The sequence below is a fragment of the Onychomys torridus genome, chromosome X, assembly GCF_903995425.1.
Source record: "Onychomys torridus chromosome X, mOncTor1.1, whole genome shotgun sequence".
Lineage (NCBI taxonomy): Eukaryota > Metazoa > Chordata > Mammalia > Rodentia > Cricetidae > Onychomys > Onychomys torridus.
The window spans coordinates 40,865,354-41,009,532 of NC_050466.1; the positions used below are offsets into that span (position 1 = coordinate 40,865,354).

The 144,179-nt window shown below is 36.6% G+C and overlaps 1 pseudogene; it reads right to left on the minus strand.

The window, feature by feature from the left end:
- Window positions 1-46,982: 46,982 nt before the first annotated feature.
- Window positions 46,983-47,492, minus strand: LOC118573658 (annotated as a pseudogene).
- Between the last annotated feature and the right edge of the window lie 96,687 nt (window positions 47,493-144,179).

Sequence of the window (144,179 nt, forward strand, 5' to 3'; positions counted from 1 at the left end):
ATTACCAGAATTATCCCATAAGACTGGGAAGACTTGGTTACAAGATTATTGGAATCAGGTTATCAACTACAGTGGAAGACATGATGGGAAGATGAGGCTAGGACTATTGAACAATGAAGTAGGACTACAGATATTGAAAATTTCCATGACCAACTTCTTGGAAAGTGTGATTATGCTAATGTACAAAGACAGTCTATATATGATGAATACAACTTGGCTTTATGCTGTGTAGCAGCTTTGAATGGTTGGGACAGAGTTGAAGAAGTCAGGAAGAGAACTGAGTCATTTACTAAAGTTTTACAGTGTCCAAAAGAAACCTTCACTGATTTTTTTTAAAGATTGATTTCAGCTGTAAATAGAATGCTACCAAATCCAGAAAAATACTAATTGAATCTTTGGCTTTTGAAAATGCTAATTAACAACACAAAAGGGTAATTAGGCCTTTAATGGAAAGATCAGCACCTGTAGAGGAATGGAGCCAAGATACAGTCAGTATGGAATCATATAACTATGATGATACTTGGATAGGGGAGGTGATTTTCTAAGGCTTGAAGAAAAATCAAAGTGTCAGAATATTTAGTTGTGGTAAACAAGTTCATCTAAAACGGGATTGTAAGCAGGGCATTCTTAGAAACAATGCTTTTTTTTTTTCCCTAGGAGTAATCTACACAGAAGGCCTCCACATTCTGGAGTATGCAGAAAGTACAGCAAAGGCCAACACTAGTCCAATGAATTCAGCTAAACAAAGGACAGACAAGGTAACCCTTTACCACTGGGAAGTCCCTGGGGGGCTCTCACAGGCCCCCACGTCAAATTTAGTTCAATCAGCCCCAGTCACTATGGTAAAAACACCTCCACATAGTAATTAAAGGACCTAATATATATAGTGAAAAACCTTACTGATCTGTACGATAGACCAGCTTTAGAAGATAAAACAAAAATTTCAGGAGAAACCATAAAGCAAATATGTTTACAAACTTCTATAAATAATCAAATACCAAAGTTAAAATGCAAATAAATGACATTGTAGTTAAGTGTTTGATAGACACAGAGGCAGATGTAACTATAATTGTACCAGAATCTTGGCATCCAAATTGGCCTTTTCAGGAGGTAAATGTTCAGCTTTTAGGCATTGGAACTTTATCTCAGGTAAAACAAAGTGCAAGGTGAGTCAAAGATATAGGATCAGAAGGACAGAGAGGAAAATTAAATCCATATGTGGCTAGCATAGCAATGAATTTATGAGGATTTGATTTGTTACAGCAGTGGAATACCCAGATTAACATTCTTCCAATCTCAGATACAAATCATAAACTAATGTATGTTTCTAGCAAAACTATTAGAAGGTATAAAGAATAGTCACTGAATATTCAGGCTGTACAAAACCAAAACACAATAGCTGTTGATCTTTCAGTGGTACCAATAACCCTACCTTTAAGATAGTTAACTGATAAACCTGTCTTGGTGAAACAGTGGCCTTCAACATTAGAAAAATTAAAGGCCTTAGAACACCTGGTACAGGAGCACCTAAATGCTTAACATATTGAAGAATTGACCAGTCCTTGGATTTCTCCTATATATTTAATTAAAAAAGAAATCTGTAAAATTGGGAATGATAACAAATTTGAGAGCCATAAATAAAGTAATTCAGCCAATTGTATCTCTACAGCTTGAAATTTCCTTGCCTTCTCTAACACCTAAAGGATGGTCTATCATAGTGATTGATTTAAAAGACTGTTTCTTCACTATACCTTTACAAGAACAGGATAGAGAAAAATTTACCTTCACAGTGACTAATTATAATAATTCTCTGCCTATTAAAAGATATCATTGGACACTTTGCTCAGTCTGGAAGGAGGTGACAGGACCTGCCTGTATTGAATCCACCCGGTTTAAATGAATCCCCAGGGGTGCCTTGATCCTGGAGGACATGGGAATGGAGGGGAGGGACTGGGGGGAAGGTGGGGGTGGGGGCGGGAGGGGAGAGGACAGGGGAACCCATGGCTGATGTATAAAATTTAAAACACATAATAATAAAGAAAAATAAATAAATAAATAAAAAGAATGAAAGATTAAAAAAAAAGATATCATTGGAAAGTTCTTCCACAAATGTTGTTAAAATGCCCCACTAACAAGTGGGAGCCACACACCAAAGGATAATGTGTAGAACAAACAAGAATATATCACACTGCTGATTCAGGTATTTTGTTTGCAATGAAAAAATGACTTTCTAACAGTATTAGTTGCTTAAATTACAGAGTCAATTTTTAGACAAAGACAATTTATAATATTCTATTGCTTAAATGACACAAAAGCAAATTTTTTCCAAAGTTATTTTGGAATTATAAATCTGTTAATTTGTTTCTCACCCTAGGAAAAGTAACTAAATTAAATATGTTCTTTTAGTTCTATAGATACTTTAGAACATGAAAACTGCTATGAGTCTATTCTTTCACTTTTCTTCACCCTTTTCTCTTTCAGTACTTTCACAAAGCAACAAACTTGATGGCAAGTTTAGAATTCAAATAGATTTTCACAAAAGCTTCACACACACACCAGCTGTGATGTCTCCACAACCAACTTCATCTTTATTTTCTGTCTTTAAACAGAAAACATAGACTCAAAGACGGTTCTCACCAGCCACAGCTTGGTAGTTAGTCTGTAAGTTTGGTAATTTCCATCTGTGAGAAGACAGAACCAAAAAACAGAATGTGTGGCCAAAAAGCATCTATATTCCCAAGACATTTGAGTCATACTACTTTTTGAAAGGAAATGATATTGCTCTAAAATCAACCTCATTATATAATAATGCAATCTAACCTTCAGTGAGAAAAAAATATACAATGAAATAAAGATTATGAAAATATAATCTATTTTTAGAATTTGTAATCTCATTGCCATAATAAAGCCATGAGAGAAGACTACAGTAATGGCAGAAATTGAGGTGTTGACATATAACCCATTTATAAATGAGGTTTCCTAAAGTAAAAGATGGGAATAAACAAGAAAAAAAGATTGAGGAAATGAAAGAAATATAATATAGTATGGTAAGACAGGAGTTTTAGGATATTAAACCTGTGCAGTATATTTTTAAATAAACATATCGTCATAGCTGATTAAGAAATTTAATTAGAAACACACACACACACACACACACACACACACACACACACACATTCACACAAGCCAGGTGGTGGTGGCACACGCCTTTAATTCCAGCACTCAGGAGGCAGAGGCAGGTGGATCTCTGTGAGTTTGAGGCCAGCCTGTTCCCCAAACAAGTTCTAGGAAAGGCGCAAAGCTACACAAAGAAACCCTGACTCAAAAAACAAACGAACAAACAACAACAACAACAACAAAACTTGAAGCAAACAGGCAGAATGTAAAATAATAGAGACTTTTCTAACAAAGAACATGAGAAACCAAATAGACAAAAATGTGTGGAATATTCACAAGTCTAGAAATGTCCTTAATATTATAAAATGAATTAGAATTTCAGTGGTTATGTGTATGTAGCCTTTTGGCTCTATTTGTTTCTGAAGGTCAGTACTTCTTAATTAGTTTATAGCTATCTTTTCTTCATCTTAGTCCTGAAGGAACCTCTGTCTGGTAAAATTTTATTTTCTTTTTGATGTGATGTTAATAGAAATTTTCTTTCTCCAATGGTTACTCATCTCAATTCTATGAACAAATAACTGACAAGAATAAACTTAAAGCAGCAAGGATTTGTTTTGCATTCTAGTTTTAGGGGGAAACAATCCATCATGGCAGGAATACATGATCTTATGGACAGCAGGCACCTAGTCATATTCATACACTGTAAAGAAAGAGAGATAATTGAATGCACATTCTCAGCTTGCATCCTGCATTGTCTTCAGTCCAGGATCACAGCCCATGCAAGGGTATTAGCCACATAGAGAGTAGATAATTCCACCTCAACCTAATCTAGATCATTTTCATAGCCATGGTGAGTCTCAATACTTTCAAATTTATAATCAAAATACTTTCCAAACTAAATATTTTCCAAAATATCAAATCACCTTTAATCCATTGCTCTCCACACTTTTTGCAAAAACATATTAAATGAAATTTTAGTTTCCATAGCCTTTAACAAGTCAAGCACTGCTTAAAAGTCCAAAGTCTACATTTCATCTAAGACTCAAGATAATGTCTTAAGTATGCGCTCTTATAAAATCAAACTAAACTATATTGTTCAAATATATATTGGCAATAAATAAGTATTCCTACTCCAAAATGGATTAACTAGCTATATGGCAATAATATCTAGACCAAAGAATGAGTAAAACCCAGTAAAGCAAACACTATTCATGTCCCTTAATGTTTATTTTTACTTCAATTACTTTTTGAGTTTATGATAAAATTATGTCATTTCCCCCATGCCTTTACTTCCCCCCAAATTTTCATGTATCTCTTCTTTCTCTCTTTCAAATTAATCATCCAAGTTGGTCATAAAATACCAGATGATTAGCCCATCGAATATATGTACAAGTAATATTATACAGGCTGAAAAGTCTATATTTCTGAATATATATGTATATACATAAATGCATGTAACAATTAATTATAAAAGGCATCATGGATGTTTTAATGCAAATTTATTTTCCAGTATGGTATCCATTAGTACCAAGTGATTACTGAACAAAAGAAATGTGAATATTCCAAGTTGAAATGACACAACATGAGTCAAATATTCTTTGGAATTTTTAAAGATTATATAGAAATACAAATTAAAACAGCAGGCTGAGTAGGTTTACAAGGTATTTTCACCAAAGGTAGAGTACTTGAGGTCTGATCATCAGAACCCACAAGCTTGACATAGAAGTGGGTATCTGTAACTCCAGCAGTCCTAAATAATAACAGGGTCAGAGACAGAGTTTCCAGAAGCTCACAGGCCAGGTGGACTGACATAGTAACTAATAACAAATAAAGAACACCACACACATACACACACACACTCACACACACACACACACACACAGAGAGAGAGAGAGAGAGAGAGAGAGAGAGAGAGAGAGAGAGAGAAAGAGATAGAGATAGATATTCCTAAATATAAAACATGATCAGTCTGTGTACTGTTACTTGTATATATGTTTTCAAGACTGAACTTCTGGCACTAGATAACCAATTGGTATGCTCATCCCTGCAGATGTAACCATCTTGTTAAATAAGAAACACAGAGCCAATTGCAGAGTTAAAAGCCAAGAGGTCAGAACAATAGCTGAGAGCTGAAAACCTTACCCTTCACTGCTTCTGCTGTCTTTTTCTCTCTACCAGAGACCTACTTCCTGTGTCCTGTCTTTTATATAGACTTTCTGTTCTGCCTTCTCATTGGTTGTAAACCCAGTGATATAACCTCCTCGTCACTGCCTGTCTGTACAGACCTCCAGGTCTTTTATGGTTGATATTGAAATTAAAGGTGTGTGTCGCCATGCTGGCTGTATCCTTGAACCAACAGAGATCTGCCTAGCTCTGCCTCCCAAGTGCTGGGATTAAAGGAGCGCACCACCACCACCACCACTACCACCACCACCACCACCACCACCACCACCCAGCTTCTGCTATGGATTGCTCTGACCCCAAGACAACTTTATTAATATACAAATAAAATGAAATTTCAGTACAAATAAAATATCACTGTATTTCTCCTTTTCTATTTTAATAAAAAGAAAAAAGGAAAAAAGTTATAACTAATATAAGAAAAAACATTCAATAAGAATATACAATATATACAGTCAAGAGTTACATTAACAATGTCTAGTCCATTAACATTTGACAGATTCAGATGAAAAACTCCATTAATATATAACAATGTCCAGTCTAGTAACATTTGATAAACTCAGACAAAAATTTTTCATTAATTATCCTATTTAAAACAAGTAGTTCATTTTCAAAAGTATTTTCTTTCATAATAGATTCAGTAATCTACCTTTTATCATTTTTATATCTTCTCCTTTTTCTTTTTACAGTAGATTCAATCATCTACCCATTTATCCTATTATTTCTTTATCTTTTTTCTCAGGGTAGATTCAGTGATCTACCTCATATCTATATTCTATTTTTCCTTTTTCTTTTTCTTTTTTAAACAAAACCTCTGAATCTAATCTTCATGTTCAGCTTTTTTCCTGACCATTCACAATTAACAACTTGTAACCAACCTTCATAAACAATGACAATATCCAAAATTCATTAAATGACCACAAACCTCCCATCCCACCTTTTGGGGTTATTGGCATCCGTCGTCGTCTTTGTCGTCGTCGTTGTCTTCTTAAAATTACTTCCATCTTTAGGAGATCCTGAAAAGAAATTTTTTGTGTTAATTGTCCAGCCGCTGCATAATGAGAAAGTGCAGGGCTTGTTTCAAGTCCTTGTTCAGGTAGTCTGTCAGGCTGGATCATCTCAGCTAGTCATCTCAAAATTGTCCTAAGTAGTTTGTAGTCCAAAGCCCATCTTCCCATGGTGTTAATCAGCTTAATGGCTTTATCATAGTCCATGTGGAATCATCGTTGTGGGATACTGCCATCCTTTTGAAGATTCCAAAGTCGCTGTTAGGCATGGTCATGGTTCTCTTTAGATTTTTTTTTGGGGGGGTCAGGGACCAAGATGTCAGGAAACAAACATGAACCATGGAAAAGTACTAGCCAGGCCAGAGAACAATTCATAAGCCCACTGCCTTTCCCAGAGCAATAACACCTGTTTATTAATCAGAGGCTCCCAAAGATAAGAGAACATTTCATAGTCAGGTGCCATGACAACCAAATGTAAAGAGCATTCCATGGTTAGGTAGCCTAGCAACAGAACAAATGGGCCCTGACCAGTGACCTTAGCCAACATCCTGCAGTTGCAAGATCTGCAGGTCTCCCAGGTCCTGCAACCCTTCCATGTCTCTTTCCCCCTTCCCTCCTTCCTCACCCTTCCCCCTGTGATATATAAACCTTGCTGAGGAAAATAAAATTTGCAGCTTGATCAGAATCCTGTCTTGCTGTCGTCTTTCATGTCCCCTGTTCCTTTCATTCTCTCCTACAGTTGGGTCGCTCCCCTTGAAACTCAGCTGGCTGGGACATTTTTTTGTGTGTGCGCCTCCTCTGTGGTTTGGAGCAATCACAGTCTGATAAATGTCTGTCTCTTGTAACCATGAGTATTCTTCCCTAGAAGAGAATATCTTCACAGCAATTTTTCCCCACCATTTGTCTTGACAAACTTTTCCAAACTGACCCTTGTTGATGCTTTCTTGTAACATGACGGTCCTGGCAATTCTCTGAACAAACAATAGTAAACCCTTTGTCCCAGGTAGCAGCAGCATCACAGTCACCAACACAATGAGAAGCAGCCTGTAACTTGGAGCAGCAGTCACTGCCACCATAGTTCCACCACTGTTTGTGGCTCAGTCCCAGCTGAAGCTTCTCTTAGGTTGGCCTCAAACGTGGGATCCTCCTGCCTCTACCTTCTTCAGTAAATCCAACCAGGGTGCCACCAACACCGGCCTAGTGTAGCTCAGGCCTGAGCTGGGGCTCACAAGGCCACAGGCAAGAGACTTTTTTGTGAATTCATACCATGAATGTTGGGTGCCAGATGTAGCAGGAATCTTAAAAGTTCTTATTAATAAAATCAAATCTGAGGCCAGTTTTGCAGTGAATGCTGGAAGATCAGAGAAGCAGAACAAGCCACAGCTTCTTCACCATGCTGTTTCCTCTGCTGATCCTGTTTCCTCAGGCTGGAAGCTTCTGAGTCTTCCTCCACATGAATCTCAGCTGAACGGTGCTGCTCCAAAGCCTGAATGCTTAACCAGCCAAATGCTTCTAGTTTTCTGGTCTTCACACTTTATATATCTTCTACTTTCTGTCGTCACTCCCTGGGATTAAAGGCTTGATTTCTGGTATTAAAGGCATGAGTCACCTTTGCCTGGCTGTTTCTAATGTGGCCTTGAACTCAGAGATCCAGAGGTATTTCTGTCTCTGGAATGCTAGGATTAAAGGCATGTGCCTCCACTGCCTATCCTCATGTTTAATATTGTGGATGTCCTGTTCTCTGACCCCAGATAAATTTATTAGCCTGCACAATATTTTTGGGAACACAATACCACACTTCCCAATGTATTGATATTAGTGAAATGTTCATGTTTTGATATGCATCAGCCATAATTAGAGTTACTACCACTTGTTCCATTTCCCTTTTCAAATGTCATTTCTGGCAAATATAAAATTGTTTTGTGGATCACTCTTGGGGCATACATGTGTTCTAATGGGCAATGATTGAATAGACTACACATTGAATATATTCCAGTTCAGGTGTGATACTGGCAGTGAAAATCATGTCATATTTTGTATTGAAATGAGTGTAGCAAGAATAATACAAATGGAATAATGACTATTTTGGGAAATCAAGTTTAAGTAACTTTTATAGAAATAATTTTTGTATGTTTCACTGCTTAAATTTATATTTCAAGTTGGTCATAGAAGAAGGTATGAAAATAAACTCTATTTTATTTTCTCCAGGACCAAATGATTTTGACATAGTCATTGTGAATTGGCCTTTTGGTTACTCATTTTTTGTTGTTTATTTTTTTCTTGTTTCTAACCAGCAGTCTCTGATCAACACGGAATACCAATAATAGGCAACTGAGATTGTTGGAAATGTTACATGTCAAAGCCATCTTGATATGCCCTAATTAATATTACCAAACAGGGTTTTGAAAATCTGTTCACAAGTTGGTATGCGTGAACTTTCTTACTTTTGCTATGTGCATCATTGATATGATTCCCAAGTGTTGCTAGGATAGAATTGGAACAATAACATTATCTTTATAGTGACTCCCCAGTGTATGAGGTAGTCTTTATGTTTTGACAAACCAAAAACCATGCTGTCAATGATAGGAAAAATCTAAAGCTTTGTCAATATATGCATGAAAGAAAATTATATCCTTATAAAGTAGACGCTAATTGTTAAAATGTATTTGAAACCAAAGTATGAATTTCCTAAGCAGAAATGTGGTTTTAACTATTTATACATTTTCATTATGTTTAGTTCCAGGAACAAAAGTAGATATAGACACAAACAAGTTGATTTCTTTTAACTAATACATAATTTACCTTTAGTGATGGGAAGGTATATTGTGGGGTGCTAACAATGGAAGAATTATCCAATTTAAGGAATGTATTTCATGCTCATGCAAAGCAAAATAAGATTAGTATGTCCATAAATACTAATGATGAAAGTGTACATATCATGTAGGAAAATTTTCTTCATATTATTAATATTTTATTTTTTAACATTATGGCAGTACATGATAGTAAACATGATCTTAGTAGCTGGATATAGTGATACATACTTGTAATGTCGAAAATTGACAGGTAGAAGCAGTAGGGTTGGGAATATAAGTCAGACTTGGCTAACAGTGATTTTAAGGAGAGGCTTGACTATCTGATACCCTGTTGTAAAACAAACAGAAAAAAAAGGTGAAAAACTTTTGAATCTATAAATCTCAAACTGGGAACTGAGAAAGTTTAACTTTTATGAACATCAGAATACAGAGTTTGGTGATATATTCATATAGTATTATGACAGTGAATGTTTCTCAGATTTTTTTTTCAATTTAAATAAAATTTTAATTCTAATCAAAATCAAATACATCATTTTTCCTCCCTTTCTTCCCTCCAACCATTTCCATGTGTCCATCACTTGCTCACTCTCAAACTAATGGACTCTTTTTCTTTCTCATTATTTCATATGTGTACAAATCCATAAATATTTGAGTTTAGTCGGTTTAGTGTTGTTTGCATGTAAATATTCGTTTGCTTCTTGATTTGTCACAATACTAAAAGAACATTGTGTGTATAACATATTTAGTTATTATCCTAGACAGTACAAAGACAGTCTCTGTCAGAAGAGAATAAAATTCTTAGTATTTAATATTAATACATTTTGTGTGCTAGAAGACATAACTGCTCAGATACCAATTTGGGTCCTCTGAAAGCTGAATTCTCTATCCAGACCTATTCACTATGTTGTATCATGTCTGTGTTAAAAAGATTCATTCAATTATATAGCTAAATCCTTCTTTGTTCACACTCACCTTGAGCCTGGAATAGGTTAGAAAATTGGGTGAGTAGAAGAAGGTAGAAGAATTAAAAAGGTAAGCGAAACATGTTATGAAGATTGTTCCCAGTGTTCTGTAGCCATCTTCTTATAGAATTTGACCCCCAAATAAATAAGTGGAGTAATTTTGGTATTAGACATTTTTTTGGGGGATATTATAGCACTGGAGATTAAACTCAGAGCATTGTGAATGTTAGGCAGGCAATTTACAAATGAGTCAATATGACAGTTTATTACTGGATTCTTCTGTATGCAGATCTGAATCATCCTTAATTTATAATACTACACATAGTAGGGCTAGTAACAATAATGATAGTAAAAGAGATGTACATTTAGGAGGTTTTCTCCTCCTGTTATGCTTCTATTTCATGGTTTCCATCTTAGTGTGAAAGTGCCAACTATATCAACCTGCACTGTAAAGGTCTCTTATTTATTCTGAAGTAAATTGTAAATCATTATATAATTATGTCCAGAAAATTTTACTTTTAAAAACTCATTGTAGGCCAATTGATGATGGTGCACACCTTTAATCCTAGCACTTGAGAAACAGAGGCAGGTAGATCTCTGAGTTAAAGGCCAGCCTGGTATACAGAATGAGTTCCAGGATAGCCAGAGCTGCACAGAGAAACCCTGTCTCAAAACAAAAACAAAAACAACAAAAAACCCCCACCTCATTTTAGGATATCTCATACTTATACATGATTTTTCCCATATTATAACTTTTATCTGTTTATGTTTATATGAGTATCAGAAATTGAGACTCAAAATTCCTTCTCTTGTTCAAATTGAACAGTGAATTTGATGCAAATTTAGGTTACCAGTACCCATTACATGTGAATTTCATAAGAGAAGTCATATAATCTCCACAGAAAACATATAAGGAGAATTCTTATTTATATTGAACAGTGGCAAAATTAAAATTTGAAAAAAACTAAGCCTCTTACTGTGGTGGTATTGTGTTCCCCCAAATATTGTGCACCCTTAAAAACTTATCTGGGGTCAAAGAACAGAACAGTCACTAGATACAGAGGCTAGAAAATGGTGGCACTCACACCTTTAATCCTAGCATTCCAGAGGCAGAAATCCCTTTGGATCTCTGTGAGTTCAAGGCCACATTGGAAACATCCAATAAGTGAGTCTTTAATCCCAGGGAGTGATGGCAGAAAGCAGAAACATATATAAGGCATGAAGACCAGAAACTAGAAGCTTTTAGCTGGTTAAGCTTTCAGGCTTTTGAGTTCAGCTGAGACCCATTCTGGAAGAGGGCTCAGTCTGACGAAACAGGATCAGCTGAGGAACTTGCAAGGTGAGGTGGCTGTGGCTTGTTCTGCTTCTCTGATCTTCCAGCATTCACCCCAATACCTGGCTCCAGGTTTGATTTTATTAATAAGACACTTTAAGATTCATGCTACATCTTACTCAGTTTTAAATTACTATTGATGGCTGAGCTTAAATTAAATAAAAAAATGTTATATCTGAATGTAGGCTACATTAAGAAGGTGACATTTTGAGCCTGTTTTTGAAAAATAATGAGCTGTGTGGTGAATGAAGACACATACAATTGAAAGAATAGAACAAGCATTCCAGAATAAGAACACTATATGATTTGATATTTTATTTGTACTGAAATATGATTTTATTTGTATATTAATAAAGTTGCCTTGGGGTCAGAGCAAGCCATAGCAGAAGCTGGGCAGTGGTGGTGCACACCTTTAATTCCAGCACTTGGGAGACAGAGCTAGGTGGATCTCTGTGTGTTCAAGGATACAGCCAGTATGGAGACACTCGCCTTTACCACAGAAAGCAGCCTTTAATCCCAGGGAGTGACAGCAGAAAGAGAAAGATACATAAGGTATGAAGACCAGAAACTGGAAGCAATTGGGCTGGGTAAGCAATTTGGCTGGTTAATCATTTGGCTGGTTAAGCTTTTAGACTTTGAGCAGCACAGATCAGCTGGGATTCATTTGGATGAGAACGCAGAAGCTTGCAGTCTGAGAAAAGAAAACCAGCTGAGGAATTGGTGAGGTTAGGAAGCTATGGCTTGTTCTGTCTCTCTGATCTTCCAGCATTCACCCCAATAACTGGCCTCAGGTTTGATTTTATTAATAAGAACTTTTAAGATTCCTGCTACAACACCACAGAACGAAAGACATCATTATAAGATGATGTACTTTTCATATATGTGGTGAAAATACATCCAATTAGAAAACAATAACATGTTTTCAAACATTGTCTTAACAAGAAAAGTAACTTTTACTTTTTTTCCTGTCCATTTCAGGCTTACATGTATGACCCGTCCTGCAGAACAGGTTATTAGGTCAGACCCCAAGAGGCACCTCCTGAAAGACCAATGGGGGCAAGAGAGGAAGGAGAGCAGGCGCATAAAGAAAGACAGTCAGTCTGAGTCAAGTCAAGGTCTCATTTATTGCAAAATGAAGCAAGCTTATATACTGGTGGATATGATGGGAAGGGAGGGACATGAAAAAATTGTTAGAAAAGGGTTCTGGATGAGGTCTCTTTGGTCCAGTGCTTGAACTACTGATCAATCAAATATACTCCAGGAAGTTAATCTAGAAGTACACTTTGTGGTTCTTCCAGGAATGATTGTTTTGCAAGTCAATGGGTGCAGTTATGCCAGATCATCCAAGCAAGAAAAGTCAAGGCGCAGCCATCCAATTTTTGGTTCCCAACACATGTAACACTATAGCTTCAGAACTTGTGACATCAAATAAAATAACAGAAACAGATTAGACTTTCTTGCCATTTTTCCTAAATAACAATAGTTCCTGCAATGAAGAAAAAAATAGGTAAAATCAGAAAAACATAAAACTCTAAAGTTGCCAGGAAAATTTTAGTTTTATTTTATAGTATCTTTCAAATAATGGGCATGAAAATGCTAAAGTTTGTTAAATAGCCTTATAGCATACAAGTAAATGTACATTATTTAAGAATACTGTCATATCATCAATGACAAGTTTTAACCAGATGTCCTTACTATTGGAACTTCATCTTTTTATTAGTGATATCTTAGTTTTTATAAACATCAATATCTTCTATTGGCTATTATACAATAATTTGTTGTACCTACACCATAAGTAGCCTATGAAAATATTTTTGAGTTCTTTTATGTCACATATTTATGGTTTTTCCTCTATTACTTACTCCAGTCATATTGTCAAAAATTTTACAAGGAAAATAAGAAACATTTCCTTTTTACTTTGGATCTGTCATAGCTTATTATAATTCTTTCTAAACATAAACTAACTGTGAGTAAGAATTTTGAATGCTATCTCCTCAAGAAACATAATGACATTTATTAAGCTACAAAAAGTGTGTTTTGGTTTACATAGTACTTTTATCTAAGTTTTGGATATACAAGAACATGGGGACTTAATAACAGGAAATCTTTTTAAGAACTTTTAAGAAAAGTTGTAGCAGAGACTCTACTAAAGCAAGGCACAGGAAATGAAGGAAATGGATATTTTATGTGAGCATCATATTAAATTAACTCTAATGCATTATAAAGTAATGATTTCAAATTGTAAATTTTTAAAAGTTTAAGTCATGAAATTAAAATAGCAAATATATTGGATAAAAATAAGAAAATATTTCAATATATTCTAGCAGTAATTTTGTATGATAATAGAATCACTGAGCTTCCTACTTGCTGTGTGACACATAGATTTAATTTCATATATTCTATGTCTTAGTTTCCAAATCTGAAGAGTATAAATATTTTAGTAGTGTATATTCCTATGTATGTATGTGCCATAATATAAAGTATATGTATACACACACACACACACACACACACACACACATACACACACACACACACACATATATATATATATATATATATATATATATATATAAAGTCAATACAGTGTTTCGCTATATAGCTCTAGCTTGCTGGAACACACTATGTTGACCAGGTTGGCCTCAAACTTACAAAGATCCAATTGCCTTTGTCCCCCAAGTGCTATGATTAAAGGTATGTGCCACTACACTTAGCAATGATATATTTTGTATTTTATCTTTTCTTCCCAATAAATAGCCAACACCTATGAAATGAACACTAGAAACATTTAAAATATTATGTGTTGTTTGTGATCAGGGATTTTGCCTTTTATGTTTATTGCTTTAGTTTAATTTACTAGTGTATTGCTGAGTAGAGCAATAAGTGCTCAATAAAAGGATGCTAAAGAAATGAATGAATGGCTTGTATTTGAAGACTTTAATTTAGATGCCTACACGGCAGAACCACTGAGAATTTTTGATAAATGTCTTGTTCTTTAGATGAGTATTCCTTGAAATTTAACTTAAATCACTGATCTGTTAATGCCAAGAATATAAAGTGCTACAGCCCCTTTTCTTGGTCTAGGATGATGGAGTCTAACTAGCATTTAATAAAGGATATGAAGCCACCCACAAGCTGAGAAGAATGGGTAGCTGAATTCCAAAAACACCAGCAATTTCCAGACTTTAAAATCTTGAATCATGCCAGGACACTGGCACAATTCAAGTTTGTCTGGTACATGGAACACTCATACTGAATGTGAGGTCAAGCTAAAGGACTTGTGTACACCCTACTTCACAAATGAGTCTGTCAGATATGCTAAGCCTAGAGGCTGAAGATGATGCCCCAATGTGCAGAGAAACCTTGGGTCCCTGTCCAGGCAGTTTGCTGTTTCTGTCAACTCACATTATTTTGGAAATTGTTCATTTGTGCTTCCTGTTTTATTAGGTAATATCTTAGGTCTCTGAGGGAGGTGAATATTAGATAATTGTAGTTAAAATTTTCCTTGTTGAGAAATTAAGAAAAGAAACTCACTAAGAGCTGTTAAGTGTATAAGTTTGAAAGACATAAGACAGTTTTCTGTTGGTAATACAAGTTAGGACAGGAAGTGAATTAGGTACATTTTGGAATCACCAAAATAGAAGAGATAATAGAATATTTTCTCTGAATTTGTCAAATGCAAATGGACTAGACACTGTTGATGTATTTATTGCTTGTATATATTGTAAATAGTTATTGTACTTAATGTGTTTTGTTTTTCTTATATTAGTTATAACTATTTATTTATTTTTATCATACATAAAGGAGAAATGTGGTGATACTTTACTTGTGCTTTGATACATAAAACTTGCCTGGAGATCAGGGGGAAAGGCCAGCCATTTTAAGTAAACAAAGTCAGGCAGCACACATCCTTAATCTGATCACTTAGCAGGCAGGATTTCTGTGTGTTCAAGGCCATACTAGGGAACAGAGCCAAGTGTGGTGACATACTCCTTTAATCTTAGTACCAACCATAGAGACCTGGAGGTCTGTACACACAGGCAGTGACAACGAAGTGAGGTAGCTGAGATAAGAGCCAATGAGAGAGTAGAAAAGCAAGGCATATAAAGGTGTGGGTAGACAGGAAGTAACTCACATTTGGAAGCTGCAGAGCTGGTGAGTTAAGGTTGGCTGGTGGCTATTCCTATTTCCATGATCTCTAAGGCTTTCACCCCTGTATTTGGCTATGTTTTTCATTGAATAAGACCATTTAGGAATTTGTTTATACTTTCATCTTGAAAATATTCTAGAAAATATTCTAGAAATATATATATATATATATATATATATATATATATATATATATATGTGTGTGTGTGTGTGTGTGTGTGTGTGTGTGTGTGTGTGTCCCCATACATACACACACACACACACACACACACACACACACACACACACACACACACACACACACACATTTTTTTCACCTTTCCTTGGGTATGATGTATTTGGGCCAAATCTGCTAAGGCACATTGTATAAGGCAGGACACATATCACTTAAAGCTTTACCAAAAGCTCACTGTTCAGGTTTTACTTTTAGTAGGGTCAACACTGCTACATCACCAGTCAATTAGTCCAAAAGGATCTGTTTTATCTTGAAATATACAAAATGTTTTTGTGTTGATGATGTAATGCCCCTGATGGTGAGACTAGAAATCAGCAAGTAAGTGGATATTCCCTAGTGATTTAGAACTTAGAATTTTAAGCCTGAGCACCAAGATTTGCAAGCCTTAGTCACAAAAATAGTATCTATGACATGAGAGTCAATGTTAATGACTGCTGAATTAATGCACTACAATATTCTTTCATAAAGCAAGAATCTCCCCATCCCTCCAATTATTAATTATCTAACATGTCAGTTACTTCTTAATATCAAAATCATTATGATAGTGGTTTATATATTGGTATCACAAAAGAATTATTTATGTTAGTATTGTGTAGTGTGTGAACTCTTCCAAGACCAATACTTTCAGGAACTCTATTTCTAGCTTCTTGCCTTCACAGTTATAATCTAACTTGAAAATCTAGTTATCCATAAGATAAACCTTTAAAAGAATGATTAAACAGTTTTCCTATTTAAGAATGACTAAAGTCTTCCTTATGGTACAATAACATTCTTCCGACCAAGTCTCATGCTATAACTCTTTCATCCCTTTTTTTCTTGCAATGTTGGCTTCACTTGTCTCTGCCTTCATAAGATGGCTAACCTATCTTTTATTACTCAGTTCAGTAGTGAATTGATGGTTTTCACCAAGTAAAAATAGCATAATGTTCCTTGTTTTCTTATTCCTTAGCTGCTCTGCTTACAATATTTACTTATAAAATATCAACCCTCTATTAAAAGCTACTTTGTGATCATTGTCCTGAAGTGATATTAAACTATTCCTGCCTTTGTAACTATGAGATAGGTGCTTCTCACATGTTCAGTGAATGGACTACTAAATATCCTAAGTGTATATAGATTAAATAATGTATTTTGCTTAGAATAATAATAATAATATGTTTAGAAGCTAAAAGTATATATATATACATACATATGCCTGGATATGTGATGGAAAACATATGGGGCTCATAATAGATTGGCATTAGACAAAGTATATACTTTTTAATTTTTTGAAAATTTAGTATGAAAAGAAAATTTTCTATTCTAGATAAAAGTTCTTATGTTGATAAAAAGTGACAGAGAAAATGGAAAGATTATTGGCTTAGGACAATAACAAACAAGAAGTTACATTTGAAAATTAGAGCTCAATTTGAAACTTGATTTTCACATAGTGAAAATATTTTTGATAATGTCATGGCATCACATCCAAAAATAACGTTCTCACCATTGTAGCCATGTATTTGAATTATGTAAAATCAAATCACACCCTTAAACACTTCATTGGTATTGTTTATACATCCTTACCTTACTGCTTCTGCAACTGTACTATGCTTTGGATGGCTGCAGATGCAGGTGTTTAAGCATGCTGAGAGGAAGCATGATGTGAAATGTTAAGATTGTGATGTTCAATCTTTATGAGGTTTTAAATTACAGTGGAAAGAAAACCACTGGCCATGTCTTTAACAGAGTATATAAATTGGATTAATTGATTCAGCAACACCTAATAGGCAAAGGGCTCAGACTGAAAGAGTAGAAAGAAAGGAGGTTAGGATAGCTCCAGTTTTTTAAATCTTTTTCTCCTGACTTCATATGCAATGTGAGCAACTGTTTCATTCTATTGCTGTGAAGGATCCTGTAAGATGATGGACAATACAGGTGAACTATGATCCAAAATAAACCTTTCTTCCTTAAGTGGCTTTTGTCAGGTATTTATGCCTCATAAATGAGTAAAGTAGCAATATAGCCAAACATGGAAGTAGTTATTATATAGAGAATGGAAAGGGAAAATGATACAGATTTCACATTAAGATTCTGAATAAGAAAGAGACTCCTTTGATTTAGATATTCAATTTAGCATTAAATATTGATAATAAGCCTATTTTGTGTTGTTCACTCTATTTTCCAGAGGTAAGAATGGATGCATACTGTACATTACAAAATTTTTATGTAGGGTAAATTTTACAGAAGTTGTATATTGCTTAAGTGTCATGAAATGACCCATGTACTGAAACAAGTATATTTCTTTGGACATTCTGTGATATTATAACAGAATACCAGAAAATAAGTGATTCAAAAATTAAGGGATTTTTTTTACATTATTGGAGGCAGAAAAGTTCAAATTTTGAGGTTCTATATCAGGAAAGGATACATGCTTTGTCATCTTATGGCACCAGAGCAAAAAGACTACAATAAAAAAAGATTGCCAAATTCAAATAATTTTAGCCTTTTTTTCAATATATTTTGGCATTTTTTATTTTACAATTAATATAATTTTACATATTAGCCACGGATTCCCATGTCCTCCTTCCTCCCACCCCCAGCCTTCTTCCCCAATCCTCCCCCCATTCTCACTTCCTCCAAGGCAAGGTCACCCCTGGGGATTCAGCTTGGCCTGGTAAATTCATGAGGCACGTCCAATCCCCTCCTCTTTGCACCAAGGCTGAGCAAAACGTCTCAGCATAGGCCCTAGGTTCCAGAAGGCCAGCTCATGCACTAAGGACAGGTCCCGGTCCCACTGCCTGGGGGCCTTCTAAATAGTTGAAGCTAATCAACTGTCTCACTTATCCAGAGGGTCTGATCCTGTTCCATGGGGGCTCCTCAGCTATTGGTTCCTAGTTCATGTGTTTCTACTAGTTTGGCTATTTGTCCTTGTCCTTTTTTCCAATCATGGTCTCAATAACTCTTGCTCATATAATCCCTTCTCCTCTCTCTCACCAATTGGACTCCTGGAGCTCCAGCTGGGGCTTGGCTGTGGATCTCTGCATCTGATTCTATTAGTCACTGGATGAGAGTTCTATCATGATAGTTAGGGTGTTCAGCCATCAGATCACCAGAGTAGGTCAGCTTGGGCTTTCTCTCAACCACTGTCAGAATTCTATTGTGTAGGTATCTTTGTGGATTTCTGGAATACCTTTCTAGCACTTTGCTTCTTCCTGTCCCCATGGTGTATTCATTTATCATGGTATCTCTTTCCTTGTTCTTCCTCTCTGTTCCTGATCCAGCTGGGATATCCTGCTCCCCTAAGCTCTCTTTCCCACAACCCTTGCCCTTCATGACTTCCCCCACCCCCCCATGACCAGTTTGCTCATGTAGATATCATCCATTTCTCCATTGTTGGGTGATCCTTGTTTCTTTCTTAGGGTCCTCTTTATTAGGTAGCCTCCCTGGAATTGCTTGGTATTGGCATAGAAACTGACATGTGGACCAAAGAAACTGAACTTAAGACCCTGACATTAATCTGCACACCTATGAACATATAATTTTTGACAAAGAAGCCAAAACTGTACAATGGAAAAAAATAAATCATCTTCAATAAATGGTGCTGGCATAACTGGATGTCAACATGGAGAAGACTGCAAATAGATCCATATCTGTCACCGTGAACAAAACTTAAGCCCAAGTAGATCAAATACCTCAACATAAATCCAGTTACTCTGAACCTGATAGAAGAGAAAGCAGGAAGTAGTCTTGAATGCATTGGCACCAAAGATCACTTCCTAAATATAACACCAGTAACACAGACACTGAGAGAAACAATCAATGGGACCTCTTGAAACTGAGAAGCTTTTGTAGAGCAAAGGACATGGTCAATAAGACAAAATGACAGCCTACAGAATGGGAAAAGATCTTCAACAACCCCACTTCTGACAGAGGGCTGATATCCAGAATATAAAGAACTCAAGAAAGTAAACATCAAAATACCCAACAGTGCAATGAAAAAAGGGGCAATAGAGCTAAACAGAGAATTCTCAACAGAAGAAGCTCAAATGGCTGAAAGACATTTAAGGAATTACTCAACCTTAATCATCAGGGAAATGCAAATCAAAACTACACTAAGATACCATCTTACACCTGTCAGAATGGCCAAAATCAAAAACACTGAACACTGCATATGATGGAAAGGATGTGGAGAAAGGGGAACACTCCTACATTGTTGGTGGAACTGCAAACTTGTACAACCACTTTGGAAATCAATATAGCGCTTTCTTAGAAAATTGCGAATCAATCTCCCTCAAGTCCCAGCTATACAACTCTTGGCATATACCCAAGGAATGCTCAAACATACCACAAGGACACATGCTCAACTATGTTCATAGCAGCATTATTTGTAATAGCCAGAATCTGGAAACAACCTATATGCCCTTCAACTGAAGAATGGATAAAGAAAATGTGGTACATATATACAATGGAGTACTACTCAGCAGAGAAAAACAATGACATCATGGGGTTTGTAGGCAAATGGATGGATCTAGAAAAAAAATCATCCTGAGTGAGGTAAGCTATACTCAGAAAGACAAACATGGTATGTACTCACTCATAAGTGGATACTAGATGTAAAGCAAAGGATAACCAGACTGCAACTCATTTTAGCCTTTTTATGATGGACATCAATCAATTCATGAAGTTATGATGGTTAGTGTTGCTAACTTGACACTAGACTAGTTACACCTCAAGAGGGAATCACAAATTGAGAAGTTGCCTCCATCAGATTGATCTGAGAGTTTGTAGTAAGGTCTGTTGTTGATTGATAACTGATGTAGGAAGATCCAGTCTATGGTGGGCAGCATTATCAATGAGTTTGTATAAGAAAGATAGCTGAGCAATCAAAGAGAACAAGACTGAAAGCAACATCCCTTCACAGTTTCTCATTCTTTTTCCGCCTTGAGTTTCTTCTCTGACTACCCTGGAGATAGCCTGTGACTTGGAGATGTAAGAGGATATAAACCCATTTTTTTTCTGCAAGTTGTTTATGGCCATGATACTTATTATAGCAACAAAAAACAAACTAAAGAAAGGTAGACTCCTCATGACTTAAAGTACCTGACATTAGACATCATCTCTCATTACTGTTGCCTAATTGATTTAGAAACTAATTACAATTTTTTGGTGGGAATTCATGAATTCTTTCAAATCTCCAGAGCCATATCTAAGTTAGAATCATAAGGAAGTCTGTGTTATCAATATTACAATGTAGAAAATACCATTATTTGTTATGGTAATCTTGTGGTAAACATTAATATTGAAAGTAAATGAAGGGTTGTTATGTGGTGATATTGTGTCTCCCAATATATTGTGCACCCTAATAAACTTATCTGACATCAGAGAACAGGGCAGCTGCTAGATATACATAGAGGCCAGAAAATGGTGGCACACACACCTTTTATCCTATCACTTGGGAGGCAGAGATACATCCATATCTCTGTGAGTTCAAGGCCACTCTGGAAACAGCCATACTTGGAGACACACACCTTTAATCCCAGGAAGTGATGGCATGAAGCAGAAAGGTATATAAGGTATGAGGACCAGGAACTAGAGGCTTTTTAAGCTTTAAGACTTTTAGCAGCAGTTCAGCTGAGATCCATTTGGATCACTTTGCCAACTCCTCAGCTGATCCTGTTTCCATGAATCATCAGACTGAAAGCCTGTGAGTCCTCACCCCTGAGGGTCTCAGTTGAACTGCTGCTTAGTTCCTGTCTCCTCATGTCTTATATACTGTTCTCTACTCAGCCATGTCACTTCCTGGGATTAAAGGTGTGTGTGTGCTTTCCAAGCAAACGCATGAGATCTCAAGTGCTGGGATTAAAGGCGTATGCCACCACTGCATGGCTGTTTCCAGTGTGGCCTTTAATTCATAGAGATTCAGATGTATCTCTGCCTCCCAAGTGACAGGATTAAGAGTGTGTTCCACCACTGTCTGCCCTCTATGTCTAATCTAATGGCTGTTCTGTCCTCTGATCCCCAGATAAATTTATTAGGGTACACAACATATTGGGGCACACAATACTTTACCACAGAGTACAAGTGATCTGATCAGGGAAATAAGATGAAAGATATGGGCTTTAATTAGAGGGGAAAGGGGCATATAAATTTAGAAGGAGAGGTGTAAAATAATAGTAGATTTATCTAAAAATGTCACCAGGAGTCATTATATTATCCATGTCCCTGAAAATATCTGTACATTATGCAAGCTGGTATATAAATATAGACAATTTAAATGAAAATTTACCACCTGGCTGACAGTGTTTCCCTCAAGTACCATAAACCATCAAACAAAAATCCCAACACCAGGCATGCATAAAAAGACCCTCTTTTGATTTGTCAGGGTTTTTCAAGAAACTCCCCAAACATTATAATCTGTTGTCATTGCTCTTGGTTCCTTTCATGAGATTTCAATAAGTTACTATTACTGACATCATGCACTTCAGATACAGTGCCCAGAGACCCCTGAAATGGAACTAACATGAAAACCTCCTCTTTGATGACTAGCTTTCATGGAACCAGAAGATGTTATGCAAGCTTCTAAAGGAGTAAAGCAACTAGCAGTTCTACCCAGTTATAACATGTATGAACCAAAACAATAACCAGCATGTCACAATAATCCTAAGGGTGCAGTAGTACCAAACATACTTTGGAAGTAACCAACAGCTCTCTATTTGGACTTAAGCCCTGCTCAAGAAGAACATTATGCTTGGTGCTGGAAACTTAGCCAACTACCAGGGGTTAAAGAAGCCAAGGTTGGAGGAAAACCTACAGCCACTGCTTTGCTAAGCCAACACAACTCCTAGCTATGTTCTAAATACTTGTTTTTATACTAACTGGTAAATGTATTTCTCACTTCATATCAAGAAAACCCTGTGTATCAGAAAAGAGACCACTATAGAACACTACAAACAGTTATGGATACCAGTCCCAACAGATAAATACACAACACAATTCCTCCACCTAAAACTCAGGGAACATTGGGGAAGAGTAGTCAGAAAGAATGTGGAAATGAGAGGAAGAGGGAGTTTGCTATGAGAGTATGTCTCCTAAGAATGTCATAAACTCCACACATAAAATCTCACCAACATGGCTGCTAAAAATCATGAGCTGAACTGGAATAGCACCAAAAGACATGCTGATTTAGAAGGTGGAAAGCTCATGAAGCCTCAACCTTATACAAAGAACTGTAGGCAACTAAGAAGTGCTGAGAGTGGGAAAAATTGTCTTTCTGAGGGAAAAGTACATCAATCGGTTATCTAACACTAAATGGTCAGTCTTGGAAAAATACATATGAGTAACATTATATAGACTGAGCACATTACACTTAAGTATTTGAAATATGACTATGTATACATACATAAACATACATATGAGTAACATATAGAACGAGCATATTGCACTTATGTATTTGAAATGTGTGTGTACATATATATCAACTATTAATGAGAAAAGCAGTCTTGAATTTGAAAAATACAGGGAATAGTATATGGGAGGATTTGGAGAGAGGAAATTTAAAAAGGGGGAGAATGAAGTAATTATAATTGCCAAAACAAAAACAAAAAACAAAAACAAAAAAGAAGTAGAGTCATTGTTATAACACTGGTTACCTGAAGCATCAGTTTTTCAAATTTGGCGTCAGATTCTAGGAAAGGTAAGGAGAGAGTGAAGGACTACAGACATGTAAGAGATGATGTCATTCCATATGATGCCCAGAATAAAGGTACTGAAATTTGCAAATTTTTTTATGTCATATTAGCTGAGGGTTTTTCCATTTCCATTGGTGATAATTTATCTTAAGGACTTACATGGGGTAAGAACATTTAACATAGGAATTTTTTTCCATTAACAGATATATTTTAAAATCATGCTGTAAAATAAATGTTTACAATTAAAAGATATGAACATAGCAATATTTAATATGGATAAATACATACAGCATATAATTCATAATTTTAACAAGCTAGTAACATTTAGGACATTTCTATTTTTGAGCTCTAATACCATTGTCTAGATTCAGAACACATCATCATTAACTTAAAATCAAACTTCATATGCACTAGCACTATTCCCATTTTCTCATTCCATGGCCATTCATGAACCGAGACCAGATTAATCACAAGTCTTTGTGTTTTAATGGGCTTATCTATTCTACTCATTTCATATAAACAGAATCATGAAATATTCAGATTTTATGTTTAAAGATAATCTATATTTTAATCAAATACTATTAATTATATTCTGTGGATGAATAATATTTTGTTTAATGTATCTACCACAATTTGTTTGTATATGTTTTATTCAGTGGAAAATTTCATGATTTGGGTACCAAAATTGATAGATCAAATGATCTACATTATCTTTAAATTTTGAAAAAAATACCATTTTCATAGATGATAAATAATTGCTATATTTTTACCATAATACAGAACTATTACAGTGTCTCTACATTAAGATAAAAATTGTGAATCAAAGGTTCATAATCATTATTTTCCATGTGGATTTCCAATTGAACCAACACTATTTCTTTCCAGAATTCTGAGAAAATTAAATGGGAATTTTTTCACAATCACTTTATTGTTGCTTTCATGAGGAGCACAGTTTAATTTTTTTTTACTTTTGCTAATATCATTTCTTTTAACAAATTATGCCTACATATTGGAAAACAACATATACATCTATGATCTGAAGTCACATAAAATTCTAAATTTGTATTTTTTTTGTCATAGGTTGCACTCAGTCTATAATCAAAGGTAGAGAAACTCACTAGTGAGTTTAACCAGGTTGTTCAAAGATAATTACATGTCATCACTCAATCTTCATAGCAATACTCACAAGTAGCTACTTTATGTACTTTCCTCTTACAATAAAAATAAAGTATTGTAATTAGTAATTCTTCTACCTAGGTCAGAGTGTAAATAAACCTGTGATAACAGAAGGTCCATTCCATTGTTGTGGCCCCAGAGCTTGCATTCTTGAGTACTCCTTTTTTTTTCTACTATCATTATAGAATTACAGTTACCAATTTAGGAAAAATAGAACTAAAAATTTAAAACCAAATTTCTTCACTTGTTGGGATGTTTAGTTTTCTTTGACATATATTTATCCTAGATAGCCTTAACATTATTGTAAAAAAAAAAACTGTTCTGGAAGTGTCTTTCTTGTCAGACTTCATATACCATTTAGAATGGATTAATTGTGTTTGTTTTGTTTTTCCCATCAACACTTTACAAATGAACATAAGGCTACTACTGATTTTTATCTACTTAAACTTGTTCTGATAAGTTACCATCTGGTGGCCAATAATTAGTTTTTTTTTTTTTATGGCCTTTTGGAATCACAGTTTTTTCTAAACTGTCAAATAATTCTAAATTGTGAGATTTCTGTGTATTTATTTAAATTCATTCTCCTGTTACTTCTGGGAGAACTATTACAAAATTAAACAATAATTCCCCAAATTGAAGCAAATTTGGTGGACTTCTACTCTCATATGTATGAGTAGATTTTAAGTCTCTCTAACAGCAGCTGTAGTGGACCCTTCAACTCAGCTGTATTAATTTCAGTTGTCTGGAGAAGAACATTAAAACAGCAAAGTAGAAGATAAAAATGCCACAAGAATGAAAGAGGATTTGTGGATTTAGATAGTTTGATACTCTAACTACACTGTGAGAAAATTATAACATGGTACTTGAATTGTGGATTTCTAAAAACAACCAACTCTTAATTACCCCTTGAAAAGAACTAAAGTTGGGAGATAATCTCATAGAAGAAATAAGATTCATGAAATATGTGTGTTTCATCCTGAATTATACAATTGCTGTGTTTGCTCCGGAGAAGCAATTTGCAATGAATAGTCTGAACAAGCCTCAAAAATATTTTGGTGTGTAATACTTAATTGGATAAACTTGATACATTTTTTCTATATTGCAGTTAACAAGAAAACAGCTCATAATTCCAGTGGGGGAAGATGTAATGTAATTGCTTAATTACTTAATTGATGAAATTTATGTGACAAATATTCTAACAAACAGCATCACATTGAGAAAATATAATCATGAGAAAAATCTAAACCCTATTCTTTCAGAACCTGTGTTCCTGGATCTAAAATATAACAGGACCTTAATATGTGTATGGATGACAGTATTTATTTCCATTGTTGGCTTTGTCATTGCTCATATCCATATTTCTCTGGAAAGCTTTGTCCTAAGACTCAGATATGTGATTGTGAAGCACAAAGTGGTACAACACACACATACATTGACATCAACTTCTGCCTCAAATAAGCTTGTTTATGAAATCAATTCACTCAGTAAAATATTGGAAAACCTTTGGGCATTAACTAAAGGAAAATTACTTCAATTATATAACCAGAATTCAATTGCATTTTACTTAGATGTTTTAAATATGCATCATATGACTAGTCAAAGTAAGTCTATTTGAAGGGAATTTCACAATATAAACAGTTTGACTATTGCAATACAAATAGAATAGAAATAGTTTGTTTAAAGATCCTCATTGATTTTTAGTTTAGAAGCAGGCATCACTTCAAACTATTAAATTGAGTGTCCTAATGCTCTCTGCAGAGGAGGTTGATTTTATATACAGAAAAGTGCTTCCTATTTAACTCAAAGCAAAAGACCTTGCTTTTTCATCTGTCATAATAATATTCAGTATTGATCCTTTTCACCAAATGACATACTCTCAATATGCATTTCACACTAGATTCCTAATAACAAAGAAGACTGAGTAACCATGAGGCAACATGATTAAACAATTAATGAGGCTTAACAACTGTTCATTTTGTTAAGGCCAAGTTATTCATTGAAATCATTTGGATGTCATATGTTAAGCTTAACACCAGGAATCCAAGCTGACAAAACCAACCTTTACATCCTTTGACCTTTCAAAAATTGTTTCACATTTTTATTAGTATACCATAAGCTAATTTTCTTTCTACTCTTACAGTAGCTCTGTCAAAATTACCTGCACTGATTTGGAGCCCCAGTAAGAATCTTTAAGATTACTCATGCTAATGTGGATGATGATCCTTTCTGTAAAACTCATGTGCTTAAAGCAAAGCAATTCTATGAACTGTGGACAATCAGGATACCTCTTTCTTGATGAGGTCATAATATTAGATTAGACATTTAGCTGTATCTCTGTGTGTATATTTTCCTGTTTGCTACAAGATCTGACCTGGCTAGACCTATAGCTCCCTGTGGCGTCTATGACTACATGTTCTAATATTATTCTCTTTACACCATGAGGATTCCTGTAAAGAATTTTCATTTGTATTGGCTGATTTACTAATTATACCTTCAATGATATGGAGAGTTTAGAATGTTTCAAGTTCAAAGCCAAATTATCTTGGGGCATTTTTAACCCATAAGTAGCCACTGATTCAACTCTTCTGTATATGACCTAACATATTTTGTGACCATTAAATAAATCATTTGGAATGAACTGGACCCCTAGTTACTTCTATCCAAAGACAAAGCATGCTGTCATGTAGGACCTAAGATCCACAGTGTAGTTTTTCCTTATTGTTTCAACCTGCCTATCTAATGTAACCATCACTGTATTGGGAAAAATTGTTATTTTATGACATTTTTTTTGTTACTATAAGAAGTTTGTGATGGAGAACCACAGTTCAATTCCTAATACCCACATTGTAGAACTCATAAGCACCTATAACTCTAACTAAACTAAAACCTATACCTCTGGCTTCTGTGGGTATCAGCACTCACGTGCACATACCTACCCAGATATTCTCCCTCACCTTAACACTTACACAGTTAAAAACAGTAAATTCCTCAAAATAAGTCTATGAAATTGCTACTTTCTTGGAATACAACATTTGGGAAAAACTAAATTTGTGCTTCTGGACCAAGGTCATGCACATATAGCTCAAGAATAAAGTATTTATTTTATTACTTTGAAGTGAGAGTTGTTTCATTCATAAACAATTGCAAATGCTATGTTCTGTTGTCTTGGGACCTTATTTAACAATAACCTCTTCATAGAACGCTCCTTTTCCAAACAGCTTCTTGATTATTTCTTCATATCTTTTATAACTTTGCTCAAATGTCTAATGCTTAAAATGGTCCTGAGCATCCTAATTAAAACTGCAATTCATATATCTTCCTGATCATCCCTCCACACTTTTTAATCCCATTACTTTTGCTGTGTTTGATATTGTACATCCTTTATACTTCGTTCGTTATTTTTAGTATTTGTCATTTTATATTACAGCTGGAATAAGATTTTGAAAATCATGTTTATTGCTACACCCATACTATATAGAACCATGTATACTCACAAACAGTAGGTAATCAATTATGTATAAAAATAAGATAAATAAAAATTATATTTCCCAAGAAATAATAGAAGGCACACAAAATAATTAAAGACATTTATATGGTACAAAATATTCTTATATATACAAATAGGTCTTAAACATGATTTAAAAAAACATTAAATTCATAGCATGCTTTGGTCCTCTTTAAGGTCAAGAATAATTGAACATGGTTACACTAAGAGACTAGTCAGAGTTTTTATTTTGAAGATAAAAACATCTCCTTATGTATTATACATTATCTTCTATTACAAGTTGCTATGAATATTGTCCTACTACTTAGCATCTTTCTTAATGATAGAAAAAGTCAAAGCAAAAGTTAAAATATGTACCAATATCTTTGTCAAAAAATAATTGAAAGTTGTTCTCTTTGTTTGACCACTAGCCACACAGATTTAACCAAAAGTCTTTTATAGTCACTTTTTTTATTTACTTTATTTGGTTTTTAAAAATATTTACATATCAGCCATGGGTTCCCCTGTCCTCCTCCCTTCCACCCCCCTACCTTCCCCCCAGAACCTCCCCTCATTCCCATCTCCTCCAGGGCCAAGACTCCCCTGGAGATTCAATTCAACCTGGTGGATTCAGTACAGGCAGGTCCAGTCCCCTCCTTCCAGGCTGAGCAAAGTGTCCCCTCATATGCCTCAGGTTCCAAACAGTCAGCTCATGCAATAAGGACAGGTCCAGGTCCCACTGCCTGGGTGCCTCCCAAACAGTTCAAGCTATTCAATTGTCTCACTTATCCAGAGGGCCTGCTCCAGCTGGGGGCTCCACAGCTTTTGGTTCATAATTCATGTGTTTCCATTAGTTTGGCTATTTGTCCCTGTGCTTTTCCAATCTTGGTCTCATCAATTCACACTCTTACAGTCCCTATACACAATGGAGTACTACTTAGCAGAGAAAAACAATGACATCATGAGGTTTGCAGGCAAATGGATGGATTTAGAAAAAATCATCCTGAGTGAGGTAACCCAGACTCAGAAAGACAAACATGGTATGTACTCACTCATAGTAGGATACTAGATGTAAAACAAAGACGACTAGACTGCTACACAACTCCAGGGAGGCTACCTAGAAAACGCGACCATAGGAAAGACACAGGGATCACCCAATGACAGAGAAATGGATGAGATCTACATGAACAACCTGGACGGCAGTGGGAGTAATGAAGGGCAAGTTTTGAGGGAAAGAGAGCTTAGGGGAGCAGGAGATTGCAGCTGGATCAAGAACAGAAAGGGAGAACAAGGAATAACAGACCATGATACATAAAGAACACATGAGAACAGGAAGAAGCAAAGTGCTAGAGAGGTCCCCAGAAATCCACAGTGATACCTCCACTGTAGACTATTGGCAATAGTCGAGAGAAAGCCTGATCTGACCTAGTCTGGTTATCAGATGGCCAAACACCCTACCAGTCGTGCTGGAACTCTCATCCAATAACTGATGGAAGTGGATGCGGAGATCCTGGCCAGGCCCCAGGTGGAGCTCCAGGAGTCCAATTATAGTCACTTTTTTTGTTCCACAAATACAACTCTTTTGTCTTTTTGGAGCCAGCTATTTCTTATAGCACGTTGCTGTCATTTAATATGGCTGACTTCAGTAAGGAAACATGCTGTGAAGGAGAAGAGCCTTGCAACTGTGGAGTTAATGGCATGCAAACTTCTACTTTGTTTTCTCTATGTTGTAGAGAAGACTGATTATATTTGAAGAAAGGTGCTAAATGACTGCTTGAAGGAAAAGGGGGAAATTAATTCTGACTCTCTCCAAAGAGGAAAGTAAATCTGAAAAACAAATGTTCACTCTGGGTTCCCAACCCCAAGAGAACACACAAGGGGAGTCCTAAAGTCAGTTCATTCCAGAGATACCAATGCTACAGAGTGGGAAATTGAAGCACACCAGATTGTAAAGGATCGATTGAAGTAAACTTTCACAGCGAAGGGTACAAAGGAATGTTTGCTGTGAACTGTTCATTTGAAATGTGACTTGCAGGTGCAAATGCTACGAATCCCAGAATGTTCAAACGAAAAGTTAAAGACAAGAAAGACAAGAACTTAGTTGCAACTCCACAGACTAGTAGAGGCTATAATGTGTTTGGAAGGAGTCTGGTGGAAGATCCACCTCTGTTCCCCTCCTCATCTCTTCCCCTGGACCTGCCCCTTTAGAGGCTACCAAGCAAGGCTCCTCCCCCAGAGAGGCTCAGGTTGACTCCCAAGGGGGATATATAAGTGGTGGTATCCCAGAGAACAGACTCTTGTTTCTTCTGGTCTCTCTTCCTGGTCTCTTCTCTGAGTGTCCAGGGAATCACCCAGGAATGTTTTTCCCTTTAAACCTGGGCTTTTCCTAATTAGATCTGATCTGGTTTGATGCCTTGGCATAGAGGCCTTCAGGAGGCCAAAAACTTCTCAGTAATGTATCCCCACTTATTTGCAAAAGCCTTAACTTGAAAATCATCTGCTGATATTAAGATGAGGACAGAATCACCCAAAATCAGATGCAAGGAATGAGACTTGGCTGGGAAGGCCTCAGGCTATATGTAAAAGTATTTGCATATCCATAAAAGTAGATATTAACAGTTTAAATGATTATGAAAAGAAAGTGGAGAACTATTTTTTTTGTAGTAGTAGTAGTAGTTGTTGTTGTTTTCCTCTATTTTTTAAGGAGAAAAAGACTTAAGAGTGGAGTAGAGAAGTTAAGAAGATGGGCAGCTTGTCTTTGAGAAGGCAGTTTGACCTCAAATGCTCTGATTCAGTGATTGTGTGGGCTATCTCTCTTCCTGAAAACCAACTGGAGCCCTTGAGTGTGAACTTGTAAAGAAAATGAATGTTCAAACACTCATCATTTAACAGAGGCACTTTTGTTCCACACCAGTGGTCTGGCTCTTTTATTACAGTCAGCAAGAGCCAGTACTGTCCTGCAAAATCTTACTCTCTCTTTCACTCCATTATTCAGAAACACAGTTATGATGAAGTACTGACGTGCTTAGAGAGTGAGAAGATAGAGATGAGTATACACTAGGGAAGTTCTATTAGGGAAAGGAAGAAAAAGAATAAAATGAACTAGTGAACATATCAACTAACAACATGAAAAATTGTGTGTGTGTGTGTGTGTGTGTGTGTGTGTATACCCTTTTTGTGTATCTGTATGTGTGTGGGAAATAGTGGTTTTCAAGTATGGAATTCAAAAAGGCTTTGAGGAATTCTCAGTGCAGGTGGGGGTTTGGACTTAAAGAGTTAAACAGGAAGCAGCCCTCTAAAGAGAAATTGGATGAGGAGAAACAGCATGTTCAAGGACCAGGGGTTGACTTATGCATAGTCTGCAATCTTAAGCTTTTTTCCACCAACAGGGTATGCTTATTTAGTCTAAAAATAAAATACTGATAACAAGAATATAAAGCATGAAATTTCCTCTAAATGAATAACTGGCTGTTAGGAATTTATTGTTTATCCAGTCAGATATTTACAGGAAGTTGTTAATCATATCAAATCATGTTTTTCAGGCAGAAAACATTGGGTAGAGGTGTGATGATGCATTTTTTTTTCTGATTTACCAGGGGATGATAATTGAATGTAATATTAGACATTTCAATTAGAAGTTAAAAGTCAGCACACTGGGATCTGACTGACTACATTTGAATCATATCTGTGACTCTGGAAAACTTACTTAAAACTCTCTGAGTATTAATGTTTTCATTTGTAATCCATGAATTATAGCAGTTTCACTGCATAGAGCTCTTGAAATGATTAATTTTGTTTATAAAGTGAACAGAATAGCACCTAATAGATAGCACATGTTAAATGAATTTGTTAAATAAAAGTAAAATAAAACTAATGATTATTATAGATAACCCTGCTAAATGTAGATATAACTTAAAATATACTCATAGTGCTTGCTTCAGAAGATTTATTAAGCACATCATGGATTATATCTCCATTATTGCAAATCTATAACATCTCTTTATAGAATGAACAACATTCTTTTGTATTTCCCAGGAAGGATATGCTATGTAATTATTAGCATAAAAATTGGTTGTGTATGATAAAACTTCCTAAATGATTATAGTTTTTTCCAAGAGGTTATAACAGTTTGTAAATGCCTTGTGATATATTAACTAGCAATGAGATTTATTAGTGCATATAACCTATTAACATCATTCCATCAAATTTTACTTTGTTGTAATTCATACTTGAAGATATTATGCAAGTACATTTTTCCTTCTATGTAATCTATTCTCATCACATATCATCTTTTATATAAAATATATAAAACAGACAGACATCCCAGATTGTATAATTTCCAATTCTATGTATTTTCAAAATAATATCCAGAATTTTTCAACCTGTCTTTGTCCTTCTTTCTCAGTCCCACACAAAAAAAAAAGGAAATCATTTTTAAGGTATTAAGAAAGGATATATTTGTTATCAATGTATGAAACTAATTTCACATCACCATATCTCACATTCACTTCCTGGTGTCAATGTTAGTTATCAGGGAACATATGAGCATTTTGTACTGCAATGTATCCTACATGAAGAATAGAAAATAAGAAATAGGAGGCCATTTAACAAAAACAGTGAGCTAAATTACCTTGAGGATCTCTCTGTTTTTATGATATTTATCATCTCATCCAGCAACTGTCATCATTGTTGACCTTTCTTTCAGTAGTACTTTACATTCTTGAAACGATACTGAAAAGATTAAGAAGATGACATATTACTTTTTCTTCCTATTATAGAGAAGGGATGGTATGATAGCTTTAGTAATTTAGCCATGCTTGTTTCTGTTATGTCAGACATTCAAAGGGAGAGGGAAAAATGTAATTAGTAACTCCAAGCTAATATTTGTAATTTAGTGTAAAGGATATTGTTTGAAAACCAAAGGAAAACCATATCAGATATTTTATGGGAGGAACAGAAAAGGGCAAAGTGGAAGTCATGAATCTCCACAATTGTTTAAAGCTAACAGACTTAACAGCCTCCTACACTATTACAAAGCACTCTTACTAAGCTTGTTTCTAAAATACAGTCCATGATACTTTAAATAAACCACTAGACTTTTATTTCCTTCATCCATCTTCACATTTGCAGTCCACTCCCCTAATTTCTGATGATTCCTTTCATGTGTTGACTGCATTGTAACCTTTACTGATAAGCTTTTCTTGTTCTTCAGCTAGAAGACAGGTACTTCTTTATTAAGCTTTTCTTACACTCGTATAAGTTTTTTTTCATGACAAATTGCTGCTATCAATTTAATTCATTTATGTGGTTATTTATTTTATACTTTATATACCTTTTTTTTCAATTAGATTATAAACCCAGTGAATCCAGAAGCCATTATATACTCATGACTTACCAAAAAAGGTTGTATTTTGGATATTCATTTAATCTTCTGCTGTGGGATGTTCTGTATGTTAAATGTGTTGCTCTCATTGGTTAATAAATAAAATTCTGATTGGCCAGTAGCCAGGCAGAAAGTATAGGCAGGAAAAACAGAGAAGAAAATTCTGGGAAGTGGAAGGCTGAGGCAGAGAGACACTGCCAGCTGCTGCCATGAGAAGATGTTAAGATACTGGTAAGCCACGAGCCACATGGCAATTTATAGATGAATAGAAATGGGTTAATTTAAGATAGAAGAACTAGATAGCAAAAAGCCTGCCATGGCCATACAATTTGTAAGCAATAGAAGTCTCTGTGTATTTACTTGGTTGGGTCTAAGCAGCTGTAGGACTGGCTGGTGAGAGAGATTTGTCCTGACTCTGGGCCAGGCAGGACTGGAGAAAACTCCAGCTATAATCTTCATCATATTAATAATTTATAGAAATTAATTTGAATTGATAGGTTAAAATTTTATAAGCACTCATAAAAATGCTTGATAAACAGTTGGCAGTTTGATTTTGGAATCTATGGTATGATTAAACATATTTGATAGGGTCATACATTTTACCAAATACTCTTAGAATTATTATATTTTCAATTGGAGTATATTATTTATTTTATTTGACTTAAGATAATTAAAGTACTTTTAAAGGCAGATTCACTGGTTTTTAATTTGGCTTAAAATACATCTCATATTTTGATGTATTCATAATCAGAAGTGATATTCAGATTGCCTAAATTCAGCTATCATCAATACCTGGCATTTCTTGTCTGCTTTAGTGAAAAAGAAATCAGTCTTTCTAATTGCCTAAATTCAGCTATCATCAATACCTGGCATTTCTTGTCTGCTTTAGTGAAAAAGAAATCAGTCTTTCTAAATCATGGTATTTATACTTAGTTTATTTGAAATTACTTTGTTCAACATGACATGCTATGGATCATTGAACTATCCTGTTATAATGTCTTGCCTGGAAAGATATACCCATTGGAGTGATAGTGGTATAAACATTATGGGAGTAATGGAACACTTTCTGATTGGGATTTTGTCCAGCCTCACAACATAAAACCCATGTTTGACACCATTATGAGAATAAGAACCTGTGAATAGATAGGTCATCATCCCTAGGGGGCAACTTGTTGCTATTATTCTGCTATATGTACAAAGTATTAAACCAACACTTAATAATGTACTGTTATGCAAATATATTAATGCATCTCCCAGCAGTCATCAAAGAAGGCTTACTTTTTATAAGTCATGGAGAGACCATCACCTGGTCAAGGTGCAGAGACTTAGAGACTAGGAAGTATTCATTCTTAAGTGGCATATCTATATCATAGTCCTCCTAAGAAATAATCATTTTGTGAGGGGGAAAGTAATGATGTAAGAGCAGGAGGTAGTAGATATTTATTACAATAAACAGACTTTTTTCCAGGCATAAAAAGGCAGTTACACATACAACACAACAAAGATTGTGACACCATGCATAAGACCTGTTGAATGTGTAATGAAAACAAGTCTCCATATCGATAAGGGAGGTGAGTATGGAGTTTTACCTCTGGATGAGGAGCTATTGACATCTGATAGTCGTTAGGAGAGAGTGAATCAGGTATCTTTGAGTATGATAACTCATAAATTGATCATGCTTCAGTGGATGGCCATACAACCAAGAGTACATGGGAAGCACAAAATTGGACTAAATAGATTTTTTCAAGAGTAAAAAAAAGCTGTGTGTCTAAGAAAGGTAGATGGATCTGGCAGAAATTTGAGAGTAGATGAAAAATATCAAAATGATCTATGAAATGCTTAAAGAACTAATAAAAATTTCTAGAATATTTTAAAATATAGACAATGCTATTCTCCTTGCAAAACTTCTTATAATATATGTTATTGACAAATACATTTCTGTTTGATCCAAATGACTCTAAAAGATGAAATAATAATAAGTCAAGTAGAGGAAAAGCAAAAAAGACATGAGAATAATTTCACTAAGTTAATCAATAGCTTAAAATGTCATTGTGTGTAATTTGTTAGTATTCAGATGAATAAAAATTGTAAAAATTGTGAAGTAGTTCTGTGACAATGGAACTATAAAGACATAATTTAATTTATTATAAAGTGTTCAATGGTTGTCCAAAGGAAGAAAGGCTTTATCATATACTAACAGTGAGCCATTGTTCCACTTCTTTAATCAGGATAATTTGGATATTGTATATCAATAATTACTAGATTAAAATCAAACCCTTTACACTGCTGAAGATAAAACAAATATACATTATTTTGGAAACATTCTGGTAGTTCCTAAAAAGGTTAAATATGGTCTTACCATATTCATCAATGCTACCTAGAGGGGTAAAACCAAGATAAAGTAAAAAGAGTAAGCAAACAAACTCTTGCATGAAACTATTCACTGAAGCATTGTGTATGGTAGTTGTAAATATTCAAATGTTCATCAAATGAATGAATTCATGAATAAAACGTAGTATGCTATATAACAATATATTGGCAATGGCAATGGCAATGGCAATATATTGGCAATGGAACACATAAAATAGGAACATGTGTGGTCCTTAAAAACATTAAGAACTCATAATGTATCATCTTAATTTTCATAAATGCCAAACATATCTATTATATTGTCGACTGGGTAGGGAACTGCACGGAAAAATCTAGTGAGATCTCTGCAGAAACTAATGAAGTTAGGATGGTGATGGTGGTGTATTATTGTGATAGCTTCCTAGGTGGAAAAAGGACAAACCATTATCTAGATCTTCAAGGAGTTGGTTCAAGGACCTTCAGAAGTTTTCAGATATAGTTGGAGTTTTCTCCAGTCCTGCTCAGACCCAAGTAAACTAATAGAGACTTATATTTTTTATAAACTGTATGGCTGTGGCAGGCTTCTTGCTAGCTAGATCTTACATCTTAAATTAACCCATTTCTATTAATCTATAAGTTGTCACATTTGGCTTGTGGCTTACCAGTACTTTACATATTATTTCTCATGGTGGCTGTGTGTAGCAGCATCTCCTGACTCAGCCTTCCTGTTCCCAGAATTCTCCTCTCTCTTTGTCCCACCTATAATTCCTGCCTGGCTACTGGCCAATCAACACTTTATTTATTAACCAATCAGAGCAACACAAACACAGCATACAGATATCCACAGCAGACTCTGGAGATCCTTAAATTCTTTGGGCAAAATGGTATCATTTTATTTGCATTTAACCTATACATATTTTGCCATATACTTTAAATTATTTTGATTACTTTCAATATCTAATACAGTGTAAATGTTATATAGATAGTAATTATATCTTTTTTATAAATAATAACAAAAGAAAATATGTATGTTTAGTATAAAGCCATGTTCGCATTATTTTCCATTTCAAACCAGAAATACTGGTGGACAATGACAGGGTAAAAACAGTCAACAGTCTTTGCTAGGCCTTAGTAGATATGAGGCAAAATGAATTCAAGTTTGAGATTTCAACAAACAATATAAAGAACCTGGCATCTAAAAGTACCAATAAATATAGAAGCAACGATATTTGCTGAAAAGATAAAGTTTTGTTCAGACATACTCATTTTTAATTTCATTTTAAAAATTTATTCTTCTCTCATATATTGTATCCTGACCATGTTTTCCCCTCAGTTCTCTTTCCAAGTCTCCCTCCATACCACCAGATCCACTCCTCCCACTTCTCCTTTGGAAAACGGAAGCCCTCCTAGGGACAGCAACCAAACATGGCCTGCCAAGTTTTAATAAAACTAGGGACATACCGTCATTTTAAGGCTGAAAGGCTTAATCTAGCAACTGATAGGAGCAGATACAGAGCCCCACAGCCAAGTATTATGTAGGTCTCAGGGAATCCTGCAGAATAGGGCAAGGAAGGATTGTAGGAGCCAGAGTAATCAAGATCCCACAAGAAAATGGCTCAAAGAATCAACTAATTTTTCCTTTTTTTTTCACTAAATTTCTAAGGGCAATATCTGGAGTTTGTAAGATATATAATTCATGGGGATAGTAGAGGTCCAAACTGAACATCTGGACATCTCAGTGTGTATATAAACTTAGAAAACTTAGAAATATGAAATGTTGAAGGCTTTGTTTAATAAATTAGTAAAAATGAAAGGAGGGATACTAAGCTAAATGAGGAAAAGTTCAGAGGTGCTTTCAATTACTTTCAATGTTAGCCCAAGAATTTTGAAAATCTCTTATTTAGTACAATTCATATTAGAACCTCCTTAAAGTATTTAAGTCCTTGCAAATGAGGGATACCATAAAACAATGAAATCATAGTAATGTAGCTAACTAATAGAGCACATTCCTAGCATACTTATACCCCTAGGTAAAACTTCCAAGACCAGAAAGAAAATTATGGATTTCCTCATTTGTGAGATGAGGAAGGATTCAGATGACAGCAATACAGCAGTGTTTGACATCTCTATTTTTTTATACGTTGACATTTTCCTGCAAAGAAAATGAAAACTATGCATTATTTACATGCCACATAAGTTGTTTTAAATACAAGATTGTGCAATGGTACACATATTCACAAATCTCTTCTGATATAAAAAAATATTTCAGAGTGCCACACACATAATTTAAACTATGATTTAAAGGGATACATCAGGTCACATTCCTACTTATTCACATCAGAGAAGATGTATTATCTGACAAACATAAAATAGGTTATGAAATGAAAACTTACAAATGCCATTGCTGATATTACAGCCCAAATCTCACCCTTTCTTCCCCCAGAAGAGTATCATAGACTCAATCTAGAGATAAACACATAGCATTTTACTTTTGTTTGTTCCAGATCCATGAGCTGGACATCAAATGCCTCTAGGCATTTTTTGATATCTTTTTTTTCCTTTAAGCGCTTTCACTGGGAATGACAAGAAACTTCTTTTGAAGTACGTTTTGCAGGAAGCAAATGATAATAACTTGTTTGATACCTTGGCAAAGACCCCATTCATTGTGAAGGCAGGCAAACATATATAGAAGTGTATAACTAGTTGAACAGTTACTCATTTGAAACAAAAAGAAACTAACTGTATGTGGAAATAAGACAGAAATATGGTTTTTGCCCAATTTATGCATCTCTAATGAAGTTATTTTTTTCAAATGAGACTTTCAGATTCTCCTTTATGTCTGCAACCTGAAATCCATAATCTTGGTCATTTTGAGCACAATATGAAGCAATTGTAGCCTAAATAAGCTAATTAAATCTGCACAATAACATTGACCTCAAAAGACTTTGGGTTGAGGCTGATTATTTAATGCAAAGATGCTGCAGGAATATGTCATTTACTTGACTTCACTTGTAGCCTGTAATACAATATATTAAATGAGAACAACTGGTCTTAATGAAATTAGCTAGCAAAGTTCAAGTATTGCTCAAATAAATGGGGAAGAAAACTATTCATTTATCCCATGCTATATCTGAATGAGGAAAGTTAAAAAGGAAGTAGGATGATTTGTATAAGAAAACATTGATAACTGTCACTCTAGGCTACTTAAGGAATTGGCATATATCCCAGGACAACCACAAGTCATTATGCATTGGAGGCCACAGAAGCCTAGAGCATTAATAATAGCGGACTTGGAGCTAGAAAATCTAAAGGAAGAAAATTAATCCAAAGTAGTAGCAAACTAATCAGTTTCGTGCTCTTGGTTGATAAAAATGTAGTCCAGGTTGACTTCAATTTTGTTTGAGGTTATTTTTGACAAAATGTTTTCATAATTAAAAATTGTTTTAAGATAATTTGAATTTAATTTGAGGCTATTAATGGACATGGTATCCATTTGAGAATTATACAGTATAGTGATCCATGCAATATACTCTAGACAGAATTAAACATACTTACAGTCCCTAATTGTAGTGGATTTGATATTATGGAATACAGAATGGAAGCCGTTTAAATCCCCAGTACTCCTGCAAGCACCAATCTACTTTTATAACAAGGAAAGCTCTTTAGAAAATCATGCTTCACAGATGAGTCTGTCATATATGCTAAGCCTGTAGGCCAAAGATGATGAATGATGCCCAAATATTGCAGAGAAACCTTGGGTGACTGTCCAGGCAGCTGACTTTTTCCATCATTTCTCCCTGGAACTGAAGTTAGAGGTGGTATGAGCCAGAGGGTATGTTAGAATCTGAACTCAGTTCCAGTGCAATACAAGTCAGAATGAGTGAGTGACCTCCTTGCCAGTGGAACTGTACCCCTCTCTGGATTCTGTCCCCTGTGAACATTACCCAAGTCAATGACATCCCAGTTCTGCCCTAGCCATGGTGCTGCTGGGTCCTGCCACCAATCCCAGCAGACAGCTCCACTGAGGTGCATACCATACCAGCTACAACTGATTAGAGACCCTTTGGCCACCCACACCTCAGCCCCTGAACCACTGGAGGGTCTGCATCCAACTCCAGAGGAATCCCACTGTTCTTCTACAGCCCTCGCCAGTAGACAAGCTGGTTAATGACCTGCCTGCTAACTGAACTTTGGCCACCCCCTGTATTCTGCTCTCTCAAGACAGACACACAGCTGCCTACACCCCCACCCACCAAGCTTATCATCCTTTTTGTGGCCAGAACTTTCCCAGAACTCCAGAATATTCTATAGTCCCAGGCAGAGTCCACACCAGTTAGAAGAACAGACACCATAGGACCACATACAGTCAATGTCATAGGCACAGGTACAGTCCACACCATTTGGAAAAATAGTCCCAGGACCTCTATTGGCAACCATCCTGATCCTAAGTATCACAGAAGAAGATTCAATATTTATTGGAGACCAGGTTCAAACTAGAGATCTGAGAAGATGTTGGCTTTACCAGAGGCCAGACTGGATCAAGGAACCTAAGGCTCCAAAAACCCCAGAGGAAGCACTCTATTAGACCTGAAGATGCAACAGTCACCAGAACCCTTGGCCACTTAGGCTAGAATACCAGAGGGGAAAAAGAAACCAAGGAATAAAACATCCATGCAACAAAGACAAACAAAGGAATCAACACCTAGAACATATTCATCTCAAATCTAGATAACTAACTACCAGTGAAGAACACAATCAATAACAGAAAGGGCAATATGTAACAACTAGAACCCAGCTATCTTATGACAGAAAGACCTGAACATACATGGTTGAAGCACAAGGAAACAACTTTAAAATTAACTTTAGAAAGATGATAGAAGTCCTTAAAAATGAAATGAAAAAAATCCCTTAAAGAAATGGAAGAAACGACAATCAATAATTTGAAGGAAATCAATAAATCCCTTAAAGTATGTCAAGGAAAAAAAACAGTTGGCAGAAACAAAACTCTTCAAACCTGAAAATAGAAACAGAAGCAATAAAGAAAACAGAAACTGAGGGAATTCTGCAGAAAATCTGGGTAAGCAAACAGGAACTGCAGATGCAAGCATCACCAACAGAATACAGGAGGGCACTATGAAAGCTGTACTAAGCAGAAAGTTCATAGCACTAAGTGCCTTCATAAAGAATTCAGAGAAATTTCATACTAGTGACTTAATAGCATACCTGAAAGCTCTAGAAAAAAGAAACAAACTCACCCAGGAGTAGTAGATGGCAGGAAATAATCAAATTGAGTACTGAAATCAATAAAATAGAAACAAAGAGAATCAATGAAACAAAGAGTTGGTTATTGGAGAAAATCAATAAGATATCCAAACCCTTATCCAAGTTAACTAAAAGACACAGAGAGACTATTCAAATTAACAAATAAAGAAACAAAAAGGGGGACATAACAGTGGATATGGAGGAAATTTGGATAAATATTAGGTCATACTTCAAAAACTTGTAGTCCACAAAATTAGAAAATCTAAAAGAAATGCACAAATTTCTTGATAGATACCACAAACCAAATTTAAACCAAAATCAGATAAACAATTTAAACAGACTTATAACCCCCAAGGGAATAGCAGTAGTCATTAAAAGTCTGTCCACCAAGAAAAGCTCAGGTCCAGTTGATTTCAGCACACATTTATATCAGGCTTTCTAAAGAGCTAATTAATACAAATACTCCTCAAATTTTTCCACAAAAGAGAAACAGAAGGAAAATTGCCAAATTCTTTTTATGAGGTCACATTTACCCTGTTACCCAAACCACACAAAGACTCGAAAAAGAAAGAGAATTACAGACAAATTTCCCTCCTGAACATTGATGCAAAAATACTCAATAAAATACTGACAAACTAAATCCAAGAACACATAAAAGAGATCATCCACTATGATTAAATGGGCTTCATCTCAGTGATGCAGGGATGGTTCAACATATGAAAATCTGTCAATGTAATCAACCATATACACAAACAGAAAGGAAAATAACCACATGATCATCCCTTTAGATGCTGAAAATGTCCTTGACAAAACCCAACATTCGTGGAGAGATCTGGGATACAAGGAACATACCTAAGCATAATAAAAGCTGTATACTGCAAGCCAACAACCCACATCAAATTAAATTGAGAGAAACTCAAAGCAATCCCATTAAAATCAGGAACAAGACAAGGCTGCCCCCTCTCTCCTTATCTATTAAATATAGTACTTGAAGTTCTACCTAGAGCAATAAGACAACAAATGGATCTCAAGAGGATACAAGTTGGAAGTGAAGAAGTCAAAGTATCAGTATTTGCAGATGGCATAATAGTGTACATAAGAAAGCCCAAAAATTAAACCAGTGAACTCGTATGCCTGAAAAACACCTTTCCAAAGAGGCTGAATAAAAGATTAGCCCCCCACCCCCCAAAAAAATCAGAAGACTTCTTATATAGAAGCAATTGAAGGGCTGAGAAAGAAGTCAGGGAAACAGCATCCTTCCCAAAAGACACAATCAACATAAAATATATTGGGGTAACTCTAACCAAGCTAGTGGTCTACCTGTTTGTCAAGAACTTCAAGTCTTTGAAGAAAGAAATTGGAGGAGAAGATATCAGAAGTTGGAAAGATCTCCCATGCTCATGGATCAGTAGGATAAACATAGTAAAAATGGCCATCTTACCAAAAGCAGTCTACAGATTCAATGCAATCCTCCTCAAAGTGTCAACATAATTTTTAAAGGACCTTTAAATAACAATACTCAACTTTATATGGTAAAAGAAAACAACCAGGATAGCTAAAACAATACTGTACAACAAAAGAACTTCAAAAGGTATAACCATCCCCAATTATAAGCTGTAGTACAGCTATCATAATAAAAAACAACAACATGTTATTGGCATTAAAAACAGACAGGTAGAACAATGAAATTGAAGTGATGACCCAAGCTTAAATCCACACACCTATGGACTCCTGAATTTTGACAAAGAATTCAGAAATACACAATGAAATAAATAAATAAAGCTTCTCCAACAAATGGTCCTGGTATAACTGGATATCCACATTTAGAAGAATGCAAATGAATCCATGTCTATTACCATACACAAAACTCAAGTCTAAATGGATCAAAAACCTCAATATAAATCCAGTTACACTGAATCTTATATCAGAGAAAGTAAGGAATGGCCTTGAACACATTGGCACTAGAAACAACCTCCTGAATAGAACACGAGTAGCACAGACATTAATAAATGGGACATCATGAAACTTTAAAGTTTCTGTAAGGCAAGGGACTCTGCTCATAAGACTAAAAGGCAACCTATGAAATGGGAAAAAATCTTCACCAACCCCATATCTGGCAAAGGCCTGATCTCCAAAATACATAAAGATCTCAAGAAACTAGACATCAAAAACCCAAATAATACAAACTTAAAGTGGTGTATAGATCTAAACAGATTCTTAATAGAAGAATCTCAAATGGCTGAGAAACACTTGAAGAAATATTCAACATCTCTAGTCATCAGGGAAATTCAAATCGAAATGACTCTGAGAATCCATCTCTTATACCTGTCAGAATTGCTAAGATCAAAAACACAAATGAAAGCTTATACTGGAAAGGATGTGGAGCAAGGGGAACACTCCTTTAATGCTTGTGGGAGTGCAAACTTGTACAACCACTATGGAAATTAATATGGCAGTTCCTCAGAAAGTTGGGAATCAGTCTACCTCAAGACTCAGTTGTACCACTCTTTGGAATATACCCAAAGGATGCTTCATCCTCCCACAAGGACACTTGCTCAATTATGTGTTCGTAGTGGCTTTATTCATAATAGCCAGAAATTGGAAACAACCTAGATGTCCCTCAACTGAAGAATGGATCGACAAAATGTGATACATTTCACAATGGACATTTATACATCTACACATTTATTCAGCTGTTAAAAAATGACTCAAAATACAAACTTGGTTTGTACTCAGTCACAAGCAGATATTGACTATAAAGTAAGGGATAACCGTGCTACAATCCACAGACCCAGAGAGAATAGGTAAGAAAGAGGGCCCAAGGTGTGAATCTCCCTGGGAATGGGATATAGAACAGATATTCCTGGGTGGACTGGGGGCAATTGGGGATAGAAACTTAAGGGATTGGGTTTGGAGATGGATGGAGGGGAAGATTACTGATAGAGATGATTAGAAAAGTGGGGACTTGGGATTCAAGTAGAAACTTGATGCAAGGGAAACTCCCAGGAATCTACAAGGACAACCCCAGCTAAGACTCCTAGCAATTGTGAATAGGTATCCTGAACTCACCATCTACTCTGATCAGACTGGTGACTACCCCAACTCTCATCAGCCTACATTCAGTAACTGATGGAAACAGATACAAAGACACAGCCAAATATTAGGGTGAGCTTGAAGAATACTTCTGAAGAGAGGGAGGACAGATTGAAGAAGCCAGAAGGGTCATGGACATCATAAGAAAACTCACAGAATCATTGTAACTTACAGAGTCTGAACCAACAACCAGGGAGCAAATATGGGCTGACCTAGGCACTTTGCATGTATGTTACAGTTATGTAGCTTGATCTTCTTGTGGGACTCCTAACAGTGGGGCCAAGAGTCTCTGACTCTTTTACTGGCTTTTGGGACCCTACACCTCATACTGGGTCTCCTTAAACAGCCTTAATACATGGGGAGGTGCTAAGTCTTACTTCAACTTGATATGCAATGCTTTGTTGATCCCCATAGGAGGCCTGCTTCTTTCTGAAAAGAAGCAGAGGAGGAGTGCATTGAGTGGCACTGGGGGGCAGAGAGGGTAAGGAGGGGGAGGAAATGGGAGAAGAGGAGGGGAAACTGTGGTAAGGATGTAAAATAAATAAATCTATAATAGATAGATAGATAGATAGATAGATAGATAGATAGATAGATGATAGATAGATAATTCAAAATTCTGAAAACACACACATTTATGTGTGTTCATATATGTTGTCTTATGTGTTGTGTCATCATGTGGTAGATGAGATAATGCAGTTATCTTAGGTCTCCTACATTTATATCTAAGACGATTGATACAAATTTAAAATTAATTTTGTTATACTGTATATAAATTTATACTCTCATTGGAGGTATTATGTTTATGCAACTCATATAGATTGTAATGGATAATTAAGAAATCCAGATCAATTAGTCTTCTTTGATAGTCAAACTTATAGTCATGTTAAGTATTCTATATTTACATAGATATATTTCAGATATACAGGTTGTATGGACTATGCCCTTAATTATGTCATCAGTATGCAACAGTGTCCCACCCTACAAAGTGGGTGGGCCCTCTCTGTGCCCCTTTTTCTTTTTCCACTCTCTTCCCTCTGAACCGTCTCTCTGTCTCTGTCTCTCTTCCTCTCTCTGTCTCTCTCTCTCTCTCTCTTACCCCCCTCTCCCCCTCTCTCTCCCTCTCTCTCTCTATAAAGCTCTAATAAAGGTAACTATGGCTCGTGACTTTCCTCCAGCACACTCCTTCACTGGCATGGCCACTGCAGGCGGTGGCCAGCCACCAGCAGCGCCGATTTAACCAACATTTGGTGCCGTCACTCAAATACACCACAGAGGAAACCCAAACACAAACAGTACATCTGCTCCTGTTGCAACCACTTTCAACTCACATCTGACTCCCACTGGCACAAGGACTTTGTACTGTGACTCTAGTGTTTAAAGTGTATACTTTCTATATGTTGGCCTCTGGGACTGCATCAGGGTGCCAGCTGGTCTTCAGTGGAGCACTCATACTTTCCAATACTATAGGAAAAAATGGGAGGCCAGCCTTCTGGTGTAGTGTCTTTTCAGAGAACTCTCAAGGATTGTGCCAACACCCCATTTCATCTCCAGCACTGATGGTGGAAGCTAACCTGGTGGTGGGAGGTAACTCCATGGTAATGGAAACCAAAATGCATTCTGTTCTTCAATGCATTCTACTGCCAGGATAACTGAATTTCCAGCCTAGCTTTTTCCTCACACTTAGTACAGTGGGTTCCAGGACTCTCTTCTGGTGCCAGCACCCCTGAATACAATACCCCTCACTGGGAACATGTCATGGCGTAAAGATGGGTGTCATCAGGGTCTGAGAAGAAGGCCACCAAAGCTGCTCAGTGTCAGCATGACTCCATATCTGATTTCCAATCAGCAAACTGTGCAAGTGGGGCAGTGGCTGGCTCTGTCTGGTGGCACCTGGAGCTTCCAAGTGTCCACTGTGCTCCACTGTGGCCTCCTGGTCATGCCTTCCCACATGCTTCCCTTTTACTCAAACAATTAGCCTTCAATTGACACTGCCCTGGTTCAGTTTCTAATTTTAAAAGCACCATTCTAATAGAAATGTCCCTGTTCTGAAGGAAGCTAGGACTGTGAATTTGCCCACTAGCTAGAGCTATTGTGTCATGTAGTGTGGTGGGTATTGTGTTCCCTGAAATACTATGTGTTCCCCAAAATAAACATATCTGGGGTCAGAGAATAGACAGCCACTAGAACAAAGCCAAAAATGGTGGCTAGAAAATGGGAAGAGTAAGCCATAACAGAAGTTGGGTGGTGGTGGTACACAGCTTTAATCCCAGCACTTGGGAGGCAGAGCTAGCCGGATCTCTGAGTTCAAGGCCACTTAGAAAGAGCTAAACATGGTGACCCACGCCTTTAATCCCAGAAACCCAACCTTTAATCACAGAGAGTGGAGGCAGAAAGAGAAAGGTATATAAGGCGTGAGGATCAGGAACTAAAGGAGGAGTAAAGCATGTAGTTAGTTAAGCATTTGGTTGGTTAAGCGTTCAGGCTTTGGAGCAACACAGTTCAGCTGAGATTCATGTGGAGGAGGACTCAGAAGCTTCCAGCCTGAGGAAACAGGATCATCTGAGGAACTAGCAAGGTGAGATAGCTGTGGCTTGTTCTGTGTCTCTGATCTTCCAGCAATCACCCCAATAACTGGCCTCAGGTTTGATTTTATTAACAAGTACCTTTAAGATTCCTACTACAATGTAGTTTCAGTTAAGTTGGTAGAGATATCCATTTTCTTGCCCTTGACACTGAAGCTAGCTTCAGCTTCTTCCAGCCAGGTAGGGTCTCTACCTGGGCTGCAGATGAGAGTAAAATATTCCATGAAGAACCCCTTCGATGATCACATTTGGAAAATCACTGGCTGCAGGCAAGACATATGGATCCCTGAGGAACAGCAGCACCAGCTGGTGGGACAGTGTGTTCGACTCCTCACATTCCATCTCATCAAAATATCCACAGCATTCTGCCTTTGGGAGAGAGGTCAAGTGTCTCCCATTGAGGAAATCAAGGAAGAGTTTGGGAAGTTCTTCATTTTCCAAAATGACAGACTGTAGATATGTTTCCTGGCCTTGCTGCCACTGTCCCAGGACTTTGGGGACCTAGTTCCTCACGTGATTAGAAGGGATTTCTGGAGTCTTAATACATTTCTTAAGCTTTTTGTGCAAGGCATGAAATTTGCTGTACCTTTTCTCAACAAAGTGTTTTCTTCCATGCATTAGCACCTCTATTTTAAACACTGTGTAGCCGTGTTCCAGGTCGCTGTCCTTGTGGTGAAAGGAAGGGATGTAGACCTCCATGGCCACAGTGCACAGAAAAGTGCAGGCATCCCCCCCCACTCCCCTCCTAGTGCATGCATACTGCCAGAGGTTCACAGCCTGGGGATTTTTTAACAACACAAATAATCTTCATACAATTCAAAGACCTATAGAATATGGCATTTAAAATATTTTTAAAAATTTAGACTTTCTGGATAGTGAGACATGTCAGCTCTTGGCAACACCGATTTACTTCAGAGAGGAGGATGGGCAGCAAAGACACTTCATATGGTGTTTATCTTCACCTTGGCAAAAATAGCTATTTGTGCAAGAAAATGTTCATGCCTGGACTGCTTGATCAACTGGACATGCAGGACCCGTAGAAAGGGGACCACTAAACTTTGCTTGACAAAATGGTCCTTCAGGTTCATGCTTTGCAGAGAAAACTGCCAGACATTCTACAGGACACAGAAAGAAATGTTTGGGAGACTGTAGTCTTGTGGGCTGAAGACAGATACCCCAACTTTACAGAAAAACATTAGGTGACAGTCAAGGCTACCAACTGTCTCTGTCTACCCTGCAAGACTCTTAAAAGTTTCTTATATCCTTCTCCCATTTCTCAGGTAATATTATATCCTTCTGAGGTCTTTGATGTAGTTGAAGAATAGAGATAGTTATAATTTTCCTTAGTTATGATAAAAGATAAGTTAGATATGAAACCTTAGGCTCACAAATATAATATAGATAGGATATCTTCTTTAATTTTGCCAAGTAGACTAGTTATTATAAATAGACTAGATATTATAACTGTAATTCTTGCTTGATAATTATTTTGTTATCTGTAATTTTACTATGTAAAAGCCTTCCTTTTTGAAAAAAAGAAAAGGGGAAGTGCTGTGGGATGTTCTGTATGTTAAATGTGTTACTCTGATTGGTTAATAAATAAAACACTGATTGGCCAGTAGCCAGGAGGAAGTATGGGCAGTACAAGCAGAGAAGAGAATTCTGGGAAGTGGAAGGCTGTGGCAGAGACACACTGCCAGCCGCCACCATGACCAGCGAGATGTAAGGTACAGGTAAGTCACAAGCCACATGGTAACTTATGTAAATGGGTTAATTTAAGATAGAAGAAGTAGATAATGAGAAGCTTGCCATGGCCATACAGTTTGTAAGCAATATAAGTCTCTGTGTGTTTACTTGGTTGGGTCTGAGCAGCTGTGGATCTGGCAAGTGAGAAAGATTTGTCCTGACCATGGGCCAGGAAGGACCACAAAAACTCTAGCAACAAATCAAACTTAGGAAATGTCAAATGTAAGACATAGAAATGTGAAATCATGTTATGGAAATAGCTGATATTCTTTTACCACTATAGAGTATTTACTATGTGGCAGGCCAATGTCATTGTGGGAAAGTTCATGGGAAGACACGTAAAGAACAGATTTTGCTTTATTAGTCAAACAAAATATTCTCACATATTATTAACAAACAAGTACTCAATTGAGCAGATAAGTACATGGAAAATAGTAACTTATGAATAGAGGATATTGACTAGAGAAAAGAAGAAAACTGTGCAGTTCGTTATATTTCAGTTTGCCATCTGCAGATATATTCACATGTTCATAGCTCAGATTGCTGTACAGATCAGGACCCCTATGAACCTCAATGCTAAGAATGCTTACTGGGATGTGAATCTACATGTGTGTTCTGTTCCTGGAGCCAGCTTCAGGTAAGTGGAAATTTTGTCAGTCTGAGCTGGGAATAATTGGCCCATATATGGCCATTGGGGCATACACTTGGGGGTAGCCATTGAAAGTTGGAAAGAGGGATGTAAATAAAGCTCAGGGGGCTGTCTGATTGATTTTATGAATATTTATCCTTCATTACATTATAAGCCCTGCTCAGAAAGCAGCACAATAAACATATAGACTACAGATCTTGATAACATTTATTTCTATTGGTGAAAATGCTCAAGTTATCTGTCAGAACTCATAAATGACCTTGATCTTGATACTGAGTCACAGTTGATTTAACTGTCAGAATTGGCCAATGTCTGTCTCCTGCCAGCACAGTTGAATAATGTGAGATCTTTTCTACTATATCCTCAAAAGTGGCCAGTGGGATGAATGAAAGTTTTTCAGTCCAAGTCCTATTAGAATCTGCATTCAATCATTTGTAAATATCAGTTTATTTACTTGAGAATAATAATGGCCAGAGTTCAATGAGATAACAAAGTCTAATTCCTGGATAATGATGAGATCTCCATAAGAGTTATGAATGATAATGCTGTTAAATAATATAATCTTTAAAGGAACAATTGCTATAAATAAGTACCTATTTTTAGAGATTGTGTTAGCCACTTTAAATATTTTGACCTAGTTATTATTCTTATTTTAAGGTAAACAATATGTTCGGATAAGTTAATTTTTCCAAGATCAGAAATCCAGTTCATCTCAGAGCTGAAGCTTGATTTCAGGGCCATGTGCCCCAGTCACTATCTTTTTAATCCCTTTCTGGTATCATGATAAAAGCAGTGGTGGGCTTTGTTGATGTTTGTTTTGCTGTTTTATCATGTAACTAATGTAAATGCTGTACTTAAGTAGATAGAAATGTGGTTTTCCACTTTGAAGCTTCTTTTACTGCTATTATTTAGACTTACTGCATGGATTTATTCGTATGTATGACACCTGAAAATGAATTTCTACATAATCTGCCAGACTGATTATATTGAAAAACAATTGATTGAACTTGCAATCTGTGACAGAAATGAGAAGTTGCAAGCTGTTTAATTTTCTGTAGCTTCCAGAAGCAGTTACTAAAGCCTCATCATACTCCTTCATCACTAATACATTACTGGAAAAGGATAAAGACCAGGTCACTGTGTTACAAGTTGGAAATAAGGAATTTTGATTCTAATAACATGGTTCTTGTGTTATAGAAATGAATTGTTATGATTTTTTTCCTTATGATCCTCTGTCAGTCTGCTAGGACATTTTAATCAATGCTGGCCTAAGAGATCTCCTTTAGGATTTTCTATACAGAGCAGGAAGAATCAGTCCCATGTTCTGTTGTGTATAAATTCTTGAGTGCCCACTGAAAAGAAACCATTTTACTATGTTGTCCCAATGTTATACATTTTAGTACTATCAGCTCAGCTAGTCAGCCAATGTATGTACTGGCTTAGAACAAAGCTTTGTAACAGAGATATAACTTATGAAATGGGAGTGATTATGAAAGACCTTTTCAGTTTTCCTTCACTCAGCTTAGGAACTTAATTTCAATGACAAAAGAGTTTATAATTCTATGATATATTCTCCCAACTAAGACAGAGGAACACATTTCATTTCTTGCTAAATTTCTTATATACAAGAATCACTTATCACAGTTTCCACTACTCTTTTCATCATAGTGCTGACCCTGGGGTCTGGAAATTGTCAAGAAAAAAATGTGTGTTCAAGAGTGTGCTACAGGGAAGTAAAAATGTGTTTGGGTAAATTTCCAAGGAATTCTTATATATCCCCCAAATGGTTGTGAAAATTTCAATGTTATTGTTGACAACATAGAGAGAAAAACAAAGTTTTTTTTTTCAATAAAACTGGTATCAGTATCATTCTTACAAATATTGAAAAACGTTGCATAAAATGTGACAATAATGGTGACTAGTCATTTTCTGGTCATTCAGCACATATCATTTTTGATGAACTCATTAGTAAACCCTTATATATGTTTGTGTGAAAGTTATCCATACATTTTTTTCCCTGTACAGTATTGTCAGTTGACTGGACAGGTGTGCTATTGGAGGATGAGAGAACAATAATTTGGAACAATGTTATGTAACCAGTGGCTATTTTCTGGCCCACCCTATTCCACAGCCATTTCCAAATAATCACTCAGAGGCTTATATTAATTATAAATGCTTGGCCAATGGCTCAGGCTTATTACTAGCTAGTTCTTACATTTAAATCAACCCATTTCTATTAATCTATATATTGCCATGTGGCCTGTGGCTTACCAGTTCTTTCACATCTTGCTTCTTGGGCTGCTTGAAGCATCTGCCCTGGCTCTCCCCTTTTTCATCTCTGTCTTCAATTTGAATGTACCAACTAACCTTATTCTGCCTTGCCATTGACCAAACAGCTTTATTTATCAATAAATGAGAGCAACACATATTCACAATGTACAGAAAGGCATCCCATAGCAATCTAACATAGCTACTAGGACCTGAAGCTATAATTAACATTGAAGCCTCCATTGTCTATCCATGTCATCTTTTGAAAAACATTCATGGCCCTAATGACTCACAATCATAATCCAAAAACCATTATCCATACCTCCCATTACATTTATTCATGCCCTAAACATTTCTTAATGTGTTTATTATTTTTTTGAGACAATCATGAATATATGGAGAGACCACAATTGGTCTCAGCTTTTGCTCCTTCTCTCTAAAACCTTAAATCAGACCACTCATTCACTCATCAAAAATCCTGAAGTGGATATGTAGTTTCTAAGCTTCATACCCAATATCCCCATTAGCTTCATTTTGGTTTTATCCATCCCAACTTTACAATTTATCACCATTCCACAGTGAAACTAAAGTTGTCTTCTATTTTCTATACTGTTTTGTCTGATATTTTCTTTTTTTCTGATATTTTCTTTGTAGAAATCCTTTTCTTTCTCTTATTCTTCCTTCTTTTTGTCTTCTTCACATCAACTCATTTTTAGTTCTCTAAATATATTGCCACTTTATAAAGACTTTTATGATGGCTCAAGATCATAAAAGGGATACTTTCATGTGTAATAGTACTCTATGATAATTCTTACATCAGTTATAACAATGCAATTTTAATATATAAATATATATATCTCTTTTCCAAGGACAAAGGTTCAGAGATTTTTATGTCCCAAATCAGAAGAGCCTTCTGATATGGGACAGAGAAACAGCCAATATTTTTATTTAAAGCAGGTTGATTATAAATGTGATCTCTTTCTAAAGAAGAAAAGGGGATATGATATAGATATAATAGGATGAAAGGGTAGATTAAGGAACTTACTTCTAAAGAGCAACAACTTGTTTAAAATGTTTTACGTTGGTATTGATTTTAGTCTATTGATACAAACTTAAAGTTAATTTTGTTATACTGTGTATATATTTCTACTCGTGTTTAAGGTATTATGTTTGTATAGCTCATTTAAAATTTTAATGAATAATTAAAAATAGATTAATAATTAGTCATCTATGACAATCATACTCGTAGTTAAGTCTTCCAGGTATACACAGATATATTTCAGATACATAGGTAATCTTCAAATACTTCAAAGACCTACAGAATATGACATTTAAAATTTAGACTTTCTGGACAATGAGACATGTCTGCTCCTGGCAGTACCAATTTACTTCAGAGAGGATGGTGGGCATTGAAAATACTTCATATGGAGTTTGTCTTCACCTTGGCAAAAATAGCCATTTGGACAAGACTGTTCTTGCCTGGACTGCTTGATCAACTGGACATACAGGACCCATAAAAATGTGACCACTGAACTTTGCTTGACAAAATGGTCCTTCAGGTTCCTGCTTCGCAGAGGAAACTGCAAAACGTTCTATAGGACACTAAAAAAAGTGACCAAGAGACTCTAACCCTGTGGGCTAAAGACAAATGCCCCAACTTTACAAAGGAACATTAGGTGACTGTCCAGGCTGCCAGCTGTCTCTGTCTACCCTACAAGACTTCCGAAAGTTGCTTGCATCCTTCTCCCAGTTCTCAGGAAATATTATATCCTTCTGAGGTCTTTGATGTAGTTAAAGACTAGATAGTTATAATTTCCTCAATTATGATAAAAGGTAAGTTAGATATAAAACATTAGACTCACAAATATAGATATCTTTTTTAATATTGTAACTATAATTCTTGCTTGATAATTGTTTTGTTATATGTAATTGTGCTATGTAAAAGTTAAAACCTTCCTTTAAAAAAAAAGAAAAGGGGAAGTGCTGTGGATATTGCTCTGTATAAATAAAATGCTGTTTGGCCATTGGCAAGGCAGGAGTATAGACAGGACAAGAGAAAAGAGAATTCTGGGAGGTGGAAGGCTGGGGGAGGAGACACTGCCAGCAGCTACCATGACAAGATGTAAGATACTGGTAAGCCATGAGCCACGTGGCAAAGTATAGATTAATAGAAATGGGCTAAATATGAGACATTGGTAGGCCTGAGCTAATAGCCAAGCAGTTTAAACAATATGTGTCTGTGTGTTTATTTTATAAGTGGGTTGTTGGACTAACAGGGCTTGGCAGGGGCTGGAGAGGAGGTCTTCAGCTACAAATCAATGCTGTAGAAATTTTGTAGTCTGAATTAGATTGTACTTGACTTATATCTGTAAAATTTGAATAGTTTGAATAACAATTGATAAACTACAGAGAAATTAAAACTCGCACAATCTACTTTTTATATGTTTAACTCTAAAAATGAAAAAAAATAGTAATGTTATTTATCCTGGACCACATGGTGATGATTGCTGTTTGACAAAGTTCCAGCATTTCAATATTGCAGACCACACTTCTCCAACACCTTTTTACTTTCATTTTTAATGATTCTCAATATTAATGCCTATACCTTTGGGAAATTTTGTGTGGGCTTTGTTAAAGGATAAAAATGTGTACAATGGTAGCCCCTCTAAATAAAATAATTCTTTGGAAAAAAATCTCTACCATCATGGAACCAGGAATCTCATTGCAATCTCCTGATTACATGAAGAACAGGAATATGAGAGATTTACTCAACACATCTGATCCCAAGGATGAAATGCCTACAATTCAGATCCAGAGCCTGAGGCCATTAAATGCAAAAGTTCAGTTTAAAAATACAGAGAAATTAGAATGGTACAGAATAATGAGGAAAGTGTAAGACATCAGGTCCTTCCCTTTTAAGAGCCTTATGTGAGGAACAGGCCCATATAGCAAGACTAAGAAACTGTAAAGTAGTGCTTGCTTCCCAGAAGTCCTTTTCCCAAGGTCAGGCATTTAGATAAGGGTCTCCATTCCCTTTGGAGCTTGAGGAAAGTTCCTGCTTGATAAAGGAATTTGTGGCTCTTTCATTAACATACAACTTGTGCCAATTATCGAGGTCAAGGCTAGCTTTCTCAATTCCTGGTCTTAAGCCACACCCCAGCTCACATGCCCCTTGTCTCCTATTTAATCCTGTTGCCACTATAGAGTATAAAAAGTGTAGTCTCTTTTTAATTAAACCTGATTTGCTCACAGATTATGTTTGTCTCCTCCCCTCACTCCACACATCTTTGAAACCTGAACACCCCCTCCCCCTGTGGAAGCAGGTCTCTTACAGCAGTTATTTAATGAAAATGTTGTTGTGAAATACCAACTCATAAATAGTAAGAAATGCTTGTTAGTTTTAAGACAATCTAGAGTTGATATGGTTAATAACCATTGTCATTGTAATAAAGCCTATATACATTGCACGTAAAAGAATTTATATCAAGTAACATACAGTGGACACTGGGATTCTTTTATGCTCAAGATTTAGTAATGTCTCTTCTAAATTTTTCCATGAAACCTGCACTTCCATGATTCTTTATAGAAGAACACTAAACCAGAGCTTAGATAAATGACAGTAGCAAACATTTTTACTAGTAAATATTTATTTAATATCTTTTAAATATCAGGCACTAGAAATAGAGCAGTATACAGGGCCTTTTTCCCTTGTAGAAATTAGATTCTAGTAAAAGAGCCAAAAAATGTACTGAATATACAATGGAAGTCCTCATATGTATTTTGAAATAAAAGTAAATATGATATGCTAGTTAATTTTACATCAACTTTGTACAAGCTAGAGTCATTTTGGAAGAAGGAACCTCAGTTGAGAAAATGCCCCCTGGAGACTCTTCTATGGAGAAGCTTGTGGTACATTTTTTTTTTAAATCATGGTATATGTCTCCATAATGGGCAGTGATATAGATTCACAACACGCCTCCACAGTTGTGTATGGTTGTGCATGCCCAGTGGACCTAGGCACTTCCACCCAGCCATTTCGGGGTCAAAACATCTTGTGTGACCAGAACCCCATGGCTTTGCGTGATTGTATAAAGTGTGCAGCACAACCATGTGCTGTATTCCTGGCTCCATCTTTATTTACATGTCCTTTCCATAGGCCTGTGCACATCTGTCTCTCTCTCTTATCTTAATAAAACTCTTGTTAGTGGATTCTGTCACGTTTTGTGACATTTATTTGCAGGGTAAGAGTGCCAAAATAACCAACATCTGGTGCCATGACGAAACTGGCGCTTCCAGGCACTCTGTGCCTGCAAACCTGGAAACCAGGGACTCTGCTCTGTCTGCAACAGACCACTGTCCATTTGCCTGGACACAGGAATCTCCATGCAACACCTCTGCTTCAATTGATGAGACCCCCACTTTTCAGCCAGCATAAATGGTTTCCTGAATCTGTGAGAATGACCATTGAGCATCCGGCAACTCACTGAGTATTCTTGAAACCAGGGGAACCCCTGACCAAGGTCTTTATTGGCTATGGTTGGTCGGCCCCTATCACAGGCCTTAATTTCTAGCCATCTCCAATGTCTGCATTTTGAGATATACCTCAACGTCTGCAGTTTGAGATATTCCTTGAGGTTGGACCACTGCCGTTAGGTGTGTCCCAGGGGTTGTGTGAGAGCTGGATGTTTTTCTGGGCTTGACAAAGTGGTAGATGCTGTTCCAGATTCCTGTGGAATCCTTGCTCTACACAATGGATGCCCCTGCTTTTAGGCTGACAAGCAGTCTAGCAGCCTGTGCCTGGTGAAGATCCATCCTGAGGGATGCCTGGGGCCTTGGCTCCAGATCGTTGATTTTTTTTTTTTCTGCCTGTCTGCTGCAGACATGGGAAATAATGTTTCCAACCCCATCACTCCTACCTCTCCCTTAGGCTGTTTTCTTGAGGCTTTAAAACCTCTCAGCTTAATGCCTTACTTAAAGATTCCTAAGCTTATCCATCTTTGTACTAAGAGATGGCCCAAATATGCTTTAGAAAATAACAAAAAAATGGCCACTGAGTGGCTCCTTAGATCCCAATATTTTACAGGAGTTATCTAATTTCTGCCAGCAAACAGGCAAATGGAAAGAATTGCCCTATATCATAGCTTTCTTCTTTCTCAGTGCTAAACCATCTCTTCTGGATTCCTTCTCTCCTGCTCATATACTCCTAGCTATGCTTAAACCAAAGGACTCTCTGACTCCAGAATCTCTGACTCCAGATTCTGCTAACAAACCTCCACCTATCCAACAACTGGCTCCCACCCCTACTCCTAGGTCATCTGTTCCTTCAGCTCCTCTTCTGGATTCCTCTTCTTCTAAAACTGATTCTTCCTTGGCAGCAGCCATTTCCAAAGACCCTGCTCTGGCTCCAACCTTTACTCCTCTTGCCACTCATTCTTGAACTGCTAAAGTACCTGATTCCAGCCATCCAAACCCATCCACTGTTCTCCCTTTGCGAGAGGTGGCTGGTGTGGATGGACTGATTAAGGTCCATGTTCCATTCTCTCTCACAGAACTCTCTCAGAAAGAAGCTAAGCTGTGTTCTTATACTTCTAATTCTGCTTCCTTTATTAAACAGTTTCAATATATAACTCAATCTTATAGTTTCACCTTTCATGATATATGCACGATACTTTCTAATAATTTAATTCCTGAGGAGTGAAGGTGGGTATGGGAACAGGCTAGAACTCATGCAGACGAAGTTCACAAGACCAACCCCTCACATCCTCCAGGAGCTGAGGCGGTTCCCAACCAGGAGCCTCACTGGGACCATAACACGCAGGGTGGCTCTCTAGCCAGAGATAGGTTTATTAAGGCTTCCCTGAAACTAGTAAACTATGAAAAACTAAAAATGGTAATTCAGGATAAGGATGAAAATCCGTTCTCACTTCTTAGAGTGGCTCATCAAGGCTCTACTTCAGTTCACTAGCTTAGACCCAGAGAGCCCTGAGGGCAGGCAGCTCCTAATGACCCACTTTGTCTCTCAGAGCTTCCCCAACATTAGGGCTAAACTTAAACTTTTAGAGAATGGCCCTCTGACCCCACAGGCAGATGTGCTGGTGATAGCATTTAAGGTGTACCATGGGAGGGATGAAAAAGCCCAGAAAAGGAGCTGCCAGATGCTGGCTAACACTATCTGACTGGCTCCCTGAAAGTTATTTGGTCCCTGTTTCAAGTGTGGGAAAGAAGGCCATGGGGCCTGGGCCTGCACCACTGCCCTATGAATGGCACCAACAGGGCCTTATTAAAAATGTTGCCAAAAGGGTCACTGGTCCTAATGTCCTAAACAACATAGGAATGCCAGACGAAGACCACTCTCTGGCTGACTTTCTAGGCTTGGCCTACAGTGAAGACTGACACTGCTCAGTTTCTGCCCCGGCCACCCCCATCTCACACAGGGAACCTAGGGTAGTAATAAAAGTAAATGGGTGCCCATCTCGTTCCTTTTGGACACCGGAGCTACCTACTCTGTCCTGAGAGAGTTTTGGGGGCCTACCTCTCCTTCTTGTCTCCCTAATGTCAGGGTTGGGAGACAGCCTTACCTACCTCACCAGACACCACCACTCAACTGCATTTTCAGAGGTATCCCTCTCACACACACATTCTTAGTGGTGCCAAGCTGCCCCGTACCTTTAATGGGAAGGGATCTTCTAGCTAAGGTAGGAGCATCCATTTCTTTTGTTCCATACATTTGCCTCACCCCAGACGTGCCAGCAGCTCCTCTCTTCCTTCTCATAGCCACTCACTCTACTGACAATTCTTTTCCCTTGCCAGTCTCTCAGGTAGACCCAAAAGTCTGGGATACCCAGAATCCTTCTATTGCTAGACACCATCAGCCTATTATTATCCAGCTACAAAACCCTACCAGATATATCACCCAAGCTCAGTTCCCTCTCTCACTCCAGAGCCTAAGAGGACTTAAGCCTATCATTTCTGACCTTCTCAGAATAACAGCTCCTCTCCCCAACCTCTTCACCTTTTAACACCCCCATACTTGCAGTTAAACATCTAATGGCACCTACCATGTGGTTCAAGACCTCCAGGTCATTAACTCAGCAGTGGTTCCCCCTCCACCCTGTAGTGCCTAACCCTTATACTCTCCTGTCCACTATCCCTTCAGAAACCTCTCACTTCTCTGTTCTAGATCTCAAAGATGCCTTCTTTTCTATCCCTCTCTGTCCTCCATCTCAAAATATCTCTGCTTTCAACTGGACTGACCCTGACACCTGTCCACATACCTGACATAGAATGTTCTGCCACAGGGATTCAGAGACAATGCACACTTATTTAGTCAGGCTCTGGCCTCTGACCTGCTTTCTGTCTCTCCCTGGCTCTAAACTAATACAGTATGTAGATGATATTTTACTCTGTAGCCCATCCTTACAGGTTAGGCAAACTAACACCTCTGCTCTCCTAAGTTTCTTATCCAGGCAAGGTTACAGGGTATCTCCTTCTAAAGTTCAGCTGTCAACTCCCCAGGTCACCTATTTGGGTCTAACCATTACTCCAATCCACAAGGCTATTACTGTAGACAGAAAGCATCTAATGCAGTCTCTTACAGTCCCTTCTACTAAACAGGAGCTTCTGTCTTTCCTAGGAATAGCTGGCTTCCTATGGTCTTGGGTTCCATCTTTTTTCTTTCCTTGCTTGCCCCTTATACAAGGCAGCTCAGGACTCGCCACATGAGCTCCTCTTTAATCCTGTCACTAAACTTTTCCAGAAGCTCCAAGAAGCTCTACTCCAGAATCCAGTGCTTCATCTTTCAGACTTAACCCGTCCCATCTTCTTCTATGTAGCAGAGAAGAAGGAATTTGCCCTGGGAACTCTAGGGCATCAGCTGGGACCCTCCTTTGTACCTGTAGCCTATCTATCAAAGAAATTAGATCTTACCAGTCAGGGCTGCCCACCTTGCATCTGTGTCTTGGCAGCTGCTAAGCTCCTTATTCGAGGATCAAAGAAGCTAAGCTTTGGGTCACCTATTACTGTCTTCTCTCACCATAACCTGTCCCATCTATTGACTTATAAAAGCTTACAAACTTTACCTCCTTCCTGGGTTCTTTCTCTCCAGGTGGCATTACTAGAGAATGCCACACTTACTTTCTGGACCTGTTCACCTCTTAATATTTAAAGCCTCCTTCCTCAACCTAATGCTGATTATTCTCCTCATTTCTACACTGAAACCTTAGAGGAACTGTTACCTCACCCTTCACACATACAGGAGGGCACATTGCCTCAGGCCACTTATACCTGGTACACAGATGGCAGCTCCTTTTTATATGAAGGTACCCATAAAGTGTATTATGCCATAGTGTCAGATACTGAGATAATAGTCATACAGGCATTACCCCCACACACCACTAACCAATAGGCTGAGCTAATAGCACTCACTCATGCCTTCCAATTGGCACAGGGACAATCTCTAAATGTTTATGCAGACTCCAAATATGCTTTTCATATCCTCCTGTCCCATGCTGCTATTTAAAGGGAGCATGGCCTTCTCACAGCAAAAGGGGGATCCATATCTAACTTAGGCCAAGTAATAGCCATGCTAGAGGCTTCCCATATCCCCAATGCTATAGAAATTGTCCACTGTCAGTCTCTTCAGACCAATAGCTCTATCATCTCTAAGGGAAACAACTGGGCTGACCAGGCAGCCAGGACAGCAGCGCTCCAGGGCCAAGTCTCACCTCACTCATCACAGGGAATCCATACAGTACAGCTTACAAACTCACAGGGAACTCCTGACACTAGGCAAATTCTTTCCTATCTACAGCAGCTCTTTTAACATAATAACCTTGCTCTATCTCAATTTGTTAAAAACTCACTTGCAGCCCACCTCTGAGGACTTACAGTTTTTAAAAACGATTACTGCCTCTTGTGAGATCTGCCAAAAAACAGATCCCAACATCAAGTACAAGAGTCTGCCTTTTCCCACTCACCAGGCTAGAGGTTCCCTTCCAAGGACTGACTGGCCGCTCAATTTTACCCATATGCCCACCATCAAGAAACTTAATATCTCCTTGTGATGGTGCACTCATTTTCAAATTGGGTGGAGGCATACCCAGTTTCTAATAAGGGGGCTCAGACATTTGCAGACCTCCTTCTCCAAGAAATTATTCCTCGGTTTGGGGTTCCTGCTTCTCTTCAGTCTAACAATGGCCCGGAGTTCACCTCTCAGATTTCTCAGACACTAGCTAAGGCTCTTAACATCCCTTGGCATTTTCATATTCCATACCATCCTCAATCCTCAGGAAAGGTGGAGCATACCAACCAGTCTTTTAAATTATTCTTACTAAGATGTCACAGTAACTTCACCTTGACTGGGTAAGATTATTGCCTCTATCTCTTCTCAGGCTCAGGGCTCTTCCTAAAAAGCCTCTTTCAATTTTTCAATTTGAACTAATGTATGAAAGGAAGTTCTAACACCAGGTCTCCTATCCAACTCTCCAACTGTTCCAGATAGCCTGTTAACACACCTTTTATGTCACCTAAAGTCTATCTTATGGAGCTTTCCAGACTACTCATTACCTCAGCCATGTGACAATCATTTTCCACCTCCAATCTACATCAGGGATCAGGTTCTTCTCCTTCCTCCAGGCCAGCTCCCTTCACTCCATCCCACTAAGTGGCAGGGTCCATTCAAGGTAATTCTTGTGACTCCTACAACTGCTAACCTCAAGGTCTCTCCTCACTGGGTCCACCTGTCTCATCTAAAACCTTTTATCTCACCTCCATGCCAGAAAAATTTCTCTTCATATACAGTAAAACTAACAGGGCCTTGTTTTCTCAAGGTCCAGAGGACATCAGGATCCACTGCCTTGTCACCAATTCCAGTGGAATAAGGTATCATCCCTTCCTTTCCCAACTAGGGTCACACATAGCTGGAGGCAAAAGGAACATCAGAAATATCCAGATGGTAAGGAAAAATGTAATACAACAGTCTATCATTGTTAAATACTCAGCAACTGATCACCTGTGTTTCCTGAATGTTAAACTAATGAAGGGGACAGGTGCCTTAAAGAGTGTGGGCATGATTGTGCATGCCCAGTGGACTTAGGCACTTCCATCTAGCCATTTCCAGGTCAAAACATCATATGTGTCCAAGACCCGGTGTTTTTGCAAGGTTCCATAAAGCATGCAGCAAAACCATCTGATCTGTGTACATTCGTGGAATAGCCACATGGGCCTGTGTATGCAGGCACAGCCCAGCCTTTATAAGCTGGTGCCGTATTCCTGGATCCATCTTTATTCACATGTACTTTCCACAGGCCTGTGCACATCTGTCTCTCTCTCTTATCTTAATAAAACTCTTGTTAGTGGATTCTGTCATGTTTCGTGACATTTATTCACAGTGTAAGAGTGTCAAAATAACCAACAGGCAGTGCCACCTCTGGGCTGGTACTGTAAGTAAGCAGGCTGACCAAACCATGGAGTGCAAACCTCCATGGCAAATGCATCAATTCCTGCCTCCAGGTTTATGTTTTAAGTTCCTGCCCCAGCTTCCCCAAATGATAGACTGGGATGTCGAAGTTCAGGTTCTCCACAAGTTGCTTTTAGTGTTTTATCACAGTAATAGAAACCTGAACTAAGATATAAGGTTATATAATGGAGAATAAAATAAAAATGGAAATATTTTCTTTAGCATAACAAGAAAGCACATTGGGAAGGATGAAATTAAAAGGAGAAAGGACAACCTTGATGAAAATAAAGGTGAAAAACTGAAAAACAGGCTGACATGGCTGTAAGACCAATTTCTAAATGGTCTTATTAATAAAATACCCAGAGCCAGATATTGGGCTGAAATCTGAGAGAACAGAGGAACAGAACAATCATCTATATAGGTGCATATATAAACATGAGAAGACAGATATTTAGAAAGACATAGAGGTATAAAAAGGAGAAAACTGGTAATAAAATATACACAGTATCTAGTGCATGATAGAATTGTTCTTTTGCCTTTTGAAGTCAAAGCAATGCACAGAACAGTCAGTATAGGCTACTTATCCCATTGTTTACTTTTGCTTATGTTGTAAAGACCCTAGTAGACCTCCCCTTGTATGTAGAAATTATTGGCTCTATGCCATTACAACATCTGGTTCTAAGCAACTTCAACATGCTACACCTTATTAGATTTCATTTTTTCTCTTTCTTGTAAACGTGCAAAATCACTTATAAGTCAGAACTGTAACACCTATTCATTTGGTGTTTTCACAAATTACTCATTGCACTAGACAATTTACTTTCATTGTCTGGTTTAATACTTTCAATAAATTCATTGATGAGTACTGTAAGATGAATTGCTAAATGCTCTTGTTAATAAAAAAAAAATCCAGAGCTAGATATAGGGGTAAAATCTGAGAGATCAGAAAAGCAGAAAGAAGCCAGCCATGTTCTTACCACTTGGAAATCCTCAGCCAATGAAAGCCACATCCTGTATACCCATACCTATTTGGCTTTCTGTTCTACATCTCACTTCCTCTCTCTGCCAAGCTACATTACTTCCTGTCTGCCTGTACAGGTCTCCAGACTTCTATGGTCAATGCTGGGATTAAAGGCATGTGTCACCAAAACTGGCTCTGTTCCCAGTGTGGCCTTGAACTCACAGAGATCTGGATGGATCTCTGCCTCCCAAATGCTGGGATTAAAGGTATGGTACCATTGCCTGACTTCTATGTTTAATATAGTGGCTGGCCTTGTACTCTGATCCTCAGATAAGTTTTATTGGAGTGCACAAAGAAAATATCATCACACATGACTCAGAAAATTTCAGAAGAACACTCTTATTTAAAAAACATTGTATGTGGCATGGGAAGATTATTTGGGGTCTGGCATCATGCAATAATGGTGGAGAGACCACCAAAGTCTATTAAACCAGAAGCAAACTTTATTCTAGAAAAAAAGAAACATTAAAAAAATCACTGTGGGACAAAAAAGCTTATCAGCTAGCTGAGACCACAGGTAATATTCTTGATTTCCAAGGCTCTGTCAGTCAAGGTGAGAGCTGGCCCCATTTTTATAGTAAGGGGGAATAGCATCAGCCATGGGGTACATGCTAGGAGGCACATAGAAACATCAGGCTTGGGATGCATGCTAGAAGTCATGTAGAAAGAACTATTAAAGTTAACTTTGGTCCATGCAATCATTGGCTATGAGGGGTAAAGTGGCTGAAAGTTAACTCCTGGCTGTTGATAGAAGAGCTGGCTGTAGAGAGCCATTGTTAAAAGTTAACCTTTAGAGATGATGACTGTACGTTTCTGTCTCTTAATTTTATTATTTTATATTTATATATTCTGAACCCTTCAATTAAAGTATGAGGAAATTAAAAAAAATAGTTTTACAGTCTTTATACTTCACTTTTATATCTCTTAATGAAAATAGCCTGATGGTTTTATTTGAATTGGAGTATTACCCTCTTGGGGTCTTAATGAATAATTATTGTTTGCAGAGTACACCGTGTTTTAATGCAAAACTTTAATTGAGGAGACTTCCATATAGTGTTCACATTGTCATGGGTTGATGGCCTATTTCAGTACTAGTGTCTATTTTAGCTTGTTGCCTTTTCTTAAAAGATGAAAAATGTTTAATTTTTAACTGAAAGTGACAGCAGAGCATTAACATGATAAATAGCTTCAATTTCAATAAATGTATTCAATTCTAAAAAAGGCCAGGACTGAAGCATTCTGCTGATACATTCCAAAATCAATTCTTCTGTCTATTATTAGAGCTAATTAATTCATCTAGACCATTGAAAATAAAATTTTAAGTTAGAAAATATATAATTTGTAAATACAAACAAACAAACAAACAAAAACCTAGTAACTCAGAATTTTTCATAGGGATCTTTTTGTAAAATACGTGAAAATGAATTAGATGAGACATTTCTGATCATGAACCAATTTTTTAAAGTAGGCTTAGTTCCAATTGTACCTGCCAATGTTCATTATGTTAAAAGACAGTAAAATAGAACAATCTTGGAATATACTTTTCACAGTCTGAGGTCAAAGCAATTATGAAGCCAGTAGTGCTCTTATTTCTTACTCAACTACTCTAACAATAGTGATGCTTAGAAAACCATAACCATTATCTAGACATGAAATGTCATAATTCAGTGGAATTCCACTTGATTCTTCTATGTGTCTGTTACCAAAGTAAGTATCCATCAGCAATTTTAATTTATTCTTCATAAGTATTGATGAAAATACCTTAGGCAGTGAAAAAAATAGAAATATCTTAAAATAAACATTTTAAGTGATACCATGAAAATCTCTGAAATAAAAAGTACATATTTATCCTCCAATATTGTAGGGGAATCAGAAGATGTAACTTTTGCCCAGCATGTATTCAGCTTCCTATGTTTGAAAAGATGGGGGTTTGGTTGGGAGAGCTGCATACTGTTTTGTGGTATTACTAGTTAAACCTGATAGAAGCCATGGTGAATGATTTTCTACGAAATATAGCTTCCCTATACCAAAGCCTCATCTTCTACAACCCACTATAATGAAGTGAAATGCCACGTATGTATCCATGGCTAACTGCCATTTGAAAAAAGGAGTTAAATAATTTTCCCCTTGTTTTCTTAAGTGTCAGGGGCTTTATATATGAGAAAGCAACAGCTATTTGAGGAATTAGTTAGTCTTAAGGTAGTTAATACTTGCTAGGGGTAAGAACAATTAATATTATTAGAATTCTGGGCTATTTGTTTATATTAATTAAAATTACCTCTATGAAAATACTCAAGACCTTGTTGCAAACTATAAGTTTGTGTGCTGATAACCATTTAAAAATATAAAACTTTATCTTTAAACTCAAAGAAGGAAGTGTAATTGAAGACAATATAGAATATAAACTGGAAAGCCCTCTTGTGTACATGAAGTGACAGATTTAAAAATGAAAATGGCTATGTTACCTAAAACTGTCTCATGTTCAATGCAATAATTATCAAAATTCCAATGGCATTCTTCACAGACAGAAAAACACACCACAATTCATATAGAATCATAAACAACCCCAATAGTCACAGAAATCTTGAGCAAAAAGATAAATTCTGGAGATACCATAAAAATCTTACCTCAAAATACATCTGAGATCTTTTTATACTAAAGAGAAATAGTAACAAAAAAGTATGGTACTAGCACAAAAAAGATATGTATATCAGCAAAGTAAAATGAAAGACCAGAAATATACTCACAAAACTACAGACATCTGTTTCTTGATAAAAATGCCAAAATGTATGTTGGAACACAGACAGCCTATTTTAAAGTGATAAACCTGTAGGAGTCTGTTTAAGAAGTATTAGAGAAATGTATTAAGGAAATACACTCTATAATACAGAACAGAGTAAACAGCTTAACTCATTGTCTGATCTGACTGGAAAGAATCTACCTTATAGCCAGGAGCAGGGAGAAGGAGCATGTGACCTTTCTCTCTCTCCTTTTAAGAGTTCACATACAATGGCAGGAAGCATGGCCTCTTTTGGGCCCTATAGCCCAAGGTCATAGGCAGAGCAAATACTAGTACATTTCCCCTCTTTGTCTAAATAAGAAGGTTCTTTTAGTGGATAGTCATCCCAGCATTGGCCTGGAAGTTCCAACCCCCATTGAGGCTTCGGTAATGATCATGCCCACAAGGCAGGGCAGAGGAGGTCGCTCTCTTGGGTCCAGGACACTGGACGCTAGAGGTAGACTGAGCAGAGTTCTCCAGAGAACACCGCCGGACTGCGCTATACCTTTGCCAGACCCTGCAACCTACCCCTTCATTTCTAAGTTAGCCCACAAAATAAACCTCCCTTTTAACTATGTGGAGTGGCCTTGATAATTTCACCAATAGGTTCTAATCTTAATTACGACTATATATAATAAGAATGATTATCAATTATTGTCCAAGAAAAACAAAGGCTAATAACAAAAATTGAACTACAACCAACAATAACATCAAACAAGAAAGACATGCTGAATGTCCAGAACATAGGAAAATGACAAATTACTGAGATTACTCCAATAGCTGTGTGATCTTGAAGATTTGAACTCTAGTACTAATATGTTCTAGCTAATATAGGAGAAGATTGTAACTGTAACTATCTAGTCTTCAACTCCATCAAAAACCTGAGAAGGAAAATAACAATACCTAAGTAAACAGAAAATGCAAACAAACGACTCCTGAAATTCTTACAAGAATAGACAGAGAGAGGTGGCAGCCTGGACAGTCACCTAAAGTTTCTCAGCATTGTTGGAGCATCCAATTTGGCTGTAAGCCTAGAATATCTGACAGACCATTTTCAAAAGCAGGAATTTTGAAAGACCATCTTACCCTTTCTTTGAAGACTTCAGTAGTTACTTTCCCTTGTATCCTGCTCATCTGGAAAGGACAGTTTTCATACTGTCAGCAGTCAGGGTAAGGGCAGTTCTTTGCCCAGCAGGCCATTTTGTGCCAAGAAGAAGATGAGCTTCTGCTGTGGGATGTTCAAGTATGTCGAATGTGTTGCTCTGATTGGTTAAAATAAAACACCAATTGGCCAGTAGCCAGGCAGGAAGTATAGGTGGGACAAGCAGAGAAGAGAATTCTGGGAAGTGGAGGGAGAGGTGGAGAGATACTGCCAGCTGCCCCCATGACAAGGGAGATGTGAGGTACCAGTAAGCCACAAACCATGTGGCAACTTACAAACTAACAGAAATTGGTTAATTTAAGATAAAAGAAGTAGATAACAAGAAGCCTGACATGGCCATACAATTTGTAAACAATATAAGTTTCTGTGTGTTTACATGGCTGGGTCTGAGTGTCTATGGGCCTGACAGGTGAGAGAGATTTGTCCTGACTGTGGGCCAGGCAGGAAAACTCTAGCTACAAGCTTCCAAATGGAAATGTCTAAAAGCCCAACATTCTTTCAGAAATAGATTGGTGCTACCAGGAGCAATGGTGTCTCATGTCAACAGAATTCTAACATATCAAAACATTTAAATGCCATATTCTCTAGGTCTATGAAGTATTTGAAAATTCCCTATCCATCTGACATATGTTTCTGTAAATCTGGAGAACCTAACTAACATAACTATAGAAATGATAAGCATGGGTGACTATAAATCTGTAAGTTTACTCTACCAAAATAACATGAGGACTAAGGCTTTACATTAACAAGGTAAATAGTCTATAAGCAGATATACCATACAAGGACAATGATCTCGAAATTGTGACAATACACAAAATATCTAAGAGGTAGAAATGTACAGTGCAATACACAATATGACAACAATATCCTTAATATGTACCAATATGAAAAATATCCTAAACAGAGGTGGAACATACATACAATATGATACATATATTAAATTTGTATCAATATACAAAATATTTCAAATAGTACAATACAACAAATGTAGTTTTGTATTTGTATCAATATGTAAATTATCTTTTTTGTTTTTGTTTTTGTTTTTCATGACAAGGTTTCTCTGTGTAGCTTTGGTCCCTGTCCTGGATCTTGCTCTGTAGACCAAACTGGCCTTGAACTCATAGAGATCTGCCTGGCTTTGCCTCCCAAGTGCTGGGGTTAAAGGCATGCATCATCAATGCCCAGCCCCTTTTTTGATAAATTATCTTAAATAGAAATATAAGAATAGTTTACATTTGTATCAGTATACAAGAATCCATAGCAGTGCAAATTATCCAAGACTGATAGTTTGCCATATTTGTTTACTAGTAGATATAACAATCTATCTTATTGTACTATTCCTATTCATTCTCCTTTTTCTTTTCTAAAGGACAATATTAAGTCTATATGTTATTATTTTACCTCTAACCCTATAACCATCCATCCATCACCCTAAGAAAAATAAAACCTTTGGGAGAGGGGGTGTTGTTTTCTAGAATTGCCTTCTTTTTAGGGGATCATGGTATCTCTTTGAAGTACTGTAAGAAAACTGAGATAGTTAGGTCTCACTAGGGCTAGCTGGAGAGTCTGCAGCCAGTGAAAGAGTAATGGATAAGATCGTGTGAGATTCTGGCTAGTGTAGTATGATGGACCATCTCATCTTAGAACTGTCCTGAAGAGTTTTCAGTACAAAGCTGATCATTGAGTAATGTTTTTAGGTACAATGCCATTTTTCTTGACTGAGTAGAGTTTTTGTGGGGGCCCCATCTCCCTTCTGGAGACTTCAGAGATTGCTATTGGGAGGGCTTATTTTTTCACTGTGGAAATCTTGAACATTATTAATATCAACATGGAAAGTTTGAATTTATTCTGGATGAAGAAGGGATTCCCAAAAAGCAAGGAATAGAATCTTAACAACAATGGTCTCTAAATTATTGGTTTTCTTCTGTCTCACACCAGTTGGCTCTTCTGATATGAGACAGAATATCCTACTTTTTCTTTTAGCAATATGTTTGTGTTTAGAGAAGGAGAAAGCCACATTCCAACTCCAAAGTCAGCTTGATTTATAAATTAATCAGGACCACAACTGTTCTAGACTCAAAGAGAGATTGATGTTGAGATATTACCCCTTAGAGTATATTGGTACCAATATGTCCTTCCTTTATGCAGTAGATGTCTAGGTGTCCAAGGTCTTATGATTTCTTGAATATAGGTATTTCTATTAGCCTGTTAAAGGCAAAAAACAGAACCCTGCCCCAACCCTTTTTGTTGAGTTTTTCTTATAACTGGTAGAGTTGTCACATTGGTGGATGAATTATTACTTCTTCTTATCAAGGGCATTTCTCCTGTTCCAAGAGCATTTTAAATTGTTTTGGTATCCATAGCTTTTGCTCTCCTGCAGAAACAAAAGCAAAACCCCTTCCCCAATGTAGGATGTAACATGGCTTCCATTCTGAGGTCAAAGCATCTTTGAAGTATACTTTTCAGTTTATCTCAGACTTTTTGTTTGTCTGATGTCCCTCTGCAGCTGTTGTTTCTTTTTCATCAGCATTGAGAAAATTCACAATTAATAAAGCATTATGTAATCTATTTCTAGGAGTCATTGTTACCTGTTGCTGTTTATTTAACATATCCTTTAAAGTTTGATTGGATCATTTTATGACTGCTTGGCCTGTGGGATTGTGTGGTACAACTGTAACATGCTTTATATTGTAATAAGCAAAAAACTGTCTCATTTTATTTGAGACATATGCTGGAGCATTATCAGGCTTTATTTTTGCAGGTATTCCCATAATGGCCATAACTTATAATAGATGTGTAATCACAGAGTTAACCTCAGAACTCGTAGCAGTTGCCCATTGAAATCTTGAGTATGCATCCATGGTATGGTGTACATATTCTAATCTTTCAAATTTTGTAAAATGAAAGAGTTGAGATCCATGTGGTTGGGAGCCAGATAGTGACAAAGCCACAGGAGTCAGTTCAAGGAATATTAGGGAAATGTATTAAGGTAAATTGAGGAAATACACTCAAGAATACAGAATGGAGTAGAAAGCTGAAATCATCCTCTGATCTAACTGGCAAGAGTAGGGAGCATTCTCCCTCTCCTTTTAAGTGGTCACATATAATGGCAGGAAGCATGACCTTCTTTGGGCCCTATAGCCCAAGGTCACAGGTGGAACAAATACCACTATGCTATTTAACAAATGGTCCTGGTAAAAAGCAGATATCCACGTGTATAAGACACAAAGTGAATAATTAGATAGCACCCTCTGCAAAATGCAATTAAAAGATTCAAATCTTAATTCTAGACCGAAAACTTTGAAACTATTAGAAGAAAACATAAATATTTAGTAGTTTAGAAGCAGGACTCCAGTAGGTCATAAAATGGCAAGAAATGACAAAGAATATTTTATCACAGTAAAAGGCTCCTTCCCAGTGAGGAAACAATTGTTCAAATGAGTAATAACACTGAAACAGTAACAGAGACAAATGGAACAGCAAAGACAAAGACTAGACAGATTTCTTACTGCTCTCCACTCAGGTATTAAGAGCTAAGTCTTACATTTTATACTTCTCCTTAAGGCACCACAAAATTTGTGGTAGAGGTAAAATAGACATAGGAAGTGCGCACACACATACACACACACAAACACACACACACACACACACACACACACACACACACACACACACACACACACCATATGAAAAGTTCCCATGTCTGGAAACAAGGTATTCTCAATACTCCTCAAGGTCTTCATATTTACTCCTGATGGGGTTTTCCCATTGTTTTCTGTTGATTGACTTTAGAAACATCATTCAGGTGTGAGTCTTCATCTACCTGAACTGCTAAAGAAGGCAGACAGAGGAGCCAGGAAGTGGCATCTGCTTGTTTACCATACCTGTAGCCTCTCTGGACATTCAATGTGAGTTTCTGTGGAAGTATCCTCCATCAGCAATGAAAGATCTCCTCTGTACTTTATTTCAGCCCTTGCTTTTTAGTACTATAAGGCCTCAGATTCTTTATTCTCTCACTGCTAATATGAAGTCTGGTTCCTGACATCTTCCACAGTTTAACATGAAATTCATCCCTACCAAAGTAATGATTTTCTAAAGCTGCAAACTGTCTTGGGTCAGGTTATCTCCTCTTGCAAACTGAACATCCACTTGCTCATGTATCTAAGTAGACATCTCACTGTGTTTTTGAAACAATAGCTGTATAATTTCTATCTGTCTGGGCAGGGCTGTGCTTTACTTTTCTCCTAGTGCCGATGCATGTCTTATGTGTATGGGTGATTTGTCTGCAAGTTTGTCTGTGCACTACTTGTGTGGTGCCTGGTCCCTGCAAAGGTCATGAGAGGGCACCAGATCTCCTGGAACTGTAGTTACAAGTGGTTTTAATATAGGTGCTGGAATTTGAACACAGGTCCTTTGCAAAAGCTATCAGTGATCTTAACTGTTGAGCCACCTCTCCAGCTTAAATACACATTATCATAGAATAATATTTATAGAAATACAATGTTAATGTATCATTTGTTTCATTGCTTGAATTCAAATAAGACACCTGAAAATTAAATAATAAATAAAATGGACAATCACTGCTTGATTAAAAAAAAGAGAAAGAAAAGAAACTAACTAAAATCATTGTTTACCAAAACAAACCACCAGATTAAATTATTTTGTTTCTTTTTATCTAATATATATTGATTATAAAGAGACAAAGACATCTAGAATCATATAACTCAGTCTGTTTCTCTTGGCAGACATTCTATAGCAGACCTTTCAATTCACTTCAGCACATTAATATATTGTATATTAAATGTATTATTCACTATATATTGTTTGCTATAGAGTACATAAATATTGATTATAGGACACATTAAAATATTAAGAGTAAATGATCATATAATTACATTATGAAAACCTCACTTCTTGAAAAAAATAATTTAAAATAGATGCATTCTGAAGTTCTGTGTTTACAGGGTGTGAAAATACAGCATCAGTAGAGTGATTTTCCTTGTAATAGCATGGATAGGAAAGAAATGTAACAGAACTTACCCAAAACCGATGAGTACTTTTAACATTCTTTATGACACTGCTAATAGCAAATGGTGATAAATAGAAAAACTGTTTTTGAAGTGTCAATATATTCTTGTTATTTGTCATCTTTATAAATTTTCTAATAGATGTATTTTCTCTTCTTACTATAAATATTCATGTACTTATAATTTCATATTCATAAATTTGTTTCTCACCTAAAATTATTAAAGCCTCAGCGATCATAAAACTTATACCTAGCCCTTCATGCATAAATTTATATTTTGCTGTATTTTCAGTCAAATTACACAATGGTTAACTCCTTATAAACACTATAAACAGTAAATATGTGATGAGTTGATGTACAGCAATGTTGAATATTACCATATTATTAGATATTAGTTATATTTAATATTTTTCATTCTTAAAAGTAATGTGACAATTTTGATTAATATTCCTGAATGTATTTGTTCCTGCATGTTGTTTTATTTTTGAGAAAGAGAACTGCTGAATCAAACCTTAAGTCTCCTGCCTCACTTTCTCCTCTATTTTTCTGCCTTGTCTCTCTTCTTTTCCTAATTTATACTTAGAATGGGCTTAGAAACTTGCATTACCATCATCACACTATCTATAGCACTGTACAATGTTTATAAAAATACCACCTGCTAATTTGGAAAGTATAACATGCCATTTAATTTTTATTTTACATTTTATATTATGGCCGTGTGTGTGTGTGTGTGTGTGTGTGTGTGTGTGCACGTGTGCATGTGCACACTCATGTGCATGCCATGGACCATTTGCGGAAGGATCATTTGCAGAAGCTGATTCTCTTTTTCCACGTTATGGATCCTGGAATTGATCTCAGATCATTAGTGCCCTTACCAGCTATAATTCAAGATGTATATGGAGCACATCTGACCCAAAGCTCCCATTGGGAGCAGAGAGAGCTCCTATCCATCCCAGAGAGCTCCCACCCAGCCCACGGAGCTCCTGTATGGCCCAAAGAACTCCCATCTGGCCCAGAGAAAGAGAGAGCTCTCATTGAACAAAGAGTCATCATTGGATCACAAGTAAACTCAGAAGACAGGGAATCTGCCAGGCCTGATTAGACCAAGAGTGGCTTTCTGAGAATTTGAATTAGCCACATCTCATTGGACCACGACAAGCTTCCTGAAACGCAGAATCTGTCAGCTCTGAGTAGATCAAGAGCCCTGTTAAGACCAAGAATGAATCTGTGAGTCACAGAATCAACTAGCTTGGGTTGATCCAAGAGCAGTTTGCTGAGATACAGAAGCTGCCTGTTCCAATCAGACCAAGAGCTAAAATTAGACCCAGAAGGGTCCCCTGAGACACAGACACAAGAAACACAAAGTGGACCAACAGCACCTCGCTCAACACAGGCACCTCTTATATCTATTAGACACGGAGATGGACAGACATCAAGGCAGAAGTACATATAAGAACATAAAGAGCAATTCAGCCTCACCATAACCTAGCTCATCACAAGGTGGAAGAGGAAGAAGAAAGCAACCTTAAGAATAGTATCATGAAGATGCTAGAGGCCTTTCAAGAAAAAATGTAAAATGCAATTGAGGAAAAGATAAACAAAAAAGTAGAGGACATCAATAAAGAAAATGAGAAAATGTCAAACAAAAGTGGGAAGAAATCTACAAAGAACTACAGGAAAACACAAATAAAAAGGTGGAAGCAAACAATACATCTGTAGATGTAACAATCTTATTAAATAATAAATACAGAGCCAAATGCCAAAAGCTCAGAGCAGTAGCTAAGAGCAGAGAATAAAACCCTTTCTTAACCCTCACTGCTGCTGCTGTCCTTCTCCTCCAAAAAAGGCCTACTTCCTGTGTATCTGTCTTTTTATTGACTTTATGTTCTGCATTCTTATTGATTGTAAACCAAACCAGATGACCTCCTTGTCACTGCCTGTCATTACAGACCTCCAGGTCTTCTATGGTTGGTATTGAGATTAAAGGCAAATGTCTCCATGCTGGCTGTATTCTTGAACACACAGTGATCTGCCTCTCATGAGATTGAGATTAAAGATGTGTCCCACCACAGTCTGGCTTCTGCTATGGCTTGCTACTAGCTCTGACCCCTAGGGAACTTTATTTATTAACATACAAATAAAATCACATTTCAGCACAAATAAAATAACACCATATAAATCCCTTCAATAAAACCATGAAAAAGCAATGAAACAGGTGAGGAAAACAGGTCAAGACATGAAAAGGGAAATAGAAACAATAAAGAAGACAAAATCAGTGGGAATTCTGGCAATTGAAAATCTGAGTAAATGAACAGGAAACACAGATGCAAGCATAATCAACAGAATACAAGAGATGGAAGAGAGGATCTCTGGTGTAGAGGATATAATGGAGGAAATGGATTAGTCAGCCAAAGAAAATACCAATGCCAAAAAGTCATAACACAAAATGTCCAAGACATCTGGAACATCATGAAAAGACCAAACCTATGAATAATAGAGATAGAGGAAGGAGAAGAGTACCAACTCAAAGGCACAAAAATATATTCAACAAGATCACAGAACACTTTCCCAACTTAAAGAAGGAAATGCCTATGAAGATACAAGAAGCCTACAGAACATGAAACAGACTAGAACTCCCCAAAAAGTCCCCTCGCACATAATAATTAAACAACTAAATGTACAGAATAAAGAGAATATTTAGAGCAGCAAAGGAAAAAGACCAAGTGACTTATAAAAGCAAAACCATCAGAATAACACCTGATTTCTCAATGGAGATTTTGATAGCCAGAAGGACCTGGACAGATGTAATGTAGACACTAAGAGACCATGGATGCCAGCCTAGACTAAATACCCAGCAAAACTTTCAATCATGATAGACTGAATGAACAAGACATTCCAAGACAAAACCAGATTTAAACAATACTTATCCACAAACCCAGCACTACAGAAAGCACTAGAAGGAAAATTCCAACATAAGGAAGTCAGTCAGATACACCCTCAAAAACATAGACAACAGATAACACCAAAGCAGTAAACCCCAAAGAAGAGAAGTACATACACACTATGACCAAAAGATAACAGGAATTTACAGCTACTGATCATTAATATCCCTTAATATCAATGGACTTAATTCACCTATAAAATAACACAGACTAACAGAATGGATACAAAAGCAGAACCCATTTTTATTTTGCATACAAGAAACACACCTCAAATTCAAAGATAAATACTACCTAAGAATAAAAGGCTGGGAAAAGTCTTTCCAACCAAATGGTCTTAAGAAGCAAGCTGGTAATATCCAGCAAAATAGACTTCAAACTAAAATCAATCCAAAGAGATCAAAATGGACATTACATACTCATCACAGAAAAGATCCACCAAAACGAAGTTTCTATTCTGAACATTTATGCCCCAAACACAAGGGCTCCTACATATGTAAAATAAACACTGCTAAAGTTTAAATCACATATAAAACCCCACACATTAAAAGTGGGAGACTTCAACACCCCACCCTGAAACCATCTGATCCTGGGCTTTTTTATTTGTTGGGAGACTTTTAATGTCTGATTCTATTTCCTTAGGGGTTATTGGTCTATTTAAATAGTTTACCTGGTCTTGATTTAACTTTGTATGGGATATCTATCTAGAAAACCATACATTTCTTTCATATTTTCCAATTTTGTGGAGTAGGGCTTTTTGAAGTATGACCTGATGATTCTCTGGATTTCCTCTGTTATGTCCCTTTCTCATTTCTGATTTTGTTAATTTGGTTGCTCTCTCTCTGCTTTTTGGTTAATTTAGATAAGGGCTTGTCTATCTTGTTGATTTTCTCAAAGAACCAACTCTTTGTTGCATTGATTCTTTGTATTGTTCTCTTTATTTCTATTTTATTGATTTCAGCTCTCAATTTGATAATTTCCTGGCATCTATTCTTCCTGGGTGAGTTTGCTTCTTCCTGTTCTAGAGCTTTCAGTTGTGCTGTTAAGTCACTATCATGAGATTTCTTCAACTTCTTTATGTGGTCATTTAGAGCTATGAATTGTCCTCTTAACACTGCTTTCATGGTGTCCCATAAGTTTGGGTATGTGGTACATTCATTTTCATTGCATTCTAGGAAATCTTCAATTTCTTTATTTCTTCATTGACCCATTGGTGATTCAATTGGGCATTATTCAGTTTCCATGAGATTGTAGGCTTTCTGTAATTTTTGTTGTTGTTGAAATCTAACTTTAAGCCATGGTGGTCTGATAAGAGACAGGAGGTTATTCCATTTATTTTTTGTATCTGTTGAGATTTGCTTTGTGACTAAGCTAAGCATGTGGTCGATTTTGGTGAACGTTCCATAGGGTGCTGAAAATGAGGTATATTCTTTTGTTTTAGATTGGAATATTCTGTATATATCTATTAAGTCTATTTGAGTCATAATGTCTGTTAGTTCCCTTATTTCTCTGTTAATTTTCTGTCTGGCAGACCTGTCCATTGTTGAGAATGGGGTGTTGAAGTCTCCCACTACTAGTGTATGGAGTTTGATGTGAGATTTAAGCTTTAGTAATGTTTCTTTTACAAATGTTGGTGCCCTTGTATTTGGGGCATAAATATTCAGAAATGAGACTTCATCTTGTCATATTTTCTGTGTGATAAATATGTAGTATTCTTCCCGATCTCTTTCAATTGATTTTAGCTTGCATTCTTATTAGATATTAGGATAGCTACACTAGCTTGTTTCTTAAATCCATTTTATTGGAATGTCTTTCCCCAGTCTTTTATTCTGAGGTGGTATCTGTCTTTGAAGCTGAGGTGTGTTTCTTATATGCAGCAAATGGATGGATCTTGTTTTTGTATCCACTCTTTTACCCTGTGTCTTTTTATAGGTGAATTGAGACCATTGACATTGATGGATATTAATGATCAGTTATTGTTAATTCATGTTATTTTTGATGGTAGTGTTGTATGTTTCCCTTCTTTGATATTTGTTGGCATGGGACTATCTATTGCCTGTGTTTTCATGGGTGTATCTAACCTCCTTTGATTGGATTTTCCCTTCAAGTGCTTTCTATAGGGCTTGATTTGTGGAGTGATATTGTTTAAATCAGGTTTTATCATGCAATATTTTGTTTCCTCCCTCTATGTTGATTGAGAGCTTTGCTGGGTATAATTAGTGTGGGTTGGCATCTATGGTCTCTTATTGTCTGCATAATGTCTGACCAGGACCTTCTGGCTTTTAGAGTCTCCATTGAGAAATCAAATGTTATTCTTATGGGTCTGCCTTTATATATTACTTGGCCTATTTCCTTTGTAGTTCTTAATATTTTTTCTTTATTCTGTATATTTAGTGGCTTGATTATTATGTGGCAAAGGGACTTTTTTTGGATCCAGTCTATTTGGTTTTCTGTAACCTTCTTGTATTTTTATAGTCTTTTCCTTCTTTAGGTTGGGAGAGTTTTCTACTATGATTTTGTTGAATATATTTTCTGTGCCTTTGAGTTGGTATTCTTCTATCCCTATTATTCTTAGTTTTGGTCTTTTCCTGGTGTACCAAATTTCCTGGACATTTTGGTCATGACTTTGTTGGCTTTAGTGTTTTCTTTGACTAATGAATCTATTTCTTCTATCTTGTCTTCAATGCCAGAGACCCGCTCTTTCATGTCTTATATTCTGTTGGTTATACTTGCATCTGTAGTTTGTGTCTGTTTACTCAGATTTTCTACTTCCAGCATTACCTCAGTTTGTGTCTTATTTATTGTTACCATTTCAGTTTTGAAATTTTTAACTGTTTCACTCACTTGCTTAATTGCTTTCTCTTGGCTTTCAAGGGACTTACTGATATCTTCCCATTTTTTGTTTGACTTTTCCTTGATTTCTTTAAGGGAATTTTTCATTTCCTCTTTTAAGATCTCTAATATCTTCTTAAAGTCATTCTCATTGTAGATATCTTCTGATTCTTCTGTGTTAGGATGTTCAGGCCTTGCTGATATAGGTTCTGATGAAGCCATATTGGTTTTTATGTTGTTAACTGTATTTTTTCATTGCTGTCTACCCATCTCTTTCTCCACTTAGTGAAAGAGGTGTCTGTGTCTGATTGATACTCTTGATCCTGTAGGAGCTCTTGGTCTAGTCAATGCTGATGGACTTTTTGTCTCAGGGAACAGTTCTTAGTCCAACTGGTACTAGTGGGCTCTGTCCCAGGGAGTAGCTTAAGTCTTAGTTCATGGTAGATGATGGCCATCTGACCTGTCTTCAGGATGTCTGCTGCCAACTGGCATTTTAGTCAATTGGATGCTGGCAGGCTCTGTATCAGGTGACAGTTGCAGTCTCTGAGGGTGAATGGGATTTTTGGGAGGTGGGGCTTGGGTTACAGGGTCTCTTAATCCAGTCTCTTGCTGGCAGTATAGCTAAAAGTTTAAAATGTACTTGTATGACAATATTTTTCAAACTTTCTCAAGAAAGATCCATGAAAACAATGGTATAAAAAGAGAGTGTTACCCCTGTTTCTTTATGATCTCAATTAAAGACTGAAAAAATTATACTTTATCATCAATGATTTCAATGGGTTCTTCTACGAAACACTCCAGCACCTAAAGGTCAGGGAATATTGTAGAAGAGGGGAAAGAAAGATTATAAAAGTCAGAAAGTCATGGAGTTTGCTGTGAGATTATCTCTTAGTAACATGAAAAGCTACACCCCTTAAATCTTGCCATCATCACTGCTGATGAGTTGAACAAGAATGACAGCAATGGATATGTCAAAGTGGATGAGCAACATTCCATGATGCCTCAAATCTACACACACACACACACACACACACACACACACACACACACACACACACCCCACACCACAACAACAAACACACACAATACCACAGGCAACTAATGAATGCTAAGAGAAGAAGAAATGGTCTTTCCCAGGAAAGATCATATCCAGTGGTTATTTAATACCAAAGATTCATCTGTGAAAATGTGCATATGAGTAATATTAATCAAAGAAGGGTAAACTTTCAAGTACATGTAGATATATATGCATGTTAGAACAATTAATGAAAAAAGAGTCCTTTGGAAAAGGACAGCAGGAGAATATAGAAGGGTTTGAAGGGGGAAAGGGAAAGGAGAAAAGTTGTAATTATATCTTAATCTAAAAAACAAATAACAAAATGGTAGGAAAGGGTTATCCATAGCTGTATCTATGAGATACATTTATTTAAAACACATCCATACCCACACACATATGTATCTGAAATACAAATTAAGATTTGATAAAGTTGTTTTATGGGTCCTTATATTTTTATTATATTTTGTTTTATATGTTTGTCTGCATTCTTGAAGTATTTAACTATGAAGTATTATTTTAAATAAAAAATCATTCATTTAATTTTTCTCATTATCATGAAATACTTGTTCCAAATGTTTTACTTTTAAATAATGGCTGTATTGATATATATTTGACAAATATATGATATATTTAAAGTGTGTAGCATGGAGCTAGAGAGATGCTTACCAGTTAAGAGCACTTACAGTTGTTTCAGAGGACCCGTGTTTAGTAACCAGCATTCAGAAGATAGCTCATAACACCCAAAACTTCAGTTATTCTTACCTCTTCTGACCTCTGTGGGCATCAGAAATGCATGTGGTACAAATACATGCATGCAGGTAAAATGCTTTTACACATTAAATAAAAAATAATCTAAAATTGAAGTATTGAACATTAATATTTAGTATATATGTCCCTTTTGAAATGATTACTACACTCAGGGTAACATAGTCACTCATTTGCATAGCAATTTTTCTTCATAAGCATGGCAAAAAGACTTATCTTCTTTTTTAGAGAATTCCAAGCATGCTAGGTAGTATTTAGTATATTCACTATTATGTTTATTTAATTTTAGAAACCTGATTACTTATAACTGAAAATCTGTACACTTTAAAAATTTTTCCTATTTCCTTCACCATTCTGGCTCTGGCAACCACCCTTCTACTCCTTGCTTCCAAGTATTCAACATATTGTGTAAGTATGTAAGTATGGTTCAAAGTATTTTACTTTCTATGTCTGGCTTATTACACTTAATTCAATATCCTCCAGACCCATTAGTGTTCTCACAACTGAATAATATTCCACCCTGTGGCCATATGTATATAAGCATACAGAGTTATACAAGATTCATCATAGACATTTAGGTTATTTCCCTGTCTAACCAGGGTAGTTTGAAAAAGACTTGCCCTTATAGGCTCATGTATTTGAATGCTTTGTCATCAGGGAGTGACACTTGTGAAGGATTAGGAGGTGGGGCCTTGTTGAAGTAGGTGTGGTCTTGTAGGAAGTGTGTTACTGAGTGTGGGCTTTTAGGTTTCAAAAGTCCATGTCAAGCTTAGTGTCTTTCTCTATTCTTGATGCCTGAGGATACAGATGTAGAACTCTCAGCTTCATCTTCACTACCATGTTTTACTGTGTGCTGTCATGCTACCCAATATGATGATAATGGACTAAATCTCTGAAACTGTAAGAAAGCCCCAATTAAGTGCTTTCTTTCACAACATTCACTACATAAATAGTGTCTCTTCAGAGCAACATAACCCTAATATACCTGGCTCTTGCAGATATTACTTCAATGGGTATAGAAATATTAGTATCTCTGAAATATTAATTAAATAATTATTAATTGTAATTATTAATTTTCAGACTTTTAAAGCCATGGAACTTTATTTATGTGTCTGACGCCTTCTGGGTTCTCTATTCTATTCACTGGTCAGCTGAGGTTTCCTATTGTTCTTGACTTAATACTGGTAGATTGTATATTTCAAGGAATTTATTTATTTTTACTTATTTAGAGTTATAGGTAGTTGTGAACCAACCATGTGTGTACTTGAGATTGAACCTGGGTCCTTTGGGAAAGTAACCAGTGCTTTTAACCACTGAGCCATATCTTTCCATCTCCAATCACAGAGAATATTTAATATATTATCAATAAGAGGATTGTATTCTGCTGTTGTTGAGTGTAGTGTTCTACATTTATCTGTTCTGAATGTCTTCTAGATCCATTGGTTCTATGATATTGCTGAATTTATTTACATCCTTATTCATTTACTTATGTCTGAATAACTTGTCAATAATAACATATTGTGCTTTATTTCCCATTTAATTTCCATTAATATAAGATTTTGATATTCTGATGTGTTTATTTAAACATTGTAATGATATAAATTTTTGATTATTTAATTAATTATTAGTTGCTTACAACTATTATTTACAATTTATATTAAGTACATTTCACTTTAAGCCTACATTTCAAAGCTAATGTAAATATATTAGGTAAGAAATAGAGTAGAATCTTGTAGTTTTAAACATCCATCAAGCAATTATCTGTTTATTCATAAAAATTTTATGTTTTATGATTGTACTGCATTCTTCTTTTTTGGTTATCTTCCCATGTGCATATCAAATGTGCACTAGATTATTTGTTTTATTTTTGTGTATATTGAGTACAGACCTCCTTTGTGACTATCAAAGGTATGCATAGACTATAGCTAAAATTACTTGTTAAGATTTAATTTTTAATTAAATTTCATACCAAATTCTTATATATTTAGTCCCTTATTAGATTCATGGTTTTAATTTTATGATTTCCATATTGATACACTCTATATCTACTAGCACACTTGTGCTTGTAATTATTTGATACAGTTTTATCACAATTATTGTTTTAATTGATTCACATACCTTTGTTACAATATTTAAGAATTCTGAGTTTGACTAAATGGTGACATAAGTACTTAGTATTACTCATTTGTGTGTTTAGATTTTTAATAGAAATCTTATATGTCAGCAAGAATAATTCCTTCTAACATTACTGTTAAAGTAGGCCAAGTCATTCTGTGTTCCATTAGTTTTTATTTGTTATGGAAACTATGCACCTCTCATTCAGCTGGAATAAGGACTTTTCTATGTATAGTCTTCTTGGTTGGCAAGTTTTATCTTTCAGTGTGTATAATAAATTGTCTATACTCTTCTGACCTTCACAGATTCTGTGGATGTATCATCTGATGATTTTTTCAGGATTATCTTATACACAGCAAATCACATGTCTTCTTGCTTTGAAAATTATTTTACTTTTGTCATTTTTATTACCATGTGTTTTAATACAAATATCTTCTTTAGATAAAATTTTCCTTGTTCTTAGTTGTATTTCTGTGATCCTTGTTTTACATGAATTTTTTGCCATGAAACTGCTTTACAGGGTTTTGTCATAATTTTTCATTCATTCTTTCCTTGCTTTCTTTTCTTGGTTCTCTGTTGGATATTATCAAATGCCTTGTCATTGTTCCCACTGCATGTTATTTTCTGCTTGATTAAATATGCTACCTAGCCAATTATTCAATTTTATTTGTTAATTTATAATTTCATACATGGACAAATTGTTGTTTTGTAAGGACAAAATTTGATTTATTTTAAAATTACTTTAATTTTTTGATACTATAATATAGTTCAAATATTTGTCTCTTTTCTTTTGTCCTTCTAAGGCTTGGCATATATCCTTTATTGCTCTAAATCAAATTTTTGACTTCTTTTGTATTTAACTAATTGTCATTGTGTTCTTTTATGACTATATTTAAACATATATGTTAGTAAATGTAACCTTCTCAGTCTATATAATATTTTTGTATGTATATTTTCAGTGCTAGACATTTGGTATTAGATAGCCATTTGGTGACCTATTCCCTAGGGAAGACCATTTTTCCTTCTCTCAGCATTTCTTAGATGCCTATAGATTTTTGTATAGGGTTGAGACATCATAGGCTTTTCCCAATTTACTCTTGCATGTCCATTGGTATTATCTTTGTTCAGCTCATATTTAGGAAAGGTTGATGGAGAGACATTTCCAGAAGATATCATATCATCACAAATGCCCTGATTCTTTGGCTCTTAACAATCATTCTGCTCCTTCTTCCTTCGTGTTCTATGAGTTTTAGGTGCTGGGTGTTTTGTAGATGTCTCCATTAGTACTAGACTCCACAACTAAGCTTTATATTTTGAGTGAATGTGGTTTTCTGTAGTGGTCTCAATCTGTTGAAAAGACAAGTTTACTTTTGAGGGGTGAAGACTACACATATTTCTGAGTATAATGACAAATACTGGGATTGTTGTTAGGGATTATACTAGTTCAGTAAAGTAGTTGATTTAGTTTTTCCTCTACTATCTGTTACTTCACTAGCACGGAGTAGTTAAGATTCCAATACCAACCATGGTTCCCCTATTGCTTTAAGTCCAATTAGAGTATTCTTGGTTTCTGTTAAGATATGCATGCCACTGCTGTATTGCACTTTACCCCCATTTCCACCAATTACCCTATTTCCCTCCCAACTTTATTTACCCTTTTTTAAAAAATCACAGTCTAGTTTATGCTGCCTATATGTGCATGGTTGTAGAGAAATTACCTAGAGTATGACAGTCTCTGAATGGCATAATACCTGAAGAAAACTGATTATTTCTCTCTAAATCATAAATTACTAATAGCTCCTCATCTAGAGGTAGGATGTCATGATGAATCTGTCTGTTAATATACTAATTCTCCTCTAGGATTTCATGCTGTAATAGGTTTATTTATGTTTCTGTGATAAAATGTTCTGGCAAAAGAGCATCATAGGAGAGAAAGGGTTTATTTTCACTCACAATTTCAGATTACAGTCTATTATAATAGAGAAGTAAAGATGACAGGGACTTAAAATATCTTGCAACATTGTGTCCACAGTCAAGAGTAGACACAAACAAATACAAGCATGCTTACTATTCAGAGCACCCCACATTTTATTCAGTGCATGTCTGGGTACCAGGGAAGGGTTATGATCAAATTTTTAGGCTGAATCTTCCCACAAGAATTAAGGAAATCAAGACACTGAATCCATCCTAAACATGACTATAAGTCTACATGATATAGGCAATCTCTCACTGAGATTCTCTTTCAGGTGATCTTAGAATATGTCAAGGTGAAAATTGAAACCAATCATCCCACTTTTCTTGGTAGTTTGTAGGTTTTGCTGAATACCAATTCTCTCTCTCTCTCTCTCTCTCTCTCTCTCTCTCTCTCTCTCTTCATTTTTGAGAGAGAATGTTACTCTGTAGTTAGAATTTCCTGCCTGGCCCAGTCACCCAGTCAGGACAAATCTCTCTTACCTGCCAGTCCCACAGTCGCTCAGACTCAACCGAGAAAGCACACAGAAACTTACATTGCTTACAAACTGTATGGCTGTGGCAGGCTTCTTGTTATCTACTTCTTCTATCTTAAATTAACCCATTTCTGTTAGTCTATACTTTGCCACATGGCTCATGGCTTAACAGTGTCTTTACATGTTGCTTCTCATGGCGGCGGCTGGCGGTGTCTCTCTCCAGTCTTCTACTTCCTAGAATTCTCTTCTCTCTTGTCCCACCTATACTTCCTGCCTGGCCACTGGCCAATCAGAACTTTATTTACACAGAGCAATATCCACAGCACTTCCCCTTTTCTTTTTTTTTAAGGAAGGTTTTAACTTTTACATAGTACAATTACATATAACAAAACAATTATCAAGCAAGAATTACAGTTATGATATTAAAGAAGATATCCTATCTATCTTATATTTGTAAGTCTAAGGTTTTATATCTAACTTATCTTTTATCATAACTGAGAAAATTATAACTATCTAGTCTTCAACCACATCAAAGACCTCAGAAGAATATAATATTACCTGAGAACCGGGAGAAGGATGCAAGCATTTTTCGGGAGTTTTCCAAGAGTAGACAGAGACAGCTGGCAGCCTGGACAGTCACCTAATGTTCCTTTGTAAAGTTGGGGCATTTGTCTTCAGCCCACAGGGCTAGAGTCTCTTGGTCACTTCTCTCAGTGTCCTGTAGAATGTCTGGCAATTTCCTCTGTGAAGCAGGAACCTGAAGGACCATTTTGTCAAGCAAAGTTTAGTGGTCACCTTTCTATGGGTCCTGTGTGTCCAGTCGATCAAGCAGTCCAGGCAAGAACAGTTTCTTGTCCAAATGGCTATTTTTGCCAAGGTGAAGATAAACTCCATATGAAGTGTCTTCAATGCCCATCCTCCTCTCTGAAGTAAAACGGTGCTGCCAGGAGCAGACATGTCTCACTGTCCAGAAAGTCTAAATTTTAAAAATATTTCAAATGCCATATTCTATAGGTCTTTGAAGTATTTGAAGATTACCTATCTATCTGAAATATCTCTATGTATACCTCGAAGACTTAACAAACATGGCTACGAGTATGATTTATCATAGATGACTAGTTATTAATCTATCTTTAATTATCCATTACAATTTTAAATGAGCTATACAAACACAATACCTTAAACACGAGTAGAAATATATATATGGGCGCCATTTGTAGTTGGAGTTTTTCTGTCTGGCCCAGTCAGGACAAATGTCTCTTACCCTCCAGCCCCACAGTCACTCAGACCCAACCAAGAAAGTACATAGAAACTTACATTGTTTACAAACTGTATGGCTGTGGCAGGCTTCTTGTTATCTACTTTTTCTATCTTAAATTAACCCATTTCTTCTTATCTATACTTTGCCACATGGCTTGTGGCTTACCAGTGTCTTTACATGTTGCTTCTCATGGCGGCGGCTGGCGGTGTCTCTCTCCAGTCTTCTACTTCCCAGAATTCTCTTCTCTCTTGTCCCACCTATACTTCCTGCCTGGCCACTGGCCAATCAGAACTTTATTTACACAGAGCAATATCCACAGCATTACTCTGTGGCCTTAGCTATTCCAGAATTATTCCAGAATTCTCTGTGTCTATTAGGTTGGTCTTGAACTCACAGAGATCTTTATGCCTCTGCTCCCAAGTACTGGGATAAAGGTATTCTCCACTCTAACCGTCCAAAGTGTCACATTTTTATTCATGTGTTATTTTCTTCATTTATTTGCTTAGTCTTCCTGTAGTTCAGAAAAACTACACTTTAGGAGGGTTGTTATGAATTCCCTGTGAAACAGGTCACAGATATCCAGTGTTTATGCACAGTTATAACCTCTTTATTATTTTCTTCTACTATAATCAGGTTTCTCTGACACTAATTCCTGCATTGTTGCCTGCCCATCACCTTTCTGATTACTTTCAGAATATCTTGGGCAGAGAGATATCTTCACATTGTAGGTTCTACAAGGGTCTTTTTGGCTTGTTGTTTATATGGGAAGACAAGCAGAAAGTGTTAAATATTTCTTTGATCATGAATATTGCTTATAATGTAAGTATAGGTGGGACAAAAGTTGGGCTTTTTCATCCAACAAATAAACTAAGTTTTTATGATGATTAAGAAAATTATCTTGCTCAAGGGTGGAAGCTCAGATATCCCTGGGAAGGAAAAATAAAAGAGACTAAGAACCTAGTGGAACATTTTAGGGTCAGGTAGAAATACTGGAAACTCCCAGGAATATACAAGAATAACCCTAGCTAAGACTTCATAAGCCATAGGGTATATATAGCCTGAACTGGCCAAAACTTCAAGGGGAGAGACTGAGACATCAACCCAACTACATAACCTTTTACCTACAGTCTGTTTTGCCTATGGCATATACTGGGGTAAGGATGGAGCATAGATTGTGGGAGTGGCCAACCAATGACAGTTCCAGCCTCAGACTCATGCCATAAGAGTGAGCCTACCTCTGACTTTGCCTGAAGTGCCAAAACCTGGAGGCTGAAAGGCCCAGAGACTTAGGACAGAACCAAGAAAAACTGTCAAAAAATGTCAATGTAATAATGCCTACTCATAGACTGGGGCTTATCCTGATTGTCATCAGAGAGGCTTCATCTAGCAACTGATAGAAACAGATTTAGACCCACAGGCAAACATTAGGTGGAGCTCTCAGGAAATCCTGTAGAAGATGGGGAGGAAGGATTCTAAGAGCCAGGGGGACCAAGGATTTCACAAGAAAACACACAGAATCAACTAACTGGGGCTCATAGAAGTTTACAGAGACTGAACCAACAACCAGGGAGCCTGCATGGGACCGACCTAAGCCCCTGCCTTCATATATATATATATATATATATGTGTGTGTGTGTGTGTGTGTGTGTGTGTGTGTGTGTGACAGTTGTGTAGCTTGGTAATCTTGTAGGACTCCTAACAGTGGAAACTGGGCCTTTCTCTAACTCTTTTGCATGCTTTTGGTAATATATTCCTTATACTGGGTTGCATTGGCCAGTCTTAGTACGAGGAGAGGAGCTTAGTCCTACTGTAACTTAATATTCCATGTTTTGTTGATATTCATGGGAAGCCTGCTCTTTTCTGAATAGAAATAAAGGAAGACTGGGTAGGGGTGGGGGAAGCAGAGGAGAGGTGGAGGAATGCTGTGGATATCACTCTGTATAAATAAAATGCTGACTGGCCATTAGTTTAGGCCTACCACTGACTAGCTCTTACACTTAAACTCAGCCCATTTACGTTAATCTATATGTCTTTTGTTATATATAGTTTTACTATGTTAAAGTTAAAACCTTCCTTTTTGAAAAAAATAAAGAAAAGGGGAAGTGCTGTGGATATCACTCTGTATAAATAAAATGCTGATTGGCCAGTAGCCAGGCAGGATGTATAGGTGGGACAAGCAGAGAAGAAAATTGTGGGAACAGGAAGGTTGAAGAGGAGATGCCAGCCTGCTGTCCTGGGAGCAGCATGTAAAGGCCAAAGGTAAAGCCACTGAAAAAGTGGCAAAATATGATCAAGAGAAATGTGCTGAATTTAAGTGTAAGAGCCAGTAAGTGGTAGGCCTGAGCTAATAGCCAAGCAGTTTAATTAATATAAGCTTCTGAGTGATTATTATATAAGCATTTGTGGGGTCCATGGGGCTGGGCAGGACTGGAGAAAACTTCAGCTACAGAGAAAGAAGTGGGAGAACAGGAGGTAGCGGGTGCTGTTGGGATGTTAAATAAATAAATAGAAAAGACAGTCCTCTTACTGGACACTGAACAGTTAGAGCTGTTCATGTTCTTAAAATAGACTATTGCTAAGTTTTGAATGTGAAGCCTCTCCACTCATGATTTTCAACAGTTGTTCTCCTAGCTTGTGGCCCTTATTTAAAAATGACAAAACCAAAAATATGGAATTGTTTTAGACAGGTGACTAACTGGCATTGGACATGGATATTCAGAGTTATAGACTAGCTCCACTTGTGGCTTGAACTCTGCTTTCTGGTCCAGCTTCCATGTAAAGGCAGCACATCATGTTTCTGATACACATAGGAACCAATCCTATTTGACATCTATTTCCGACCATGGTGGACTACTTGCCCTTAAAAGATGAGCCAAGAGTAATTAATAACACTTGCTGTTTGTCCAGTGGACCTGAGTTTAGTTCCTCATAACCATGTCAGACAACTCTCAAGCCACTATAATTGTAGCTCTAAATGTCTGGTATCCTCTTCTGTCCAATATCCTCCCTTCTCTTAAATTGTATCTTTATGATGTAACAGTGAGGAGAAAAGTAACTAAGATAACTCTTGTTATATGAGGTTGCAATTTGTAGTCCCTATTGATGATCCAAATTATTTGAACAGGCAATCAACTGATACTAAGCAATTGGCTCAACAACTCTGTTAAATTTTATGTATTGGAGTAGCAGAATGTTCCAAAGAAGGTTATGTAAATGCCAAGATTCTGTGTTCAACTGAAGTTGCAAACTTGGCATCTTTTTACGATGGTGATATAAAGTATTCCTTGTAACTGGAAAGGATCCTTCTCCCATTTTAATCGATTGGTTTGTTGTATAGTTGAGTGGAACTGCCAGCTAAATGTTAAGGTCATGCCAACAATGGACTAATTCTTGCCATTAGTTGGGGCTCCTGATTAATTCTCATAGTAGAACAGATGACAAGCCATACTTTGCTGTCCTAAACATTTCCTTCATCCAAAATGGCTACAGGCTATAATCCACAGTTTGGTGAGTTGCTTGATTTTGTGTGTGGCCAGATCAGACAAAAGCCAAGAATTCTAGCCAGCCTGAACTGCTGAGCTTGGTACTTAGCCATAGAGGATCACCAGCTTGGCTCTGTAGGCATTTGGAGCCATTATCTGGCCTCTCTTGTTAGACAAAGCTGCCAGCAGAGATAGTGTGCCACTGCCAATATATATATACATGCTGCTGTTTGTGAACTCAGATTTACTTCTTGGTAGTAACTAATTTCAGATGTTTTGCCTTGTGTATTATTATAACATTTAGAGTGAGGTGAAGTAGAGGTGCTATTCTTGAACTGATAATGATAGAGAGTGTGAGGGTGTATTCCATGTTATTTGTTAATAACTAGGGAATTCAGGGGCTAATGTAGTATCCTGAGTGACAAAGAGAGAAGTCAAAATAAGAGTATTGCAATTACCATAGAAATGACTGGTGGGGGTCAGGGGCAGCTCTCCTGCTCTTATGACCAGATGGCCAGCTTTACCACCTGACCCAGGGTTGATGGGTGGGAGTGTGTGAGTTGGGGGTGGGCAGGAATCTCTCCCCAGCCCATATTGCTATGTGACAGATGAGGAGCAGGGCTAGGTCTTCCATGCTCACATTCTCATGGTTGGCTCAACTGTGCTTTCATCAACAGGGTCATCCCTCCTGTGCTACCCAGACAAAGTGCACAACTCCCAGGGTGAAGTGTCATCCCCCTCATTCTCTGAGCTTGCTACTTTCCCTCTCATCTCTTCAGATGTACCTCTGTCCATAGGACCATTGTCCCTTTCCCCACCCTATACCATACTGTACCTCTGCTCATTCTCATAGTGTGGCCTTCTGGTTGGAAATGCAAGGTATTAGGTGACCACATCTTTTCTTTTTGGACCCTGGGGTGTTAAACGCCAGGCCCATGAATAGGTCTCTCAGTCTCACTCAGGTAGTCATGATGCAGGGCTGGGCCATGCTTCCTCATCCATCACAAGGAGATCCTTATAGTTCCTAATGGCCTGGAGCCACAGGCACCTTGGCTTGCCCACAACATTCACCCTGTCTATGATCTACTGAAGTACCTGAAGGGACCCTACCTGAAGACACAAAGGGGCAAAATCTGAACAACACAGGGTGCCAGCAGGATGTCCAGGGAGAGTTCTAGTTGGGGCCTAGCATCAAACATTCAGTAGAGACCAGAGGCCTGGAATCAGACCAATGACTCTTTGCAATGAACACTTGCAGGTAGAGATGTCTGCACCAAGGAATATACTGTGTGACTTGTTGGGTCACACTTACACTTCCATGATGAGATTTTAAGTTCTTTCTCTTTTTAAAAAATTTCTCATTTTTTTCTTCATTCTTTTTTCTTGAATTTCATTTTATTCTGGGACTGGGGGAACAGGGTTGGAGGGCAGATATGAAGAGACAGGTAAGGAATGTGGTCAAAATATGTAACTTGAAAAACCTACAGAATAAATAAATTTTATAAAAGAAAATGAAATAGTTTAAGGATTTTTTTCATTGGTATTTTTTGTTTTTGTATTTTTATACCAAACAGGTGCTTCAGTACAACTTTCAGGTTCTTAGATTTTCATTAAACATTCTAGTATGCAGATGGATTCTAATTAGTATTTCTATGATTATTTGGGAGCGTGAGGCTTCCTTTTTGCCTTCTTTCTGATGTTACTTCCGTAAATCAAAAGTTTTCTAATACAATAGAAATATAAAAATCCTTAGCCTGAGTTACAAGATTTAATTTTCTCTGTATAGAATGAGAATTTCTTGGAATTTTCTGAATCCATGTTTTCAGAATTTTTTTTTTGAAATCTTAAGAGAATCTCACCTAGGTGGCTGTTATCCTTTGCATCTTTATATGTGTGTTTTACTGATGCTATTTTATTTTAATGATTTTCTTTTTGTTGTTAAATTCATATAAATAATTTTTCCATAGTCATAAAAATTGCTATCAATCAGTTACATTTTCAGTAGAGTATTTTAATGAATAATTAATGAATATGTGGAGAAATCACACATTAACATGTACAGTGATATGTTTTTAACCAAACTCAACATTATAAACGTATTCAGTTATCTCCTTATTGGTTCATCTTGCCTAGCAAGATAATGAAAGCAGGATTGTTGAAAATGACTATTAAACCAATAAATAATCATCATTAAGATATTAATGACTTCCACAGTGTGTACATAAGTAAATAGTCTTACAAGTGACAGTTTCTCAAAAAAGTTATTTAAAATTATCATTCTTCTCAAAATGACACAGAGAATATGATCACTTGCCAGTCTTTCATTTTCATTTTTGGGGGATGACTGTTTGCCAGCAGATTTCACCTGATTAAAAAAAAAATCATAGCACCATTTTGGGACAGAGCATATTTGAAAAGGAAAAATATGTATTTTGATTGACCGTCAAGGTTGGAGACTCCAATAGAGACAAAATTCACTAATAAAAGGGTGAGCAACTTGAGTCCTCTGCAGAGCTAGATGGTACAACATTTATAGCCATGCATTTTAGTGTACAACTCCTTTCTAGATGCATATCCTTAAAATTTTGTTCCCTGACCTTACATTTTTCCTTTCACAAACATTCTTTCTGAGGTTAATCAGTTTTATTATCTGCTGAATTTGAATCTGTGCTTAGGTGTTCCTGTAAAGTAGTTGGCAAAATAATCTATTAAGTAGAATGCCTTCTCAAAGTTAAATCAGAATAATTATACATTCAAGTATAAATTAAAGCAGCAAACAAAAAGAGCTTAAGGGAGGGTTATAGTAGAGCACACAAAATATGTAGGGGAAAGAGTTAATAATGGAGCATGAGATTTAAGTGGGGACAGAGATGGAATGGAGGAACAGAAAAGGGGGTTTAGGGAGAGAAGCTGTAACTAAGGACTTTTGAAAAATTCATATGGAAACATATTTTATGAACTATCACACACACACACACACACACACACACACACACACACACACACATACACTGCTTAATTTGAGATAATAAACCCAAGGGATTATGTTCATCCTTGAAAACATGTGAGTCCCACTGAAGTGTTGGACAGAGGTGGCCCAGAGTCCTCCTCTCATATATACAAGCCATTTCAACTGCTCTTTCTTGCCCATCAGAACTTGACAGTAAAACCCCATTGCTATAGTGATATTTTATTTGTATTGAAATGTGATTTTATTTGTATGTCAATAAAGTTGCCTTGAGGTCAGAGCAAGCCAGAGCAGAAGCCGAGCAGTAGTGGGGCAAGCCCTTAATCCCAGCACTTGGGAGGCAGAGCTAGGCGGATCTCTGTGTGTTCAAGGACACAGCCAGCATAGCAGACACACGCCTTTAATTTCAATACCAACCATAGAAGACCTGGAGGTCTGTACAAACAGGCAGTGACGAGGAGGTCATGTGGCTGGGTTACAACCAATGAGGGAGGAGAACAGAAAGTCTTTAAATAGACAGGACGCACAGAAGTAGGTCTCTTGCGGAGAGGAGGAACCACAGAAGCAGTGAAGGGTAAGGTTTTCTGCTTTGGCTCTGACCTCGTGGTTTTTAACTCTGCAACTGGCTCTGTGTTTCTTATTTAACAAGCAGGATACATCTACACATTGCTAATGACACTATGTCCATTGGTCACAGGACATGAGAAAATGAAGTTGATGAAAGATGAGGAAGTTTCCTCCATAGTTGTTAGATCTCATGGTTCGGGAAGATTCTATGCAGGTTCTTGGAGAAATAAAATGCTCAGCAGTCTTAGTCAGCTGTAACCCCATAAGCAGTAGTGATGAACAGCATGGAAAAATAAATTCATGACTATAATAGTGGAATGAATATTATGAGGTAAAATATCAACATCTGATTGGATTTAAAGGTGTAATTTACATAAGGGAATATGCAAGGTACTTTAAATATGGCCCAGAACCCATAGTTAAGAGTCCATAGGGGCTGGAGAGATGGCTCAGCAGTTAAGAGCATTGGCAGCTCCCCCAGACGTCCTGAGTTCAATTCCCAGCAAGCACATCGTGGCTCATAGTCATTTATAATGTGATATGATGCCCTCTTCAGGCATGCAGGTGTACATACAGATAGAACACCATAGACATAATATAAATAAATATTTAGCCGGACGGTGGTAGCTCACACCTTTTATCCCAGCACTCTGAAGGCAGAGCCAGGCAGATCTCTGTGAGTTTGAGGCCAGCCTGGGCTACCAAGTGAGTTCCAGAAAAGGTGCAAAGATACACAGAGAAACGCTGTCTCTAAAAACAAAACAAAAAAAGTCCGTAGGCCCCAAGGTTGAACCTACTGTACTGAGTCTGCTAAATGAACATAGTATGAAAATGCCCCTCTAAATTCACTCCTCTCTACCAATATACTAGAGTCAGTTCCACATCTTGTATGAGAACCCATTGGCAGTGTTTGGTGGCTAACACAGAAACTCACAACTGATCAATGTGTAGAGAATAGGTCAGTGGACTACTGAGCTACAAGTTGGACAACTACAGCACACTGTCTCCCCAAAGCTTAGGAAACATCACAAAAGATGGAACAGAATGATGTAAGAGCTGGAGATTTCAGAAGACTAGAGAAAAACTGTGTCATGTAAATTGACAAAAGCTCTTTGCTCATGAAGTCTGAGCAGTCATGACTACCTGTAAAAGATCAAGCCAGTAGATAATCTATCATCTAACTAAGCAGCTATATTTTGAGTTCTTGACTTCTAGGAGGGGAATCATTTTTTTTTTAAATGTTGTGATCCCAAGTAATTTGGCTTTGCTTCAATGAATGGACCTATATCCAGAAATGTATGGGTAGCATAAGTTGCAATTGATGAATTATTTTTCAAAAGAAAATGAAGTTGAGTGATTGATCAGATGACTTAATTTAAAAAACAGACTGCCAAAATTCATGAGATGTTTTTTCATATGTTCACATATGCCATATGAAAATGTATTTTGTAATATTGGACCAAGAAATTATTTTACTTACTTTAAGAAAGTAAGCTTCCTTCTTGTGTAAAAACTCTCAGGTCAGAGCTTGAAAACATTCCCTGTGATCTAAGAATAAGCTGTATCTTACAACAAATAAGTAAATGGAAACAAGATCTTATGCCTTAACAGAACAAATTTTTGCCACAACCATATGATCTTAGTCACTTCCTAAATATAACACCAGTAGCATACACACTGAGAGGAACAATCAATCAGTGGGACCTCTTGAAACTGAGAAGCTTTTGTAGAGCAAAGGACATGGTCAACAAGACAAAGCAACAGCCTACAGAATGGGTAAAGGTCTTCACTAACCCCACATCTGACAGAGGCAGAAATCCAAAATATATAAAGAACTCAAGAAATTAGACATCAAAATGCCCAACAGTACAATTAAGAAATGGGCTATAGAACTAAACAGAGAATTCTCAACAGAGGAAGCTCAAATGGCTGAAAGACATTTAAGGAATTGCTCAACATCCCTACATATCTGGGAAATGCAAATCAACTCTGAGATACCACCTTACACCTGTCAGAATGGCTAAGATAAAAAACACTGAAGTCAGCTTATGCTGGAGAGCATGTGGAGCAACGGGAACACAAATATCCGTATAAAATAATAAAATTTGAAATAAAAAAAATCATGTGATCTTAGAATAAGACAGTAACCTCATCCACCCCTGCATTATAATCTTATGAAAACTTGAACAAAGAGCCTAGCAGTGTAGAAAGTCCAGTTTAATTATGCTTTTACACCTAAAACACTATGACATATGAATATATGTTGTTTTAAATCATTATAAGACAATTTGTAATTTTGACTAAAAGACTAACATACATGGTTAGAGATGTACACATCAACCAATGCCTACATCCATAATCATGTATTACCCATGACTATAACCATACCCAGACTTGCAAAGATAAGGTATGCTTTATCACAGTCTTATTTATTTAGATTGGCCAAACTATATCTTTAGTCACCCATAATTCATACATAAGCTCAAATACAGCCACATATGAACCACACACATATATTAGAATCCACCTAGATAAATTCATTAAATGGGTGTAATTTAAATTTATGATGCGAAGGTCTTCTAATGACATATCTCTCTTTCCTCAGGTAGGCATATGTGGAGAATAATTGGATATGCCTCTTACAATAGCTAATCAATAATACTGCAATGCTCCTTATCCAGGCAAGTCTGCATAGGTATAACTCTTATATATCCACACACTCATAACACACCATTTCACAAATTTAAACATCAAGCAAAATATGTTTATTCCAGTTCCAGTCTTATTTAGATACACAGGATTCAGGCAGAAACCAGTGAACGTAAGTATGCTTTAAGTAGGATAATTGTAGAAAAAACTGCCTATTTTTTGATAAGGTACAAGGAAATTCAAATCTATTGTTCAGACCATCCTTACTCCTAGGTCTAGAAACAAAGGAATGAAAATATGTGTTATGTTATGAGAAGTTATGTGTAACAAAAGACTTACATACATGGTTATAAGACTCAATCCAGGTATTGAGTCAATAATTTCATCCATCTGCACAGGATTCTTTGGAAAGTACCAGGACTAAAAGAAAGATGATTGTTATGACCTTGAGACTGGATGTTGTAGTCATTAAGAATATTTGCTGCTCTTCTAGAGGACTCAGATTCAATTCCTAGAACTCATATGGAAGTTCACAACCATCTGCAACTCCAGCTCTAGGAAATCCAATGCATGTTCCTGGCCTCCTTGGATACTAGGCTTACACATGGTACACAGGCTTATGGTGCTAAAATGCATACAACAAAAATGAATAATGAGACTCGAGTTTGGTTTCAGAGATAAAGAAAAGACCACAAATGTGAAAACAAGGGCAATGTGAATAGTATATAACCAGAGCTCTCCTTAAGGTATACAGTAATAAAACTGGTTAAAAAAAAAAAAAAAGGAAAATTTGAAGCCTGAATTCTCTTTAAGCTTCCTAAGACAAAGCAAATAAGTTGTGCTTTCTGGTCCTTTTGATTTTTTGATCTATATATTTTTAGCAAGTTTTATGTTATAATCAGATTTCAAGTCTCTTCTTTTTCCTGGCAAGTTTTAATAATAATTTATTATAATTATTTCATTATTATTACTTGTAAATTTTGCTTATTTTGTACTTTCTGAGATCTGAAAACCACACTGCTGATTATTTTGGATTATTGTTTTCTCTTATCTCTGTAACCAACTTGATAACATTTTAGTATAAATTTGATTATAAGCTGGGAAAATTGAAGTAGTTATTTAATACCCTCCCTGGATATCATGGAGGAGACATATGTGGTAAAAACTATATTTAAAGCCATGGCTGTTTTGCTTTGGAATTAAGATTTTATCACAGTAACTATAATTATCAAGCTAAATTTCCTTCTTGAGCCCATGTATCCTTCACATGCAATCTTTATTTTCACTATTTTTGTATCCATTGAGCCAAGCACAGTGTATAATACACAGTAAATATCCTAAACATTTTAGAATGAAGGGCTTGTTTTATTTTTACTTTAAAATTTTGAAATGTTATATATTTTATATAATGATATGTATAATTTACAACTTGGAGGAATAGAGACTGGCTAAAGCTACACAAATCAAAACAACAGTGCTCTGTAGAGCACAATAACCAAACTAAGGCTCAAAAATGAACCCAGTTTTCATTTTTCTTGGGTTTGTTCAATCCAGAACAAATCCTGTTCATCCCAAGTATTTTGACTATTAGATTTTTATGTCATTATCTCATTATTATGTAGAATGCCCATGTTTGTCTAATATTTTCACACTTAGATTCCATGTACGTGTATTACAGGAATATTAAAAAAAACCTGTTCAAATCTTTTTGCAAGCAGACACAATACAAATTTATCCAATCATTAATGATGACTTGAATTGCATGAGTAATACCTGACATCAAGCTCATAATTATGAAATATATGTCAAGGATACAAATATTAACCCTCTTAACAAATTTTAGAATACATTTTTAATGCAGTATACATTTACCTTCTTACTCATTTTTTCAAGACAACAATATTCATACTGTATTAGATACTTGAAAGATTACTTCATATTGAGAATTGACAAAGAATGAAGCATTTTCAAAAACTTAGTCATCACAAAAATAAAATTGATTTTTTTTTTTGCTTGTCAAATATAAAACCCCAAAGAATTAAAGTCTTTATAGAGTTTTGGCATATCCACTTTGACACAGAGGTGCCTCATCAATAGTGTAAATTAGTCAGTCCAGGCCCTATGCATGCTGCCTCAGTCCCTGTGAATTCATATGTGCATCAAACATTTTGATTTAGAGGGCCTTGTTTTCTTGATGTCCTCTGTTCCCTCTAGGTCTTGCAGTCTTTCTGCCTCCTCTTCTACAGGGTTCCCTGAACTCTGAGGGGAGGGATTTGATGGAGACATCCCACTGAGAGCCATGTGTTCCAGGGTCTCTCACTTTTTGCATAATATATGGCTGTACGTCTCTGTATTTGTTTCTATCTACTGCAGGCAGAAGCTTCTCTGATGATGGCTGAGCAAGGAGTTACATGATCTATGAGTATAAAAGAATGCCATTAGGAGCCATTTTGTGGCTACATTCTGTTAGAAGAACAGTAGTATTTGGTTAGTTTCCCCCTAGGTCTCTAGGCTATCTATTCTCAGGTTCTTGGTCATGAAAGCAGTGTCAGGTGTGGGTTCCATCTCATGAAGAGGGCCTCAAGTGTCATCAGATATTGGTTGGTTTGCCCCATAATCTTTGGTCCACCACTGCATTAGTGTCACTTACAGGCAGCATTTAGGTCTTCTTCTTGTGCCTTTTCTTGTGCTCTTTTCCTTTGGTTGGCTTGTTTTGTCCTATTCTTGTGTGTTAGTTTTTGTATTATTTTATTATAATTTATTATATTATTATGTTATAATCCCTCAGAAGCCTTTTTGTTTTCTAATGACAGACCGAAAGGAATTAGATATGGATGGGAAAGGAGGTCAGGGAGAAACTGGGAGGATTATAAGGAGGAGAAATCATATTCAGGATATATTATGTAAAAAAAAGACCATTTTCCAATAAAAGAGAAATAAGAATGTAAATTTAGCTAGCATTAGAAAAGAAAGCTAGTATTTGTAACAAAAAGGTGCATGTGTGCATGTTTTGTTTGTTTTATTTTATATTTGTCTGATTAAGTAGAGTTTGAAATTCTCATACTCTATTGAAAAGTTGTACATGTAGGCACTGGTTTTGACTTAAAAAATCTTATAAATTTTATGGTTGTTGTTTCCTACTTCATTAAAGGTCACCACAAAAAAACAAGATACAAACAAAACTGGAGAATACAACAATACACATTATTGGCATGGAACCCACATGTCTCATAAAGTATAAGATAGTTACTTGAAGCACCACAAAGACAATTATTATTTTTCTCATATTAACATATTAAGGAAGTATAAGCCAGTTTTGATCACAAGAGCAACAGCAGTCTTGAGCACATATTACAAATATACAGTCATTCATGATAGAACTTCTTCATATATGGTAGTGGTTGAGTTCACGTAAAAAGTTGTGATTCTAATCCTGACATCATAGTATGTTGACTGTGAGTCATATGTGGATGCTTTTCAAATCCCCTTTCCACTTTATTCATGTGTGTAGCAGGGATGTTAACAGTATCTTCTTCCTATGTTTTATTGAGTGTTGAATGAGCTAATAGATACAAAGTAATTAGAAAAATCAATGATACTTCTTTATCATTTTGGAAGCTGTGATGGCTATTTGCAGTTGCCAACTTGATTGTATCTGAAATGAACTACAATCCAGAAATGGAATGTACAACTGTGATCCACATCTTAGGGCTGAAAGACACAGGTCTTTGTTCCAGATCTTGAGGTGAGATGACACACACCTCTGATCCAGATCCTGAGGTGAGATGACACATCTTTAATCTGTGCCACACCTTCTGATGGAAGTCTATATAAGGACAATGTTAGAATGAATGGTTCATTCATTCTTTTCTTGCTTGCCCTTGCCTTGTCAGCACTACCATTCTCTCACTGGCATTGGGACCTACATTTTGGGGATTCTGGCATACACAAAAGACCATTTGAGACACTCAGCCTTGTGGGACTGAGAAACTACTAGATTATTGAACTCTCCATTCACAGCTAGCCATTGTTGAACTGCAGCTGGTAAGTCCTTACCATAAAATATAAATATGTTCATATTTTTGTGTATGTATATATAGTTTCATTCCATAAGTTGTGTCTCTAGAAAATGCTGACTAATACAAAAGCCAACATAAAAGAAACTCTCTGTGCATGCATATATGTGTGTCTATGAGTAGAAATCAGATAATCAGATGCTTCTATAAACAAGTAGAAATTTAGAAGTGTTATTTATTCTTGATAAATGTTGAAGAATGAGTCATTTTTTCAAACAGCAAGGACAGAGTACCCCAAACAGAAGCTACTTTGTAGCAATGTTACACTCTGTGGTTTGACTATAATTAAGCACATGTTTAAAAAAGATGCCTTTGGCAGTGTGGGCATAGAGCAAGAAGTATTTGCTATGATGATGACTTTATTAGGTTCTAGTCTGAGACTATTCCAATTGCTGGGGTTATTCAAGAATGAAAAGAAAACTTGAAGGGTGCTTTGAGTTTTTATAGTAGGGTGTGATAGAGGATATGCTTATAACAAAATAAATTTTAAGATAAATATCTACCTATACTGTGGTTATATACTAATCAAGCCTTGGTTGTAGATAAGAAAGGTGCTTCAAAAGTTGTAACTATGACTGATGTTGAAGTTTATTCCTGAACATATGGGCTTCGTGTCTGCGGTCATAATAACTCAACCTCAAGTTTTCTGCATGGCCAGAAATGTGGAAATAAATAAACATATACTTCCATGGTAAGGTACCAATCAGTCGAATACAATTTCTCAAGAAATCAATTACTGCCTGTCATTCCAGATTGATGAAGGAATTCTATGCAGATCATTTGGGTAGCTGCCTTCCTTGCACAGCAGAAAAAGCTTTTGGCATCAATGCCAACATTTTAAATTAGAATTTGTATAAAAACAAGCAAAGCAGTCCATTACATAATTGATGTTCATAAATTATGGTAGAAAAGGGAGTCAAGGTAAATTTTCATGATGCTGATCTGTCCTTTGAATGGTACTCAATTCTAGATTTGGATTGTACCCTGTAAAAATAGAGTGCTTACATTCCTTCACTATATTAAGAGTGTAAAATTCCCCCTTTGAATTACTTACACATATGCAAACTCTGAAATCAAGTTTCCTTTATAATCTATTTTAAGTAAGTAAAGGAAATACACCATGGTGTTTAAAGATAAACTAGAGATTGCTGGGCAGTGGTGTTCTATGCCTTCAATCTCAGAACTCATTTGAGAGTCAGAGGCAGGTGAATGAATTTCTGTTTGTTCAACTATTACTATTTTCTAATTTCAAAACTAAGGGAAACACAAAGATGAGGGAAAAGCAGAATAAATGTCACAAATACCTCTAATTTAATGAAAATTCAATGCTCAGCTTGATTAAAATTTCTTCAGATTACTGTTAAACCTTTCTTAATGTTGGAGGTCAAAAAACTATTTTAACATTTTTCTCATATATTTGTGGAAGCATAGAGGGTATTTTCAGATTAACTTATTTCATATTTTATAACATTTTGTACAATTAAAACTAAAAATGGTCTTAGATACAATAGGTTCATTTATAAACTACAGGTTATAACATTTTCAAGGTAATAACTTTCCCTAGATAAAATTCTCAGTTGAAAACCAAATGTGCCATATAAGTTTATAATATATAATATATTAGGAATTTTATGTACATTGTTCCTATTGCATAAATATATGTTAGACATTGGTTTGGTACTAGGATTGTAGCTATATTGGTGAGAAAAATTCCAATAGAATAAAACTTGTGTTCTAGTGGATTTTACAGTGTTTGAGGCAGACAGATAAAAATATATAACAACATACTGTATTAAGATTTACCCAAAAAGAATCAGTAAGACATGATGTACATATGTTGAAATATGAATGTTTGAGATCCAGATAATGTGGGAGTGATCTAAATTGTGAGATTGAATGACTCAAGAATGAAGAGGATAAACATATGAGTGCAGAAAATGAGAAGATGTAGCAAAAGACAGAGGAAAAGAATGAAAAATTGATGGTGAGTGACTCAGCAAGCAAGAGAGCAAGTGAGAGAAGTAGAGGGAAGAGTGGGAAAGGGGAAGAGGGAAGGGGAGAAGAAGAAATATGGGTAAGTCAAGATGAGAGCAAATGATAGGGGATGCAAATTGGTCAGTCTGTCCGATGCCTATTTTTCATTCCCTGGTTTCCTGCTATCAAAAAATTGGATGGTTCTCTCTCACTTTGATAAAAGCCAATTTAGTCTGCCAATTCTAATACTGATATCTACAATATTCAAACAGAAACATTTAGGTATATATGTTTTCCCATATTTCTGGGGATCTCATATATAATGTTTCATGAATATATGTATAGAACTTCTGGTTAGTAAGATAAGGAAACTGGTATTCTTTATTAAAGCATTGATGATAGTATAAGTTTGTGCTCATTCATTCAATAGTATATATTATATTCTACTTCACTGAATTCTTAAAAGACATCAAGGAATAAATTTGGCATGGCCCTTGAAATAATAGAATACATAAATAAAGACCAATTCATGAAAGAACACAAAACATCTGACATTAGGTACTGTATTCATTCATCATTCATTCACTAATTCATCATAGTTTAGAAAATATGGCAGTGGTTCTTAAGAAGGAATATTTCAAATATAAAATATAAGAATGTATAAGAGTCATATAAGAAGCCGGTTTTAGGGAGTAAACTGATTGTCAAGAAGGGACTGGTCATCCCAGTTGGCCTAAGTCATTCTTAGTAACATTTATTTTTGAGAAAATGTCTCATATAGCCTATACTTGCCTCTATGTTGTTGAAGATTACCTTGAATTAATGATTATCCTGCTTCTACCTTCCTGTATGCTGAGACTGCAGGCATGTGTCACATAACACTTGGATTATGTGATGTTGGGATGAAATCCATGCCCTTCCTTATACACATTAGGAAAATATTGCACCAAATGATGCATAGCCACAGTGCTAATTTGGTTATATATTTTGATGCATGTGATCTAGCAAGAAATCTAGGAAACTGAACAGATTTGGTGATAAAATGGCTTTTAGAAAGAGACAAAGCCAGGTGGTGGTGGTGCACACCTTTAATTCCAGCACTCGGGAGGCAGAGGCAGGTGGAAATCTGTGAGTTCAAGGCCAGCCTGAACTACAAAGGGAGTTCCAGGAAAGGCGCAAAACTACACAGAGAAACCCTGTCTCAAAACAACAACAACAACAAAAAAGAGACAAATTGATAAGGAGAATATACATATAAAAAATATATATATATATTATGTTATGTTATTATATTATATTATGTTATATTATACTATACTATATAATATAATATAATATAATATAATATAATATTATATTATATTATATTATATTATATTATACTATTGTGTTTTAGGGATGGAGAAAAATAGAATTTGTTACAAAAATAGGTGTAGATAGAATCATTATGTTAAATTGTAGTTAGAATTTTCCTGCCTGGCCCAGTCAGGACAAATCTCTCTTACCCGCCAGTCCCACAGTCACTCAGACCCAACCAAGAAAGCACACAAAAACTTATATTGCTTACAAACTGTATGGCCGTGGCAGGCTGCTTGTTATCTACCTTTTCTATCTTAAATTAACCCATTTCTGTTAGTCTATACTTTGCCACATGGCTTGTGGCTTACCAGTGTCTTTACATGTTGCTTTTCATGGTGGTGGCTGGTGGTGTCTCTCTCCAACCTTCTACTTCCCAGCATTCTCTTCTCTCTTGTCCCACCTATACTTCCTGCCTGGCCACTGGCCAATCAGAACTTTATTTACACAGAGCAATATCCACAGCACTTCCCCTTTTCTTTTTCTTTTCTTTTTTTTTTTTTAAGGAAGGTTTTAACTTTTACATAGTAAAATTACATATAAAAAACAATTATCAAGCAAGAATTACAATTAAAATATTAAAGAAGATATCCTATCTATCTTGTATTTGTGAGTTTAAGGTTTTATATCTAACTTATCTTTTATCATAACTGAGGAAATTATAACTATCTAGCCTTTAACCACATCAAAGACCTCAGAAGGATATAATATTACCTGAGAACCGGGAAAAGGATGCAAGAATTTTTCGGGAGTCTTGCAGGGTAGACAGAGATAGCTGGCAGCCTGGACAGTCACCTAATGTTCCTTTGTAAAGTTGGGGCATTTGTCTTCAGCCCACAGGGCTAAAGTCTCTCTTGGTCACTTCTCTCAGTGTCCTGTAGAATGTCTGGCAGTTTCCTCTGCAAAGCAGGAACCTGAAGGACCATTTTGTCAAGCAAAGTTCAGTGGTCACCTTTCTATGGGTCCTGCATGTCCAGTCAATCAAGCAGTCCAGGCAAGAACAGTTTCTTGCCCAAATGGCTGTTTTTGTCAAGGTGAAGATAAATTCCATATGAAGTGTTTTCAATGCCCATCTTCCTCTCTGAAGTAAATTGGTGCTGCCAGGAGCAGACATGTCTCACTGTCCAGAAAGTCTAAATTTTAAAAGTATTTTAAATATCATATTCTGTAGGTCTTTGAAGTATTTGAAGATTACCTATCTATCTGAAATATCTCTATGTATATCTAGAAGACTTAACTAACATGGCTATGAGTATGATTATCATAGATGACTAATTATCAATCTATTTTTAATTATCCATTTCAATTTAAAATGAGCTATACAAACATAATACCTTAAACAGGAGTAGAAATATACACACAGTATAACAAAATTAACTTTAAGTTTGTATCAATAGACTAAAATCTATACCAATGTAAAACATTTTAAATGAGTTGTTGCTCTTTTAGAAGTAAGTTCATTAATCTACCCTTTTATCCTGTTGTATCTATATTATATCCCCTTTTTATCTTTAGAAAGAGATTACATTTATAATCAACCTGTTTTAAATAAAATAGTGGTTTTTCTCTGTCCCACACCAGAGGGCTCTTCTGATTTGGGACACAAGAAGCTCTTAACCTTTTTTTTTTTTTAACAATGTGCTTGGGTTTAGAGAAGGAGTGAGCCAATTCCATCTTCAAAGCCAGCTGGGAATTTGGGCATAGCTTTTCTTACTATTTCCTGCTGGAGGGAGGCACTGTATCTTATGGGGACATAAAGAAAATTTTTGGATTATGGAGTAGTCCATGAGGGTGAACCTCTGAGCCAGTTGCCTTGAAACCATTTTGGATGTTGGATCATCTGGGCCATGGTGTCATCGGAGACATTTTAGGTGGTCTTGGCTGATCAAACCTGATGTATCTTAATCTGGAACAAATCCACAGCCTCTGGCTTTCTGTGGAAACAAAAGCAGAGACTCTTTTCTAAAGCAACATATCCTTATATCCAAATTTTGAAGTCAAGGTACCTTTAAAATTTACATATTTGTTTAACTCAACAGCTTTTATGATCAAATCTTTTTCTGTAGTTAAAAATCCCAAAGAAAACATAAACCAGATTCTCTGTGTAATATCCATCTTTGTAAGACTGAAACGCCACTGTGGCTACTGGCTCCACCCACCTCAGCTTCCCTACATGGTGGTGGTACAGTTTACCGCCAGCTCTGGGTCTGGAGCCATGTGTACCATCAACTATCAGAAGCAGTTCTATCAAAGTAGTGCATAGCCCAGAAACTTTTTTTTAAGCTAGCAAAGGCTAAATCTACCACACAGCAGAGTAAAGTGCCACTTGTAGACTCCTCATTCCCGCCATACTGCAGGTCAGACGCACATGCCAGGAACCTACCATAGTAGCTCAAACTGGCAGGATGCGGCTAACTTGAGAGAGACAATTAGGCAGCTGTTTTTTAGCTCTGTCTTAGAATCTTATTTTAGGTTTTAGGTGGAAACTCTTGCCCCACGTTGGGTGCCATTTGTAGTTAGAATTTTCCTGCCTGGCCCAGTCAGGACAAATCTCTCTTACCCGCCAGTCCCACAGTCACTCAGACCCAACCAAGAAAGCACACAAAAACTTATATTGCTTACAAACTGTATGGCCGTGGCAGGCTGCTTGTTATCTACCTTTTCTATCTTAAATTAACCCATTTCTGTTAGTCTATACTTTGCCACATGGCTTGTGGCTTACCAGTGTCTTTACATGTTGCTTTTCATGGTGGTGGCTGGTGGTGTCTCTCTCCAACCTTCTACTTCCCAGCATTCTCTTCTCTCTTGTCCCACCTATACTTCCTGCCTGGCAACTGGCCAATCAGAACTTTATTTACCCAGAGCAATATCCACAGCATTTAATAAATAAAGGACTCTGAAAGATGAATATTATATGCATATGCTTTCTTTCATCAAAAAATACAGACATGAAATTCTCTGCATTAGAGTAAATGAGAACATAAGAAAAACAACAGAATATGGTCATCCTAGAATGGAGATAATTAGGCTGAAAAACACACAACAAAATTCTTTTTCTTGAGAAGAGCTCAGACACATAACATTCACCAGACATCATCACTGTTCTTGGGAATGAGAGTATGGAGAACTTTTCAAATTAAAAAAAAAATACAGAAAAGCAGTTTCCTCTCCCCTTCTCCTCCCAGCCCCTGGCACCTCCCCTCTGTCCTGCCATCCACTCCTCCACCACTTCCCTTCAGAAAAAGGCAGCCTCCCTCAACGAGGAATATCAACCAAGCATGACATATAAAGTTGCAGTAAGACTAAGCACATCCCCTCATATTAAGGATGGAGACCATAACCCAGTAGTACGAATAAGGTCCTCAAAGCAGGTAACAGAATCAGAGACAGCCCCTGCTCCCACTATTAGGAGTCCCACAGGAAAACCAAGCTACACAACATTAACTTATATGCAGTGAGGTATGCACATTTTCAAAAGAAGTTCAACATTTTCTTTCTTTATTCTGAAGCTGATATTAAAAAAAAAGGCCTGCACAGTACTGAACACATTAGTGGTTACATAGTGCTTATAGAGGTGTAGTATAACAAAAGCAAGGGGACAGAAATTAACTTCAGATATCAAATGGCCACATTTACCACAACAATCAGCAAATTTGGAAGAGCATTCTAAAAGGGAGCTATAGAGATTTTTGGAACATTATATAACAAGAATCAAAATAAGTGGTGACATTATGTATATTGATTAATATTTAAAGCTACAGAAGAAGAAGTCAGATAAATACAATATGGGTCACCCATCTTAGCTAGTGACCAGGCTGCACAAAATGTGACTGCAGACAATTAAATTTCCTGGTACACTCTGGAAGACTGCCCACAATGTTTATTAATTAATGTTTGTAGTATCATGAAAAAACAGACTCAAGAGTGTAGTGTTTGGTACTTAAACATATCAACATATTTATACTTGCATTTGATTAAGGAAGAATACCAAAATATGCGTGTGCTTGTAGACAAACTTCTAAGTAGTCTTATTAAATTAAAAAAAAATGGATCCCACCCCAGAGCTCCCATATGTACAAAAGGTGAGTGCCTGGGGTCATACCCAGAGAAGCATGCCCTGAGGTCCCATCCCTGGGCACCAACCATTCCAGGAAGACCTGCCCAACTTGGCCCCAGGTTAGGGCCATCAGGCAGGACTCCCCTACCCCCACCGGGAAGGTTCCCCTTCTCCAAGACCCCGGCAGACCCTGCAGTCTCCATGCCATGCCCCTACATCTAACCTCCCGAGACCCCAGCCACTTCCTAAGACTCAGAGACCAGCCTCCAGCTCCCATCCTGCCAGGAACTCCCATATGGACTGGAAGTGAGTGCCTGGGGTCATACCCAAAAAGGCCTGCCCTAGGTCCCATCCCTGGGCACCAGCCATTCTGGGGAAGACCTGCCCAACTTGGCCCCAGGTTCTGGCCATCCAGGAAGGTTCCCCTTCTCCAAGACCCCCAGCAGACCCTACAATCTCCACCCCCTGCCCCCCACCCATCTGCCCAAGACCCCAGCCACTGTCTGAGACTCAGAGACAAGCCCCCCACCCAGCTCCCATGTGTCCCAGAGCTTCCATCTAGATCAGAGAGATGCTTCCTCAATCTGTCACCTCTGTCTGGACCAAGAGTACTGATAATGAATCCACAAAGAGATGGGCAGATGTCAAGGCAGAAGTACATAAAACAAAATAAAGAGCAATATAGTATCACCAGGACCTAGCCCTCCTCCAACAGCCTGACCTGAACATCACAAAATGGAAGAAGCAGAAGAAATCAGCCTTATGAATAACATCATGAAGAGGCTAGAGGTTATAAAGAAGAAATCAAAAATGAAGGAGAGGAACAGACAAATAAAAAAAGGGAAGAAAGCTATAAAAAACTAGAGCAAAGGACAAATAAATCAGAAGAAAAACAAGAAATCACTGAAAAAAAAAATCATGAATAAGCAATGAAAGAGAAGAGGAAACAGTCCAAGACCTGAAAAGGGAAATAGAAAAAATGAAGAAGACACTAGCAGAGGGAATGCTGGAAATAGAAAATCTGTGTAAATGAACAGGAACTTCAGACGCAAGCATAACCAACTGAACTCAAGAGATGGAAGAGTGGATGTCTGGTGTTGAAGATACGGTAGAAGAAATATATTCATCAGTCAAAGAAAACACTAAACTCAATAAGGTCATGACCCAAAATGTCCAAGAAATTTGGGACACCATGAAAAGACCAAACCTAAGAATAATAGGGATAGAGGAAGGAGAAGAATAACAACTCAAAGGCACAAAAAATATGTTCAACAAGATCAAAGAAGAAAACATTCCCAACTTAAAGAAGGAAATGCCTATGAAGATACAAGAAGCCTATAGAACACAAAACAGACTAGACCACCCAAAACTCCCCTCACCACATAATAATTAAAAACTAAATGTACAGAATAAAGAAAGAATATTAAGAGCAGCAAAGAAAAAAGCCAAGTGACTTATAAAGTCAAACCCATCATAATAACACCCAAATTCTCAATGGAGACTTAGAAAGCCAGAAGGACCTGGACAGATGTAATGCAGACATTAAGAGACCATGCATGCCAGCCTAGGCTAATATACTCAACAAAACTTTCAATCATCCTAGACGGAGTGAACAAGACATCCCAAGACAAAGCCAGATTTAAACAATACTCATCCACATACTCAGCCCTAAATAAAGCACTAGAAGGAAAATTCCAACATAAGGAAGTCAGTCAGATACACCCTCGAAAACATAGACAATAGATAACACCACAGCAGTAAACACTAAAGAAGAGAAGTACATACACACTATCTCCAAAAAATAACAGGAATGAGCAATCACTGGTTATTAATATCCCTTAATATCAATGGACTTAATTCACCCATAAAAAGACACAGGCTAACAGAATGGATATGAAAGCTGGACCTGTCTTGCTGCTGCATACAAGAAACATACCTCAAATTCAAAGATAGACACAACCTAAGAATAAAAGACTGGGAAAAGAATTTCCAATCAAATGGTCTTAAGAAACAAGCAGGTGTAGCCATCCTAATATGCAGCAAAATAGACTTCAAACTAAAATCAATCAAAAGAGATTAAGAAGGACATTACATACTCATTGCAAGAAAGGTCCACCAAGATAAAATTTCAATTCTGAACATTTATGCCCCAAACACAAGGGCACCCTTGTATGTAAAAGAAACATTACTAAAGCTTAAATCACATATAAAACCCCACACATTAATAGTGGGAGACTTCAAAACCCCACTTTCACCACTGAACAGATCTGCCAGATTGAAACTTAACAGAGAAATAAAGGACTAAATTGATGTTATTACTCAAATGGACTTAATTGATATCTATAGAACATTCCATCCTAACATAAAAGAATATACCTTCTTCTCAGTACCCCATGGAACCTTCTCTAAAATCAACCACATACTTGGCCACAAAGCAAATCTCAAAAGATACAAAACAATTGGAATAACCTCCTGCGTTCTATCAGACCACCATGGTTTAAAGTTACATTTCAACAACAGAAAAAACTACAGAAAACCTACAATCTCATGGAAACTGAATAATGCTCAACTGAGTCACCAATGGGTTAAGGAAGAAATAAAGAAAGAAATTAAAGACTTCCTAGAGATCAGTGAAAATGAATACACCACATACCCAAACTTATGGGATACTATGAAAGCAGTGATAAGAGGGAAATTCATAGCACTGAATGCCCACATAAAGAAGTTGGAAATCTCACGCTAGTGACTTGACAGCACACCTGAAAGCTCTATAACAAGAAGAAGCAAAGTCTCCCAGGAAGAATAGACGCCAGGAAATTATCAAATTGAGAGCTGAAATCAATAAAATAGAAACAAAGAAAACAATACAAAGGATTAATGAAACTATGAGTTGGTTCTTTGAGAAAATCAACAAGATATACAAGCACTTTTCCTAATTAACCAAAAGGCAGAGAGAGAGCATCCAAATAGACAAAGTCTGAAATGAAAAGGGGGACATAACAACAGACAATGAGGAAATCAAGAGAATCATCAGGTCACACTTCAAAAACTTCTACTCCACAAAACTGGAAAATCTAAAAGAAATGGATAATTTTCTGGATAGTTACCGCATACCTAAGTTAAATCAAGAGCAGATAAACCATTTAAATAGTCCAATAACCCCTAAGGAAATAGAATCAGCCATTAAATGTCTCCCAACCAAAAAAGCCTAGGACCAGAAGGTTTCAGAGGAGAATTCTACCAGATCTTCAAAGAAGAGTTAATACTAATACCATTTAAATTGTTCCACAAAAGAGAAGCAGAAGGAACATTAGCAAACTCCTCCTATGAGGCTATAATTACCTTGATTCCTAACAAAGAAGCAACTAAGAAAAAGAACTACAAACAGATCTCTATCATAAGCATTGATGCAAAAATACTCAATAAAATACTGGCAAACAGACTCCAAGAATACATCAAAACAATTATTCACCATGATCAAGTAGGCTTCATCCCAGGAATGCAAGGGTGGTTCAACATATGAAAGTCTGTCAATGTAATACATCATATAAACAAACTCAAAGAAAAAACTACATGATCATTTCACTAGATGCAGAAAAGGCATTTGACAAAATCCAACACTCCTTAATGATAAAAGTCTTGGAGAGATTATGTATACAGGGAGCATACCTAAAAATAATAAAGTCAGTTTACAGCAAGCCAACATCCAACATCAAATTAAATCAGAGAAAAGCAATTACACTAAAATCAGGAACAAGGCAAGTCTGTCTGCTCTTCCCATACTCATAGTACTTGAAGTTCTAGCCAGAGCAAAAAGACTACATAAGGAGATTAAAGGGATACAAATTGGAAAGTAAGAAGTCAAGCTTTCCCTATTTGCAGATGACATGATAGTATAGATGAGTGACCCCAAAAATCCAACTAAGGAACTGATACAGCTTATAAACACCTTAAGGAACATAGCAGGATATAAGATCAACTAAAAAATATCAGTAGCCCTCCTATACAAAATTGACAAACAGAATGAGAAGGAAATCAGAGATACATCACCCTTTACAATAGCCACAAATGATATAAAATACATTGGGGTAACTATCACTAAGCAAGTGAAAGACCTATATGACAAGAACTTTAAGTCCCTGAAAAAAGAATTTGAAGATGTCAGAAAATGTAAAGATCTCCCATACTTATGGATATACAGGATTAACATAGCAAAAACGGCGATTTTACCAAAAGCAATCAACAGATTCAATGTAATCCCCATCAAACTACCAACACAATTCTCCAGAGACCTGGAAAGAATAATACTCAACGTCATATGGAAAAACAAAAAAAACCCAGGATAGCCAAAAGAATCCTGTACAATAAAACAACATCTGGAGGAATCACAATCCCTGACCTCAAACTCTACTATAGAGCTACAGTAATAAAAACAGCTTGGTACTGGTATAAAACCAACCTGTGGTCAATGGAATCAAACTGAAGACCATGACATTAATCTGCACACCTATGAACATATAATTTTTGACAAAGAAGCCAAAACTGTACAATGGAAAAAAGAAAGCATCTTCAACAAATGGTGCTGGCATAACTGGATGTCAATGAGTAGAAAGCTGCAAATAGATCCATATCTGTCACCGTGCACAAAACTTAAGTCCAAGTGGAACAAAGACCTCAACATAAATCCAGTTACTCTGAACCTTATAGAAGAGAAAGTAGGAATTAGTCGTGAACACTTTGGCATAGGAGATCACTTCCTAAATATAACACCAGTAGCACAGATACTGAGAGAAACAATCAATCAATAGAACCTATTGAAACTGAGAAGCTTTTGTAGAGCAAAGGACATTGTCAACAACACAAAGCGACAGCCTACAGAATGGGAAAACGTCTTCACCAACCCCACATCTGACAGAGGTCTAATATCCAGAATATATAAAGAACTCAAGAAATTAGACATCAAAATGCCCAACAGTCCAATTAAGAAATGGGCTATAGAACTAAAAAGAGAGTTCTCAACAGAGGAAACTCAAATGGCTGAAAGACATTTAAGGAATTGCTCAACATCCCTAATTATCTGTGAAATGTAAATCAAAATGACTCTGAGATACCACCTTACACCCATCAGAATGGCAAAGATAAAAAACTCAGAAGACAGCTTATGCTGGAGAGGATGTGGAGGAAGGGAACTCTCCTTCACTGCTGGTGGGAATGCAAGCTTGTACAGCCACTTTGGAAATCAATATGGAGCTTCCTTAGAAAATTGGGAATCCATCTCCCCTAATACCCATGAGCATGAGTGAGGGTACTGAGGGGCAAGGTTCCAGGGAAAGAGAGCTTAGGGGAGAGGGAGATCCCAGCTGAATCAAGAACAGAGAGGGAGAATAAGGAATAACAGACCATGATAAATGAAGACCACATGAGAATAGTATCGGTGAAATTATTAAGGCCACTCCATGTAGTTAAAAGGGAGGTTTATTTTGTGGCGTAACTTACAAATGAAGGGGTAGGTTGCAGGGTCTGGCAAAGGCATAGTGTAGTCCAGTGGTGTTCTCTGGAGGACTCTGCTCGGCCTACCTCCAGTGTCCAGTGTCCGAGAACCAAGAGAGAGAACTCCTCCCGATCCTTGGTCTTCTGCTTTCTCCTTTGCCCTGCCTTGTGGGCGTGACCATTACCGAAGCCTCAATGGGGGTTGGAACTTCCAGGCCAATGCTGGGATGGCTATCCACTACAGAATAGGAAGAAGCAAAATTCTAGAGAGTTCTCAAGAAATCCACAAAGATACCTGTAGACTATTAGCAATTGTTGAGAGAAAGCCCAAAGTGACCTAACCTGGTGATCTGATGGCCAAACACCCTAAATGTCATACTAGAAATCTCATCTGATGACTGAGGGAAGTGGATGCAAAGAGCCAAGGCCAGGCCCCAGCTAGAGCTCCAGGAGTCCAATTGGCAAGAAAGAAGAGGGATTGTATGAGTAAGAATTGTTGAAACAGAGATTGCAAAAATCACAGGGACAAGTAGCCAAACTAATGGGAACACATGAAGTATGAACCAAAACCTGAGGAGCCCCCAACTGGATCAGGCCCTCTGGACAAGTGCGACAGTTGATTAGCTTGAACTGTTTGGGAGGCCCCCATGGAGTGGGACACAGACCTGTCTTTAGTGCATGAGCTGGCTATTTGGAACCTGAGCCTTATGCAGGGACCCTTTGCTTAGCCTGGGAGGAGGGGACTGGACCTGCCTGGACTGAATCTACCTGGTTGAGCTGAATCCCCACGGGAGTCGTTTGCCCTGGAGGAGATGAGAATGTGGTGGTGGGTTGAGGGGAAGGCACGGGTGGGAGGGGGGAGGACAGGAGAACCCATGGCTGATATGTAAAATTAAATTAAAATTTAAAATAAAATTTAAAAAAGACAATTGGTCAGCATAAACTTTTAGCAAACCAACAATTAGGGACTATGAACTCATTCATAAGGATTACAGCTTTTCATCAGGATTACATCATTTTAATCTTAGATTTCTAACTCCTGAATCTATTAAAAATTAAGTTTATGTATTTAAAAAAATGGAGCCAGAAGTAGGGGTGAAAATCTGACAGAGATCAGGTGAATCAGAACCGTCACCAGCTAACCTTACCTCACCACACAGTAGCTTCCAAAGTGGGCAACTTCCTGTCTAAACTGACATACATCTTTCTATTCTGCTAAGTAATTTCCTCACCACCAAGCTACATCACTTCCTTTCTGTCTACACAGATATCCAGAATTCTATGGCTGATGCTGAGATTAAAAGTGTGTATCACCATGCTTGGCTCTGTTCACTTGTGTGACCTTGAACTCATATAGATACAGATAGATTAAGGGCATGTGCTAACATTGTATGACTTCTGCTTTTACTAATAGTGGTTGACCATTATTCTCTGATCCTCAGACAAATTTTATGGGGGACATAGATAAATTTTCACCACATGTGCTTAAATTAGAAATTCAGCATTTCAAATTAAATTTCTATGTACTGAAAGATAGATAAAAATATAATTATCAAAATTGTTCTTGTGTATGCTTTCAACTTTGTTACATTTGGAATCATACATGTCAGAATCACTCCTTTCATGAGTTAAAGATACTGTTGGCTAAAACTGAAGTATAGTACCTGAGATACAGAAACAAAATAATCGCCATTATATTCTGAAGGTTTAAATATTTGGATATAGTAAGGAAAGGACAGAGATTCTGACAAATCTTAGCTTACATGTGTCATTTCCATGTTATTCTGCTCCTTATAATCAAATCTTTTGGACAAGAAGCAAAACAGGCCCACCTCTAGGAGATTTCCTGGAAATACTGAGTTGTTAGTTACAAAAGGTAAATAGTTTTCATACATTTAAATATTGGATTCTTTTACCAAGAATTTCTTTACTTCTATGTTGTGACAAATTAGTGACTTCATTCTGATCTTTTGACTCCCTATTCCAGTCTTAACAGTCCAATCTTTACCCAAGATCACACATTGTCTAATTCTTTTGCTTGTTTAGCCTTTTTCCTGACCATAACAATAACAACTTGTAACCAACCATCCTAAACAATAACAATTAACCAAAACGGACTGAAAGACCAAAAACCACCTCTTGGGAATGTGGGTGTCATGTTCTTAAAATTACTTTCTGCTGAGTGAGGGCAAAGGCATCTTTAGGAGATCCTGAAAAGACAATTTTGGAGTTAATTGTCAAATCCTGGGAGAGGTAGCTGTATCATTTGTTGTATAGTCTCTGCATAATTCCAAAATGCAGGGCTTGTCTCCAGTCCTTGCTTGAGCAATCTGTGAATCTGGGTCATATCAGCTAGCCATTTCAACATTGTCCTAAGCAGTTTGTAGTCCAAAGCCAATCTTTGGGTGGTGTTTGTCATCTTGGTGGTATTACTATTGTCCTAATGGAATCATTGTTGTGAGGACTGATCATCTTTTTAGAGACTTTAAATTTGTTGTCAAGTGTGGTCATGATTCCCCACAGAAAACTGATACAGACTCAAATATGAAAATATGTACGGGCAGATAGATGAAGCCATTATTTCTAGAATTATTTAGTATTCTATATGGCCATTAAAATCATGACAAAGTTAAAAATATATATACAAATATTATAAATTTTGATACAAAATTCATACCTTAAGAAAGTTTTAAGGAGTCAAAATAGAACCAAAGAATTATGAGATTAGTGGCAATAGAATATAGTCCCTTAATTTTAGTTTCCTTCTGTCCCATTTCAGATAGCTCTTCTGACATGATACAGAAATTTTGCATTTTCTTTTAACAAGCATACTTGGGTTTTGTGAAGGAGAAAGCCATTCTCCAACTCCAAGGCCAGCTTCAATTTTTAATTGAACTGGGACTGCATAAAAACCATTTGTGTTAACTGTCTGTAGAGAAGAGCAGAAATAAACATTTAGGAAGAATTATGAAATTTTACATATGATATACCAGTAGGCCACCTTACTCTTTTTCTTGGGACATTTTTTTCCTACATGATTTGTCCTTTTTCTTGAGATGTCTCATTTGTCCAGTGGTCTTAAGATTCCTTAGTCTTCATTCTCCTGGCAAAAAAATCAACAACAACAAAACACTTATGCAAACCTAACTTTGGAGAGGTTCCCCTTTGGAGAGTTATACTGATTAAATGAAATGCATTTCTTAATGGTATAAGTTAATTTAAATTGCCTGGTTATGCTGGTTGATGGACTTTCACCTCTTCTAACTCAGTGGTCTCTCTTGTTCAAAATGAACCTTTATCAACTTTGATGGTATCCAGACCTTTCTTCTCATGTAGAGACAAAAGCAAACCCTTGTCCCCAACATAACAGGTATCCTATTTTCCATTCTGAAGTCATCACATCTTTAGAGTATATAGGCTGATTTCATTCTGTAGTTTTATTCTATTATCCAATGTCTCCCCCACAGCTATTGTTCCTTTCTCATTAGCACTGAGAAAATTCAAAGTTATTGGAGCATTATGTAATATATTTCTGGGTTTTTTGGTCACCCCTTTCTGTTTATTTAGCATATTCTTTACAGTTAAATTTAATCTAAGACTTCTTGGCATGTAGGATTGTGTGGTATACCTGTAAATGTGCTTTATCTTGTAATAAGTAAAAAATTAAAAAAAAAACCTGTTTCATTTTAACAGAGATATATGCTGGAGCATCATCAGTTTTAATTTGTACAGGTATATCCATGATAGCCATAACTTCTAGCAAATGCATAATTACAGAATCAGCCTTTTCAGAACTCAAAACAGTTGCCCACTAAAAACCTTAGTAGGTATCAATGGTGTGGTGTACATATTTCAATTTTCCAAATTCTGCAAAATGAAATAAATCCATCTGCCAGATTTCATTCCTCTGACTACTCTTTGAGTTATATCCTACTGGAAGTAGAGTTTGGTTGTAAAAAGTACAAATAGGACATTTCCTTATAATTTCTTTGGCTTGTTGCCAGGTTATGGAAAAATCATTTTTAAAACTCTTAATATTGACATGATGTTTTTCTATGATATTCTGAGGCCTCTAGCACATTTCCTATCATTAGTTTTTCAACATCATCATTACATGGTGCTAGAGGTCTTGGCAGACCCATATGGAATCAGATGTGAGCTATATATAAGGGATGATTCCTATTCCTGATTATATCAAGCAACTTAATAAGTAACAAAGATAATTCTGATTCATTAGGGATAAATGCTGCAGTCTCAATATGTAATACAACTCTTTCAGCACACCATGAGCCAGTAACTATGTTTAGAGGTTCTGAAATATCCATTAATATCATCAGCATATAATTCCAATTTTTGACCTGAATTACAAGGAATTTGAACCACTTTACTTAAATTTTCTAATTTGTAGCCTCCTTTTTTTTTTTTTTTGCATCTGTATAAAAAAAGGGGCTACAGATATGGGACTTTTCCATATAATGCAAGGCAGAATCCAGTTAGCTCTCTTTATAAGTTTAATTCTATTGCTTTTGGGATATTTGCTGTCAATCTCTCCCCAAAATTACTGCAAGCTCTTTGCCAAGGTTCATTTTCTGCCCATAATTTGTAAGTTTCATCATTAGTTAAAGGTACTACAATCTCTGCAGTGTCTATTCCTGCTAATTGACAAAGTGTCAATTTTCCCTTGAAAAATCAACTCAGAGATCTTTTCTACATAAGTTTTTAATTTTAACTGTTTATTTGGTGGAAATATAAATTTCAATATAATATCTTCCCTCTGCATTAAAATTCCTGCAGGAGAATGCTTAGAGGGTAAAATAACCAGAATGCTACCAAGCTTTGGATTCACAAGATCCATATGTGCATCTTGTATTTTCTTTTCCACCAAAGTCAATTCTCTCTCAACATTAGCTGGTAATTCTCATAGACTCTTTAAGTCCTTCTCATAGTCTAAGATTTTGATCAAATCACTCAGTTCACCATTTTTTACCCCAACAGCAGTCCGCACATGGGAAATGTTTTGGAATAATTTTTGAAAGTCATTAAGAGTCTGAAATTGATATCTCCTAATTTGCCTTTTGGGGTATAATTATTGTAGACCTATTTTATATCCTAAATAATTAATATAAACTCCTCTTTGTATCATTTAGGAACAATTTGTAATCCCCAACAAGGTGAAATTTTCTTTACTTCTTTAAACATTCTTTCTAAAGTATCTTCATTTGACACAGCTACTACAATATAGTCCATGTAATGATAAATTATAGATTCAGGAAGTTGTTTACATATTACTCCCAATGGCTGTCAAACAAAATTTTGGCTCAGGGTTGGGGTATTTAACATTCCCTGTGGGAGAACCCTCCACTGATATTTCTTAACCAGCTGAGAATTATTATAAGTAGGCACCATGAAGGCAAATCTTTCTCTGTCTTTTTCTTGAAATGGTATTGAGAAGAAACAGTCTTTTAAGTTGATAACTATAAGAGGCTATCCTTTAGGTTACAGAGTAAGAATTCCAGATAGTAGAGAATCCATTGGCTGAATTTCCTTGTTAATTGCTCTTAGGTCTTTTATTATTCTTCACATACCATATTTCTCTGTAATAACAAGTACAAGAGTTTCTTCTGTGATGGCAGGAAATGAGTGAACTGAATTTGCCATGAGGGCCTGTAAGAGGTCCCTCTGGGAATTCACTGATGGCAAAGGCAAAGGATTACCTTGTCTGTCCCTTGTTGGTCTGCATTAGTTAATCTAATGTTTGCCTTTATCACACCTTCTTCTGCATAATCCAGATGGAAAGAGCATTTTGTTGCCATTGTTCCTTGAAGAAACATTATTTCTGGAAATGCCCTTTTTGATCCAGTGGGCCCTGTGGGAAGGCTCCCCTTTTCCAAGACTGCAGGCAGACCCTGCAGTCTCCACACCCTGCCCCCACACCCATTTGCCCGAGACCCCAGCCACTTACTGAGATTCAGAGACCAGCCCCAGCTCCCATCCACCCCGGAACTCCTATCTGGACCAGAGAGACTCTCTGGTGGACACTACAACCTCAATGTCTTGCCCCACACCCATCTGCTGGAGATGCCAGTCACTTCTGGAGACTTAGAGACCAGTGTCCAGCATTCCATCCTGCCCCAGAACTCCCATCTGGACCAGAGAGCCCCCAGCTCCAATCTGCCCCAGAACTGCCATCTAGACCAGAGTTTCCACCCTGTCCCAGAACTCCCATATGGATAAGAGGAGCTCCCATGTGGACAACATAAGGAGACCACAGGGACTTCCTGAGACTCAGAGTCCAGCCCACAGCTCCTTGTCGGCCAGCACTCTCATCTGGAGCAGAGCTCCCATCTGGCCCAGAGCTTCCATCTGGACCAGAGAGAGGCTCCTTAAATCTGTCAGCTCTCTCTGGACCAAGTACACTGGTAAGATCAAGAATTAACCCACAAGGAAATGGGCAGATGCCAAGGAAGAAGTACATACAACAAAATAACGAGCAATACAGCATCACCAGAACCTAGCCCTTTTCCAACAGCTAGACCTGAACATCACAGAATGGAAGAAGAAGAAGAAGAAGGAGGAGGAGGAGGAGGAGGAGGAGGAGGAGGAGGAGGAGGAGGAGGAGGAGAAGGAGGAGGAGGAGGAGGAGGAGGAGGAGGAGAAGAAGAAGAAGAAGAAGAAGAAGAAGAAGAAGAAGAAGAAGAAGAAAACAACCTTATAAGTAACATCATGAAGAGGCTAGAGCCTTACATAGAAGAAATAAAAAATAAAGTGGAGGAACAGACAAAAAAATGGAAAGAAAGCTATAAAAAACTAGAGGAAAGGACAATTAAAGCAGAAGAAAACAATAAGTCCCTGAAAGAAAATCATGAAAAAACTAGGGAAACAGTCTAAGGCCTGAAGAGGGAAATAGAAAAAAAAATGAAAAAGACACTAGCAGAAGGAATGATGGAAATAGAAAAGCTGAGTAATAAACAGGAACTTCAGATGCAAGTATAACCAACAGAATGCAAGAGATGAAAGAGAGGATCTCTGGTGTTGAAGATAAGTTAGAAGAAGTAGATTCATCAGTCAAAAAAAAAAAACACTGAAACCAACAAAGTCATGACCCAAAATGTCCAAAAAATTTGGGACACCATGAAAAGACCAAATCTACAAATAATAGGGATAGAGGAAGGAGAAGAATAACAACTCAAAGACACAGAAAATATATTTAACAAAATCATAGAAGAAAACTTTCCCACCTTAAAGAACAAAATGCCTATGAAGATACAAGAACCCTACAGAACACCAAACAGACTAGACCCAAAAAAGTCCCCTCACCACATAATAAACAACTAAATGTACAGAATAATGAAAGAATATTAAGGGAAGCAAAGGAAAAAAGCCAAGTGACTTATAAAGGCAAACCCATCAGAATAACACCTGATTTCTCAATGGAGACTTTGAAAGCCAGAAAGACTTGGACAGATATAATGCAGAAAATAAGAGACCATGGATGTCAGCCTACACTAATATAGCCAGCAAAACTTTCAATCATCATAGATGGAGTGAACAAGACCTTCCAAGACAAAACCATATTTAAACAATACTTATCCACAAACCCAGTCCTACAGAAAGCACTAGAAGGAAAATTCCAACCTATGGAAGGCAGATACACCCATGAAAACACAGGCTGTAGATAACACCACAGCAGTAAACCCCAAAGAAGATAAGTACACACACACTACCACCAAAAAATAAAAATAATAATAGAAATACCCTTTTTACAGCCCTTTTTGAGTGACCTTATTTTTTACAATTAAATCATCTGACATTATTATTTTTCATCAAACCTCTGGAAATCACCTCTCCTATCCATGTATCATCATGGTCATGAGATTTAATATTAATTGTATCTCTTTGATCCCTTCCTCTAAGGGTTCTGATTGTGGCATTAATGGCCTAACTACCCTTTTACATGCGGCACTGGAATTTTCAAAAGCCAGAGATTCAATTATTATCTATCTAGCTTCTGAATTTGGTATCATTCTATTACTGCTGAAGACAGCCTTTGTAAGAAATCCATGAAACTTTCTTTTGGACCTTGTATAACTTTTGTAAATGACTCATTTTTCTTCCCTGCCTCTTCAACTCTGTCCCATGCATTCATAGCTGCCACGTGGCATAGAATTAGGGTGTGGTCATCATATAAAGATTGTCTTTGTATATCATCATAATCACCTTCTCCAAGAAGTTGAGCTTGGGAAATTTCCATACCTCTATTCCTATATCATTGTTCTATAATCTCAGCCTCCTCTTTTTACCAGTTTCTCCAGTGTAACTGTGGTCTAGCCCCTAGGAATGCTGTTACCAAATACTTCCATTCCTTAGGAATAATTCTATTGTAAGTTGACCACTAGTTTAACATCTGCTTTACAGATAGAGAATGCATACTATATGAGATTGTAGCTTTTTAAAATCTTCTCAAATCTAACATTTCCATAGGAGTCTAGTTATCTCAAACATAGCCTTGAGCATTCGGCAATTCCTGTAAGGTTACTGGGTAGATTACATTTGGTTGTTTGAAAACAGGCTATTTCTCTGTAACCATATAATTCAGTGCTGTCTGGGTGTAAATATCTCTATAATGTGTTTTAACAAGTTTTTCTAAAACTTTTATCTTGGCACTCAAATTAACCAAACATTTTTAATGCTAAAAAAAAATTATCAAACAATATCAAGATTGATGCTATGTAAATCCCATCAACTTTATCCTCTCATTTAATTGTTCCATTTTCAGACTACCTAATGTGTTATCAAACAGAGACCAAATTCCCTCCATTGTAAAAATGTTTGTAACTTTTCATTGTGGGAAAAATTCTTTTTTATCTAATTCTCCCCTTTAAGCTGTCGGAATTGACTCACCAGTTCTGCCTACTACATTGAACAGTAGAAGTCTGAGGGAGTTTAAAAACAGCAACATAGTGTGGTGGCAATCCAAGATGGGAATCCAGGGAGAGCCCACAACCCACCTGGAGAGAAGAAGCCAAAGAGATTCTAGCCCACATGTTGTGGAGACTCTGGCCATGTTCAGCTCTGGCCTGAGCTGGGGACCTTTAAGGCCACAGGCAAGTGTCTTTTTTGTCTACCCACACTCATCTCAGGCCTGATCACCAGGCAAGTTGCTTTTTAGTGAATTCGTGTCACAAACAATATGGTGACAGATGTAAGACTAATTAAAAAATCATGGATCCAGATATTGGGGTGAAAGCTAAGAGATCAGAGGAACAACACAAGCCACAGCCAATCTTACCTTACCAAATCCTTAGACTCCAAATAGTCCTACTTCCTGTGTACCCATGCCTATATGCCTTTCTGCCCAGCTATATCACTTATTCTTTCTGTCCTGCTCTGTCACTTTCTGTCTGTCTGTACAGACATTCAGGCCTTTATGGTTAGCTAGTGTTGAAAGTAAAGGAATGTGCCACCATGCCTGACACTGTTCCTAGTGTGGCCTTTAAATCACAGAAATCCTGATGGATCTCTGCTCCCTGAATGATAGGATTAAAGACATGTGTTACCATTGCCTGACTTCTATGTTTAATATAGTGGCTGACTTTTTCCTCTGATCCTCAGATAAGCTTTATTGGGGTACACAGATAAAATATCACCATAATATATGGATACTTATTCTTATTTATCAATGACTGGCCTTAGCTTATTTTATTTCTAGCCAGCTTATCTTAACTTAAATTATTCCATGTACTTTTTGTCTCTGGGATTTTACCTTTTTCTATTCTATAGGTCTTTACTTCTTACTCTGTTTCTGGCTTTGTGACTGTGTGGCTGGCCCCTGGCATCCTCCTCTCCTCCTTCTTTTACTCCTCCCTCTTTTTGTATTTCTTTCTATTTATTCTCTCCTCCTGGCAGAACCGCCTATCCCTCTTCTGCCTAGCTATTGGTTGTTAAGCACTTTATTAACCTAATCAAGTGGTTTTGAGAGGCAAAGTAACACAGCTTTACAGAGTTAAAAAAATGCAACATAAAAGAATGTAACACAAGCTGGGTGGTGGTGGTACATGCCTTTAATCCTAGCACTCAGGAGGGAGAGACAAGTGGATCTCTGTGAGTTCATAGCCAGCCTGATCTACCAAGTGAGTTCTAGGACAGCCAGGGCTGTTACACCAAGAAACCTTGTCTTGAAAAATTTAAAAAAAAAGAATGCAACACATTTTTGCATCATTAAAGAAATATTCTACAGCATAAAGGGGCATAATAAACTAATATTACATAACACATTGTTACCTAGTTCAACTAAACATCTCATCCACAAGCTTTCTCTGGCCTACATCATGCCATGATTTGGCACTGGCCCAAAATAAGGCAGGCCAGGTTATCACATCAGACACATAACCTAAGAAAGAAGTCTAGATAAAATCACAAAAACCAAAACATTAACGATCAATTCAGTATGTCTCCCTCAGACCTACCAGCTCAATGGAAGTGCTCTTGAATGAGAACTACCTAGATGGATCTCAGGACACAGAACTGAAAAAGATTATTCATTCACTTTATCAAATAATTCAAGAAATTTAAAGAAAAAATACTTCATTAAACTACAAGAGAATAACAATAAACACCTAAGTGATGCCCAAGAAAATACACAGGGGTGATGGAAATGATAAAGACAATACAGAAAATGAGATCAGAATTCAACAAAGAGACATTGAAGAGGACTCAAGCTGCAATGAAGACAGAATTGAAAACAAAAACAAAAACAAAAACAAATCAGCTAGAAACCCCAAAGGAAAGCTTTAAAAACACCAGAAGATAGAAAGTCATGACCCAAACATAAAACAGAGAGCCAAGATAAAATAAGTAAATACTATGAAAGAGAAATTAAAAGCACAGCAAAAGAAAAGGCAGGAAATGTGTGACACCAATAAAGACCAAATCTTTGACATATGCACCTAGATGAGGAGAAGAATCAGAACTGAATATCAGAAATTATGCCTATAACATGATATTAGAAAAAAGCTCCCCCAAACTATGGCAAGTCACACTCATACAATTTAAAGAAGCACACAAACCATTACTATAGAGAGGAATAATGACAGCGAAAAAACTTCAGAAAGAAAGCAAATAAAGCTCAGATTTAAAGAAAAAGAAAGCATGACTAAGAACACAAGCCAGCAGAAAAGAATTACTGTTTCTATCCATCTGAAATTTATCCTTTGGCCAACCTTTCACCATCTCTATCATTCCTTAAGCCTTCCTGTTTCAGGCAATCACCATTCTAATTTATAGTTTTATGATATCAATATTTGAAGATTTAACATATGAATAGGGTTGGGTGTCATTTGTTTTAGTATGCTTAGCTTATTTCAATTATCATATTGTTTCTTGGATTTTACATGTTGGTTTAAATGATGTCTTTTCATATATATATATGTGTGTGTGTGTGTGTTTTTCAGGACAAGGTTTCTCTGTGTAGCTTTGCGCCTTTCCTGGAACTCACTTGGTAGCCCAGGCTGGCCTCGAACTCACAGAGATCCACCTGGCTCTGCCTTCTGAGTGCTGAGATTAAAGGCGTGTGCCACCACTGCCCAGTCCCTTTCTTATATTTTATGGATATATAATATCATTTGTCTATACATATTTTCCTCATCAATTTCTCTATGAAGTAGCATTTAGGTTGATTCTATATGCTGGATATTGTGAACAGAGCTGTAGTATTCTTATTTCATTTTTTGGATGGTCTCTAGTAGTAACATTGTTAGATAATAGAATAGTTCTACTTTATTTTAGTTTTTGAGGAACCATGTTTACCATGATGTTTTACTAGATTAAATATTTTCTCCGGCACTGTATAAATAATTTTCCTGTACATGTGCATCAGTATGCTACTTTTGACATTTGAAGTTGTAGCACATAGATATTTTTATTTGTATTTCCTAAGAATTATTCATGCTGGGCTGTGGAATGCTTTTGGGAATAATCCCTTCAACTTTACCTGGACTCATACAAACTACCAAAACTACATCATGGAGCTGAAAACCTCAGCATACCATGAAGTTCCAAGCCAGTAAAATAAATCCTGTCAGAGAGAATCCAAAATTTAATTCCTTCACTACTGTATTCTGTGAAGTATTTAAAGAACTTATAACAATTCTTATCAAATTAGTCAAAGAGGTTTTGATTAGATCCTCCATCTTGAGTGCTTGTCAGTCACTAAATATTAATACTGGATCTTATGATTTGCAGTAGGCTGTCATTTATCCAAACCTCTGGCATAAGTAGCTCTACTTTGTACCTTCATTTCCTTCATCCTTGATTAATCGTCTTAAATATAATTATTATAATTATAACATTAATTTATTAATCACACATTAGCTACTAGAAAAGCTAATAAGCACTTTACATGTGTAATTTTTTTTAATTCTTCCTAATAGCCTGATTATGTAGGTGTATTGATAGTTCTTTAAAGGAAGAATTTCAGTATTCTGAGACTTTAGATAACAGACTCATAGTTATCTAACTAATCAGTTTTAGGACAAGAATTAGAACTCATAGATTTAGCATAAATAAAACATTAATTGTAAAATACATACAAATTTCCAAGATGTTGTTTCTCTCCCCAGTAGAAACACAATGACAGTGTGTGCCCGAAATATGAATGTAGTATATTAGTTTGGATATAAAACATTTCTGTCTGGCTTGTATTTGAACATTTAGTACTTGATGGCACTCTGTCCAGGATACTTGAAGCTTTAAGAATGTGTGACCACTAGTAGAAGAAAGTAGGGCATGTTTTGAGGTGATGGTCACTTTGGTTTCCTGCTGGAGTTCTCTGCTTCCTGGTATTCCAAGGCATGAGGAGCTAATGACTTATTCTTATGCCATTGTGGACAGAGTAAAACTTGACATTGTGCCTCATCTGCCATGATGAATTGTCACTTGAAACCATGAGCCAAATAAAACCTTTCTTCCTTTAAATTGTTTTGGCCAGTAGTCTTCTTCCTGTGTTCTCAGAGGTTCTCCACCTGAGGAGACCATGAACCCCTTTATAAAGATAGCGTGGCCCTCTTATCAACTGCCAAAGAGGCCTCTGGTTGCTGTCAGAGTAGACAGAAAACAGCAGAGAGGTGTTGTATGCAAGTGAAGAAAAAATCTCCAAGAATGTAACTCAATATTCCAGCCCTAGAGAACAATCTCTCCTGCAGATGCTCCAAAACCTTAGTTATCTATGTACAACACCTTGTTAAACCAACTCCACATGTGAGCACATTTCCTAACATGAGACCTGTGCATGATGCCTCTGCTGGTTAAGTGTTATGTGTTTCTTTTAAAGGAACTTTAAGTAAGATTCATCCCGACTTCATTGCCCTTCTGGCTTCTCTCCTGGCACAGTACCAGTTTGGGTGTGTGCCACAGTCTGGTGTAGCTAGAGTTTTCCTGCCTGGCCCAGTCAGGACAAATCTCTCTTACCCGCCAGTCCCACAGTCGCTCAGACCCAACCAAGAAAGCACATAGAGACTTATATTGTTTAGAAACTGTATGGTTGTGGCAGGCTTCTTGTTATCTACTTTTTCTATCTTAAATTAACCAATTTCTGTTAGTCTATACTTTGCCACATGGCTTGTGGCTTACCAGTGTCTTTACATGTTGCTTTTCATGGCGGTGGCTGGCAGTGTCTCTCCCCAGCCTCTACTTCCCAGAATTCTCTTCTCTCTTGTCCCGCCTATACTTCCTGCCTGGCCACTGGCCAATCAGAACTTTATTTACACAGAGCAATATCCACAGCAGTCTGGAGCAAAACATTGCCTGACCCATTGTGTACACTTCAGAATCTGAGAGAAGTTTCTCTGCAACAAACATTTTCATCATCTTGAAAGTCCCATGGAATGGAGCAACCTCTGGAATAATGTGTTAAATAATCTGTATATACATATATATGTATATGTAGAGAAAAATCTATTTTTTTGGTTTTTTTTCTCTTTCCCATGAAGAATCTTGTTTTTTTTTTTTTATCACCTGTCTCCCTGGGACTCTGGGAAGCATGTTAATATGGGTTGATGCTCCTCTGCTTTCCATCTTTGAGGGGCATTGCAACCCTAAGCAGGGTCACATGTGGCAGTTACAGGACAGGGACAAGGAGGAGGGTTTGTCAAGTGACTTAATGCTGCCTCAGCTCTGCTTTCCTGATCACCTGGCTCTTGGAAAGGAAGTCCTAGTCTTCCCCCCACCCCCCCATCCCCGCCTCAGTTTCCTTCCTTGGGAGTACAAGTAGAAAGTCAGGAGGGTGGTTTCTAGCTTCCTTCTGTTCCAGCCAGCTCAGGCTAAATCCCAAAAGAGTTTGCTTCCAAGGATGTGAGCTAAGAGCCCTCATGCTCTGTGGGAACTGCTCCTGCTGGGCCCTGGCTTCCTTCTTTCATTTTTCTCTATATTAATGTTAGTTTCCTGTTCAGAAACATAACCCTTGTGCAACCCACCCTTGGTTGAGGGTCATAAATTGAGGTGCCTTCCTTAAAAAAAATTGTTTTGGACAGATATTTCTATACAACACAGAGGAAAATAACTAATAAAGGTGGATAGTGCGTTAAAACTTAATTTTTACAGGAAAGAAAATTCTATACAATACACATACTATGAATGAAGATCATTTATTACCTAACACTAAAGAGAATGTGGCTACAAAAAAGTGTATATCTGGGATAGAGGAATTGTCATGTATGGTGAGGTGCACTCTGGTTTCTTTTACCTTTTAACTATTGTGAGCTACTCTTAAGATTTTTTTCTTTTGTCCGTTTTATGCTATATACTATTCCAAGTAGTTCACACACTCCTAAGTACAAAACATATAGCACTTACATTCTTAAATTTAGAATCTATCATTCACCATTACTTCCCCTGCATTCTGCATATGACCTTGGGCAAAGCACCACACTTCACTGAATAATCATCAACTGCCCAACGAGGGGAAACAGAGACTGACCCAAAAGAAGATAATGTTCCTTTAAGTTGATATCTTGAAGTTGATTTTTAACAATAAAATACAATGAAAAGACAGCTAAAAAAAATCTCTGGCTTCTTGTTGTATAAAGTCATGGAGTAAGTTGGCTCCATAAACCATTGTTGTTTCTTGATGGATGCCATATTATGTAGGTATATGACATGTTTTTTAATGTATCAGAACAACATCTTTTGGCATTTCTTTGTCTTGTTTTGTTGACCTCAACAGTGCTTTAGAAGAACCTTCACTTGACAGAATGACCAAAATATATTTAAGCCCTTCTTAATCTTTAATATTTTGATTTGAGATGGATAACTCCAAATTTCTGAAGAATTCTGGAACTATCAAACAAACTAGAGGATATCCAGTCTTAAAAGATGATTTTAGTCCTGTGGCTATTGTGGCAACAATCAAAGCAAACACTTCATAACTCCACCACTAGCTAAGTAGAGTTGATCTTTCATTTCAAATTATGAATAATCTAGTGATATAGGAACCCATTAGGATGCATGGCAAGATGAGAATATTGGTTGTACACAGTTAATCATTGTTCTGTATAGCAGAGTACCATTTTTGTCTTGGCTAGGAATTTCCAGGGAAGGAGATTTTGGTCAGAAATAATTTCCAAGCATACTATTCTATCATCATATGGTTGCCATTGGAATTAGATACTTCTAGAGTCCCAGAGATTTTATAATACTGATTTGCTCATGAAATGTTTTACCTTAGAGTGATTTTTATACCTTAACTATAACCTAGTATTCCTTGAGATGACTCAAGATTTATTAAATTTGATTTTATTAAAGATAGATATATCAACCATGGTACTTAATTTGTGACAGTATTAACATTATAGAAGTAATTTATTATAACCTCAACTTTTCCTTCATGTGATCTGATTCTCTCAGTATCTACTGTGGGAGAAAAAAGGAACACAAAGCAGGACTTTAAGTTAGCATTGGACTATAAAAGATCACAGAAAAAATATATTTTACTGGTCAGATGTTAGTGAATAAACATATTTGAATAAACAACCCCTCAATAACTGTTCACTTTAGCACTTTTTGATGTCACAATAGAAAGAAATGGGTACACATTTGGTAGAAATCATAATTTGAATTTTGACTGCCCCCCAGGTAGTAATATTTATACAGGTTGTACTTGCTTTCAATTCTGGACAGTAGCAGCAAGTTAAAACTCCAGTCATCCACAAAACCATAATGGCTATGTATATATTATATTGCTAATTTTTGGTAAATTAGGTATATTAAATGTATTTCAATTTTTAATATTTTAAACATAAAATGATGCAATCAAAACTTAATGCAATCAGAAGTTGAGGAACATCAGTGTATAAGACTCCACAAAGATGAATTAAGGAATGTGGAACCATCAAAGTTGTACAGTCTCAGATTGTAAAATAGATTGTAGATAAATGCACACCTACTTTCTTACTTGGAGATGTTATGTAATGAAAAAATAACGAGGTCAGTGGCAAGGTGTCACTTTCTTATTTACTCCTGTGAAGTGAGAAAAGAAAGGCAGGATTGTATCACTGACAGAAGCCTTAAAAATATAGTTGACTCCCATCTTGATTCCCACAGAGGGGTCATGCTAGTTGACAGGTGTAGTTTGTAAGGCAGCAGTATAAGCAGACATTCATGTGAAAGCCCAGCAGAACTTTAACTCTTCTTTTCAATTCCTTGTGAACCCAAGGGTGGGTGAAATATTTTTGGAATGTGCCACAGGCATTCAGGAAGGTTGGGGATTTTATTCAAGCTCATATCTGTTTTCAAATAATGAAAGGAGCAATAAAAAATTGTAGTTGTCAAATCTGTCATGGAGTAAAAGCAAGAGGATATCATTTTGACAGTTTTCAGCATCCATTCTGCTGATCATTCATGTTACTATGGCACTATGTTTCTATGAAAGTGATAGGTGAGCAGAGAATTATGTGTTTCAAAATTAACTCAAAAGGATTTCTCAAATGTATTTTTTGCATTTTGACAATTTTTGTAGGGCTGACTTTGTATCCTTGAAAGGCTTGTGTTTGAAAAAGAGAAAAAAAAAGTGAGAGATGATTAATGTATGTTGGATATGTACAGAGCAAACAATGTGATCATATTCCTATCTTGTCTCTCAGTTACTGTTTTCTTGCTGAGAGTTTTACTTGCAAATAGAAATGAACATTATGACATCCACATGGAGTTGGAGCACACTCAATTTCTCTTATATTTTAGTGTGGAGAAAACAAAATGAAGCATATAATATTGGACAAATGGAAAAAGTTGTTTCGCTTTCATACTAAAAGACATTATGGATCTGAAAAGCTTTCTTGAAAGTGGGTAAGTGTTGTTCTAAATAAATTTTGTATTTATTAGTAAGAAATTTGTCTTAGTATCATGTAACTCACATCTCTGTCTTCTAGTGGAATCAGGACCAAAGGGGTTTTTTGTTTGTTTTGTTCTGTTTTGTTTTTAAGATTTATTTATTAAGTATGTGTAGGTCAGATGAGGGCACCACATCTCATTATAGATGGTTGTGAGCTACCATGTGGTTGCTGGGAATTGAACTCAGGACCTCTGGAAAAGCAGCCAGTGCTCTTAACACCTGACCCATCTCTCCAGTCCTGACAAAAGGTTGTTTATTTTTAAACATATCAAGGTTTTATACAGGTTATCAATTTCTAGAAAAATTAATTAATAATTAATGTCTTATAATTAGTATTCTGCACAATTATAAAAGTCTACATTTACACTCATTATTATTCCATGAGGAATATAAGCATTATTTCAAAGGGGCAGTGATTTAAAATATAAATATGGAAGTTCCTTAGAACATTCTTTCTAGTATATATTTTCTTCCTTGTCATTGTGTCACTTAATTTCTGCTTATACAATAGGTTATACTGGATAAGATATAGCTGTCTTAATTATATAGTCTCTGATTGGTACATGAGGACTTTAACTTTAAAAAGGTATCCAAATTGAGAATCAGGCAGGTTAATCAATTTCATATTTTTTTAAATGTAGTCCTATTACTTTAATCAAATAATTTTCTTCATTGTTGATATAGGATGAAAAAATATAAACTATGAATTAATCATTAAAGATCTTCACTAAATATGTCCAAGAATTCATATTATAGACACAGGTTAGGACTCAATTTATGCCTCAAAAATGAAAATTCATGAGGTTCAACCAAAGAATTATAAATAGAAGTAAGCTGTGATAACTGACTGTAGGAATCCCTTAACTGAGTTGAGATCCATGCAGAAAAAATACAGATTGCATTAAACGGATACAATCCTGTAAGTTTGAGATAAGCATATATCATCATATTCCCATGAAAATTCGATCCTTTTCCATTATCCCCATTATTCCATACGTAGGATTAAATCTACATAACAAAATAAGTAGGACATGGGACTGGTCTTCTGTTTCAGTGTGGGACCTGACTAACCATGAAGATCATAGACTTTCCTTTTAATATTCTAAAAAACTGTGACTTTTTCATAGCATAGTTTACCATACCTTGTTTGATACATATAATAAAGTAAACATCAGTGAATGTCACAAATTTTGAACTAGAGTTTGATATGTAAGATTGATTTATGTAAGGTTATAGAGATAAAAATGATTCTTTTTCCAAATTTTGTCCTAACAAATGAATTACATATATGTTTTAAAAATTCATGAAAAAATAATTTTAATTATTATTTACATATCAGCGCTGTGGTTGCTAAGATTACTTTTATCATCTTAAACACTGAATAATAACTTGTAAAAGACTAAGTTATTTAAAATATTTTATTTTAAATTATAAAAGGCTAAGCTGTGTTTATAAGTAAAAATGAAAAGCCACAAACTGTATTATGTTACATAAAGTATAAAAATATATAGAGTAAACTATTAATAAAATATTACCAGAAAGCAAATTTCTCTAGGTCTTAAAAGATGTAAATTGATTTCCAAAGTGGCTGTACAAGCTTGCATTCCCACCAGCAGTGGAGGAGAGTTCCCCTTGCTCCACATCCTCTCCAGCATAAGCTGTCTTCTGAGTTTTTCATCTTTGCCATTCTGATGGGTGTAAGGTGGTATCTCAGAGTCATTTTAATTTGCACTTCACGGATAATTAGGGATGTTGAGCAATTCCTTAAATGTCTTTCAGCCATTTGAACTTCTTCTGTGGAGAATTCTCTGTTTAGTTCTATAGCCCATTTCTTAATTTTACTGTTGGGCATTTTGATGTCTAATTTCTTGAGTTCTTTATATATTCTGGATATCAGCCCTCTGTCAGATGTGGGGTTGGTGAAGACCTTTTCCCATTTTGTAGGCTGTCACTTTGTCTTGTTGTCTGTGTCCTTTGCTCTCAAAAGCTTCTCAGTTTCAACAGGTCCCATTGATTGATTGTTTCTCTCAGTGTCTGTGCTACTGGTATTATATTTAGAAAGTGATCTCTGGTGCCAATGCGTTCAAGAGTACTTCCTACTTTCTCTGTTATCAGGTTCAGAGTAGCTGGATTTATGTTGAGGTCTTTGATCCACTTGGATTTAAGTTTTGTGCACAGTGACAGATATGGATCTATTTGCAGCCTTCTACACATGGACATCCAGTTATGCCAGCACCATTTGTTGAAGATGCTTTCTTTTTTCCATTGTACATTTTTGGCTTCTTTGTCAAAAATTATATGTTCATAGGTGTGCAGGTTAATGTCAGGGTCTTCAATTCGATTCTATTGGTCCACATGTCAGTTTTTATGCCAGTACCAAGCTGTTTTTATTACAGTCACTCTATAGTAGACCTTGAGGTCAGGGATCATGATTCCTCCAGATGTTTTTTTATTGTACAGGATTCTTTTGGGTATCCTGGGTTTTTTGTTTTTCCATATGAAGTTGAGTATTGTTCTTTCCAGATCTGTGAAGAATTGTGTTGGTAATTTGATGGGAATTGTGTTGAATCTGTAGATTGCTTTTGGTAAGATCACCATTTTTACTATGTTAATCCTGCCTATCCATGAGCATGAGAGATCTTTCCATTTTCTGACATCTTCTTCAATTTCTTTTTTCAGGGACTTAAACTATTTGTCATATAGGTCCTTCACATGTTTAGTTAGCATAACCCCAAGGTATTTTCTATCATTTGTGGCTATTGTAAAGGGTGATGTATCTCTGATTTCCTTCTCAGCCTGTTTGTCTACTGTATATAGGAGGGCTACCGATTTTTTTGAGTTGATCTTGTATCCTGCAATGTTGCTGAGGGTTTTTATTAGCTGTATCAGTTCCTTGGTTGAATTTTTGGGGTCACTCATGTATACTATCATGTCATCTGCAAATAGGGAGAGCTTGACTTCTTTCTTTCCAATTTGTATCCCCTTAATCTCTTTATGTTGTCTTATACCTCTGGCTAGAACTTCAAGTACTATATTGAATGAGTAGGGGGAGAGGGGACAGCCTTGCCTTGTTCCTGATTTTAGTGGTATTGCTTTGAGTTTCTCTCCATTTAATTTGATGGTGGCTGTTGGCTTGCTGTAGATTGCCTTTATTATGTTTAGGTATGTTCCCTTTATTCCTGATCGCTCCAAGACCTTTATCATGAAGGGGTGTTGGATTTTGTCAAATGCCTTTTCTGCATCTAGTGAGATGATCATGCGGTTTTTTTCTTTGAGTTTGTTTATATGGTGTATTACATTGACGGACTTTTGTATGTTGAACCACCCTTGCATCCCTGGGATGAAGCCTACTTGATCATGGCGGATAATTGTTTTGATGTGTTCTTGGAGTCTATTTGCCAGAATTTTATTGAGTATTTTTGCATCAATGTTCATGAGGGAGATCAGTCTGTAGTTCTCTTTCTTTGTTGCATCTTTGTTTGGTTTATGAATCAGGGTATTTGTAGCCTCATAGGAGGAGTTTGGTAATATACCTTCTGCTTCTATTGTGTGGGACAATTTCAAGAGTATTGGTATTAAGTCTTCTTTGAAGATCTGGTAGAATTCTGCAGTGACACCATCAGGTCCAGGGCTTTATAGTGTTCTTCCCATTTTTTGTTTGTCTGTTCCTCTACTTTATTTTTGATTTCTTCTATATAAGGCTCTAGCGTCTTCATGATGTTACTTATAAGGTTGTTTTCTTCTTCTTCTTCTTCCATTCCGTGATGTTCAGATCTAGCTCTGGTTCAGATGGGAGTCTATTTTCCCCCTTCTACTTTTGCTCCACCACCTCTCTCTGACTCTTTCTCTTTCTCTGTCATTTATGTATAAGGCAAAGTACTTCAGTTAAAATTGCCAGTAAATATTTTACTTTCCATTTTAATTTCCAGTCAGCCATTTTCCCCATCCTTTTGCTTTGAAGTTCATTCCCTTTGCTATACTACACTGTAGCTTCTAACATTGTTATTTACACATATTGTTGTTGGGGAAATTCCATTCATAATCATTGAAATTTAATTGTCTATAGTTACATTCAGTGAGCCTGGTCACTAGCTAACTTGGGTAACAAGCACAGTCTTCATTCGACTCCTCCTTTTGTATTTTTAGATATTAATAAATACCCTTTTTTGAAGGGTTTGAGACAGGGTTTCCCTGTGTACCTCTGGCTGCCTTAGAACTCCATCTGTAGACCAACTATGCGAAATCTGCCTGCCTCTACCTCTCAAGTAGAGGGATTAAAGGCATGGGTCACCAATGCCAAACTTAATCAATACTCTTAATGTCATCACTTATATTACTGTCAGTTATGCAATATCCCATACATCTCTAGAGCTCCCTGCAAACCAAGTTCTTTAGGCTGCTCTACAAAATTTATTGAACATTGCAGTAAATGTGGACAATTGAGACCTAGTAATTAATTTCTTTCACCTTGGATCTATTATACTATGGCTCTGTGTGTACCATGTAGCCATTAATGAGCTCTGTACCTGGTTTCCTTTCAGCTTCAAGTCATAGAAAGGAAGCTGGGTATGATGGCACATCAAGAAAAAAAAACCAGAGCATTTGTCACCATTTTCCCACTGTTTCTTTTTAATATAAGTGTATTTTTGCTGTATAAAATTAGAAATATGGTTTTGAATGTGACATTTTCATAAATGTACAACACATATTTGTTCATATTAGTTCTTCATTGCTCTCTTTTTCAACCCCTGGTGGTAATATTATTTTTCTTTTCTTTTTTATTATTATATTTGTGTTTTAAGTTTACACAGCAGACATGGCTCCTCTTGTCTTCCCCCTCCTGCCCCCACCTCCACCTTCTTCCCAGCCCCTCCCCTCCATTCCCATCTCCTCCAGGGCTAAGACTCCCCTGGGGATTCATTTCAACCTGGTGGGCAAGGTGTCATACCACAGGCACCAGATCCCAGAAGCCTGCCTATAGACCAGGAGCAGTTCCCAATCCCCCTGCCTGGGTGCCCCCAAAACTGTTTGATCCAAACAACCATCTTCTGTTTCAAGAGGACCTACTCCAATGCCATGGGGGCTCCACAGACACCAATCCACAGTACATGGGCTTCCACTAGTGTGTCTGGTCATCTCTGCATGTTCTCCCATCATGATCTCAATGTCCCTCACCTGCAGTATCTCTCCTCTCTCTCATCAATTGGATTCCTGGAGCTCAGCCTGGTTCCTGGCTGTGTATCTCTGTATCTGCCTCCATCAGTCACTGGACAAAGGCTCTATGATGACAGCTAGGTTATTTGCCAGGCCGTTCACCAGAGAAGACCAGTCCAGGCACCCTCTGGACCACTGCCAGCAGTCAACCAAGGTAGGGTCAACCTTGTTGATTCCTGAGAGCCTCCCAAGCATCCTGCCTCTTCCTATTCCCATGATGTCCTCATCTATCATGTTATCTTCCTCCCTGCCCTCAAAATTTGTCCGTGTTCCAGTTTGACCCTCCAATTTCCCTATGTTCTCATCCTCCACTCCTTGTCCTCTGCCACCCCCTACACCCAGTCTGCTCATGTAGATCTCATCTGCTTCTCCTTTACAGGGTCATCCCTATGTTCCTCCTAGGGTATTTCCCTGTTAGTTAGCCTTTCTGGATTTGTGTATTGTAGTCTGGCCATTCCTTCCCTCACATTTAGTATCCATTTATGAGTGAGTACATACTATGTTTGTCCTTCTGAGTCTGGGTTACCTCACTCAAGATGATATTTTCCAGTTCCATCCATTTGCAAATTTCATGATATCATTGTTTGTTTTTTTTTTTATTTCTGAGTAGTACTCCATTGTATATATGTGCCATATTTTCTTTATCCATTCTTTATTTGAGGGGCATCTAGGTTGTCTCTAGGCTCTTGCAATCACAAATAATGCTGATATGAACATAGCTGAACATGTGTCCTTGTGGTAGGATTGAGCATTCCTTGGGTATATGCCCAAGAGTGGCATAGCTGGGTCTTGAGGAAGACTTATTCCCAGTTTTCTGAAAAACTGCCATACTGATTTCCAGAGTGGCTGTTCAAGTTTGCATTCCCACCAACAGTGTAAGAGTGTTCCCCTTTCTCCACATCCTCTCCAACTTAAGCTGTCTTCAGTGTTTTTGATCTTAGCCATTCTTACATGTATAAGATGGTATCTCAGTGTTGTTTTGCTTTGCATTTCCCGGATGACTAAGGATGTTGAGAAATTCCTTAAATGCTTTTCAGCCATTTGAGATTATTCTGTTGAGAATTCTCTGTTAAGCGCTATAGCCATTTTTAAATTGGATTTTTCAGTATTTTGATGTTTAGCTTTTTGATTTCTTTATATATTTTGCTGATCATCCCTCTGTCAGATGTTGGGTTGGTGAAGATCTTTTCACATTCTGTAGGGTGTCGTTTGGTCTTATTGACCGTGACCTTCGCTCTACAAAAGCTTGGTCTATTTAAACCGTGTATTTGGCCTTGATTTAACTTTATTATGGGGTATCTATTCAGAAAACTGTCCATTTCTTTCAGATGTTCCAATTTTGTGGAGTACAGGTTTTTGAAGTATGACCTGATGATTTCTCTGGCTTTCCTCATTGTCTTTTGTTATGTCCCCCTTTTCACTTCTGATTTTGTTAATTTGGATGCTCTCTCTCTGCTTTTTGATGAATTTGGAGAAGGTCTTATCTATCTTATTGATTTTCTCAAAGAACCAACTATTTGTTTCCTTGATTTTTATATTGTTCTCTTTGTTTCTATTTTATTGATTTCAGCCTCAATTTGATTATTTCCTGGCATCCGTTTCTCCTGGGTGAGTTTTCTTCTTGTTGTTCTAGGGCTTTCAGATGTGCTGTTAAGTCACTAGTTTGAGATTTCTCCAAGTTCTTTATGTGGGCATTTAGAGCTATGAATTTTTCTCTAAGCACTGCTTTCATGGTGTCCTATAAGTTTGGGTATGTTGTACATTTGTTTTCATTGAATTCTAGGAAATCTTTAATTTCTTTATTTCTTCCTTGACCCATTGGTGATTCAATTGGCCATTATTCGGGTTTCAAGAGATTGTAGGCTTTCTGTAACTTTTGTTGTTGTTGAAATCCAACTTTAAGCCATGGTGGTCTGATAAGAGAAAGGAGGTTATTTCATTTTTTTTTTCTTTTGGATCTGTTGAGATTTGCTTTGTGACTAAGCATGTGGTCGATTTTGGCCAAGGTTTCATGGGGTGCTGAAAAAAAAAGGTATATTCTTTTTTGTTAGGTTAGAATATTCTGTATATATCTATTAAGTCTATTTGAGTCATAATGTCTGTTAGTTCCTTTTTTTCTCTGTTAAATTTCTGTCTGGCAGATCTGTCCATTGGTGAGAGTGGGGTGTTGAAGTTGCCCACTACTAGTTTATGTGGTTTGATGTGCAATTAAAGCTTTAGTAATGTTTCTTTTACAAATGTTGGTGCCCTTGTATTTGGGGCATAAATATTCAGAAATGAGACTTCATCTTGTCAGATTTTCTTTGTGATAAATAAGTAGAGTTCTTTCTGATCTCTTTCAGTTGATTTTAGTTTGAAGTCTATTTTATTAGATATTAGGATAGTTACACCAGCTTGCTTCTTAAATCCATTTGATTGGAATATCTTTTCCCAGCCATTTATTCCGTGGTAGTGTCTGTCTTTGAAATTGAGGTGTGTTTCTTGTATGCAGCAAATGGATGGATCTTGTTTTTGTATCCATTCTCTTAGCCTGTATCTATTATAGGTAAATTGAGACCATTGATATTGATGGATATTAATGACCAGTTATCGTTAATTCCTGTTATTTTTGGTGGTAGTGTTATATGTTTCCCTTCTTTGGTATTTGTTGGCATGGGACTATCTATTGCCTGTGTTTTTATGTGTATATCTAACTTCCTTAGGTTGGATTTTTCCTACAAGTGCTTTCTGTAGGGCTAGACTTGTGGAGAGATATTGTTTAAATCAGGTTTCATCATGGAATATTTTGTTTTCTCTATGTTGATTGAGAGTTTTGATGAGTATAATAGTCTGGGTTGGAATCCATGGTCTTTTAGTATCTGCATAATGTCTGACCAGGACCTTCTGGCTTTTGGAGTCTCCATTGAGAAGTCAGATCTTATGGGTCTGCCTTACTTGGCCTTTTTCCTTTGCAGCTTTTAATACGTTTCTTTATTCTGTATGTTTAGTGGTTTGATTATTATGTGGCAAGTGGAACCAGTCTAATTGGTTTTTGTAACCTTCTTGTATTTTTATAGTTGTTTTCTTCTTTTGGTTGGGAGAGTTTTCTTCTATGATTTTGTTGAATATATTTTCTGTGCCTGATGGGGGATGGTGGTAGTCTGTCCTGTGTGTAGGAGGTCTTTTTTATAAGAGATATTTTATGAAGATTGTTGTATTTCCTAGAATTCTTTTTAGGTCTCATGCATTAAAAATTGTAACCAAATGAGTATTGTGGGTATGGTTCACTTGATGAAATGCTTACATAGCATATTCAAGGAAGGCCATGGATTTGATACCCAATACTACATAATCCAAGTTTGGGGACACATGCTTGTAATCTCAGTTAACAAGGAGATAGAGGTGGGTTGTTCATAATTTCAAGGCAAACCTTAGCAACATGGTGAATTAATGGCCATCCTAAGATACATGAGATTCTTTCTGAAAAATAAATGTAACCAAATCAAAACATTTTTAACCCCATCAAGCAGTCTTAAAACACAGACCTGAAATGTTTTCCTGGTTCACACAAGCATATTACAGATAATTCCTATAATTTTATATCTATGACCATTTAATTGTTTGTTCACACTATACCAGTTTGTTCACACTCATATTATGATGGGATTTAATTGTAGTTATAGGTTTTTGTATGCAAGAGAATAAGTAGTGGCATCTACTAAAGATGATTATTCTGTACTTTGGGAGAGAGGTTTCTGTAACCTCTGGAATAACACTAGACAGCCAATTTGTTAATTAGATGGTGTTTCATCTACAATGGGCCTAGTATATTTATGTGTGGAGATTGACAGCCTTCTAGATGCAGTCCCAGACTAGGAGACAAGAGGGCTGGCATGGTGCATCTTGGTCTTAAGGACTCCTGTCCCAGCCAAGCCCCAAGGGGCAGGTCCTAGGTAGGCAAAGCAGTTACCAGCTGCCTCAGTGGGGTCAGTGCTACAAAGTCAAAGCTGGAACAGCTACCCACTATATGGGAATGTAAATGGATTTACACAGTCTAATGCAACTGTCTATTCTTCATGTACATGTCACCCAGAGAGATAAAGAACAGTTAGATATAAACAATTTGCAATCTGGTAAATTATAATATAAAACAAAGAAAAAAAGACATGTCTGGAAGCAAACAACTAACAGAGGAGTTCCATAGTTCCTAATCATGTGTCTCCTTAGGATCCTTCTGCTTTTAGTAAAACACAATACATGAAAAGTGTTGTCTAGTCAGAAACTAAACTGATTTCATCCTAAAGCTAGAAACTGTAAATTGATGAGTTGTCTTTGGAACAGCAGGAATAAAACTAAAGAATAACATCCTTGTCACTGCCATCTCCAGATATACAGCTGTGACTCACATAGCCCCAACCATAAATTAACTACTGGTAATTGGTGTGCAGAGAGTGAGAATTATTTTGTTCTATTGATATGCTCCCTAAGTATTTATCCAATAACAAATTGTCACAGCAAAATTCTACATACAAGCAACATTAAATGGACTAATAGATTATATTTATATATCAATCCACTTATATGTACATATACTAGTACCAATAATAGAGAATAAGAAGCAATGATTTTGAGATTGAGTAGGGGGGCACATTATGAGTTGGAGGGAAGGGAGAAATTATGCAAATGTAGTAAATACATGAAATTCACAATAAAAATAAAGTATAAATTCTAAAATGATAAGTATTCAAATGGTACTTAATACAAGGTTATTTGTGTTACCATTTGCATCACATACATAATATAATCATAATATATTTGTATTCAAATCTTTTTCTCTACATTTAGCATTCTAATTTTTTTATATTCTATTCTAGTTTTTAATCCTTCCAGACACATCTCAGTATGTACTAATCCCTTAATCAATCTCCATTTAACATAAAATCCAAATTATATCTGATAATTTCAGAATGTTTTCTTGTTCTTTTAGCCACTGAACTCCTTTGACCTTCATTCACAATTATACTGCAAAATGCTATGTCTTATTCCACTAAACTATTAAGATTTAACTTTATAACTGGCTATTGAATAATTCTGGTGAAGGCTACACTTCAATGTACATCTTCATCACTACGAATTCATGAACTCTAAAATCATCTTTAACATCAGCATAGTTCCTGTTTCACTAAGAAAAGCCTGTGGTAAAAGTATCTAATTATATCTCAGATACTTTCACCATGTCACTTGTAGCTATCCTTAATCCCTTTCCCTTGCTCTCAAAGGACATTTCCCTTCCTTCTGCACAGTTGCAGAGACCATCTTTACCACAAACTCATCTACTTCCTTATTTATTCACTATATTTTTAGAGTGATTTTTTCCACTTAACATAAAATTTTTAGAACTGTCTGTGCATTCAGATTCAATTGCTTTGCCTTCATTTTCTTTATTATTCATTAGAAGGTAATCCCTCACTCCATCAGTCCACTAATATTATTTCAATAATTTCAAGACACATTTTTTTTTGTACATTGTAACTGTGAGTTAATTTGAACTAACTTCCTGAGAAAATCGTAAAGAATAGAATCCAGGAAGCCTGACCAACAACCACTGAGCATGTGAGGCTGTCTTAAAGAATTCCGCTCCTATTGGGCTATCAACTGCATGCAACTAAAATGAAGGACACAAGCAAAACCAGAAGGAGCATGCAAGCAAACCAGCAAAAAGTGCTAATTCCCAACATTCCTTTAATGATTTTTTTTATTTTGAGCAGTTAATTTTTGGAGTGGTATATTTCACAGCTAAATTAAATTGAAATAATCACTAATGGTATATCTCACAACATATTACATGTAAAATTTAACTGAAACATTAAAATAACTGGGAACAATTGTCCTATTTTTCTGCTCTTGAACTAATGAATGATAAAGTATTGTCATAATTTGAATAATGTAATACAGTTACAATGTTGGAGCCAGGATCTTCAATGAAGTTTCACATATAACTTCAATTAATTTTAATGTGAAAATCCTGACTACTTTATTTTTATTTAAATATATCACTATGTGAAGATTTCATTTTGTTCTCTTGAAATTGATATTTATCTATACTACACAGATAATTCAACCTTTTTCTTTGTATTCTATAAAGCCCATGGAAATCTACAGTTATCTAAAAATCCAATTGCATGACCTTGCAATTACCCCAGTTTCATTATTACTTCCATATATTGACCAAGTTTGAATAAATGTAAATTTGTAATAGATTTTATGGAAATAAATAGAATTATATTGTATTCTAGTGTATATTTTTGAGCACCAAGTCAATGTTAAATAAACTTGATTGATGCACATGTTTACACAAAAGTGTTGGTCCAGAGTGCCAATGAACAGCTTAATAACCGACTAAATATTGTTTATTTTAGTTTAAGCCAGAAAATATTAGAAATTGTAGGCACCTGGAGAATGGAGAATTTAATAATTCCACTGGATTTCACTGTTTTCTAACACTTTGGCATACCTGAATATGCCAAAATATTTAAATCTAAATATTTAAGCTTTCCTACATTTTCTTGAATTCAAATGAGTTCAACACAATTGAGTATTATAATGTAGTATAATCAGTACAGTTCTACAAATATTTAATTGTCTATGCTTGCTTTCCATATTTGTCATTACTCAATTTTTAATCTTAGTCCAGGGGAAAATGCCATGGGGAAAATAAAGAATCAATTATTTGAACTTACAACCAGGAGCATATACTTTAGAAAGCTTCTTTTTATTTTCTATTTTGAAAGGACTAATTTAGTAGAAGTCATGGCTCAGACACTTGCTCCCTCTAGATCCTGCAATTCTTCTCCCCCCCTCTTCCATGATGATCACTGAACACTGAAGAGCAGATAAGGCATGATGTAGATGTACCACTTAGAGCTGAGTGTTGTTACATTGGCTCTTATTTTTCTATTCATGTTGACTGGTTATAGGTATCTATGTTAACAACTATCTACTGCAAAAAAGTAGTTTCTATGTGGGTTGAAAGATTCAATAATCTATAGGTACAAAGACAAGAATTTACTAAGTCCATTGAGCAGAATTATGAAACTAGAATCTCTCATATTACTTATGATCTAACAAGTCATGAGTTTTTGGCCCAGTCACTGGTACCAGACTTCAGTTCTATTGTGTAAAGTGGACTTTACACAAAATAAAAAGGTGCTTGGTTACTCCCATAATATTTAGGCCACTATCACAACAGTGAGTAAATTCTAGCATGCTAATCATTATCATATCTCACAGGGTTCATGGCCAGGTTATGAATGTTGGTGATTCTTTTCTCCTGGTAGCATGGATAGAAATTTCTAGCACCATGAGTTTCCATGTTTGGATCAGCTTAATTTCTTCATGTCCTATGATTCACATATGAAGTATTTTCAGCAATAGGTTCTTATCAACATGTCCCAGAGAGTAACCAAGAACAAAGACAATATAATATTTTGGTCTCTGTCTCATCCCAAGATCTAACAACTCAAAAGAAATAACTCATACCTGGCACTGGGATTTTCATTTAGTGTTCTGTGTTACTTAAGGGAGAAATTGTCCCTGTGTACTAGGGTAACTCAATTTAAACCTTTAATCCACACATATATTTTTAAAAAATTCTATAGTAGTAATTGTCATATGTCATTTTGCAAATGTCTTCAGCATAGTTTATCATTTTACATATTTCCTGGTTTGTCATTCCCTCTCACCCACCATCATATTTAATTATTTTCATTCCATTATTCATCTTTCCCCACTCTTACTTGTGTTCTCTTTCTATTTTCTTGAAATGGCTTGTTGCATGACATATTTTTGGTTTTGTGACTTTTATGAATATTTCAATTAAGTTAAGCACATTTATCTAAAAATTCCTACCTGGCATCAACATATGAGAAAGCATAAGAAACATTTGTTTTTCTGTTCTGTTTCCTCACATGGTGTAACTATTTAGGTCCATCCATGATGTGGATATCACTCTGTATAAATAAAATGCTGATTGGCCAGTAGCCAGGCAGGAAGCATAGGTGGGACAAGGAGAGAGGAGAATGCTGGGAAGTGGAAGGCTGAGTCAGAGAGATGCTGCCAGCTGCTGCCATGACAAGCGGGATGTAAGGTACCGGTAAGCCACGAGCCATGTGGCAATTTATAGATGTGGGTTAATTTAAGATGTAAGAACTAGATAACAAGAAGCTTGCTGCAGCTATACAGTTTGTAAGCAATATAAGTCTTTCTGTGTTTACTTGGTTGGGTCTAAGCAGCTTCAGGACTGGTGGATAAGAGAGATTTGTCCTGACCCTAGGCCAGGCAGGACTGGAGAAAACTCCAGCTACACATCCATTAAACTGTAATATTCTTAATTTGATTGTTCTTTGCAAATCAAAAATATTATATTATTATACATTATACATACATATATATATATATATATATATATATATATATATATATATATATATATATATATGATGAAATTCTAAACAGTCCTATTAAATAAGAAACACAGAGCCAAATACAGAGTTAAAAGCCCAAGAGATCAGAGCATTAGAGAAGAGCCAAGACCACCTTATCTTACCACTCACTACCATCCTTCCCCTGAGAGAGAGAGACCTTGTTCCTGTGTGTCCTGCCTTACATTGCTTTTCTGTTTTGCCTTCTCATGGGCTCTAAGCCCAGCCACATGACTTCTTCATCACTGCCTGTCTATATAGACCTCCTGGTCTCTATGGTTGGTACTGGGATTAAAGACTCAAGGGTCACCACACTTGGCTGTGTCCTTGACCATACAAAGTGTCTGCCTGCCATGTGATTGGATTAAGGACATGTGCTACCACCACCTGACTTCTACTCATGGCTTGTTAATGAATTCTGATCTCCAGGCAAACTTTATGTATTAACATACAAATAAAATCACATTTCAGCATAATTAAAATATCATCATATCAACACTACACACACAAACACACACACACACACACATATATAAATATATATATATATTACATTTTAATTATCCATTAATCTTGTGATAGGCATCTAGATGTTTTCATTTCCTGGTTATTGTAAATAGAGTAGCCATAGACATGGATAAGCAAGTTCTTCTGCACGTGGATATAGAATCATTTGGATATATTCCCAGGATTAATGTAACTGGATTACACTCCCAATACGAAGAAATAAGTGTTTTATCTCCCCACAACTAAGGAAACACTTGTTGTCACTTTATTTTTTAAATCTTAGTCATTCTGGTGTAGTAAGATAAAATTTCAAAGTAGTCTTAAATAGCATGTCACTGATGTTCAAGCATGATGAACATTAGAAAACAAATTTTCAGGCATTTGTATTTATTCTTTTGAGAACACTCTGTTTAGTTGAATCCCTCAATTTTCAACTATTTCTGGTGTGTGTGTGTGTTCAGTTTTTAAAATTCTTCATTTGATCTAGACCCAAACAATTGTCAGATGTTAATAGTTTTTAAGTTTATTTTCCAATTATGTAGACTTCAATTTTTCCAGATTGATAGTATTGTTTTATTTTTCAGTGTCAAAGCTTTTAGTTTCATCAGTTTCCATTCCTCAATTGTTGTTCTTAATACCCATGCTACCAGAGATCCTGCTCATCATGTCATTTTCCATGCCTGT